At 36.9% G+C, this 144,179-nt stretch overlaps 1 protein-coding gene across 3 annotated transcripts; it reads right to left on the reverse strand.

The window, feature by feature from the left end:
• Positions 1-29,948: 29,948 nt before the first annotated feature.
• On the reverse strand, positions 29,949-121,114 carry chl1b (cell adhesion molecule L1-like b). Of its 3 annotated transcripts, XM_081380863.1 has the most exons (27): positions 81,656-81,886; positions 68,423-68,614; positions 65,842-65,950; positions 62,916-63,106; positions 62,259-62,381; positions 59,655-59,825; positions 59,333-59,377; positions 58,756-58,867; positions 57,809-57,993; positions 57,067-57,198; positions 56,571-56,714; positions 54,867-54,978; positions 53,120-53,286; positions 52,874-53,033; positions 52,667-52,791; positions 52,179-52,280; positions 51,515-51,712; positions 51,223-51,293; positions 49,395-49,617; positions 46,463-46,578; positions 46,063-46,267; positions 43,867-43,989; positions 40,540-40,716; positions 33,942-34,103; positions 33,441-33,572; positions 32,323-32,395; positions 29,955-31,216 (listed from the first exon to the last, which is right to left on the reverse strand). In XM_081380863.1, exons 2-27 carry the CDS (start codon positions 68,511-68,513, stop codon positions 31,015-31,017), a joined length of 3,651 nt encoding a protein of 1,216 aa, XP_081236989.1. In that variant the 5' UTR covers positions 68,514-68,614; positions 81,656-81,886; the 3' UTR covers positions 29,955-31,014. The 3 variants fall into 3 exon arrangements, with proteins under 3 accessions (XP_081236991.1, XP_081236990.1, XP_081236989.1); XM_081380865.1 differs by lacking the exons at positions 33,942-34,103; positions 81,656-81,886 and adding an exon at positions 120,866-121,114 and having other exon boundaries at positions 29,949-31,216; XM_081380864.1 differs by lacking the exon at positions 33,942-34,103 and having other exon boundaries at positions 29,949-31,216; positions 81,656-81,797.
• Positions 121,115-144,179: the final 23,065 nt, after the last annotated feature.

Consider the following 144,179-nt stretch of genomic DNA (forward strand, 5'->3'; position numbering starts at 1 on the left):
AACAACTGTCAAAGAGAAGTGAGGTATATTAAAAGTGCTCTAAGCGATGTCACGCGTTTTTTAGGCCAAATTTGTTCTTGTCACATACAGCAAACATCTCCTCACCATCCGCTAGCTAATGCTGCGATCCAGGCAACCTGTAACCCGTGTTTTTCCAACTCGTAACTGGGAGTACATCGTTCCAGGCAACCTGTAACCCGTGTTTTTCCAACCTTATACCCGTGAAAGTGCACTGGAACGGCAGTCAAAGCTGTGACTTCCCACCTGTGAACTCATACTAGATCGACTCCCAGTACTCCCAGTTACGAGTTGGAAAAACACGGGTTACAGGTTGCCTGGAACGCGGCATAACTGTGCCCTGAACACACTGTAAAAAAAAATGGTCTCTGTAGACACCCCAGGCTCCACAAACGGCAAGAAAAACAAACTGGGCTAACCCGCACCACAAAACATAACAAACTGTTCCAGCTAATAACTGAAAAGAAGGATTTGGGGTGGGGTTTAGGGGGTTAGTGCGCGGATGAGGAGGAGGGAGGGTCTAGCTAGCCTCTGTTTTGTTTGACAATACTTCGAACGTCAACAAGAAGTGACGTCACCCAACATCACTTAGAGCACCTTTAACGTCATTCCCTTTGACAGCTCGTAGGAAACACATGCTGCGTCCCGATTCGCCTATACTTAAACTATGCCCTAGTTATGTATGAAGAAAAAGTTCATACTTTTGAGTGTGTAGCAAAAGAGTAGACAAGCTTTGGGACATACTATCACGTCATACAATTGCATCTTTAACGGTTGCTCTTTGTTGCATCCTGTAACTGACCTGTCAATCACCTTGTCATAGATAAAATCATCCACATTTAATTTAATTAAATTTTCTACTGTATCAGAGAGAAAAGCAGAAGCACGTTGATCTGCAGTCATGGGTCTTTCATGTGGAGAACTCTCCTCATATTCATGCATAATGATGCATTTAAAAGTTAATGACCTAACGGATCTGTTTGTAGTTCTGACCCGAATCCTTCTCCAAAGTGCAATGGGTTGTGGGCAATATTAGCCTTTATAGTGTGCACGGATCCACACTTCGAAAAACCATCGGAAATACTAGACCGTTCGGGGACTTTTGATCTACTCTTTTCAACATACTATGCTTTGGCACACACTTATTTTAATCTCACATACTATTTAGGATGGATAGTGTGGACATTGAGACGCAGAGATCTGCTGGAGAATATCATTTTTCAAAATCCTTGGTTTCAAAACTGCATCGCATACCACAAAAATGAGGAAGAATCCTTAAATGATTTTACTCAACTGGACATATTCTGTATATCTAATTACTGAAACAATAACAATGAATCTGTTTAATGAACATCATATGGAAATGTTCAGTATGTTCCAGAGTTGTATTCCTTTCAGAATTGACTTTGAACTGAGGTAGCAAACAATATGCTGAATTTGAATTAGAGCTGCATGATTCTGGATAAATTGAGAATCACAATTTTTTTTAAATAAAATGTTAATTGCGGCAGTGTATTTAAAAATATTTAATTAAAGGCACACTATGCAGTTTCTTTTTTCCTCAAACAGCGCCCCCTAGAGTCACTGTGGAGTACTTGTATTTAACGTTACTGTCGTAAATACCACTCACGCAGAGCCGTCTCTGCACTCTTCCGACCGTGGTTTCTTCGTTTCTTTGTCGACTCTGCCATGATTCACGTCTGAAATGCGTGCTAGTGTCTTCCATAGAGGCTGCTTCATATGTTGTTGATGTATGTCAAAAATGGCTTGTAGAGAGCCAAACTTGTGGGCACTAATGCTTTCTGTGTGTATTTAAACATTATATAATTATTTTACATGAATTGTATTTATTAACCACAATGTGTTGTATGTAATGTTATCTTGTGATTTTATCTTTAAAGGCTGCCTTTTTTACATCTAGCTCGGGGACTGCCGATGAAAATTAGCACTTTTGAGCTAACTCGGGTACATTTACATTGTTTTAATGTTGATTAATGTACACTGTCCCCTTTCAAATAAAGAAAATGAATGAATGAAATGTGACGTTGCGCCATAAAGCAAGTTGTGATTCTCGCAAGATTTGTCGGGGCGGCACCTTTCAAACTTGCATTGCTGGTTTTGCCAGCGGCGTCCCCCTCCCCTGTTTTGCTATCGGGATGATTCGCCCTACTACGAGTTTGTTTACCATCAAAATGATTTCAAAGCTGTTATATTAAGGTACAAATCTTGCACAGTGAGCCTTTAATATGAGTTAATTATTAAAAAATCTGTAGTAGATTTAAAATGATTAATAAAAAAAATCATACTGTAATATTTAACTAAAAAAGCAGTTCATCAAGTTTTGAAAATAAATGCAAAAGTGTTAAAGACAGACAGAGTGACAGACAGATCAGACAGACAAAACGACAGATCGACAGACAGACAAAGCAACAGATATATAGATAGAGCGATTGATAGATAGATAGACAGACAGATAGTGACAGAGAGAGAGAGAGACAGTTCTTCAATTCTGATAATAGGTCTACACTGGCACTGTTTAATTTGAAACGCTGATTAATTTGGTGTAGTCCACTGTTCATTTTCTAAGAACATGAATCACAAGGTTTCACACAAATTCACATATTGCCGTATAGGCTATCTCACAAGAGAGATGCAATTTACAATCAGAATTAATGTAAACTCTGTTGATGTATAATTGTCGCTATGTTTCATGTGCTTTTATAAGCAGGTGTTGATGGAAAAAAGTATCACTTTGGAGCGTCTCAGATTTATTGTAAGACTGAATGCAGAGCATTACTATGAGCAACATATGAAGAATGGATCATCTGGGCCTTGCTTTCTGAATACAGCAGGCTAGAATCTCAAAGGCCACCATTAAAAGACTACCTCTTCACAAGAGGTAACTAAGGAAACTCAAAAACACCTGCTAGAGAGCACAATGGTCTTTAATGAACGGATTATAATGAGCATCTCAGGAAGAAAAGGTCTGTATATTTCATAAGAGGTTTTATGAAACACATTTCATAAAAATTAAACTTTGAAAACAGCTCACTGTAACCTTGTGCTTTGTCACCGATAAAAGAAACATCATCGTGTCTCAATTCACAATCATTGCATCCTCTCATGGAGCGAAAATCGTGATTTACTCTGAATTTAAACCGCAGTCCTGTCTGCGTTTACGCCTCGCCTCGGAGGGAAACTGCGGAATATGTTTACATTTTCTTATTGTTTAATTAGAAGAATAAAGATGCCTTTAGAGGGAATATGAAGTATCCCAATCATTTCACTTGTTCAAAGTATGAGAGCAACAACAATTATTAAAAATAACTAGTAAAATGTAGAGAGTAAAAATAATTACTAATTAGTCTTGTACTTATCTCTAGGCAAATATGCCATTGTCTGTTTAATTGTGTAACATGTAAGGGATACAGTAAGACGGTTATTATTTGCTTCATGTCTGGGTCCTGATCACCGTCTGGGTTTATTTTGCAATAATGACTCTCTCTGAGTTAATTTTATGATTTGAAATTATTATCTTTTAAACAGTCCATAACAATATACAAAAATATTGACCTTCTTGCTTTAACCGAATATTAATTAATAATTAATTCTGGCGGGGCGATAGGGCAAAAAATATGATCACAATATATATATTTTTTTTCCCATTTTGATCAATATTGTTTTTTTGTTTGTTTTTATTACTACAGTATGATATATAGTTAGCCACCATTTGAAGTGGATCAAAAAAGTTAATCAAAGTTGTCTTAAGACAAGAACAGGTATTGTTCAAAATTCATTTATAACTTTGATGAAAGGTTTTGATCCACTGCAAATTTTGACTACTATATATGTAAATATATTTTGTAAATAAAAGTAAACAATGTTTTTTTTTTGCGCAAACAAAAGCACTTTCGTCGATTTCATTAAATTGAGGTTAAACCACTGGAGTCACATGGATTATTTTAATGATGTCTTTACTACCTTTCTGGAGCTTGAAAGTGGTAGTTGCGTAGCCTGTCAATGGAGGGACAGAAAGCTCTCAGATTTCATTAAAAAGATCTTCACTTGTGTTCCGAAGATGAACAAAAGTCTTACAGGTTTGGAACAACATGAGGGTGAGTAATCAATGACATAATTTACATTTTGGGGTGAACTAACCCTTTAAAAACCTTGTTACCACCAAGGAGGTCTACAATACCAAGAGAGTACCATTTGTGCCAACTCTGACAACATGCAACCCAATGAAAAGAACCCTTTCGAAGATCTTTGCAATCATATTCACCCTTTAAGTTAGTGCTAGATGATAATCAAAATCTTATATGAAACAATGAAATATCCTTTATTAGCTAATACTGATAAATTAATTAAAATTATATGCACACACATGCATACTGTACATAAATTCGTCCAGATTTATTTTGTATAAAAAACAAAACACCATTTTCTAGCCCAGAAACTAGTAAGAAAAAAATAAATCTGCAACTTATTTAAGAGATTAAACTTAAAAAAAAAAAAAAAAAACGTTGCAACACCTGAGACCAATTTCAGCATATTGATCCATTTATGAGCTGCTAGCTCTCTAATGTGATTTTATTCAGCCTAATGAGCCTGAAAATGACAAAAAAAGTCATATTTCAAATTTATTGATTTGTCTGTGAAGTTTGGTAATTCCAAAGCCTTTATAGAAAACGTAGCTCCATCATAGGTGTCGAGCCAATAGCATGTATTTTCTTACTGTGAAATAACGGTACATTTTCTAATGAGTTCTCATTGCTTTAGTTTCACAAGAAAATGGCCTTTTGTTTTCCATTTCAGGTTTAGAGGTTCCAAGTGTTGATTGTGGTCCTCTGCTAGAAGACAGTTAGAGAACAAATAGGCTATCCATATGGCAGCCTCTGCCTATATGAGCTATACCACAATATATCCTTTATGTTTTCAACAGTTTCATCATCGCATGAATAAGATGAATGGGCGTTGACCGAGGGATGGGCCATCTGGATAAAGCTATGGCAGCAGTAGCACTATCGACTGTGCTTTCCAATCACCAGCCCGAGGCTCATTCGTCACCGTTTCTGATGTGGCGACGAGCAGAACCTGGGCAGCTCTATCATACATCATAACACTAAGCTTGTTTTTCAAAACTAGAGGTCTAGTGAACGGGAACATTGAGTTGTCTAAGAAATTCCTCAAGTTATTGAAATTCTGGGTAACACTTTAGTTCAGGTTCCAATTCTCACTATGAAAGTTGCTTATTAGCATGCAAATTACCAGGATGTTGGCTGTTTATTAGTACTTATAAAGACCATATTAATGCGTTATTCTGCACAACCATATTCTTCATTCCTAATTCCTTCATTCCTAATAAGCAGTAATTAGGAGTGTATTAAGGCAAAATTCATAGTTAAAAGTGAGAATTGGACCCTAAACTAAAGTGTGACCAAATTGTGTGTTTAATGCAACATATTCCACGTCTTAAAGCGCAGGTATAGGTGACATTTGCATTCAAAGCTATTCGCACTGCTATCGTGCATAATCAATAGAATAGACTGTAAATGGCATTTTGTAACCACAGGATTTATTGCCAAACTTCATCATTATGCACCTAGCAAATAGTGTGTTGGAAATTGTTTTATATGTTGGCCTGGATGGATGAATGCATTTAAAGGAAGGCAATAAATATGTTGGGTTCTTTAGGGATGCACAATATGCTAAAGAGGGTTGTAGAGGGGAAAAAATCCTTGAGTTGTTGGTGCATTTAAGTGACTATCCTGAAACCTGTGCAAGTTATAATATTATGTTTACATTGTAGGTAATGTCATATAGAATGTATTTCAGTAAAAAAAAAGAAAAATAAATGTGTTTGATTTTCTTCAGTCTCAGAGGATAGTCTATAAAGCAGCCAATTCAGAAGGTCCAAAGACCAACATCACAGACTGTTACTTCAACCACTGATATGATATTCATCCCATCCCTAGAGTGAGCCTATAGCAATAAAAGAACAAACATTTCTCTGTTTGCACTTTTATAGCTGTTTTTTTTTTTTTTTTTTTTTTTTTTGGACTTCAGATGGAGCAGCTTGAAATTTTTATGACAAATACTGCAATTTAGGTTACATGGCATATTTGCAAAATAAAAGTATACACAGTGGATTGACAGCCATCTGCTGTTTGTTTCTTTTTATTGTTATTTCCAATGGTCCTCCATTTTTTTCCCAATGTCAAGCATTGCATTGCACCCTTCGCTCATTCTTTGCTTGTGCCCAAATCGTCCCATGTCACTGCTGGGTTGTAAAACAAATGAAATCCCTGTTCACACTTCTAATTTGCTGTACCGCCATAGGAAGAAGCCAATACGGAATTCTCCGTACAAGTTATATCTCCACGAATCTGACATTTGACACAGCTGGTGATTCAATAGGCTTTACACCAGAGAGCAGAAAGGAAGATATGCATGCAGAAATGAGTCAGGACTAATGGCTATAGGAAGTGAAATCTACGAAAACACCATGTACTATATTAACAATTAAGTCATGATAACACTGTAAACCCTAACGCTCAAAATACTTAATTAGTTTGAGTAGGACAAACTTAAATTAAACTAATTAGTTCAGTCAAATTAACTTTAGTATAGAGTATTTAGCACTTTCTTTTTCTTTCAAGTTCACAGAACTGATACATTTTAAGTAAACTTAAGCAAACTTAAGTTTAACTGAAACAGCTGGGATGTCTATTTCCCAGCATGCTTTGCCGATGGCACTTGAATGGGAGAGTAAACGCTAAAATTAAGCGTAATATAATGTTGTTGTTTTTTTTGTGCAAGATTAATGTTAAGTGGGAGATTGAGTATTGATTAATGTTTTGTTATGCTAATTTAGAAGAATTTCTGTTAATGTTGGTTTTAGGATAGTTACCATCATGGTGACAAGTGGTGCATGCGGCTTGATTTGAGAGCAAATAAAATCTGTATATTATTGCACTCATGCAGCAAGTGCTGTATATCATACTATTGTTAGCATGATAACATAATAGTATGTTAGCAAACAAGCTTGTTAAAACTATAAGTTAATACTAATGAAAGTGTTCACATTGAGATTACATGAAGGTTTTAAGTTAATTGTATGAAATAGTGTACTTTGATATTAATTGTTCTTAACTTGCAATTAAAATGAATATTTATTAACACAACGTTTCGGTCACACGACCTTCATCAGTTCCTTATCTGCTGAAACGACCTACCTAATTGGTCTTGTCATCCTACGCACCTATCACCTGCAGGTGTGCGATGGAGTTTGTTCACTAATTGTTCTTAACTTGAAATGTTTAATTTTTCTTAACTTGAAATGTTTAAGTACAAACTTAAAATCTGCCAGTTCTGCTAACTTAATCTTTGAATTTCAAAACTTAGAAAATTGAGGCAATCGATTGCCTTAAATTTTTTGAGTTCTGCTAACTTATTTGGGTTTACAGTGTATGATTTTTCTTAAATGACTTGCTAATCTAAAAAAAATTTTATATATATATATATATATATATATATATATATATATATATATATATATATATTGCATTGATCCCAAACTCATGCCATTGATTGAGCCAATATTGCTCAGACAGGAAGCTGTTTTGATTAGATTGAGAGTTTATTATTTTTTAAGAAATACATACAAATGGCTTATTTATTGCTGTCACCTATTCAAAATGGGATAAGAGAAAGTATTTTAACAACAAAAATAAATATTTAAAGTAACCAATTATGTGGATTTAAATGTGGGAATACATATTTGGGGTCTATTTACTGTATATTATTTTATTGAAACATAGTGTGCAACAATAGTTCTAGAGAGAATCAGAAAAATATTAAAGGACAAATTATAACAATTCCCTTCGTACTTTGATGAGTTACAAATTAATAAATATTTATTCTTTTTTACTTTTTTCTGTTTTGCCTTTTATCAAAATTTATGTTTTTATTATAGTCACTGAAGCTATTTTATGTCAAAACATCAACTAAAAAAGACCATGTCGTTGAAATACATTATTAATATATTTCATGCCCTAGAGATTTTACAGGCTTCTAAGTACCAAAACAATATTTTATGAGAGAAAGAAAAACAGAGAAGTTTTTCTGCTATATAAAATATAAAGAAGGTCAAAGAAATTCCTGTGGAGTGGAGTGTGTTTTCTAAAATTATTATAATGCATGAGGAAAAGCGTTCCTATCATCCATCATAACTGGCCACATAACACTAATTATCTCTAAGGTGTGCTTCAGTTGATGAGTGATCAAGAATGTTTTCATCCAAGGAATTACTATTGTTCCCTTAACTGATGGTGTCATTTATCATGGCTTTCACATCCAATCATTCATCCTGGAGCCATTTATATATTTTCATTCATTTCATTTATCGTTCCAGGACAAAAAAAAAAAAAACATCATTCACACAATTCCTGCACAAACATTTGTGGAAGGGATTACATCAGAAAAGAGGCAGTAGGATGCTCTTGACGACTATCAGCTCAGTAAATTATTTTCAGAAGAGATTCCTTCGAGTTTATTATCTCTGACATGGATGCGGAATCACACAGTGAATGAAAACTGACAGCACTGAGGGAAAAAAGAGCTCTTGCTCACTCTCTAAATGTTTGCATCAACGAGTAAATGCCTGTAGGCCAAAGTATGTGAAAGGTATTAGTATAAGAAAGGTGGCCTATAATGCAGATTCATTGAAGCAATAGCTCATTCAGAAATGACAATTACGTCATTATTCATGACGCTCCTGACCTGTATGAATTTAGTTCTTCTGTGGAACACAAAAGTGGAACTTTTGAAGACTTATCCTATGCACTCTTTTCAATATAAATGAAAGTGAGTGAGTGAGGCTGGCAAACTACGAAATAACAAAAAAGCAGCAAAGAAGTAGTATAAAAGTTGCTCACATGACTCAAACTCAAAGTCTTTGAAACAGACTGAAATGAAGGGCATTATTAATGAAAATTCTAACATCAATGCCCTAGCTCCTTGTTTTGCATTCATGGGAAAAGTAACAATTTCTGAATCTGATTCATGTACGAACTATTCTTTTGAATCTAGTAAACTGAATGATTCATTCTGATCTGAGTGCATGAGCTACTTTACTTTAATGAGACATGTTCATACTTTTATGGGGCTTTGTATATATATGTATATATATATATATATATATATATATATATATATATATATATATATATATATACATATATAATTTTTTTTTTAATGTATTCATCAGTATTTCATCCGTTCCATGATGAAATAAAATCATATAGGTTTGGAATGACATAAGGGTGAGTAAATGAAGGCAGTGGTATTATTTTGAAACTAACTATTCCATTGATGATTGATCTATGAACTTAAAATAATGTGAGGGCAATTTTGAATTTTAAATAATGTTTGAAATGCTCCTCTTGGAGGAAGATCATGCATTTTTGGCCATAACTGTGATTTCTGACTTGATCTTTTAACTAGCCAGATTAAAGTCAAGGCCAAACTTGTAAAGCTCAAGGGCAAGCTCTCTTGTCAGGATCCGGTGAGCTCCTCTTTACCACAGAGAAATCAATTTTACACAGGATAAAGAACTAATCCCAGACAATTTGAGGATTAGTGCAGCAAATGACCTTTATCTCGCCATGGAGCAATGAAAGGCCTGCACAGAAATAGTTAAGGTCTTGATCCGAAACCCACCACTAAATTTATCTTTGAAGTGGAATGCATTGTGCTGTTTAACTTAAATCAATTTAAAAGAATAGTTCACCTATTGTCGGGGGGGGGGGAACAATGTCCCAAACTCTGGTACCCTTCAAGCTCCAAAAAGGCCCCATTCTCAATTAGTGAAATCATGATTGCATAGGAGTCTCAAGGCATAAAAGCAAATAACTTCAATAAAGCCAACATTATCGCTAATGAAGCTCAAAGGCAAAAATATGACACTGAAGATTGGTGCAAAGAGGATTTTAATCTAAAGAGAGAGAGGTGACCGGTTTCATAGATTGGCTTATTATCTTTCAATTTCTCTTTCTTTCAATGATTGTGCAATTGAAACACTATAGGAAATGCAAAAGAGTTCCATGTATTTTGTTCCACAAGGTCCTTAAAGGGGTCATATAATGGTACATGCACTTTTACAAGTTGATTGTACTGAAATGTGTGTTGGCAGTGCCTGTACACAACCATCATAAAATGATAAAAATCCATCCAGTGTTTTTTTTTAAATCTTCTTATATGTTTCCTCCCATCTCAAATCAAGCTGTTCGATTTTGTGACGTCACAAAATCGACGCCCCTCCCACGATGGTTGATTGACAGCAGCGTTTCAAGACAGACCCGCCCTCACGCCCTCGTGAGTGAGCTGTCAAACATAGTACGCGCCAATCGGCGCGTTCATTGTTGATATCTGGAGCACTGAGTAGAATGGCGTCTAAGCGATTGTGGTGTTCTGTTCTTGGGTGTAATAACGAACACAGCAGTCATATTGATGTTCCTAAATCCGAACCGCTGAAGACGCAGTGGCTGAGTTTGTTTTCGAAGGGAATATCCCCCACGATCAACGTCAATGCTTTCATGTTTGCGCGAATCATTTCACCAGGCTGCTTTACAAACGAGGGTCAGTATAAAGCTGGTTTTGTTAAGAAGCTGCTCCTGAAAAAAGGATCCGTACCAACTATTCGTGTTCCTGCTGAACCTCCAGAAGAAGTGAGTGAGTTTAACGTTTTATTAACCTTTATATTAATCTTTATATTAATCTTTGCAAATCGCTTGCACGCTTCACGATGAATGCGGCTATTTTTACACTCAGGTACATTACGGCATGTTTTCTATGTATGACGTTCTCAATATAATTCATAATCCCATGTTTATAATGAACAACGCGTTATGGTTATTGTGTTATTGTGTTACAAACGGTGTGCGTACAGAACAGAGGGGCGGGGTGAGCAAAGCTCATTATTAAAGACACATGCACTCAAATGGCGTGCTGAAAACAGAGCTGTTTTTGACCAGGTAAAATTAGTGTTTTCTTACAATACTAATGAGAATTTTTAATTAAAGTATATTACAAACTTTTAATTTAGACCCTAAAGAATCATATTAGCTTGTGCAAAAATGACATTATATGACCCCTTTAAAAAAGCCAGGTAAACAGGACAGGATGAATCTTTGACATTTCAGAGATCTTTTGAAAAGCTTCTGAGCACAAGCTTTGAAGGACTATTGGTCTCGAGGGGTTCCTTAATGAATTCATTTTGATGCCAAAACTGTCCTCAAAAGAAAATGACTATCCTTGAGTTAAGGAAAACTAATATCAACCGTATTGCCAAGTATTGTAGACCTTATTAAGATGTACTTGTTTTGGAACATTTTCATTCTGTGCGATTACACATCATATCTTGAATGATTAAATAATGTATTTAAAGTGAAAAAAGAAATAAAAATGGGTCATATTTACTTTGATGATCCATATAGTCTTATTGTAAATGTATCAATGGTTTATGCTTCTCCAAAGAAAAAAATAGTTTTTCCTTGAACTTTTTCATTAAAATGTTCTGAATAATGTTAAACAATAGCCAAATAGCTATTTAGTATAGCTGCACGATTCTGGATAAATTGAGAATAACGAATCATTTCATTTGTTTCATTACTGGATAAATAAGCATTTTTTAACGAATCTCTTGAATGAATGATTCAATGACAAGTAATTTTTTTTAACAATCACTTGTCGCAACCTACTGACGTAACAATGTAATTAATACAATCATAATCTGAAGGGTCAAGTTACTTTTAAAAGGTGATTTACTCTACTGTAGACATCCGTGTTTATATCTGAACTGTATACATTTATCCCAGTACTTCTGTGATAATCTGAATTATTGTAACATAAATAATGATAGCCTACTACAAGCCCTGGTCTACATTTAATACCCTTTTTTACAGGGAAATACATTAAAAATTGCAGAACAAAAATGGATTGTGAAGAAAATTTTAGTTGACTCTAAGTGAACAGCATGTATCGGAGGACTAAAAAATGCTACTAAACTAGAAAATTTTGGTTGCATATCACAGATGTATTGTTAAAAGCTTAACTTTATTGGAAGCTCTTACCTTGATATTTTCACTCACAGTTCTCAATTTTTGAAGGCAATGGCAGGATCTAATTTTGCACAGAATGTCATATTTCAGTGCTTGAGCTGCTTGAGCAGGCCGTATTTGTACGTTCCTTTATTCTCTGTCATTCCCAAAGAAAAAGACAGCTCTTGACTGTACCAATTAGGGCTATCTGGGCGAGGCCATCTCATATTTGAGATGCAAATATTAAAAGAATACCAGAGAGAAGTGAGGTCTGTTGCCACAGTTCTTTCAAAAGTATAATTAGGGTGAGCATAGGTCTCTTTTTCAGCAAAAAAAAAAAAAAAAAAAAAAATGCAATTTCATTTTCAGACCCAGTTATGGGAAATGAACTTCCTTTTTCACAGTTTCTTTACACCCTCCCCCCTGTGGTCATGCATTTAATTGTTTGCTGCATGGGAATCAATAACCAAGTCATAGTTGTTGTAGTGAATCACTAATGTTGAATGCTGCAGTTAAAGGAAAGTTCCATAAAAAACTAAACAGTATCAAGAACATGTACAAATGTAACTATAGTTTGCAAAAAAAAAAAAAAAAAAAAAAAAAAAAAAAAAAAAGGGTTTAATGAAACGCTTTTAGAAGTTTATGAGGCAAGGCATATACAGCAGAATAAATGGATAAAATGTACCAAAATTGGGGTAAAAAAAATAATAATCTTAGAACATCCAATTTTTTACATTAATAATTTTATAATATCAAATTATATTTAAACACACCGAGAAAACAATGGATTTAAAAAAATAAATGATCAAATGAAAAGGGTTTTATTCAGTGTACAGTCGTTTTGTTTAGTTGTACAATATACACACATACTGTATAGGCTACAATGATGTCATATGTCATATTTCAAGTGCACCTAACCATAAACCAGGTTTTAATTTTCTTTCATGACACAGATGCTGTCTAGAGAGCTTAACTTGAACTCTTTTAAACAGAACAGAAAAATCCTTTAAAATAAGCAACCGCTAAATACAGCGTAAACATGACGGTGTCAATGCAGCTGGCAAAACGGATGACAAAACGAACAAGCAAAACCATTTCCATTAAAACCAATGTCAATATGCTTAAGTTACTCACTCTCCATTTACTACTTGATCTGTGCTTTCTATGCAGACGTTTGCTCCCTGTAATCTTAATCAGAAGTCAAGTCATTTACACAGTAAACAGGTGTGAGAGGTAGAAATGTGGCGGGGTGCCATGGAGTCACATCTCGCGTAATCAAATCTCATTACAGACGTGTATGGAATCCCACTGCGAGTCATGCAAATAAGGATGATTAATATTTAGCTATTTGTTGAGGAAATAATAAGGATGGTAAACACAATCATTCTAAAGTCAAGCATCAAACCACACACAAAATGAGCTTTGGCTGAGTGTCTTATGTGTGTAGAGAGCGCGCTTGTGATTGAAATCAGGATCTCTGTGGTATGTTTTTCATCAGCTTGTTTATGGAAGACTTAGGTTTAAATGCTTTAATGGTTAGAATTTTAACATAATTTGGGGGAGAACAAAGGTGGGAAAAAACAGTAATTGCCTAAAGCACTGAGTGACTATATTCAAAATCCCTTTCAAGGAAAGTCTGTTCCCTTGGCGGCCATATTTGCAATGCCTCCAAGCAGCTATTTGGGGCATCCAAGACCAATGGCCAAAATTACTAATAGCTTGTGCCTCTGCAAACCCTCTTTTGAAATTAACAATTACTGTCAGGATTTACTAAAGACACATAGTGAAAAATTAGCGCTGAAAAGGTGTGGAAACTAAGGTTTGCACTAGTCAGTTTACTGGTATTTGTGCCATTATTTGCCGCCCAAAAAAACATGTAAATTGAACATGTAAATATGGCCCTATGTCTTATCTTCTTGTATGGATGAATCCTGAAATCAAAATCTTCTTGCCGAACTTATAATTAAATAACATATTTCAAATCAGCAACACAATCTGACATGAACTCTTGCTTAAATGTTGTTTCTTATGCTCAAATAGCATTACAAAGCTTATTTTTTTTAGGCTAGACCAGCCAAATGCGCATGTGCAGTCCATAGCATCGTCCAGCAGGGGTTTTCAAAGTGGGGGCCGCGGCCCCCTGGGGGGCCGCCAGGGGGCGCCAGGGGGGCCGCAGCAAGTTGGAGAAAAAAGCGGAAAAAGTAAAAAAATATATATTTATAAAAAATATTAAATATTTGCTAATATGAGTATTGTTATGAAATAACATAATAATTTGTTGCATAGCCTATCTTAACATTATACTTTTAATGTTAATATTTTAGAGATGAACTGATTGATCGGCTAGTGACAAGAATTGGCCGATTTTCACGTGATTTTCAGTCTGACATATGCCGATTCAAATGCACTCGGGCGCCGCATGAATAACATGATCGCGCAACATCAGCATCACACATGCACACAGAACGCACATGTAGGAAACCTTGTGAATTACGGTCGTTTCAGACCGCGAGCAGCGCGATTTTTTTTCCGGCGTGCATGTTCAGTGAGTGCATTCACACCGCGAGCAGGAGCAGCGCGTGAGCGTCAAGCAGGAGCGTCGCGTGAGCAGCAGTGAAGCGGAGGGTTTCGGCGCCGAGTCTATTTTTGCTGCGCTGCTCACGCTCAATTAAAGTGAAGGCACAATTTTGATGGACAAAATAAATATGATTTCACACAAAAAGTACCTAAAATGCACATATTGCATGTATAGTTAGTGTGTTTGAACAAGAACTGGAGTAGGATTTTTGCCTTCATTTTCTTTTCTGACATAGCCTACTAAAGAAAATGAAGACAAAAATATTTATAGAAAATGTATTAATTTAAACTTGTTTTTATTAATCAGTTTGGGTAAAAGTGGTGTTTTATTATATATAGGCTATATTGGGGCTGGAGGAATTAACGCGTTAATCTTTGCGATTAATTTGAAATGTTTAACGCGTTAAAAAAATAACGCATTTAACGCAGCACTTTTTTTTTTGCCTCGTTTTAATGATTTCCTGTTGCGGCTGCTATTAAAAAGCCGAAAATATGTGGATCGGGTTTCATTCTCGAGCAGCTTTAATGAGCGGGTCTTTTCCGCTCCGTGTGCGCCGCCGCACTCTCCGTTCCGTGTGTGTGTGTGTGTGTGTGTGTGTGTGTCGGCCATAGGTGTCGGCGCGCTGCGCGTTCTGCTCTGTCGTTCACGGCCCAAACGCTCCAATCATGTACCGATCACGCACTGGAAAAGCAAGTCCGCTCAAATAAGGTGAAATTTCTCTCTATACTTCTGTTTGCTGCGCTGTTATTCATGCTGGGCAACAATGTTAAAGGGATAGCTCACCCAAAAATGAAAATTCTGTAATTTACTCTCCCTCAAGTTGTTCCAAACCTGTATGATTTCCTTTCTTCTGCTAAACACAAAAGAAGATATTTTAAAGAAGGTTTGTAACTAAACAGTTGCTGGTCCCCATTGACCATAGTATTTTTTTTTCCTATATGGAAGTCAATGGGGTCCATCAGTCGTTTGGTTACCGACTTTCTTCAAAATATCTTCTTTTGTGTTCAGCAGAAGAAAGAAAGTCATAAAGGTTTGGAACAACTTGAGGAAGAGTAAATGAGGACAGAATTTTTAATTTTTGGGTGAACTATTCCTTTAAAATGACCTGCTCTGATCACATGCTATGTGTAATAATAGCTTTTTTAGGACTATAGTTTATTTTTATAATTAGTAAAAAAAAAAAAAAATTGAAAAAAAAAATCTTAAATTGATTATGTTGATTGATTATTGAAAAAGAATAATACATTGATATATTGATGTTTAATATTATTTTAATATAGGGCTATTTTCTGTTCCTTTTTTCTGGTGATTCTAAGTTTTAATTATTGATGATTACAAGCTTGGAGGAAATGCAATTAATTGCAATTAATTACAGCAAATTGTGCAAGTAATTAGTTAATTTTTTCTAATCGATTCCCAGCCCTAATATATATATATATATATATATATATCTGATGTTCACCTAGATGTTTTATTTATTTATTTCTACACGTGCCGTAGTATTGTCGATGGGTTCAATAACACATCCTGCAAAAGGGGGGCCTTGGCCAGAACCTAGTGGTATTTGGGGGGCCTTGGCATGGAAAAGTTTGGGAACCCCTGGTCCAGAACACTGATGTTGCCTCCAAAATCAAATAATTTCTTTCTATATATGCAAAAAACAGTACAGCAACAGAGTAGTATGTATTACTATACATAGTATACAGTATATACATAGTATTTAAACATGCGCATTCGATGGATACTTTACTATCCCATGAGGCCACGGGAGAGAATTTATTAATGGAGGTGAAGCAACGCAACTGACCCTGGTAGGTACACGATAAGGACAGCATGGTGGATGTAGTACGTCCGGATTAGATTAATACTACACACATTCATTCCATATAGAACATACTTTTTTAATGGTCACAAAGTAAGTTCAAATTCAAATGTAGTACCTACTCAGGGAGTACGCGATTTTGGGATTTTGCACGCACGGTGACTGTTTCTCTAGCAACCAGAGCTTATATGGCGGCACAGTGACTTTATCAATCAGCGATTGTCTCATTTGTTTAGAAGGCGGGACTTTTTCCGCCATATTGCGCATTGCACTTTCTCGGCGGGACTTATTCCACCATATTGCGCATTGCACTTTCTCACATTCATAAGTAATAGGAGTGCACTATCTTTCTACATATAAAAGGTGCGTCCCAATTTGCAAACTTATACACTATTCTATGACGTTTTGTAGAGAGCAAATAGTGTGTTCTATGGAAGCTTGTTTCCGCCACAAAATAAAAATAAAAATAAATAAAAGATAATTGCGACTTTTTATCTCACAATTGCGAGTTTACATCTCGCAATTCTGACTTTATTTCTCAGAATTGCGAGATATAAAGTCAGAATTGCGTGAAATAAAGTCGCAATTGCGTGTTTTAAAGTCAGAATTGCGAGATATAAAGTCAGAATTGCGTGAAATAAAGTCACAATTGCGTGTTATAAAGTCAGAATTGACTTTTTTTCTCGCAATTGCGACTTTATATCACGCAATTCTGACTTTATATCTCAGAATTCTGACTTTATATCACGCAATTGGGAGATATAAAGTCAGAATTGCATGATATAAATTCACAATTGCGTGTTATAAAGTCAGAATTGTGAGATATAAACTATTCTAAGGTAAAAAAAAAAAGTCCGTCTTTTTTTTTATCCCTTAGAATTGGACTTTATATCTCACAATTCTGAGAAAAGATGTCAGAATTGCGAGATATAAACTCGCAATTATGTGTTATAAAGTCAGAATTGCGTGATATAAAGTCAGAATTCTGAGATATAAAGTCAGAATTGCGTGATATAAAGTCGCAATTGCGAGAAAAAAAGTCAGAATTCTGACTTTATAAGACGCAATTGCGACTTTATATCTCGCAATTCTGACTTTATATCTCGCAATTCTGACTTTATATCTCAGAATTCTGACTTTATTTCACGCAATTCTGACTTTATATCTCGCAATTCCGAGAAATAAAGTCAGAATTGCGAGATGTAAACTCGCAATTGTGAGATAAAAAGTCGCAATTATCTTTTAAAATGTTTTATTCAGTGGCGGAAACAAGCTTCCATAGTGTTCATACTGAAAATTCGAAATAATTAAAAGTGCACTTTAAAAACCGGATGATGTATTTAATTAACTGAGAAAAAGGGAATTTTCATCCCAAATGACGCACTATACACCATGCACTTAGTCTGATAGACAACCCCAAACTTCTCAGCACCGCCATAGACACAACTAAAGTTTATAATTGATATAATTCTGCAAGCTTAATGGTAATGTTAGAACCGCACCAACCAAACAGATCTACAGATTCTTATACAAATGTGTTGCTGTCTGGATATTGTAATAAAACAAAATAAATATAAAAAAATAAACACAACAAATATACTTTTAAATTTCCACTGAGGAAAAAAAATATAATAACAACGTTTTCCCATAATTTAATACCATTTAATAATAAAAAAATGTATTTAAAAATGTATAATATAATATGATATAATTATTAAATATAGGCTTAATGTAAAAAAACATATTAAGATATAAAAATTAAGATATTTGACATTGCAAATTTCTTTTCAAATGTCAAATGGAATAAATATAAAAACATTTTTTTGAAAAAACTGAGCAATCCGAGGGTCCTCGCACCATTGGTGCTCAGGCCATATTTGACAGTCTAGACTAGAAATCGACATTAACCAACATCACCTTGGCACATCTGCAAATCTTCTGCTTTACATCCTTATTTGTCATTGGCCCTAAAACACCAAAAACTGTTTCTTAACTATTGTAAAGAATGGAAACCTACTAAACTGGAGAATCAGATCAAAGCCATCCATAATCCACTGGCTGACCTTACTGGCTGAAATAATAACAATAATAATAAAAAATACATGAAATCAATAAGAAAGGCAATGTCCCTAGAATTTATCATTCATACTCTGCACTGGGCTTCTCACACCTTGGATTGTATTCATCATTGCAAATAAAAACAAATTCAATACTCCATCAGCTGTTGCTCTGTTTAGAGTCACAATTCATCACTGCTCTTGACGTTTTTGCCGAGCCTCCCAGCCATATCTATCTGCTGCCTATCCTCTGCATTGTCCCTTACGGAGTGTCTCTGCAATGGCAATTAAATCCGTCTTGCTGCTGTGGCAGAATCTGCGTTCGAGCAAAGACGCCTGATGTACATTTGATAGTGAAGGCTCAGCAGTAAATAGAGGATAAAGGGACTCCAGATCAAGCGTAAAATTACAGATGGTGGCCCTGAATACTTCAAGAGTTTGTAAATGACCGTCTTTCTGCACTCGACCTGCGTCATACTTCATTACCTTATCAATGAAATGTGTCTCAAACATTGAAAGAAAGGCAATATTTCGCATTTGATTCTCATAACAAGCAATTAACAAATTAACTTGAATCTTGATCAGGCCTGTATAGTGCAATGCAAATGCATCTAATGCTACACTCTTAAAAATAACGTTTTTTTTATTGGCATCTACGGTTCCATGTAAAACGTTTAACATTCATGGAAAATTTCCATTTAAAAGTTACTTTATGGAGAAGGGTTCTTCAGATTATTCAAATGTTCTTCACACTAAGAAAAAAGATTGTTCTTTTATGAAGTGTGCACTGAAAGGTTCTTTTGGGAACCCATAATGGCTCTTCATATGGTATATTGCTATGAAAATCCCTTTTTGGAACCTTTATTTTTTTAAGCACAGGCGAACAGTTATTTAAAAAAAAACAATTACAAGTTCTATAGATCTTATGCGCCAGAGAAACAAACACACTTCGCCATCTTTAGGATTTTTGTGTTTGAACTTTTATTTTTGCGGTAGCTCTGTATATTTCTATAGCATGTCTAAGAGTAATTAGCTGGTAAAGTGGATTTACTTATTGTAGAGTTAACGAAAGTTATCATGAGCATTGTAATGTTTGAAGCTGATGTCATAACAACTGTAGACCCGGAAGATTTACAAACGAGCGGTTCATTCATAAATCTGTAAGATCTTACTTTCATACTGTGAAACCAGAATACACAACACAACGAGCACAGCGCTGAAAAGGGGCGGAGCTACACAAGGTCTATAGCAGGGGTGACCAATCCTGTTTCTGGAGATTTACCAGCAACTTTGCAGGAAGGTAGATCTCCAGGAACAGGATTGTGCACCCCTGGTCTATAGAATAAAATAGACCATGTCTACATTTAACGGTAGTGACATGACCGTTCTTTTCATTGTGCTTGAAGCGAGAGCTTTGAAAGTCCCTGTTTCCCAATTAACACACCATTCATGAATGTTACTATGGCTGGAGGTCATGAACGTGGAACATTTGACTTAATTTGCCACATTGCGTTTAGCTCTTGAGACTGCACGCGGTAATGTGTTCGCTTAGAGCAGTGTATGAAAAATGAAAAATGTCACAAAGCTAATGCACCCGGACGGGAAGCTAAAGCTGAGCCCGTTAACTTTTACACCTTGCCTTTGAAATCTGGTGGTGGAGGAATCGCAGCTTACAAGATCTGTCCATCATAAAGAGGGATCAAAGAGAGCCGAATGTAGTACATGGTAAAGGAATGTTAATAACTCTTGTGCTGAGAATCCTGGGAAAATAGAACGGGTGGATCAGCAGTGCAGTTTGTAAGTGTACGTTTAAATGGTTATGCAGTGTTTTCTACTCTGACAGGTAATTCTTTTGTCATTGTCATTTTGACATTGACATTTTTGCCTCAAGCTGACAGGTGACGTGGAGGGGTGTTTTATGCCAATGATTGTCCCATGCTGACTGTTTGACTATTGCGGCAATGCAGATCTATATAAATCTTTGGGCTTTGGCAGGATCTTGACAGCACTAGGCTTTAGTGACATTACCCTCAGGAATCCCCCAGGAGTTTGGTATGCGGAAGTACACAGACTATATTTTGTACTTATTATAGGAAGTTTTAATAACTGACACAAAAGTTGTTTACAGTTACTTCTTTTGAATAATAATTTATGTAAGAATGAAATATGAAGAATAATAACCACAGGCTACGTTCACATAGTCTGTGTGAAGAAATAAAGTGTAATAAAGAAAAATAAAGTTTTAAGATGTATACTTCTAGTTTAAAAGATCTTTCAAAGAGCTATTGCCCCTTATTTAACCACGCAATGCTCACGTAAACAACAATACACATCTACTTTTCAATCACAAAGGAGAAACATGCTTTCTGCCTGCATAATGGTGCAGTTACAGCGTCTGCCAGCAGGGGATAACTGTCAAAGCCCGTCGAACCTTTCCCCCTGATGTTCACAGCACATTCTTAAATGTTCCTTGTCGGAGGTGCTGTGGGTAGACGGTTAGGTAATCTGACGTGATTACATTCCATTTTCCCAGCAATTTTCTCTACAATGGCTTTGTCGCCGCACCTAATAGTATCATTTCACCATGAAGGTCAGATGCGTGATTTCCAACCTGTGAAACATTGTGCCAGACATAATGAAGCTGACATGTACGTCTGAATTACACTGCCTTACTGCCTTCATGTTGTAAATATTATATCGTAAATATAATTTTAATGCTTCAAAGGTCCTTGTTTATGCACAGTAGTGACACACTTAGACAGCACCATAAACAGAGATGCATATAACGCCATATAAAATACAACGAAAAAATAATTTCTAAATACATTGATTTAAGGGGATAGTTCATCATTTGCTCACCCTCAAGTTGCTCCAAACCTGTACTGTATGAGTTTCCTTCTTCTGTTGAACACAAAAGAAGATATTCTAAAGAATGTCAGTAACCAGACTTCAACAGAAGAAAGAAACTCATGGAGGCTTGAAACATGAGGGTGAGTACGGTAAATGATGACAAAGATGTCTTTTGCTTGAAACCTATCCCTTTAGCATTCTGATGATGACGATACACTGGCACGTGGTGACGTGTGTCACGTGCATATCGAGTAACAAAAAATGACCAAAACACGCCGCTAGCTTTCAGTAGCCTATATGTGCATGGTGTAATTGCTCCATTTGATATCAGTTAATAAGCACTATACGTGACAATGTGAAATACATGAAAACAATTCACCTAATCTAAATTGGCCTCAACATCCAAAGCCAATGCAACGTTGACATGAAAGTTTAAGTGCGAAAACATAAAACACACAAAATGGTTTAAAAGTGTTCATGGGGGGCGAGACCATGGAGGGCTTTGAATGTGATGAAAAATACCTTCTATTGCATATGAACGGGTAAGCCAATGTTATCTGCATAAAACAGGAGTAATGTGGGAAGATTTCTTGGTATGTGTGAGGACCCTGGCTGCGGAGTTCTGAATATATTGGAGCTTATTTAGTGTTGTAGTGGGTAAGCTAAAAAAGAGAGAATTACAGTAGTCTTGGCGGCATGAACGAGGGTCTCAGCATCATTGATATTTACGAACAGACGTAAACAAGCAATATTTCGGAGGTGGAAAAAGGCAGATTTGGTAAGTGATGAGATATGAGGAGAGAAAGACAGGGAACAATAAAAAAATTCTGAAATTTTCAGGTTTTTAACAGTGGTAGAAGGCCAAACTTGGAAACCAACCAGCAATTTCAATATTGTCAACACAGAGACAGGATGTAAATTGAGGATGACCAATCAGAAATATATTTGTTTCATTTGTGTTTAGTTTTAGAAATTACTGGTCATACCTCACATTTTTCAAGGTTTGGCACTTGCAAACTTTTCTCTGATGAAGCGTGTTTAGTGTCCTTTTTGGCCGTGACTACCTGTCAATCACATGAGATCACAGCAGTAGCAATTCCCTAAGAACAAAAATCATTTTCTTATTTGTTTCTTGTTTGAGAAGCTGTTTCACTCGTAGATACGTCACAATAAGAAAAAAAAAAAATCGCAATTTCCATTTCATGTCAACTTTAATATGCTTTTCTGAACAAGTTGGTCCTGGAGAGAGCTATTCAGATCAATGGCGGTTGTTCAGCTGCTGTGCACAGTCCTTGAATCATGTTACCTGATATATTTGCTTCAGGGCTGCTCAGTACTAAATTATGGAGACAATAGAGCAAATCACCTGAGCCGTTAATTCTAATTATATATATATAGCATCTATTTAAATTTAAATTAATGGATCTATTTAAATTAATCTATTTACATTCTAAGTAATTGATTCCAATAGAGTTTAGCGTTATTGTTAGCATGTCAGATTATTTTGAAAATAGAATGGTTTGTTTAATAGTTCACTAATTTTTTTTATTTTTTTTTTATTTTTTTACTGAGCTCACCGCAATGCTTTCTGGGATTATTTTCTCCCTTCTCTGAATGACACGTGATGCAGCTTTAGAATCAGCATAAGTATTTTCCTACATTTTTTGATGCTCTAAAATGTTTCCTCCATAAGCATCTCACTACGTTTTGTAGCAGAGTTTTGAATTGAGGGTGCTAAGGACTTGAAACGCCTCGAAATTGCTTTGAATTGTTGATAGCTTGTTTCTTCAAAGCACATCAATACATTACAAGACCAAGTTAAAAATAGCACTTTCCATTGAAAATACACTCACTCGGGTGTTTCTCTTTATGACTATGACTCATATATTCTGGTTGTCTCACCACAGCACATTCATAAACCCCTAATACTTTGACTGGGCACACACATTAATTGCAGGAATGAAGTAGTTGCAGGCAGTAGTGGTCTCTAAATTCCTCATTCGCAGGGAGGGGGGATGGGGGAAGGTGGTGGTGGTGGGTGGGGGGAGGGGGGTTATCTGATTTATTGTTCAATAAAGCCAAGACCTGTTTTGCTCAATTAGCTCTATTTATCTGAGTAATGGTATTTTACTGGGCTTGCCCTTCTCCCTCCGTCGAGGCAGCGAGGTATGCATACGGCATCAGAGCCTGACTACTTTTCATTCAGTTTCCCTTGTGAATCAACGAAGGGAAATATTGGAAAGATGTGGATATAAAAAACTATATGTTCTTTCTGTTATTTTTTAAAGCAATGTAATGAAATAATTTGCTAGTCTTGTTGTCAAGTCATTTGTCTAATAAACATGGGTGTTTATTTGTATGCCATGCACCATAGCAGAAACAGGTTCATCATCATGAGGCATAGGCACTGGTCAGATTAATGAAAATATACACAGAGTACACAACCAAAATGAGAGCACTACTAATCTACATTGCATTCGTCTTCCATAAATTGAGGACTTTTTAATCAGCTGTCAGCATATTAATTAGCATATTCAAGTAGCATGGTTAAAATGTACTCTCTAATTTTTATGCTGAAACAATCACAAATAATCATAATCACACTAACTGGGCTTATAATCAAATGTAATACATCAATTTCAGGTGTCCTGGTGAAAATCAATGCTATGAAAACATTAGAGGTGATCATAGACTTCAGAAGGTCTCAGGAGCCTCACTTTGATGGTCTCAGACACCAAAACTGGCACCACAGTTGAGACTTTAAGGTTCTTAGAGCCATTATTACTCAGAACCTCAAACAGAAAACTAACAGTGTCTCCATAAATAAAAAGATTGTATTCCCTGAGACAGCTCAAGAAGTTCAACCTGCTCCAGATGTATCTTCAGCTCTACACTACTGTCGTCTCCCTCCAGAACCTCTATGAATCAAATAGTCGAGATAGTCAGATTATCAGCAACATCAGACTTTTCGATTCTAAAGGTGTGGTCACACTTACCATTGTTTGATAACTTTTTGGTAACCAAAATGTTGCTGGTGATATCCAGTCATTTAAATAGGAATCTGGACAAATGGGAGTTTAGGGTGGTAGTGGAAAAAGTTACCCACACAGGTTTTGCTTGTATGTGCGTTCACGCCATGTCGTAATTATGAGATTATAACTTGTAAAAAGAGTTCACATCCTCATAGAACTGTAAATTCATAATTTTCGGAGTACTCCGACTTGTACCACATGACTGTTTCACACCATGTCGTAATGACTGTAATTTCGAGATAACAACACATGACGTTCTTGGACTGGTAATTATGCATTTTTAGGGGGAGTCATGGCCTAATGGTTAGAGAGTCAGACTGGTAACCCGAAGGTTGTGGGTTTGATTAGCAATACTTGCAGGAAATGACTGAGGTGCACTTGAGCAAGGCACCTAACCCCCAATCGCTTCCTGGGCGCCTGGGGAGCAAAAATGGCTGCACACTGGTGTGTGTTCACTATAACACTGCAATAACTTGGATTGGTTAAATGCAGAGGACAAATTCTGTGTTTGGATTACCATAATGGGGCAAACCCTTTTTTGGCATTAAAAAAATTCTTTCAGGATTTACTAAAGAAATACAGTGAAAAATCAGCACTGAAAAGGCATGAACAGTTATTTTTGCGGCTGACCTTATTGCATATGCATTTGTAGAAGTTTCCCTTTCAGAAGCAAAATTTATGGGAGGAGACTATTTAAATGATTCATGCAAGGTGATTTACTAAGGTTTGCGTAAGTCAATTTACTGGTATTTGCACCATTATTTTCAGCCTAAAAGCATGTCTTAAACCAGATGCTAATTTGCGCTGCTCTAGGTAGATTGCGTTGGTCATAATGGAAATGATCCAGCTGCGTCTGTGTTCTTTAATTTGCAGTCGTCAGTTTTCCACTCTCATCAGCGCTTTTTTGAAATTGCGCTTTCACGCTAATAAATCAGTTTCACTTTTTCACTATTGCAACACTATCAACGGCAATATGAATCTGCAGCAGTCAGGTGGTATAGCGGTCACGTGTTACAAGCCAGAGCTCTCCAGTATTACGAATTTACAAGATGTGGGCTCCACAAGGACGTGAACGCTTTTTACAAGTTGAAATCTCGCAATTACGGTCCTTACGACATGGCATGAACACACCTATTGAAAGTTGCTTGGTTTGAAAGTGACTTCTGTGAGAGCGGTATTTCTTGCATCACTACACTATTGATAGTGGGGAAATTTCCAACAAAATTTTAAATGAAATGTCACTAATGTGACCGCATGAGTGTTCTGATATTTCTTAATGTTGGCTGACATTCATGGCAACATTGTATATCTACTCATCTGAGTAACTGAAACCAGCACTACTGTCAAGTCTCGCATTAAGGTGCGAAATTATTCAAATTTCCGTCTATTGTCCATTGTCATGCGCCACACACACAAATTCGGTTTCAAACCAAGCAGCTTTTTGTTGGTCAACATGACGAATTTGCTCAAGTTTGAACACCAGTAAGAATTTTTTCATCTTTATGCAAAGCTCCCGATTGCACAGATTCCACTTGCAATTACTGGATTTCGCTCACAGTGAATGTGACCACAGCTGACTTGCTCTCTCTTGTTTTATAGTGTACAGAAGCAATTGCCGCCATCTTGCGTCTAAGTTATTGAGTGTATTGACAATGACCTCAGATGACTTCAGTATATTAATGTGAGACTGTCCGCGTTGCAGCATGTAGCACAATGACATACTGGATGAGTGGATGTGATTTTCCCCCCAAACCAGTACAGCACAAACTCCACCCTGCAGCCAATTCAAATGATTTAATTACTGATGTCAATCACAGTGCTGATTACCTACACAATGCTGCCTACAACAAATACTAACCCCTAAACCTGCCATACACCCTAAAATTAACCTGGTTTTGGAAAAAAATCATGCATCAATACGAATTGGATTTAATCCAGTACTTCATCGCGATACAGGCTGCAATGAGGACATCTTGATTAATTGTTGCTGTGTTGCTTCTAGGTTAATTGTTTTGTACATTGAATTGGACTTTTTTTTTCCTTAGAGGACCATTTAAGGTAATGAACAAGTATTTTCCATACTTTTTTACTATTTCTGGCTTGTATTAAGTGTAAATTTGGTGTAAATGTAACTTAACTTAAGCACCAAGAAAAATGATGTACAGTATAAAACTACCACTATGCTAGCTAGACACCGGCACTGTAAATAACACTGAACTTTTAACCATATTCATCATTAATTTGAAGCTTTTGCTTTTTTTTTAAGTTTCACATTTTGAAACATAATTAAAATATGCAATGCTAAGCTTCAGCAAGTAATGAAGACAGAGACTGCAGAAATTCCAATCAATACACTGTCTGTGTGAGCATAGCGCTGTGGCCCCATCTTCACTTGAGGTCGGTCTCAAGCTACATGCAAGAAAAATAAATTAATTAAATACACAAATATTTCAGCATCTCTAGGTCAGACTGCTATCTAGACTCCTAATTGTTGAAAACGAGATGGCTGTTGACTGGAGGCTGCAGAAGCTTCATTTAATGTTTCTCTATGCAATGCAAACCTCATTATAGAAAATGTAGGCATTGCATTATGCATTATGGTTTCCAAAAGCTAAATAAATGCTTACAGGGGACAGAGCAATTATAATTCTGTTTACATCATTTGAAAGATAGCAGTAATGAAATTCAGTTCACATAGAAAATGTGAGAATTTGAGGAGTGTGAAATGTGAATCATAGATATATTGTATAAAGAGATTGTCAGGATGCAGATCTCCTGCTGTGTACTGTAAAGCTAAAGCATAAGTCCCATGCAAGCTAAGGGTTGGATAAGGAAAATAAAATGCTAATGCTATACTTCAGAGTTTTTACAAACAGTTGACTCAGTGTTTGACAGAAGTCCTCTGCCGTATATTTAACATTCAAGTTAAAGGAGAACTCCGGTCAATTTTAACATTGAGCTCATTTTTTTGCACATTTGGAGTGCTGTCAGTACAGAGAACAACGACAAAAATCGGTGTTGCCTACACCGTGTTATCCTCTTTTTAAGATTTGCACCCTGTTGACTTCAATGGGGCAAGTTTTAAACCTGCTTTTAGCCTCTTAACATCCTTGATGTGTCATTACAAGTGCACAGCCATTGTGAGTGATTCCTTCAGAGTGAACACGGGTGAATCTGACTGCAGTAGATGTGAAAGATATAAAGATATAAAAATGATGTTTATTCAGCCAGCGCACATACCTGTATTTACATCCTGTTTTCGGTCGGAGGCCACAGTAGTCGATTGTCGAGTTCACGCACGTGATCATAGGTACTAAACCTATGCGCGTGAACTCGACAATCGACTACTGTGGCCTTCGAATACTTTGCACCCCTGTGGCCTTCGATTACTTTGCACCCCATTGAAGTCAACAGGGTGCAAATTTTAAAAAGAGGATAACACGGTGTAGACAACACCGATTTTTGTCGTTGTTCTCTGTACTGACAGCACTCCAAATGTACAAAAAAATTAGCTCAATGTTAAAATTGACCGGAGTTCTCCTTTAAAGGAACACGCCGACTTTTTGGGACTTAGGCTTAATCACCGTATCCCCTAGAGTTAGATAAGTCCATAGTCCATACATACCCTTTTCATCTCCATGCGTGCCGTAAGACAGAGGTCTGACACACCAACCGCTAGCCTAGCACAAATACTAGAGGTAAACGGCTCCATCTAGCTAATAACGCCAACATTTTCCAATTTACATGTTGTGATTTGTATAGTCACAGCGCGCACAGATAACAAGGTCACATGAGACACAGCCATCTTCTAACCGTATACATAGGCCTACTGGGAACTATATTCTCAGAAGGCGAAGCACTGCTACTTGGGCGGAGTGATTTTCTCACTGCACCTGAGAAGCCCCGTGGTGAGGAGAAGAGAGTTCGCTCAGAGTTGGAGTAAATCTCTCCGCAGAAGTAGCATTGCTTCGCCTTCTGAGAATATAGTTCCCATTATGTATACGGTTAAAAGATGGCTGTGTCTCATGTGACCTTGTTATTTGTACACGCTGTGACTATACAAATCACAACATGTAAATAGGAAAATGTTGGCGTTATTTTGTTATTGGGAGCAGTATGCTAGCTGGAGCCGTTTACCTCCAGTCTTTGTGCTAAGCTAGGCTAGTGGTCAGACAGAGTTACGGCATGCACGTTGATGAAAAGGGTATGTATGGACTTATCTAACTCTGGGGGATACGGTGAATAAGCTAAAGTCCCAAAAAGTCAGCGTGTTCCTTTAAAGGTGCACTAATCTGCAGTCATAACGGTAGCCTAATTAAAGCAGTTCTCTTCTATATGGAGCAGGTCAGCTCAGGTAGCCATCATGAGATCATTTTACCCTCTAAATACTGCTCACTCATATCTCAGTTAAAACAAAACAAAACACTGAGTATACCTTTAAAACCTTTTAAAATAGCTAAAAATTGCTAACAACTCTTTACTTGGCTGAAGTTGCTTCACAAAATGGTGAAGCAAAATGTTGATGAATGAAGCTTTCATCTAAAGTGAATAGCTGACAGCTCCTTAGACTGGGAGACCAATTCATCTGCAGCAAACTTGCAATGCTGAGATCATTCTTTCAGATATCTATCTATCTATCTATCTATCTATCTATCTATCTATCTATCTATCTATCTATCTATCTATCTATCTATCTATCTATCTATCTATCTATCTATCTATCTATCTATCTATCTATCTATCTATCTATCTATCTATCTATCTATCTATCTATCTATCTATCTAGTTGCAGACAGTGTGGCTTTATTCTTCCACAGAAGCAGATCTTAGAGTTTTTTAATACAACACCAGCTTTTTATTTAGTGGAATTCATCTGTTGTGTCCTCAGGCTGCCCACTCAGTAAAAATGTTGCATTATTGATATGTCCGTGTTGCTGCGAGATGCCGTATCTGTATATGCTCAACACATCATAACGCTTTTTTCTTTTAGAGTGGCTGACCCCTTCATTCTTATTCTTATTGTCTCATTTCCAACTGCTCCACCACTTTCACTGAGGTTATTTCCCTGACAGAGAGCATCCGTGTTCTTACAGCAAAATACATAGATTTCCTCTGGGATGAAAGCTTATTGAGCATAATGTCTGATATGCTTGATACAACCATATTCCAGGAATATAGCGGAATCTATGGTGCGTAGCTCTCAGACAGATGTACTATTTTATAGATCTTTACTCACGATATATCTTTTTACAGACTCTGCCTACAGTATCCAATACTTTTTGCAGTGTTAACTCCAGTGTTTTTTAAAGTCCTTGTTATCATCAGTCAGCTTTTACCTGCATCCAGCAATGGGCCTCGAAAATGAAAGCTGTGTCAAATGTTTCCTGCGCGTTCATAAATACCCCACAATAGGATGTGTGCATTTAGGCATTAATCAGCATTGAAGGTTCAAAAAGCAAAAAAGCCACGATGCTGCATTCAGCAAACCCAGGATGAAGAAAAAATGATACAATTTAATGTCAAATCTGCACACAAACCTCATTCAACATGCAAACAGAACTTACAGAAGCATTGTACAGAATCTGGGTTTGACTCGATGTGGAGACATTCCAAAAAACATACATAAACATGAACGCAACTGTGTTTTCTGGAGATATTATGGTGTTTCTGAATTGTTCGTTTATGAATAAAACAATTTCATTGGATTTAATGCCAATGCGGAATTTTGGAATTTCAACCCTGTATCACGGAATTCAATGATAATGTGATTTGTTACGTCATACCAGAACATCAAGGTCATTCTAAGGCAAAAGAGGCGTTTTTCTTTTTAAACGTATGAACATTGAGTATGAGCTTATTTGATAATATACTGAAATATGGCTAGCAGGTTAACAGCAGCAGACTCTAGGAGACTGTAGGGTTTATGTGATACTGAATGGCTATGCAGCTTGTTAGTATAGCCTGAACCATTAATTATAATCAGTTCAATGCAAAAAAGTTCAACAAAGCATGTGAGACTAATTGTGAGTCAACCCTTATGTTGCCTTACGCTTTTTGGAAATCATGATTATTTAAGCAACAACTCCTTCATACACATAATAACCCACATTTAATGAATGCACAGTATACAGTATCTGAAATATAAAATATCAATAATATTTGTCTCGAAATAAAAATAATAAGTTCATACCCTGACATAAAACTTACTTGGCTACATGATGACACAAAGAAAGCAAAAACAGTGTTTATCTTCTTACAGAGGTTGCATTTACATAAAAAAAGCAAACCTTCTGGCAGCTCCATGGTCACCAATGATTTGCAAAGATTTAATACAAAAACACCCCACAAAAGTATACACAACTGGCATGATTGATCAGTTACAGCACGCAAAACAAACTAAGCCTTGTAAAATTATGTGAGTATGACTGAGAGTTTGACAATAACACATTAATTTTAAAAAAGTCCTTCGGGTGCCGTTATGCTGTGCCTTTTTCCTTCCTCTTCCTTTTGACTGACCTTTTGTGAGAGCTTGTCCAACAAATAAATTGTCCGTGGTCCATTACGCTGTGCTCTGATTGTTTCCCTTGATTTCCATGGAGACCCTCTCCTTGCGTCCGGAGTATTCTCCGATAAAAGAGCCGTCCTCGTTGAAGTGCGTGTCCTCGTCGCCGTATTCCACCATGCTGTCTCCACTGTCTCCCCCTTTCAAGTCACCATTCAACGAATGCTGGCTGCTTTTCAGTGGTTTCTCATCATTATCGCTGTGTAAGACAGGGAAATATAACTGAGTTCGGCTGTTTTTGTCCTTGTTAAATTTAGTTGGTCTAATGCTCATCCAATACCTTCTTCTACTAGATTTTGAGGAGCTACATTATTCATGGGTTCACGCTCACACAAATCATATTCCGTCATTATTTCCGTACTCACACGTCATTCCAAACCCATTTGGTTTCTTTTCTCTTCTTTTTCTATGGAATGCTAAAAATAATTTTTGAATAATCTTTCTAGAACTCTTTCTATAAACTTAATAGTGACCATGACTTTTAATCTCCAAAATGATTAAAAAAAGTGTCATAAAAGATCATCAAAGTAGTTCATATGAAATAGACAGTTCATACATGTACTGTATGTGCATTCTATTAAAACTATACTGTTTAAAAGGACTAATATGATAGAAATATTAAAACTTGTGTGAGGATGGGTGAGTTTAGGCATGCATTTACTTCACTCAAACTGTGAAGCTCATGCATTCACACAGTTGGGTGTCTGTATAAAACAAGCCTAGTGTTTCAAATAGTGGAATGTAAGACACCGAGTCGGGCACATCTAGAGTTCAACCTCATTTATCATAAACATCTTGGATGATCCGCTCAAAATATTTCAGATTTACAATTGTCACTACAAACACTGTTCTCGAAGAGATTGTTTTAAATTGCATCACCAAATGATTAATGAAACAAGAAACGCACTTATTGCTGGCCCGAAGATACGTGTCTTTCAACTAAACCAGATTGGGCGGGCAATCTTTTGTTCGCTCGATCTCAGTACAACCTAACTTTCACATTTACAGCGAAGCCATTGTTTCTAACGTGCTACATGTGTACTAGCTACTCACAAAGCACCACGTGAAACAGGAACACATCAATGGAATTGATGTGTGAACAACATTGGTTTTGTTGTTATTGTTTAGCACATACGTGTGGTGGTTACTTTAGCTTGCTGCACGTCCAGAGCTCAGGCTGGTTTGGTGCTGGCTTTCAAACCAAAGAAAAAATGCACAAATTACAAGGAAACAGTGTCAGAGGTTGCCGTCATTCTGCCACTATGTGAGCTGTAAGTAGTAAATCCTGGTGGTGGTTTGAAATACCTGTATTCACAGAAGGTATCATCATTTATACCCTGGGACTCCAAATCAGGGTGCAGGTCTTCTTTCTCTTTCACTGAATAAATACAAGAGAGCATCCTTAATTTAGTAAGACTAACAAACATTGTTAATATTTCTATTAACACACAATATTTTAATAAGATATATTGTGTGTGTGTGTGTGTGTGTGTGTGCGTGTGTGGTCCTGGTAAACCAAAAAATTGTTTTGGTTCCCATGAGGAAAATAGCTTATAGGTCATACTAAGTGATGATTTTTGAAAATTCAGAAAGTTTTCTGTAAAGGTAGGTTTTTCATCTTATTTCACCCAGTATATATGTTTATGAAAAGTCTCCATAAAACATGAAAACACAACTGTGTTTATGTTGTAAATATAATTGTCTTTACTGTCACTTCTGATCAATTTAATTATTTCTGAATAAAGTATTAATGTTTAAAAATAAAAATCTTACTGACCCCAAACATATGAAAATTAGTATATAGTAATTAATAAAAGGTAAATCGAACATTTACAAAAGCTCATAGTCACTTAATAATCAATATGCATTTAATAAATATATATAGTTTTTTAAAATTCTGAACAAATAAATAAATAGAAAATATAGCATATAGGTAATTTAGGATTTTTATACATCATCAGCAAGCACATTCAAATTAACACATGTAAATGAACAGATTTGACTCATGCTGTTTGGTTACAGTGGTTTAAGATATCCAATTTGAATACAACAATGGTATTGGCTAGCACCTTGAATCGAACCCAATTTGCTGCCCCCCACAAGAATGTGCAACATTTTCTAAACATAAATGTATTTCTTGCTTTTTTAAACACTTTTCATGTGCTACTGTGATAATCGAAGTGTGAATTTGATATACATTGTTTTTCTTTCTTACTTACAGTGTGTTTTTTACTTCTTGTTAAACCTTTTGGCTTTTTCATTTTTAAAAGAACATCTCCAGCGAGATTAGACATTTGTTAGGGTTTTCTTGTGTTATCTGACAGCTTTTTAAAAGATTCTGTTCACATTTACACACAAAAAAAAAACAAAAAACGGTGCAATATTCTACAGCAACTGATTAGTTTTATTGTGTGGGAGAATACCTGAGTACTTTCCGCCTTTGTTTCGGTTCACAAAGCAGGCTATGAGCACCGTGAGAGTGAGCAGAGCTATGGCGCACATGAGCCCGATGAACCATCCCTGGTTGGAGATGCCGCCATGAATACTGGCCAGACCTGTGAGAGACAAAACATTCACTCAACCAACCAACCCATAATTTGATATTTACTGAGGACACTTCATTGAATGTTGAGAACATCTGACACTAAATGAGAGACACCAGGCAAACTCTAGAATGGGAATGTGCTGATATTAATATTAAACTGCCAGACTGCATGTCTAATTGATCAATGGAAGAGGCTGATAAAGCATAATTACTTTTATCAAGTCCACAGAACACATGCTCTGGGATGGACATGGCATACACCACTCATGATAATTTTATCACAGGATGTTGCTTGCACTCTTGATGAGATGAGAAAGGAAGAGACAAAGGACGATTTTGATTTGCATTTCTGTCATGTCGGAGACTATTTTCTCCTCACCTTTGGCCCTGGTCTTGATAACGTCTTCAAAAATACTAGAATTATCAACCCAGCTTTTAGTCATAAGACGCACTGTGTATTCAGTCCCAGGTTCGAGCCCTTCAATGATGTGGAAAGTCTTAGAAGAGTTTAGCGCATCAGATATCTTCCAGTTACCTTCACCTACAAGACGTGCATAGGTGAAGTGGTGTTAGTATGCTACAAATCTCTACTGCCTATATATAGACAAAACAGTAAACAATTATTAGGGCTTCCAAATTAACATGTTAATTTGGGTACAGTAATTCTTTAAAAAAGCAATTGAAAATTGAACCTACAGGTAGATGTTAATTTGATCAAAATCAGTGACTGGCATCAATTGACAGCCCTAATAATTATAATATATATTTTCATATATAATAGAAATGATCGATATTCGGTTGCAAATATTAATATATAAATCTATTAGTGCTGTCAAATCTAACATCTAACATAAAAGTTTTTTTTTTAAATAATATATTTGTGTGTGTATATTTATACACACACACACACACACACACACACACACACATATATATGTATGTATACATGCACATATGTTATTTAAACAAACTTTTTTGTAAGATGCATGCGGTAAATCATGAATAATAGATTTAACAGCACTAAAATCTATACATCTACTTATAAATCTATGGCAATAATCTAAAGGCTACACAAATCACTAATGACCTTTTTTTTTGTGACCGAATTTACTTTGACTAAACCAAAAACTGTTATATGGAGAATTTAGAAAAGAGTGAGAAATACTACTGAACTTTGAGGTATTATTTACAAAAACTAGGGTGAAGAACAGTAAGAAAGGCTTACGGTTGTTCATAAAGGCAACATATAACTCTGACTCCGTCTGTTCTGTGCCAGGAATCCAGCTGATATTTGCAAAGTTGTGACTAACTGAGGTGCTAATATTCAACACAGCTGAGAGAAGAGAGAAATGACAGAGGGTTAGTACTGTAAATGACACAAAGAAGGGTTGCTTGTTAGATACTGTTAGACTTGGGAGAAAAGAGAAAGAGTGACTTCTTTATTTTCTTTATATTCGCTGTAATATATGAACTTCGCCAGACATTACTTTAATGAAATGCTGCTTATTAGCATTGCCATATTTTTAAATATGGGATGCACTGTCAAGTCGCAGTGAACTGAAAATGTAAACAGTATCACAGTAACATTGTCCTAACCAGACGTGATGCTATAAAGATACAAATGATGAAAGCTATTTATTGTATGTAAAGGTTTTTTTTTTTCACAAACGTTTAAATACATTCATTTTAGTGGTGAATGACATCACCAGTGAAGTAAGTAAAGTTGGAGTGATCATACAAAATTCAAGTAATTACCAGTTTGACAAACATGAGAATGTTTTCTACTGCTCTCGTAATTACTGTAATTTTGTCATGTGAACGCAGCATTAAACATTCAATGTTTTTATATTGGCTGGGACTTTGTTACGTCGCAGAGCGACTTTTACTTTCATTGTGGTCAGAGTAATTACTTGTCGCTGGAAACCCGGGAGTCACGGCTGGATAGGACATGGCATGAGGAAATTAACGTGATGGGATGTCAGAAACAAATGGCGGATCTTCAGATGGTGGAATGGAGTGTGGTTTAATTTCCATCAGAAACATAGCTGCGAGTCTTCTGTAATTAAATGACTAATTAACGGCCTGAAATAATGATGTGCTCATTACACTGGGTGAAATAAGATGAAATTATAAGAGATAATTCTAGACAGTGTCGCTGAGTAATAATTACGCAGTCACCGAGTTCTGAGAGCTGCAGAAACATCTGAACTGTTTCTATTCAGGAAGCCAAAAGTATTGGACTTGGACAATTGCTACCTACACGGCACATGCCACCGGAGCTATATCAATCACAGATAACTTGTGTTTTCATCACCTTCAGGTGTAGCAATTAGGCAGACTGTTGTCTGCTGTCAAAACTCATTACCACACATCTCAATCACCTAACGCCTTTCCCTTTGGGCAAAACATGCAAATGGAACACATTTATTCTCAGGCTCTTTTCAGGAATCCATCTGCACCGAAGGACCATGTCTACCCTGCCCATCGCCACATGCTCAAATAACATCCTCTTATAGTGATGCGCTTCCATCCACCCTGTTATTGTAGAAATTGCGTTAATCATCGGTGCGGTGTGACACACCTTTGCTTGACACAGAAATGGCACCATAAATATTGAGCAAGCTAGCTGGAGGTTTGTCAGACCGCATCTGCCGCCACAGCGGGAGGGAGGAAAGCTCGCGCCACACGTGCCCTGCAAGGCTGCTCCCGAAAGCCACTTTTGTGGTGCTGAATTTAAACGGCTTCCTCTTATCCACTTAGCAGACACTTCTGTGCAACATCAGCACTGTTCCCCAGTCCCCCGACAAACCCCGATAAATCAGACCTCGACACTTTGACTATACGGTACACTATTGTTGGGGGTCAGTACATTTTTTTAACAAAATACAATTATTCAGCAAGCATTACATTAATCAAAAGAGACAATAAAGACATTGTTACAAAAAACATATTTTTCAAATAAATGATGTTCTTGTGAACTTACTATTCATCAAAGAACACTGTTTTTCAACATTGATAAAAATATTTTTCCCTTGAGTTTTTGAAAAAATTCACACGTATCCATGAAAACGACTAAAAACGCTGTATTATGTATGCCAGGCCAGTAGTTGGCGATGTCACTTTGTAAAGAAACTAGGGCTGTCAAAAGATTAATCGTGATTAATCGCATCCAAAATAAAAGTTTGTGTTTACAAAATATATATGTGTGTGTACTGTGTATAATTAAATTTGTATATATAAATACACACACATGCTTGTATATATTTAAGAAAAATGCGTAATTTATATATAAAAAAAATATTTTTATATATAATATAAATTATATATAAATAAATACAGTATATGTATGCAAATATTTCTTAAATATATACATGCATGTGTGTGTATTTATATATACAAAATAATTATACACAGTACACACACATATATTATGTAAACACAAACTTTTATTTTGGATGCGATTAATCGCGATTAATCTTTTGACAGCCCTAAAAGAAACACTACGCACCTGTAGACTGAAAATGTAACACGCATGTCCATGTCACTGTTTTCACAAATTTGTTTTTATGTACACTCTGTTTTAACCCAAAACACTTTGTTTTAATCCAAATTTGGGTCAAATATGGACTAACCCAACCGTTGGGTTGAAATTTTTATTTAAAAATGTAACCCAATTGTTTGTCCTTATTTGAGCCAAATTTGGGTTAAAACAACCCAGCATTTTTTAGAGTTTAGGCTAGTTTACACAGAGACGATAATGGTTTCGATTTTAAAAACTTTCAGCTTTTAGTTGAAAATGGTATCATGTAAATGCACCCATTTTTATTGTTATAATATTTCACAATATTCCTGTTTTTACTGTATTTTTGATAAAAGAAATGCAGCTTTGGTGATCATACTGTATGAGACTTCTTTCAAAAACATTTTTTTAAAAATCTTTAAGACCCCAAACCTTTGAACAAATGTGTTTCCATTATTACAAAACCGAATATTTGTGGAGACCGTCGGCATAAAAAAGCCCAATTTGTTCCTCATTTGTTCTTTCAGACTTGCTGAAGTGTGGTTTAGTACCTATAGAAGAAAGAGTAGCATTAGCCACAGGGGAAACAGTGGTTTTTCTTGGAGGAAATCGTGAGCCGGATTTTCCTGGAAAAAAAGACAGTATTTTAAACGGTTTGAACGGATGTGATGTTTCTACGAGAGAGTTAGGCCTGTGATGTACTAAATAGGAAGAAGCTCAATGCAAAATAAAAATAGTCTGTGTTAGCTGAACCATAGTATTATGCAAGGAATATTTTGATTGGATTGAACTGGATTAAATGGAATAAATCAATTAGTTTAATCTACCAACATAGAGCAGATGACAGGTTAATAGTGAGATTGATCTAATCTAGCAACCATCTATGGAAGACCTCACATCTATGGAAGGCTTACACAAGGACAGGGCAAAAAAAAAAAAAGCACACGAAAATTAAATGATTATCTCGTTATGAACACATGCATTTTCAAGATAGATTTCTACTGTACAGCTACAAATGTATCCTCTAGTCTAGTGTGCTAGCTATTTCTAGTGCTAAAGAAAACAGAATACTTCATACTGATGTTGAAAGAGGCCACATCTGTTGAAGCTGGCAAAACAAAAGCAATAAAGCAATGAAAAAGACATATTGCAAGGACGACAGAAAGACACTGAGATCACAGCAAATTTAGTTCATAAGACAGCTTGTTTATAAGACAGCAGTGCCTGTTACCAAAGCATTAAAGCGAAAATGCAATAGCAAGAAACAAAGAAAAGTATATAAAAATATGATGCCATACTTTTAAATGTCACACTAGAAATATGAAAGAATTACAAACGGGTTTCGAAAGTCTTATTTGTATGGCGATGTTGCAGAGATGGTACCAGATGGAAATACCAAGGAATTGATGTCATATTCATGTACACCATGGTTTGAGCATGGAAACCAAGATATATTAAAGGGACACTTCACCCATTTGCATTAAGCTTTGCATTGTTAGAAACCCAGTCATACTATTGAATGGTCGTGCAACACTCTCTCATTTTCCCCTGAGACGGGAGAAATCTGTTATTTACCTCTTACACTTCCTCCTACAATGACGCAAAAATCGTCATTTTGCGTCATTGTAGGAAGAAGTGTTAGAGGGGGGGATTTCTGTTAAGACTACAGACACTAGTTTCTCATCTTTCCCAGGGTGGGGCGCGCTCACGCTACAGACCTATTACAGATCAGTGGGTGGGACTTTACTCTCTGAAACTGAAAGCAATATCCTCCATCTTGTTTGAAGCTAAGCTAACAGGCGCTGTGGAGACAGATGTACAGTTATGACAATAGCGGAGGAGAGTGCTCAATATGATATAGAAGAAGAGGATTTCGGAAGTCTGATGCTTGAATCAGGTGTTTGTGGCTACCTTTACAAGCCGCATTATAGCGAAGAGCAGCCGAGGCAGAAGACCTGCCTGCCGTGGACGAGGAGCCCGGACTGGCTCGAGTTAGGGCGGACTGGTGGCGCCGGTGATCTCACTATGCAGCTACGAACCGCTACGAACACAGAGATAGAGTCCGTCTGCGGCAAAGAATTTCAACGATGACAATTTCTCCTGGACGAAATCTCTGAATCAGACGAGGACACGGACGTTTGTGTTGAGAACTATCCTAGTTTCGCACCGCATATGTTCTGACTGAACATCCAGGTACCATGCAATAATTAACCTTTTCGAAAGAAATACAAACGAGGAGTAATGCACTATATGAGTTCGCCAACTAACTAGACATTTTGTGTGAATGTGAAATGAATTTCAAGCTCTGGTAGTAGCTAGCCTTGTAGACGGAAGAGTGATTTCTCTTATAGGCAGATATGCGCTTTCTGGATTAGTGGGAGTGGCTTGCGGAGCTGTGCAATGTGGTGCATTGTGGGAGTTGTTGTCTTTCATACAAATGCGTTCTGAAGTTATTTTTTGTCTTTTCTCGGTCACGAAGGCACCAAATTCAAAAATGATTTTACATTTCGACTACATATATGACCCACTTTAAATAAAAAACAATGTTCAAATGGGTGAAATGACCCTTTAAAGAATACAATGGTTTCACTATGCTTGTGGCCAAAAACATGGTATTGCCATGGAAAAACATGGAAATACTTTTAAAATAAAACATTATAATTCTCATACACCCAGTTGTGCTTTAATTGAACAGATTTTCACTATCTGTATTTGAAATCAACTGATTTTCTTGATGTATGCTGGTCATGTTTAAGTCTGTATGCAGTTGTTTCCCATTGACAGAAAGATATCTCTCCTCACATCAGAGCAGTAATTTGTTTTCTTGACTGTTTTCAATTACTCTGCCGAATATTGGTATTATGCCTTGGGATTTTCATCTCGATCATATTTCTTCCCTAAATACAACTTCCTATATGAACCCTCAGTGAAACGGAAATAAACAGCACTTTATTAACAATCCGCTAACTGCCGATGATGTATGTATGTCGCCGTGAACCATTAATCATGTTAAATGTGCTGTAAATTCACACTTGTGTGGTTTTTTCTTTTAATATATTTTTGGATGTTGATTACCAACTTATTTCTATGTCTGTACTAATAACAATCCAACATTTCCAGCCCCAAAAGCAACATATTATTTCTTCTTCCTTTTTGCAGGTGAGCTTTTACCCTCAAATCAATAAGCGCTTGCTCTTCCAAGACAGTGATGAATGCAGCCCAGTCGCACACTGTTATGATATTGTTTAGCTATAAAGCAATGCTTAGATGGGCATATGAAAAGCTTGGTGAGATGGGAGGTCGAAATAATGTCCCCTGCATTCGCCGGGTCGATGCCCATAACAACAGCAACTTGGTCATCCATGTCAGAGAGCCAGATTCCCTGTCCTTTGGAATGCCACAGGCTGACTCCCCGGAGACGACCCCACCCCTGAGCAGCTGCTACCCCCGTACTCACTTGCTTCAGGGACAGCGGTGCGCTCCTCACTGGCAGCTGGTCCGCAGCCCACCCGCGTGCAACACCGTAGGTAAAACTTGTATTTGCTCAGTGCTTCCAGGTCCTGGAGGTGCTGCTTATTGCTATCAGTAGAGATGTTGAGGGTCATCAAAGGACCTAGTTCCTCTGTGTCATTTACTAAACAGGAAAAGGAAACAGAGCACACCGTCAGTGCAAAGCATGGTGCATTTCTAAACATAATAGCTCCACGTACAGTATTAGAATGCACACAGATTATAAAGGAGAAAGAAAGATATGCAGCAAAGCGACATGTGTTCATCATATGTTATGGTTGGTCGCTCAGCTGGACTGGTAGCAGGAAGGCCATGTCATTGAAATGTCAGATGTGTTTAGTCAGCCAGAGGTCAAATTCAACTCTTTTTTTTTTTTTTTCTACTGAAACAGACTGACAGCCTGCACTAGGATTGTCACAATACCCACATTTCTGTAGTGGATGACAATAAGGTCGTCACAATACTATGTCTTGTGGTACGATACAAAAGTATCACAATGTCACATATGATATTTGGATGTGTTATTGCACGGACTACATGTTGTGGCTATTGGATGTCATATTAATTTTTTTATTTCACAATATATAAATAAATAGTTGTATTGAATATTTGAAAATTGTCTTAAAAAACAGTTCTGAGCTTCTGCACGCAATTCAACTGCAACTGATATGCTAAACTCCTTTATTATTAAAGTTTAATATGAATACATATGAAAAACCAAGCAATGATTGGTAAACAGTCAGCAATAGGAAACAAAGAAAGAAATAAATAGATTTTTCTTGGCAGTATTGTTGTCTGATTTTATATATTAGACACAAATTTGGACACAAACCAGATTTATTATTACTATTATTATTAACTGAATTCACTCATGACAAACCAGTTGTCTTTGCATTAATAACCTTGGCAAGAACTGCATTTGACCTTTCACGCACATGCATCACAGCAAGGGACGAGCATTATTCACAGATCATGCACACACATACCAATGTGTACGTGTGACAGTAGCCATCAGGACTTGAGGACCGAATTGAGTCCTACAGATTAAAACATAATTTCCTATGCATGTGTTATTGAGCTATTGTGCTTATGCAGCTTAAACAGGTTTGAGTCTGCCCCGCAACATGTTGTGATTCTCCATTTCCTCCAAATAATTCTCTGCCCAATAAACATAAATAATAATAAACACTAGTTCTGAATCCTCCATAAGTAATTCACAATGTGCAAGTTTTCACAATGTGTGACTTCAGCGTAGTTGGATCTGGCTGCGGGCCATCTGTGCAGTGGCTCTTTAATCCCAGTTGCTATTTTCCATTCGATAGGTACAGCTGTGTGCTCTTTCGCCAGCATTTTACACGCCACTTTCTTCAAGGAGACTTCAATGAGTCCACTTCAAAGGGAAACACAATGGTTCTAGCAAGCTCTCCTGATGAAAATGTTACTTCTTTAAATACGCAACCTGACACTTGGCCTCAATGATCAGCCACAGCATCAAACACAATTAGCTGACGAGGCCTTCCAGACTGTACGCATCATAATCAGCTCCGTCATCATTCCTGCTGGGATCTGGTTGCGTGTTGAGCGGTGTGCGTGCCCAGCCTGGTGTTATACTGTGATACGATGCATGTAGAACAGTGTAGGATCAGCGCGATGAAGGGTGTCGGGATGGTATACCGGGTCATACATTTCTTTCCCATGAGCTCTGCACTACCTACGTGCCATGATCGCCCAGACAAGGGGTTCACAAACCCGTTTTGGAAACCCTGGTCTAGACAATCTTAGCACATAGGTAGTGCAGAGTTGCGCTGGTTCGGCTGACAAAATACGTTTGCTAGACAAGGGGCAGACCTTCTATTTCTTGAAAAAATAAAAAGGGAATTCATTTTAAAAACATTTTTCCTATAGTTGTAGAAACAATCTGAAAAGTGGGGATAGCACAATCTAAAACTTATTTGCTTTGCTCGTGAATATAAGTTAGCTGTGCTCATTCACCCAGTAGTTTAACTGGTTTGCTGAAAAGTAGAAATTAAGTAGGTATAAAAAAGAAAGACACGTTTTCTTTTGAATTTTCCCATTAAAATATCTAATAAAAATCTTGAAACAATACTTTTCCAATTCTTTTTACTTTTCATTTTTATTTTCTGGTTAAACAAAGTAAATAAATCTGCCAGTGCACTAAGAAAAAAATACACATATTCAAGATACAATCTATGAAAACAAGTCTTAATATCCTATGCAAATTATATTTTCAAGCATATTTCTTGTTTCAGGGATTTTCAGATATTTTACGTGGGAAACAAGTCAAAAACACTAATAAGAAGCTAATTATAAATCATTTCTTAGTGTAGCGGCCTTAGTATTAACAAGGCTAGGCTGTTTTTACCTTCTGCGATGATGCTTGCCTCAGTTAGTGAGACTTCTGATTGGTTTTGTTTTATGTGGTCGGCTACAATTATGCTTAATCTTACAATTAAACTTTGAATAATCAAAATCTACACCCTGAATCCTGAAAAATACCTCTTGCTATTTAGAGATACGCTTCACAATGTTTCCCATTTTCCTATAGTGCATCACTTAACTATTAATACGAACTGCATAATCAGTGGTCTTATTCACTGTAAATCTTAATTAAAAGCAAACTCTAACGGCATGCAGTAAATAGCTGTTCAATTCACTAGTGTGCATTCAATCCAGTGTAACAGGACCTGTATAATAAAAATAAGCAAATTGAGTGAGGCAACTTAAACAAGTCAAAGTAATTGTTTTCCATAAATCATTTAGCAAATACAACTGTGTCTTATTGAGGTCCTATACAGCCATAATACTGAAGTGTCTGTTGAATATAAGATGCAGCTGCCAACCCTAAGGTAGGTGGCACAACAATATCTCCTAGTGGTGAGACGTAGGCATCACTCGATGTAATGAGACGTGAACCATAAAAGAACACTTTGCTGATTTTATATTTCCAAATCCGAATCTGCATCATGGGGAACATGCTGACACAGGGGCAGTAGCTTTTTTAATCCTCTCTGTGCCATAAAAATGTACATTCTGTTGTCTGGCCCTTTAAGAGACATGAAACTGAATCAGTGCAAATCTAGTGGTTTGTGGTTTAACTGTATAATCACTATAATGACCAGTAATGCTGTTGTGTCATGGGCCACGACAGAAATGCATATCAGGAAAGCTGTTTACTCAAACCCCATGCACATAACCCTAACAGAAAGATGTAGTCGAGGGTTATGAACAAAATGGAAATGCAATGTTCACATACTTAGCTGATATTGGAGGATGTAGCCGATTAGGACTCCATTTGCGTCAACTGGAGGAGACCAGGTCAAGGTGACCTTGTCTTTCTGGACGTTTGAAACACTGAAAGCAGCTGCTTGACCAGGTACTGAAAGTAGGGGAAGAAAGAAAGTTGACAGATTTGACAAATTATTTTAATTATTTAAAGGGACATTTCACACACAAATGGTCATTACACAGCCCTGCATAATGGCAAAAAAGCCATCATAAATAAAGTTGAAAAAAAAAAAATATTTTTACAATTATTTATATAAATATATATATTTTTTTATTTTTATTTTATTTTTTGACATTGTAAGGACATTATAAGTATATATATTTGTATATATACTTATAATGTATACAGCGGGGGAAATAAGTATTGAACACGTCAGCATTTTTCTCAGTAAATATATTTCCAAAGGTGCTATTGACATGACATTTTCACCGGATGTTGGTAACAACCCAAGTAAGCCATACATACAAAGAAACAAACAAAAATAAGTTCAGAAATTAAGTCATGTGTAATATTGTGAAATGACACCGGGAAAAAGTATTGAACACATGAAGAGAGGGAGGCGCAAAAAGGCATGGAAAGCCAAGACAACTGCTGAAAAATTACAGTAATTAAAAAGCAATCCAGCCCCCTGTCAGTGGAAATTAATAACAGCTGGTTCAGTCCCAAATGATGGCCTACAAAAAGGTCTCATTGCCAAGGTGTCACACAAGACACATCTCATGATGGGTAAAAGCAAAGAGCTGTCTCAAGACCTTCGCAACCTAATTGTTGCAAAACATAATGATGACATTGGTTATAGGCGCCATTCTAAGCTTCTGAATGGTCCAGTGAGCACTTTTGGGGCCATAACACGGAAGTGGAAAGACAATAACTTCACCATAAATTTGCCTTGACCAGTGCTCCTCGCAAGATTTCTGATAGAGGAGTGAAAAGAATAATCAGAAGAGTTTTCCAAGATTGTATGTATGGCTTACTTGGGTTGTTACCAACATCTGGTGAAAATTTCATGTCAATAGCACCTTTGGAAATATATTTACTGAGAAAAATGATGACGTGTTCAATACTTATTTCCCCCGCTGTATATATATTTGTACATTATAAGTATATATACTTTGACATTGTTTCAATGTGTATCAGTTGCAAAGGAGTGGACAAATATGTTTAAATACTCCATTTCACGAGTTCACATCTACATATAATTAGTACAATAAGTTTATGCGTATTTGGCGTGCTGTCCGGGGGGAGGGCTCCGAGCTCGGAGTTAGGCCCGAACCCAGAGTACTCCCCCCAGTTGGTAAGTGTAGATGGAACTGGAAGTGAGGAGATGGGGTGGAGGAGGGATGCTGACAAACTTTCAATGAACAGAGATAGGTCTGCTGTGAATGTATACTCTGTTATTGAGTTGATTACTGATTAATCTCCAGCTGTGCATAATTTGGTTAATTATCTGAACCTGCTCCTCCCGAACTTTGTTAATAAAACATAATTTAATGTCAACGAACTTTACATAAACACAAGTTTATAAAAAAATAATTTTTTTTTTCCACAAAATCTATATGTCACTGTTTGTTATGTAGTAAAATACCTACAGATGTAGCAGAAAACATCTAGGTCATTTTTGCATTTGCTTCTCTCACTGGCCACAATTCTAACCTTGAAATCATGATTAGGCATAAAATAACGTAATACTGCACATGTGAAAATCGGCTCAGAGGAAGATCATGTATTTGTTCAGTTTTTCTGGTGATTAAGGGATGATGCAAGACTTCTTCACCTTACAAATACTTGTCGAAAGCAAAAATGCTACAAACAGCACATCATATTTTGTGAGCAAGTGACGTTCTAGAGCAAAACAGGCACTGTTTTTGGAATCAGAACCCAAAAAAAAGGAAACAAGTACGGGATTTCATTCAGCAAATATGATGCAAGGCAGTGTTATTCATTCATTTGTTCCAAATCTTTGCGACTTCCTTTCTTCCGTGAAAGATATCTTCCCCTGCATCAAAGGTCTTTCATCTCATTTTCATTTCCAAATATTGCTGTGACATGAACGGTCACATGGAAAACCAGAACCAATGCCATTGGTTTCCATCTTATTTATCACTCACATAACCAAGTTTATTATGTTTAGCTGAAGTATTTCCACATCTTCTCCTCACTCACCTCCCTCAGGGGTTTTGAAGTTGACCGGATGACTGCCAGGCCCGTTTCCTCTACTGTTAAAGGCCATGACAATGAGGCTGTATTCTGAGAAAGGCCTAAGCCCTGTGACTACCGCATGGTTCCTCTCGCCTGAGAACGTCGCCGTGTGTTTGTCGCCGTGTGTTTTCTTTGAGTCCAGCAGACTACGAAGCCTCCACCAGCTTGCCTGTAAGCACATGAAGATAGATTAGTTTGTAGATTGTGAAGGGACAGCTGATGAGTCAAAAACAACACGGATTAATACATGTGGATAGGCTCTGACAGCTTGCTGGGAAACAAGAGGAGCTTCAAGGTCACAAAAAGGGGTTATTAGCCTTTAAACCGTGGCTAAAAAGCAAAAGACACATTGGTGCGGAATTACCCTGTAGCCCCCCAGATGTCCATGGAGTTTGTCCTTGTGGACATGGTCCCATCTGACCTTCACCATGGTGTTGTTCATCACTTCTACAGCTACATCCTCTGGAGCTGCTGAGGGGACTATGGACGAATAACATGCAAACGAAATATTACAAATAGCTCTATATAGCTGCCTTCAAATTACACTGTTCCTACATCAAAATAATGTCAGTGAATTAGATTCAGCTATATCCACGAAATAAGGACCAAGAAATGTGGTGTAATTTTGTGGGTAATCATGGGGAAAAACTGTGGTGGGGGTAATAGTTGTTTACATGTAGTTATGGACTATAATATTGTTTTTATGCTTTGTAACTACATTTCGTTATCAAACACATTGCAAATTGCCTACATAACACTTATTTACCATACACAATCTAAGTAATCTATATAAACAACACTCCACCATTCACAAGCTCACAGACATCATACTGTATGACACTCGCTAATGAGAAGAGATTTGATTATAATGGAATAAATCCTAGTAAACACCAGTGTTGGGGAAACAATGTTGAAACTGTACTTTGCCAAGATAAGCTACTGATTAATTTAAATAGTTAAACTTTAATTAAGCTATTCTTTTGAAAAGGTAGTTACCAAAATGTAGCTTACTATATTGATGGAAGAAATATTTTTTTAAATAAATAACTATTAGGGTTAGGTCCCACAAATTAGATCCGATTTTTACACACTTTATCATTAACAGTTCTTGTTAACAGTTATATAACCAGTAAAAAAAAAAAACCCTGGTATCAAATAAGGTTTTGCACATGATGTTACGCATGACTGTTTTTTTTTTTTTTTTTTTTTTTTTTTTATCTTTGAGCTAGACTTATCTAAATTAATTTTGTAAAATATATGTAACCTCTTTCTTTCCCATATCTCATACACACTTTTGGTGCTGAATTTTGTGGATAAACTTGTATAAAAAAAATTTATAATCTTTTTCATATGAATCTGAATGTTCAGGCAAGTAAAATGTATTTAATACATTCAACATTTAAGCAATGTAGAGTACAGTGCTATGCATAAGTTTAGACACCCATGCTAAAGTTGACTAAAAAGAGGAATAAAAAATCATCTTTTGGAAATTGAACTTAATGCCTTAATTTAAAAAATTAGGAAAAATCCAACCTTTAAGGACACCAATTTTCTTTGTGAATGAATAATGTATCGTAAATAAATAAATGTTATTCCTTAAAATACAGGGTGCATAAGTCTGGACACCCCTATGTTAAATTCCCATAGAGGCAGGCAGATTTTTATTTTTAAGTATTTTTTTTTAAATAATTTAGGATACTATGCATCCTGATAAAGTTCCCTTGGCCTTTGGAATTAAAATAGCCCCACATCATCACATAGCCTTCACCATACCTAGAGATTGGCATGGGGTACTTTCCATAAGATCATCTCTCAATGCAAATCAAACCAGCTATTAGGCTAACTGAAATAAAACCATGCCAAACTCTAGGTATGGTGAAGGCTATGTGATGATGTGGGGCTATTCATTCACAAAGAAAATTGGTGTCCTTAAAGGTTGGATTTTTCCTATTTTTTTAAATTAAGGCATTAAGTTCAGTTTCCAAAAGATGATTTTTTATTCCTCTTTTTAGTCAACTTTAGTATGGGTGTCTAAACTTATGCATAGCACTGTATATATTTATGTTGTTTTGATAGAAAAATAATGTTAATAAAATAAAATCACACTGTTTTAATAAAACATTCTGACTGGGTTTCCTGTAGTCTAACTCTGTTCCTGAATCTGCAGCATGAAACAAGTCAGCATAACCAGTGTTGTCCAATTACAGAACAAATTACTCTTATAAGCCTTTTTTTTGTGAATCAGAAACATGCAGCTCAAACAGCAGCATTATTCAGTTTCTTGAATGACTCAAATAAACTGGTTCATTTTAGTGAATCAAAAGCATAACCAATGTAGTACAATTCCAAAAATCTTATGAACAGGCTTATACTTATGAATCATTTAAAGTCATTAATGAATATTTTTTCCCCCCAGATATTTTTTCCTTGAAAGTATTAAAATAATCCTTATTGGAATCATTAAGGAATCTAGAAAGATAAAACTCGGATTCAAACAGGTGACTCATTTTTTTACAATATGGTCATTTACATGAACCATCCATATGAACTGATTCACTAGTATGAACCGTACTTTTATTCCTTCAGGTTGCTCAGCTTGAAATCTGCATTTGCAAAAACAGCATTCATTTGCTTATTTTCATTTGGGGAATAAATCAGTTGCTCCCCAACACTGGCAAACATGTGCTAAGATAAGACAGAAATAAGAAAGAGGGAGAGAGAGCAAAAAGGGGTCTAAACTAAGCGTATTGCACAGAGGGGTAGTGACCTGAGATAACATCGGGAGGGCAACTCCAAAAGAAAACTGAAGGCAAGAGAATAATTATAGTCGCAAATGTAAATAGCTCATAGCCATGATAACATTTCATTTGTTAGTCTACAAAGACTCCGAGTGAGGAAATCGTTCCCCCTTGTGCAATTTAATATCCTCAATAAGGCAAAACAAATCGGCGTATCAGAGCCGCCGTTTGGATATTGTGTAAAGGCAAGACAGTATTTCATCAGCATTCTTTGCCCTCTAGGTGTGTTGATATTCTCGTCACACATGTACTGCACTTTCGCTAGGGGGTGGGGGGGTCCATTTACAGGCATTTGCAATGTAACAAGACCCTTACAGACAAAGAAAAGGTTAGAAAAAAATAAGATGTGTCATTCAAATTCTTCACCTTCTTTGTACGCTCTCAAAGGTAAACATGCACAATGCTTTGACAGTGAGTGAAATGTCAATGGTATTGGCTTATTTGAATGCACACTCTCATCTGCACAGCTCAGACACAATGGCGGTTGGTCCTACTTACAATCCTCTCCTGAGTATGCCTTTATTACTGTAGGGTCCGGTCCCCAGCCCGCGTGGTTTTTGGTTTGAATTTTGATCTCGTAAATGACGAACGTCGGGGTGTTTTTAACCACAAACGAATGCCTCTTCACAATGTGCTCCATCCAGTCCTCTCCGCTGTCTTGTCTTCTGTAGCTTACTTTGTACTCCAGACCAGGCCCGTTGTGTTCAATAGGTGACAATGGCTGTGACAAGAGTACGAAAGAGCTCAGTTAGCTGACGGGAAACACTAAATCAAAGGAAATAGCATTTAGTTGCTCAAACACTTGCTGTTTATATTGTTTCAGCCTCAGAGGGCGAGCTCATAAAACTTTCTCTCGCTGACCATATGACCATATTGCACAAAAAAGGCAAACACTGGCTGAAATCAAGCTTTACAATCAGAATGGCTAACTTTTACACTCCTTCCCGGAATAAGGGTGAACTTTTGTTTTTAATTAGTTTGAGATGATATACTGAGCATTTGAAGGTGGTTAGTAGCAATTTAGCAAGACATCCCCGAATAGAACTGTATATTCATACTTTGTTTTCTTTGTTATGATTTTGAAATAACCTGAACGACTAGAATTCTGATGAGAAATTTGATATACTTTACACTACTGTTCAAATGTTTGGGGTCAGTAATATTTTTAAAATGTTTTAGAAAGTCTCTTCTGCTTACCAAGGCTGCATTTATTTGATCAGAAATACGGTAAAATAAAAAAATATTCTGAAATATTATTAGTATTATTAATAACTGTTGTCTGTTGTAATATATTTTAAAATGTAATTTATTCCTGTGATGCAAAGCTGAGTTTTCAGCATCATTACTCCAGTCTTCAGTCTCCATGATCTTTCTATTATACTGATTTTGTGCTCAAGAAACATTTCTTAATATCAATGTTTTCAAACGGTTGTGCAGCTTAATATTTTTGAGGAAACATTTTGAATGAATAGAAAGGTTAATTTACTTACTACATATATGTCTTTAGTGTCACTTTCAATCAGTTTAATGCATCCTTACTGAACAAAAAAGAAATGTTAAGACTTTTGAACGGTAGTGTATATATATATTTTTTTTTTTTTGCTGTCAAACCATTTTTGGGGACTGTTTGTAGTTATAATTATATAATCCATTAATTGTACAGTATAATCCCTTTTTTCCCATGAGGGTGTATATTTTTCTGGTAAACGGCTGATAGACCTGGTTCATTGTTAGCAATTTATCTTGATGTCAAACAATGTAACAATTGATTTTTTTTTTACAGCTCCGAGGTACATCAGTTAACTTTCCTTTTACAATCGTCCTGCAGCAAAAGACAGAATAAAATGCAAGTACTCATTTAAGTCCACCATTAACAATGAAAATCCTCATAATTCTACAAAAGTACACATGTATTAGCATGAAAAGGCGGCCGAATAATAGCCCAGAAACCATAAAAGAGATTCACCTTTATGTGAAAATCAGAATTTATGCATCCTGTTCCTTTTACTTTTTATTAAAGACTCACTCTGGGCTCCTTTTGATGGGAACGTGTGTCTAGAGAGATCCATTTCTGCAGGGCTTTGTAACTTTCCCAACAGCACGACGATGGAGATAGCCGTGTTTTTCTATGCAAAAACCCCTATCTCGGGGAATACGCTTATCGATAATTGGAAACTAACAACTGACACTGTTAGTTTGCTCTCCCGCTTTGAGAACTAAATGAAATTCTGTATTTGAGAGCACTTCTTTATCTGTGCAGCCCTTCCAGTGCTTTGAACCTTAGATATTCTTGAAGACTATTGGAATTAAACGTTTAGCATCGTACCTCCCAGTTGATATTCATTTCATGTGGCAAATGACCTTCGATCTTGATATTTTCTGGGTTGTTGTCGGGTGCTTTGGAAAGAGCAGAAATATGGATTTTGTTAGAGGTAAAATTGTTAGTGGAAAAATGGCCTGTGAAATATGCACTTTATAGACTGGAGCTTAAACGACAGGGAAAATCAATTATCTCACAAGTTGGGATGTTTTAAAGTTCAGTGGGCGATGAAGTTGGGCTCACTGTTGTCTGTGGAGGTGACGTGGTTGGGAGAAACAGCAAGTGAGCTTATAGATACCTGATGCTGGAGTTTTGTATCTTTCAGTGGCCCGGCTTGGCAAACCTCTTCCGACCTCATTGATGGCGGAGACTCTAAAACGGTAGTCCACATGTCCATGAAGCTTCAGCAGAGCGGAATGATGGTTTCCAGGTATTCTCGTAATCTCTCTCCAGCTGCCCGGCTCATGTTGGCTTTCCTCAAACTCTATAACAAACTCTGCACAAAGTTTAAAATTAGAACTGTCAGCACATAGACCACAAAAACATATTTTTTTCAAACCTTAAATATGTACAGTACATGTTGAAAAATCAAAATGAACTGGTTTTACTCAGGATATATAATTTAAATTGACTCAACATGACTACATTAGGTAACACCAATGAAAATTGTTTGTAAAGGTTAAATCAGGTAGAAAACAGCCCCTTGATTTAACAACTGCATGTTTCCACTATTTTCAATGCAAGTAGCCTTGGTGAGCATAAGAGACAAAAAAAAAATAATTGTTTTGGAAACCTTTTGAACGGTAGTGTAATTTGCATAATGTGGAGTCATTTACATGAGGTAAACACTGACCAAACAAACTACATACTGTTCTGCATGACAAGTCGATGAGTAGCCTTAAACAGTGTATCCCAAATAGTGATATACAATATGGGCAATATGGGTGTTAAGACCATGTTACCAGTAATGGAGCTGTTATGGTCATCTCCTGGAATCCACTGCACTTTCACACTTCTCCCATTATGTTCAGACAGGATCACATCCTCTGGTGGATCAGGAACATCTAAAGAAAACAACAAATTTTATTTAGGGCTGTCAATCGATTAAGCTTCTCTATTTCAATCAGATTCATTACATGATATTGCTTTTTTGTTGCCATTTTATAGACATTTTAGGGACAGTAGAAGAAAAGAAGGAAATGATAGGGAGAAGAGGGTGGGTGGGCCTGGAAAATGACTCCAGCTGGTTTCAAACATGTCAAATCGTGTCTCCAGCTAGTTCATTTGAACAAATACTATGTGGTGCTGTCTTATTAAGGATATAATTCCAGTCGTGACACAGCTGGTAGCCAAATCCCCCCTGTGCCGTGTGCTGAACCAATTTCAGCCCTCAAACCTTGTGTCTATCTCTACTTTCCTTAACTGTAAAGACTAAAAGCACATAACTCACCCACAACTGAAAGCTGCGCAACCGCCATGTCTTGGTCAACCGGTGTTCTGGCCACACAGACGTATAAGCCCTGGTCTCCAAAGATCACATTAATGATCTCAAGCACTCCATCGTCCATGATATATCTACAGACACCAGCAAAGACACTGATTAGACAGCTCTGACATTCACTATTGTAAAAGAACGACATCCTGTTGTCTATCTCACCGTGCGTTCTCGCTGCCGTTGAGGGTCATGCCATCTTTTATCCAGAGGATCTCAAAGTCATCACTGAAGGAAGGATCAGACTCTGCCTGGCATGAAAACTGGATAGTGGTTCCAACCAAAACCCGCAAATCACGTGGAGGATCGACTATTCTGGTGGGATCTGACAAAGAAAACAAAAGTCATTTTGGATTATGGGGATGTACTAAATTGGTTAATTTTCTGAATCTAGTCAACCATGTCTCTTACCTTTGACTTCAAGTGTTGCCACAATGGCAACTTTGCCCTCGGTATTTTGAGCGAAACAAGAATACTCCCCCATGTCCTCTTTCATCACGTTGTGGATCTCCAGCGAACCATTCTTATGAACAGAAAACCTTTCTCCTTCCACTACATTGGCACTGTCAGCTTTACTCCTGTGTAATCATATACCAACTGGGTCATTCTCAGGTAACAGTGCCAATTGTGTGCATAATGGTGTTCACATTACTTAATTAAAAATATGAGTCATAGGATACAGAACTTAGCCACATTATTTGATATTTGTATCAACTGTTTAGTGTATAAGGTAACTATTAAAATAAAACATTAATGTTATTTTGAAAATTTGCATGCCCCAATTAATCACTATTACATTTTAACTGTACTTAAATTTCATTTTGATTGAACTTGCATTATAATGCTTTCACAAAAAAAAAAAACAAAACTTGAAACATTTATGTTTATGCTTTGACATGCTTGTCGTGTTATGGACATGTAATCATAGTAGTTATGTTGTTAAAGGGTAAGTTCACCCAAAAATGAAATTTCTGTAATTAATTACTTACCCTCATGTCATTCCAAACCCGTAAGACCTTCGTTCATCTTCGGAACACAAATTAAGATATTTTTGATGAAATCCGAGAGGTTTCTGAACCAGCCATAGGCAGCAACGTTTTTTTTTTTGCTCACAAACAGTATTCTCGTCGCTTCATAACATTAAAGTTGAACCACTGTAGTTACATGGACTATTTTAACGATGTCTTTACTACCTTTCTGGGCCTTTTGCTGCCTATTGCTGGTTCAGAAATATCTTAATTTGTGTTCCGAAGATGAATGAAGGTCTTACATGTTTGGAAAGACACAAGGGTGAGTAATTAATGACAGAAATGTAATTTTTGGGTGAACTAACCCCAAGTTATGTTGTGTGGTGTAATGACATTCATAAATCAAGGACACTATTTGCAATTATTTATAAGTAAAGGACATTATTTCTCAATTCTGTAAGATTCCACTCCAAGATATTTTGAATGCAACATAGTATGAAGATAAATGTCATAGATTAGCAGATTAAATACTTTTTAATTAAAATGAAAAAAAAAGAGAAGAGAATCCTGAAATTGACAGTTTCCAAAGAATACCTAATTAATTAGTTATCCATGCTTTCACATGAATCTCATCTTTCTGAAAATTGCTGAAAAAAGTGCACAAGTGATAGTAAGGACATTAATAAAAAGATTTTTATTACAAATAAATGCTGCACTTTTTGACTTTCATCAAATAATCCTGAAAGCATCAAGTTTTCTAAAAAAAAAAAAAAAAAAAAAAAAATTATATATTAAGCAGCACAACTGTGTTCAACATTGATAATAATAAGGAAATATATCTCGAGCACCAAATCAGCATATTATAATGATTTTTGAAGGATTGTGTGACACTGAAGATTGAAGTAATGGCTGCTGAAAATTCCACTTTGCTTTCTCTAATGAGTCACCACAGCCAACACTTGTGCTGTTATTGCTTTAACTTAACAGTAGCACACTTACAGATCCACATGAGTAGTTTACCTCATTATCACAGTGCTAAACACAGCCTGAGGGCCCCACCCTTGAGTAAACTGCTTCACCAGTGCAAAACCACACAAAATACACTCTATTACTGCAGTGGTAACCCTCCAGAGCTGTACTGCCCTCTGCTGGCCTGTACAAATACTTCCACTACAGCAGGCTCTACTCACCACGTAATACTGGCGGTTGGCGAGCTGAAGACCTTACAGTGCATGACCACACCTTTCCCCTCCACTGCCATATATTGCAGATTATTTTCTGTTAAGATCAAGGGCTGGATGTCTGGGAAGAGAGTTATCAGCACTGCACCATTAAACACGACAAAACACGATTGGATTAGTCTCTTTATCTCTCGTCTTGTGATGCACGTTGTTATCAGTTAAGTAAAAAATAAAAAAAGTCCTTGTCCTTGGAAAAGCAGCTTCCTGTTCTATCAGGGGAGGTAAGCGGGTTTGCAGGGTTATGGAGAGAGAATTGAGATTTATGTTTTTCTCTTTCTTCTTTATTTAATTTCATTTTTTTTCTTTTCTTCTTTTTTTATTTTTAAAGTAAGGATCCTTAGCAGCTTATTTTATCTCTCAGATGAAAGCAACACATGCTTTGGTTAGAGCAACTGAATATGAATGGAGGAAGGTGAAATTGTTCGCACATAAAAGCGTCTGGCTGCCTGAGGGAGAGTGTGTCTGGAGATCAGAACCGACAGAACAGCTCCACCCTAAAGCCTGTGTGCAATCATGAGGACCTTCCGCTCTCTGAACAAACCCGTCCATATCACACCTCTGCTTATGGGCCTGTCCACACCAACAAAAAAACAGATGCTTGTTCGCGGCCAGGCAACACCATGGTCGTTTTATGTGATTTCTGGCCAAAGCTGAATGAAACCACAAATATCCCATAATTTCTGGTTTGGTCTGTCTTAAATGGGTGGAGAGACCATGCTTAAAATATTATATGGACATATGGAATCATAGTCGTAGGCAGGGTTGAGCCCCCCTGAAATGCGTTTTCAGTGGAGGTCTGTTCACAATATTAGATTATAGTTCTTCTCAAAATGCGAAGAGATCATATTTAAAGGAGAACTCCGGTCAATTTTAACATTGAGCTCATTTTTTTGTAAATTTGGAGTGCTGTCAGTACAGAGAACAACGACAAAAATCGGTGTTGCCTACACCGTGTTATCCTCTTTTTAAAATTTGCACCCTGTTGACTTCAATGGGGCAAGTTTTAAACCTGCTTTGAGCCTCTTAACATCCTTGATGTGTCATTACAAGTGCACAGGTCATGTGAGTGATTCCTTTAGAGTGAACACGGGTGAATCTGACTGCAGTAGATGTGAAAGATATGAATAAAAATGATGTTAATTCAGCCAGCGCTCATACCTGTATTTTCTTCCTGTTTTCGGTTGAAGTCCACAGTAGTCGATTGTCGAGTTCATGCACGTGATAACCTATGCGTGTGAACTCGACAATCGATTACTATGGACTTCGACCGAAAACAGGATGTAAATACAGGTATGAGCGCTGGCTGAATTAACATCATTTTTATTCATATCTTTCACATCTACTGCAGTCAGATTCACCCGTGTTCACTCTAAAGGAATCACTCACATGACCTGTGCACTTGTAATGACACATCAAGGATGTTAAGAGGCTAAAAGCAGGTTTAAAACTTGCCCCATTGAAGTCAACAGGGTGCAAGTTTTAAGAAGAGGATAACACGGTGTAGGCAACACTGATTTTTGTCGTTGTTCTCTGTACTGACAGCACTCCAAATTTACAAAAAAATGAGCTCAATGTTAAAATTGACCGGAGTTCTCCTTTAATTAGAATGAAAATCCATTCAATACACTGCACAGCTGAATACAGTTTGCTTACTCATAATCATGATGTTGGCATTGGCGAGGATGGTGCCGTGTCTGTTTGCGGCCTCACACTGGTAAACAGCGCTGTTTTCTGGGTTTGCGTTGTGGATGGAAATGGTGCCATCTTTCAAGATTTTCCTGTTGGATGCTGGGACCTCTGAAATAGAAAATGTGGGTCAAATGTTTTGTTAAAACTGTAACAGGATATATGAAAATTATTACTTGAAAATGGCCATACGTAAATGGATTAAATATTTGCAATGCAGTTACACCCATTAACACGGAAACATTGTTGACACTTAATTACAATTTTCATTAACAAACATCATTACATCATACAATGCTTGACAGGTTATTAAGAAAGTTATAATCACCACTGTGGTGATTAAGTTATAATCCCATCTGTCAAAATCACAATTTCTAAAGTCAGTAGGCACAATAAAATCTGAATTGTCTATTGTTAATGGATAGTTGTTGAGTAATTTGAGACAGGAATTATAAATGTTTACCGTTCAACGGTTTGCCGTTGACTCTCCATGCAACACTAGGTTGAGGATTTCCTTTCACGACACACTTGATCACCACATCAGCTCCAATCGGCCCTAACTGGCTTTGAGGTTCAATCTCAAACTCAGGAGGCTCTGTTCATGCAAGAGAATCGAGTCATGTAAAACAATGTATTATACACACATGACATGATTTTGATTAGTCAATTGCAGCAGTCAGAACTCAGATATTTCCAAATATTCATTGTTGTTTGAACACAAATAGCTGTTAAAGGTGAAGATGGTGTGTGTGTGTGTGTGTGTGTGTGTGTGTGTGTGTGTGTGTGTGTGTGTGTGTGTGTGTGTGTGTGTGTGTGTGTGTGTGTGTGTGTGTGTGTGTGTGTGTGTGTGTGTGTGTGTGTGCCCTGACCTTGCTTACTTGAAAATAGACACTATTAATGATATATCTGTCCCTCACAGCCTAATTTTTATCTGTCATTTTTATTCAATATGGCGACTAAGGTCAGGGTATTGAAAAAGCAGACACTATGTTTAGTAATTTAACAATGAGCATTATAGTAGGACTCTTTTTATGGTTCTCCTGAAACAGTCCTGCAAGCACTTCTTGTCTTTGGACAGAAGATGGCGCACTTTTACCACTAGTGACTTTAAATGCATACATGATATGAAACCATTTATACAGCCACACTGGCATATTTATTGTGGTTATATTATGATATCATTGAGATTAAATAATGTGACTCACCCTCTACTGTAACATGAAAATAATGCACAACCTCTCCATGGGGATTTTTGGCTTTGCACATATATTTCCCTTCGTCCTCCTCATTTACCATCTCTATGGTGAGCAACTTCCCATGACTCTCCACCACAACCCTTTCTGGAAGTTTGGAGAAGCCTGTTTTAACCCACTCCACCTTTGGTGTGGGGCTGAAAGACAGATGGTAGTGATGAGCTAGCAATCATTTATATAGAGTCTACCCAGCAAACAAAAATATGTACTATGTACTATGAACTATGAACATTATGCTAATGTTTCCATTAAGTTATATAATATTTTTTATATTTCTGAACTTTCTCAGAATTTTCAAAACGTCCAGTTTTTAAATGATTCTTTCTTGGTTATGTGAACATTAGAGAAAAGGCAATGGGAATGTTACATTTATGGAAACATACAGTAACTTTTGAATGTTCTCTGAACGTTTTGAAACAAGTAGTAAGTAATAACATTTAAAAAACTTTAGACGAATGTACAACTAAAACATGTCAAGAAAAGTCATATACTGTAATATGATTTATAAATACGTTTTTAAACTAGCATTTTGCAAATGTATTAAAGACCAGACAACTTTAAACAAACATTATAGTAATGTACTGTATACTGGGCAAAATACTGTGTTATTTTACACACACACACACACACACACACACACACACACATATATATATATATATATATATATATATATATATATATATATATATATATATATATATATATATATGTATATAATGTAGGCTATATTAGTATAGCTGTATTTTTGATGCATCCATAAATGCTCTTTTTTTATTAATCTACATTTAAGCATTCCCACTAAATGCATTTCAAGTGGTATTATTGAAAGAAATGCCATGCTCCTAAATTAGATTTACAATTCAACTGAATAATGCAAATTAGACAATGACACTTACAACCCCTCTGCGATGCACTCCAATTGAAGATCTTCGCCTTTCACCAGATACGTATTTGACTCCTTTCCTGTGGGCATCAGTAGACGGGGCTTCCTCTCCAAGAGAGAGTTTGCTTTATAACAGTGAAAATATATAATATAATAAAATATAATATAATATAATATAATATAATATAATATAATATAATATAATATAATGTAATATAATATAATATAATATAATATAATATAATATAATATAATATAATATAATATAATATAATATAATATAATATAATATAATAATTTCTGCAGCATAAGTATCACCAAACATACTGCAACTGTTTTACACTAATGAATAATTCAAGGAAGTATTTTAACATACAAAAAGTAATACAGATCCAGAACAGAGAATAAGTTCTGAATGAACCTATGATTTATTTCCATCAGTTAATCAGAGAAAACCTTTGAGATTTGCAAATGTAGGCTAAAGAGTAAGCAAGTATGATGTGACATGGAATGAGATAATTAATCAAAACTAATTAAAAACAAAGAATCTGCTCTACGCCCATGTAGCATCTCTAATGAATGTCACTCACCATAACCTCTGCCGCTACCAGAGACTGAGTCCTTCATTAACTTGTCTTGGATGAAGAAATGGAGACAAATAAAAATATGTGTGGCAATGCAAAACCAACTAAAACAATAGATAACATGGACATGAAATACACCAACAAGTCATCACAGGAAGTATCAATATCTACCAAGCTGATTTGCTGAGGTCCAGCAAGCGCTTGGAGATTGACTACATGAGACACTGGAGATGTATATTAGATGCACATGGCCGGCGTGTATACTGGTCGTGTAAAGAAATTACCACGTTATGCAATCAAACGCTTGAAAATGAGTATTTTAACGTACTGCTTTTGACCACGACGGACATGGCAGTTTTCTGGACGATGGTTCGTATACGCGGGAAGGCAGCAAAGCAGCAGTAGTCTCTGCGGCTGTCAGTCTCAATGGCGTTTGAGAAGTACAGGTTCCCATTCAGACCCACTGATACTCTTTCGTCCTGCTCGATGTGCTGTAGACCTGTGATGTTTAAAAAAAAAGGATAAAGATAATTTAATTAGGCTCAAAATAGTAATAATAGTAATAGTAATAATATGATTGCTCTAATTAACATACAGTATTGGCCAGAAGTGACATCCGGAGGAGATATTTGTTTTTAATGACCCTACAAGTTCGATTAAACCATCAAAATATGAGGATTTTTTTTTATATATATATTTTTTTTCATATTTCAAATATGAGGGAAGAACAAAACACTAAACTTGGTTAAAGGCAGGGTAGGTGATTTGTTCAAGAATTTTTTTTTGTAATGCTGGCTGAAAGTGTCTTCACATCCTGATAGCATATGTATATATATTAGGGGTGTAACGGTACGTGTATTCGTACCGGACCGTTTCGGTACAGGGCTTTTGGTTCGGTGCACGAATTAATGTTTCTACACGAACATATTAACTTAAGTGGCGAAAGTCTCCGCGTTCAGCGCAAATCCCGCCCTGCAGCTGATTCTAATGTTTTACCAGTGTTTTACCTGTCGTCACTGTAACCTAAACCAATAAAATAGACTGCAGGGCGAAAAAAAGCTTTTCCGCTCCGTGTGCGCCGCCGCACTCTCCGTTTCGTGTGTGTGTGTGTCGGCCCGCTGCGCTCTCTGCTCAATGTTCGAGTTCATGTTTGCGCTGCGCGTTCTGCTCTGTCGTTAACGGCCCAAACACTCCAATCATGTACCGATCACGCACTGGAAAAGCAAAGTCCGCTCAAATAAGGTGAAATTTCTCAGTAGTAGGCTACACTTCTGTTTGCTGAGCTGGTATAGTTATGCTGGCAACAATGGTAAAATTACCTGCTCTGATCACATGCTCTGGTAATAATAGCTTTGGACTATATTTTATTTTGATAATTATTAAAAAAGTGGAAAAAAAAATCTTAAATTGATTATGTTGATTGATTATTGAAAAATAATAATACATTGATATATTTATGTTTAATATTATTTTAATGTAGGGCTATTTTCTGTTCCTTTTTTCCCCGTCACGTGTTTCATTTAATTAGGTGATTCTAAGTTTAATTATTGATGATTACAAGCTTGAAGGAATTGCAATTAATTACAGCAAATTGTGCAATTAATTAGTTTTTTTTTTTTTATCGATTCCCAGCCTTAATTTTTAAATATGAGCAGGCCTACAAGCTGGGATTGGTAATGCTGCACTGTAATCATAGTTATTTATTTATATTTTTCATTATATCTTATTATGTGATATTGGTTTGAGACTGAGAGTATTTTATTTAGTGGAGAACTTTGCAGCAGTATTTTATTTATTATTCTTTTTTTTTATTTTATATCTATTTTATTATATTTTATTAAAAAGTGTTTAAAAAAGTGTAAACAAATTGTTAAAAAAAGTTTATAGTAATAAACAACCTGCAGTTTAATGTTTGCATTTCTTTCCCTTACTGTACCGAAAATAAACCAAACCGTGACTTTAAAACCGAGGTACGTACCGAACCGTGATTTTTGTGTACCGTTACACCCCTAATATATATGTATATACAGTATCTCGTCTGTGGATAGTTCTTCCTTAACCAAAAGAATGAGCTTATGCTGCGTTCACACCATAAATACCATAACCCGTAACATTATACTCGGAGTGGTTCGTAATTCTAATTTATGCGTTTCAATGGCAACACTATCAACGCTCTTTAAGTTGTTTATGTATGTTCATTATTATTGTAATGTTATGTGCTTTAAGACTATGTGCTTTCATGTTTTTTGATGGAGGCCTGGCTTTGGAGACTCTCTGAAGGGAGGGTGGGATATAATGCTTTTAAAGCTAGCTCGCTATTGCTAGCCTCTTCGAAAAACGCTTGCCCTACCTTTAAAGTATTTATCTGACAAAGATATTTGATGCATAGAAAAACAAAAAGCTCACATGATAAAGCATACACTGACTACAACATAATTAATCAGTTATTAAGATGTTGTCTTGTTTTTGCATGTGTTTATCATTTTTGTCTACAAAAAAATGTCCACACAATTTGGAATGTTTTATTGCCTTATCACAAATAAAACAACTGACTCCAAGCACAACTACGTAATATGATTACACTTTTTCCTTTTTTTTTTCAATAGTAATAGTATTTATAGTAATATCATTTTTAAGATTATTAGATTTTCCACTATTAATTTTTTGTTTGTTTGTCCAAAAGTAATGCATTATTTAAATATTATATTCTTAAAATAGTCATTTTAAATATATTACTTTTTTTTTTAAATAAATAATTCAATTAATAATATAAAATGATTTATAAATAATCGTTTAAAGGTAGACTACCTGTTCACCCGACTGGGAAGTAGAAGCCAGCCAATCATTTTAACTACGCAATATTCACTGAATGCACCGTAGGCCAAATGTGGATGTGCCTTAGACTAATTTAACCCAAATAACCAGAACTTACCTATTGTCATCCAGTAGATTTGCAGTGGGGGAATTCCTTTAGGTGGGTTGCACTCCAGAATGACTGACTGACCTTCCATAACCTCAATCGGATCAATGATCTCTTTAGGGAACTTCGGAACATCTGCAGAGAGTAACAAGCTAAATGAACCCATTAACATACCATTTTACAAATGAAATCACCATTAGGTGGCAGTATAAGACAGGCATTCTCCCCTAAGGCATCCCTGGAAAGAGATTATTCATTCCAATTTTCCAAATTTAGTCCAAAATCCAGCCAATAACACATCATTACGCTGCTGAAACTGAATGTGCCAGATGAATGAGTCATTGAAAACCGGTCTTGTTTGGTAACTGATGACTCTTTGCCCTGGTTACATCTTTGGAGATTTATGTGGTGTATTTCAGAACACAATGAGAAATGTTACATCAAAAAAATGATGGAGAGAAAGGAGAAAACTCATTTTTCATCAGCCCTCTTCTCATGGTCCATAATGCACTGTGATGAAAGGGAAAGAAAAGCTCCAGGGTTTGTAGCGGGCAAGTAAAATGGATATCCCACTATGGACCAGAGCGGTTGTTTCATTGGGCACCAATCTCTAAATCATTCCGAAAGAGTCGTTACAGAGCATACAGCACAAAGTTGTGCATTACTCACTGGGAACAATGAATTCAATCTCTTCCGACATGGCCGTTCCTAACTTGTTGGTCGCAAAGCAGCGATAATTGCCCTGGAATTCTGTGAGATTCCCATTATTGGGAATGGTGAATGTTCCGGAATCATCTAATGTTATCAATCTGGGGTCCTGATACGGATCAAAGTCTTGACCATTCTTTGTCCACCTGAATCTGAAAAAAACAGAGAAGATCAGTGATTAAATGAAATCACACCGCTCAGTGTGCATCCTTTGAAATATGAAAACAACACAAGGATGCAAAGACGATTTCCACATTCAGTTTTTCAAATTTGAAATGACATCAATTACTCAGACGAGGCTTTGAAACGTGCTTTGAAATGCCTGTGGGGTGTTTCTGATGTTGCTTTTGCGTATATTGTGAGCTGTCCTACCCATGATCTAGCTACTCTGATCTAGCACAGCTGCACTGTTCATCCCGCAAAAATAGCTGGTGATGTTGATCAACCAGCACGCGAGCACATGATGATGCTCTTGCGGTCGTTCCTGAAGGTCGTTCCCTCCATCTTTGGTCTAGTTTTCAATGCAAAACTAGAACAAGCAAGCGATTAGTTAAGGAAGACAAATGATAACATGACTTCAAGCTGAAGATTTGGTTATTAAGATTCCATATGTAAGCAATATGATCCGAGAGGCTGTGCTGTATCGTGAATAAGTTACGGGTGAAGGGCGTTGTTAGGTAGGCGAAGTACCTTATTGCTTTTATATAACGGTTACCACACAATACAAATATTAAAGGGTTCACCCAAAAATGAAAATTCTGTCAGTAATTACTCACCCTCATGTTGTTCCAACCCTGTAAGACCTTCGTTCATCTTCGGAACACAAATTAAGATATTTTTGATTAAATCTGAGAGCTGGACCACTCCTACATAGGCTTCTAAGGCATTATAACTTGCTGGCCCAGATAATGTATTAAAGACATTGTTAATATAGTCCAAGTGACTACAGTGGCTCAATCGTAAGTTTATAAAGCGACGAGAATACTTTTTGTGCGCAAACCCCCCCCCAAAAAACGACTTTATTCCACTATTCATTTCCTTCTGTCTGGGCCTCGAGTCTTTTCACGTAGTATAACTGTGCAGCGCATCTGTGTTGTACATCACACGTAGGCTCACTATTGGCCGACGCTGGTCATGTGTGTGATGCGTGTGACGTACAACACAGAAGCACTGCGCTATTACACTACGTGAATTCACTCGAGGCCCAGAGAGAAGGTAATGAATAGTGGAATAAAGTCGTTATTTTAGTTTTTTTTGCGCACAAAAAGTATTCTTGTCACTTTATAAACTTAAGATTGAGCCACTGTAGTCACTTGGACTATATTAACAATGTCTTTAATAACTTTTCTGGGCCAGCCAGTTTCAATCCCTTAGAAGCCTATGGAGGAGTGATCAAGCACTCAGATTTAATCAAAAATATCTTAATTTGTGTTCCGAAGATGAACGAAGGTCTTACGGGGTTGGAACAACATGAGGGTGAGTAATTACTGACAGAATTTTCATTTTTGGGTGAACTATCCCTTTAAGGCACTACTGTTCATTGTTCACTTTGTTTAAATATTTATTTCCCCCAAGCAATGACACATTCAGTTGATTAAAAGGTAAATGACAGTAAAGACATTTTAATTTTAAAGAATATTTATATTTAAAAATAAATTATATTCTTTTGAACTTTCTATTTGTCAAAAAAATCCTTGAAAAAAGTATCACAGTTTGCACACAATTTTTAACTGTGACAATACAAGTAAATGTTTCTTGTGCACCAATTCAGCATATTCAAATGAGTTATGAAGGATCATGTGACACTGAAAACTGGAGTAATGATGCTGAAAATTCAGCTTTGCTATCACATGAATAAATTACATTTTAAAATATATTAAATTAGAAAATAGTTACTTTAAATTGAAATTATATTTCACAATATTACTGTTTTTACAGTATTTTTTAAAAGCAACCTGTGATTAGTAATTAATTGGTAGTCTTCATAATTTGTCAGTTGGTTGATAGTTTTAAATGAGGCTTATTTTATTCAGTAATTATTGATTACCTAATAAGGAACTATCTCAGTCCTAAATTTTATATTACTTACTGAGTAGTTAAGCTGTTTCCATAGTAGTTAATAGCAGTTAAAAGCCTGTAAAAGTCCTGGGAGAAAGCGATGCATAAGGATGTAGTGTAACAACGCCCAGTTCCAGGAATGCACTAATATTTTGTTGGTAATACCAGTTTGCAACAATTATTAGTTAACACTAAGTTGTCAACACTTCGGAAAAAAATAATAAAAAATGCATCGCTTTCTGCCAGGACTTTTACGGGCTTTTCCCAAATCACGGAAGTGACCTCGACGTCCGGGTTAGCGGTAGCAAAAGCCATCAGGCAAGTGTTATTTAAATAAACTCCTGATGTACTTACAAACTTTCCAATGCCTCGTTTTATGAGTACAGAACCTATTTGTACTACTGTAGAAGTTTGGTACCATTCTGGGCATTATTAGTGGGGTAATTTACGAGATACAACCTTGGATCCATTAGCGCCTGCACTAAGCCATTCGGCTGATATCTCAAAATAAGTTCTAACTTTAATAATGTTTGACCAAGGGAAAAAAAGCTTATGGGGGGCATGGGGGGGCATGGGGGGGGGGGTGTTTAGCTTGAGGTCATGGTGCAAAGGACCCTAGGTTGAAATTACTCCAAACCATCCCTTTAATGTAGTCCTACTCATTTGTCCTGCATTACTTCCTTCATAGTTATCTATAAATGACAGGCCATTATTCTAAACCGTTACCGAGACTTCTTTCAAAAACATTTAACTAATCTCACTGAGCCCAAACTTTTGAATGCTAGTGTATGTGTGAGTGTGTGTGTGTGTGTGTGTGTATACGGCTTACTCTGGTCCAGGGTTTCCTGTAGCCTCACACTTCACGGGGAAGCTCTCTTCGAAAGGGAAGGCGATCATAGAAGCAGGAGATTGCTCTGTAATTGTGGGAAGCTGCTCCACTAGATAAAGAAACAGCCAGAAAGTAAAAATGCTCAGTAAACTGTGGAGGAAAAATGGCAGCATGCAACCTGCGTGCAGAAAATGGTGATGTGAAATGGCTTTGGTTCAATCGTAATGATTTTCCACAATCAGGTCGGCAGTTTTGATCAATGCATTCAAAACTAAAGGTAAACAAAATGTTTGTTGGAGAACATAATTAGATATTGAATCATTGATTGTGTGGCAAAGCGTGAGTTGTTATCAGGCAATGGCAAATGATCTGGTCAAATAATGTCAATGAGAGTTTGTTTGTGGTTTAGAACAGGAAGAAACTAATGGCTAATGCAGTTTGAGTGTAAAATTGGACATGCACGACTAGAATCATGATGGAATGGCGGTATGGGTTTCAATATGACAAATGTAAAGTGGTTTGCGGGCTCGATTGTTGGCGTTTTTCCATTATGCACAGAAAAATACTTCAAAAATCGTCTAAAAGCTTCAATCAGAGGAAACAATCTCGTTAAAATTTCTACACCATTAGTTTCTGTCTATGAAAATGAACCTAAGTAAATTTTTAAAAAATAACAATGGTACCATGGCTTTCTTCATATGGTTTTGAGAACCATGGTAGTACCATGTTTTTTTTTTGTTTTTTTTTTATACAATGAAGTACCATCATGGTGCATTAATATGGTAATTATTATATCACTATCTGATACTGTTGTAAATGTCACCAACAAAAGAGCACATCTCTGCCTTTCTGCAGGATTTTCTAAATAAATCTGATGTTGGATGGATGATAGTGGCCTCTGCGGATGAAAGTTATCTAGTTTCTATGGATGGCTTGGCATTGCAAACTTACTGTTCATGCGTGCTAAAACTAACAAATCCACCGCAGCAGGGAGAACACAGAGAAACAAATGTGCAGGGATTTGTTAGAACCATAGATATGACTTCTGTTGAACTTCTAACAAATTAATGAATTGTCAACAAACAATTAAATCCAGGTCCATGAATGACTAAGTAAAAGTAGAAAAGAAAAAACTTAAGAACAGTGTTGTGTTCCCCTAAGATATCTTTCAGGCCCTAAAGATATATTGTGAATAATTTAACATCAACAAAATACACTTTTATCTGGTTTCCATGGAAACAGCCCCAGCAATAAATTATACCTGCTCTCAACTTGTGTGAACCTGCATACAAACACCCAGTTTAAAAAAGATTTGTTGTAAGAGCAGTGAGTTCACTATGGAAGCATGTTTTCCTCCCAGAGTAAAAATAAATAAATAAATATATTTTTTTAATAATTAATTAAAATAAGTTGCAATTATAAAAAATAAAGTTGCAATTATGGGATATGAAGTCACAATTGAGATGCATTCGTAATTGTAGGATGTGTTACAATTATGAGATATAAAGTGTAATTGTGGGATATGAAGACACAAATGAGATATACTGTACATTTGTAATTTTGAGACATGAATGTGAAGTTGCAATTGTGGTGATATACTGTATGAATTTGCATTTTTTGAGAGGTGAATTGCATTATTGTGATCAAATTGTAAATGTGATATATAACAGCACAATCATGAGATATAAAGAAAGAATTCTGATATAAAGTCTCAATTATGGTATATGAAGTTGCAACTGGAATATGAAGTTGTAATTGTGATATGAAGTCACGTTTGTGAAATGTGAAGTTGCAACTGACAAAAATATAGTCAAAATGTTATATAGAAAGTCACAACTGTTATGAATATGTGAATAAGTCGTAAATGCTCTATATTAAATAGTAATTGAGTTACACAGACACGTGTGATATGAAGTCAGTTCTGAGAATTTGTAAAATATGAAGCTGCTACAGTGATATCACAATTGTGTAATATGCAGTTATTAAAATTAAGCTGCAATAATGAGAAATGAAGTCGCAGTATGAAGTCACAGTTGTGAAATGTGAAATAAAATAAAATCAATATAGAAAGTCACAAATTATATGAATATGAAGTCATAATTTCTAAATCTGAAATATCATATTTTGAGTTAGAAAGTCTTAATTGTGATATGAAGTTGCATTTGTGAGATATGAGGTTGCATTTGTGAGATGTGAAGTCGCAATTGTGAGAAATAAAGTCGAAAATGTGATATAGAAAGCCACAAATTATATGAATATGAAGTCATAACTGCTGTATATGAAATATCATATTTGAAATACTCAATTATGGGATATGAAGCTGCAATAGAGATATGAAGTTGCAATTATGAAAAAGTTGAAATGAAGAAATTAAGTGGCAATTTCCTTTTCCATTTTTTTTTTTTTTTAAATCTGCGTTGAAAACATTCTTCCATAACTGATTGTTCTTCCAGAGAGCATGAAAAACTGGCTAAATTATGCACATGGCAAACGACTAAACTGAAAAAAGCACCAAAAATATGATCAAATATATAAACTGGGCTAAGAAATATTACCAGAAAAAGTCATTTATTCAGCTTACCATCAAGTGGAATATCCAGAGCATTAGTTTGAGACCAGCAGCTCATATTAAGGCAAGCGCCCAAAAGGAGGATTTTCCGTAATAACCACATGACTGGCCACAGCCTCGGAGGTGAGCAGAGGACGATAGGGAATGCTGCAGTTTTCCAGGAGTCAGTGCATCTCACTCCAACACAGGCTTGGGTCTTGATACCTGCACAAAACACAACACAGTTCTTACTGGCACCCAGACATCAGCTTCAAACAAGAACACACGCACACCCACAAGTGTATAAACTATACACAGCCTCCTGAACAACCATATGCTTACGGTCGACCCACAACATCACATATAAAAACAACCCTGTCACCTGCACAGACACAAAGACTTGCATATTCCGCATGTCTCCTGCTGAGTAACTTGCGTCAATGTCTATCCCAACTTGTATTTACTTGAAATGCATCAGTGAGAGGAATCTCCATATTAAAGCTCTCTATCACCGAGTCCCTGGAGACATGAATTGTATTTCTGTAAATTGTTTGGCGGTGTATGTGTGACAGGCGCATATTTTTCTTCCTCTTCCCCTTCGTAACGCAGAATTCGAAAAATGAAACCTTAAAGAAATAAAATAAACGGAGCCCCCCTGCAGTTATGGTAATGCACAGCAGCTGTTCCTGAAATTATTCTGAATTATGAATTCATGGCACTGTATCAGTGACAGATTTTGATTATCTGGATGCAGTAGAGAGAGCAGAACCACAAGACTGGTAAATCACAAAGCTTGCAGATGTGCCTAATATGCATCTAGAAATACACCGCTTTGTTATAACTAAGTGGATGAACTTTGAGTTAAATGTCATGTATTCTGCCATTAAATCGCACTCTCTTGTGATGTCATGTGTGGTAAGGGATCAGTAGTTGATTTAACCTTTTGGAATCTGGCGCCAGCAAGACATCTGGCCAGAGACGAATGGAGTTCACACCCATTTTCCCCTCAGATTCATAACAGCGGTGCAATAAAACGCTGCAGTTGATCGGGGTAACTCTAATGGAGGTCACCTTGCATGACGTACTGGGAATCAGCTATGTACTGTAAAACCAGCAATACAATGAAGAGTATTACAGAGATCAATTGCAGTTGTTCATGGTGCCTGTTGGCCTACAACACCTAAAAGTAAGGTCAGACAGAATCAACACTGAGTTTGGTAGAAAAATCTGTGGGATTCTGGAAAATAGAAATACATTTTAAATGGCTTAATGGATGCTGAAAGTAGCCAAATTTGGCTGCCATATTATTTCCTATTGTGCTTTTTTGAATACTACCTTTCATGTAGCGGCTAATATAGCTGTTTGTGAATGTAAAAGGTCTGCAATGTTTTAAAGTTCAAAATGCACCACAAAGTTATTGTCTTCTAAAATAAATAATCGATTCTGAACTGCCGAAATGAGTCGTCAGTGATTCCATTCTCACTTCCTGTTAAATACCTACGTAACAATGTAACAAATTTGCATAATGCCAGCCTGTGGTCTTCATTGGCTGCCCGTGAATATGTAGCCTGACTACTTCAGACTTCGTACTTCCGCTCAATTTCATTTTGCTTCTGTACTCAGTCTGAGACAGCGTCATAGCTTTCCGTTTTCCTCCGGCCTGAAAACAGCCGGGCCAATCAACGAACAGAGGACGGGCTGAGAGCCGTGACGTAGACGCTGATTGTACCGTGGATGCGTAGATTTACTTCACATAATCTGCAAAAGTCGTTCACAACCATGTTCACTCCGGTATTTCGCTCGATGGTTTTGTTTTCGCATCATACATGTGTTTACAGTGGAAGTGAGATGCGGCTGAGCATGTGCATAACACACGCCATAACCAAACGTTATGTGATTGGCTTGCGGGTAACCAATGATTTTAAACTTCAGACAAGCGACCCCCCGCGAGAGAGAAAACACTTCTCTATTATGCCATTCCAGACTCTGTCTACGAAGTAGCAGAGTTTGGTATTACCAGGCTAGTGAATATGGTCACGGGCAGCAAAAAATAATAATAATAATAATAATAATTGTGATAACTGGATACATTACTGTGCCTGTTATTTTGAGCCTACCCAAGTCACTTTGGTTAAAATCTCAATGGCTGTACATTTATACAAATTTTACAACAGTGTCTCACTGATGCTCAATAGCCGTTTTCATGTAGGCCAGACCCTGAGCTTATTGGGTCACTTCCTTTTTGACTTTAATTAGTTAAACACACAATAAAATGGATCAGTGCTTAACTGAGAACAAAAGAGTCTCAGGAAGGAGGGTAGATACAGAGAGAGAAAATAAAAAGGGAGGCCCGACGCTCACAAAATACAACTTTATCAGTCATTTCCACCCCTTCAGGAGCTAAATTTTCACAGAAAACCATCAAGTGATGACTCTTTGTAACCATAGGTCATTTATTCAGGCCTCTAATTAAAGTCAAAAGAGGGATTTGGCCGGTGCAGGGCTGTATGTTCTCTTTATTTCAGCTTTTGGGGCCAGTCATGAGTGATAACCGCACTTCACTGCCCCATTTTAACCCCACCAGCTGCTTCAATCACTTCCTTTTTCAGCCAGACCCCTGAAGCCCATCCTCCCCTTAATCTTCTCCTCTGCTTAACAAATCCGATAGGAAACACAGAGGTCAAACACCAGTAAGCGGAGAAGCAATTGAATAATTGACCACTGTGTGAATGAGTCGATTCCCTTCATTCCTCAGTGGGGGCTCTTGTTTTCTGATAGGTTTGAACTCTGCTCCACATGCCTGAATTTCTTCATAATAGTATTAACTCTGCCAGGAAGCTTTTGTGATTCAGTGCTGGTTATGGCGACCCCTGAGATGACCTCTGTGATGTCACTATAGAGGATGGGTTACTACACCCCTTGACTGTCATAATGAAAGGCTTGTGGCTACGGTCTGTCGGATTTGGATGTGTTTCATGGACCCAAAAGACAATGCCTGAGGCTCTACTGCTTGCCCTGAGACTGCTCCCACAGATGGCGGCTAGCTTTAGTTGGCAGATTAAAATCAAAAGGTAAAGCGTTTAGCTAATTGGACAGTTTGGCACGTTACTGGTGGCATATGTTTACCTTCCTGATCCAATAGAACATGTCCTGGATTTTTTCTACTGCACTAGTTCCATCAGCCCAACTTAAAGGTGCAGTATTTGCAGCAAGTATTTTCTCATATCATAGCAACCTGACCAGCCCAACATGACAACACTATTTGTAATCAATATCATCAGTTCATGATATAAATTACAACTTAATCAGATCAGTTTTTCTGGCACATAAGCAGTGACGTTTTTTTAATGAATGAAAAACATTTATTAGAATGGCAAATACATATATTTATCCTATACAAGTAAAAACCCAGTAAATACCCTAATTTACATAACTATTATGAAAACATATTAATGAACAGCAGAATCTAACTTTCATTTAATATTCTGCTATAAAACCAGATCTGAAATTGTGCACTTGGACTTGGTCTTTTGTTAATCCGTTCATTTACATGATCCATTTGATTAGAATTTATCTTGTGACTTTGCATCACACAATATGAGAGAGTTTGTTTATAATGAACCAATTCACTAGAATGATTCAGGGCCCTATTTTAACGATCTGAAACGCAAGTGTCAAAGCGCAAAGCGCAAGTAACTTTGTGGGCGGGTCTTGGCGCTGTTGCTATTTTCCCGGCGGGATAAATGACTCTTGCGCCCGACGCAAATCTAAAAGGGGTTGGTCTGAAGTAGCTTCATTATTCATAGGTGTGGTTTGGGCGTAACGTGAAATAAACCAATCAGAGCGACATCTCACATTCCCTTTAAAAGCAGGCGCGCTTTTTCTAAGCGGATTCCTATTATAACGGCGGATTTGCCAAGCGCGCACCAGGAGCGGTTCACAGCCAAGGAGACCGACGTCCTCGTCACGGCCGTAAAACACAGAGAAGTGACACTGGGGATGGAGAAACAAACACACCCAAATTAGCTTCGGTGAAACAGGCGTATGATAATTTGGGCGTATGATTAAATGTGTAAGCTAGATTTATGCCTATTTTATTTTCACATCTTCATGGACACAACAATGATTTCCCTCGTGTATTAATATAAATAAATGAATGAAATCTTTATTTCGAACAATTAAAAAATAAATTAAACCAAAGACAGCAACACATTAAATATCCATCAATAAAAATAAAACAAAATCAAGAAAAACAAAACCTTTTTTTTTTTTGCATAATAATCACACTGTTCGAAAAGGGATATGTAGAAGCCCTAGGCTTATCAAGACCTACAAGACCTAATATTTTTCTTAGTAATAATGTATGATTTGCAAAAATGAAAACGGCTGCTTCTGTGTAGATGAGAGCATCAAATTGTAATGCGCGTTGTGCACACGCTACATTGATTATGGCCAAGCATGCGCCCTTAAAATAGCATGAATAACATGCGCAACGCGCCACTGACTTTAGACTAGGTTTTTCCTGGTCACTGGCGGAATTGGTTTCTAAACCTGCAAAATAGCATGAGGGAACGTTTGCGCCGGAACACGCCTCCTCTTTGCGCTGAACCGCCCCGGGGAGCGCAAGTGTATTTGCTAGTTAACCGACGTGCGTCTTTGGAGGGAAAAGTCCGCTTTGCGCGGGTGCAAAATAGGAATGATACAGTACATGCGTCAGTGTACAAAGTCAATTGCGCTGGGTGCAAGATAGGGCCCTCAGACTTTCAAATGCAACCTGTGAGAAGTCATTTTTAGTTTGTTTTTAGTAGTCTTCCCATCGCAACATATGTAAGAAAGATAGAGTAATTGAGAATGAATCAAATCACTGCAACATATTGTAATCGATCCTGAAATGCCGAAACAAGTCGTCAGTGATTCCATTCTCACTTCCTGTTAAATACCTACGTAACAATGTAACACATTTGCATAATGCCAGCTTATGGTCTTCATTGGCTGCTTCATTGGCTGTGTGAGAGAGACTTCTTTAGTATGAACAGATTCACTAGAATAAATCCATACTTTCCAAAGCAACATATTTGAGAGAGTGAGTCATTTATTATGAAACAATTCATGATCTGATCCTTTGCAACATGGATGGACTTGCAAGATGAATCAGACTTTCCAACACTATATATTAAAGTTGCAACACTGCAACTCACTGGAAAAAAGAAAGCAACTCTCACACTATTGAGAAAAAAAAAGAGTCTTAATAGGAATATTCAAGCCAGATGGCCTAAAGGCCTGTGAAAGAGGATTTTATTTATAAAACAATTGATATCTGTCAGTTACAATGTCAATGTCAAATTTATTTCTAGAGCACAGTTAGTTTGACCAAAGTGCTTTACATTGATACACATTTGACAACTTTAAAATATATATATTTTTTATTTAATATTAATCTCTATAATACATTTAAAGCCAAGGAAAACAACTGAAAAAAAAAAGTTTTTAGTTTAGATTTAAAGACACACTAGAGTCGCTGTGGGGTACTTGTATTTAACGTTACTGTCGTAAATACCACTCACGCAGAGCTGTCTCTGCACTCTTCCGACCGCGCTTTCTTCGTTTTCTTTGTCAACTCTGTCATGATTCACGTCTGAAATGCGTGCTAGTGTCTTCCAGAGGCTGCTTCATATGTTGTTGATATATGTGACGTCGTGCCGTAAAGCAAGTTGTGATTCTGGTTTTGCCAGCGGCGTCACCCCCCCCCCCCATCCCATGATTCGCCGTACTACTTTGTTTACCAACGAAATGATTTCAAAGCTGTTATATTAAGGTAAAAATCTTGCATAGTGTGCCTTTAAAATATGAAAAAGTGTTTGAGCACTTGTAACACACCGTGGAAGGCTATTCCGCAGTTTAGGGGCAATAACAGATATATCAAATACTGTAGATCAGCAGGTCAGATCAACCAACTCTGTTCACTCGTAAGTGGATTTGTAAGTAAGTGTCAGGAAGACAACGTAGCAACCAAAGGCTGTTCCTCTAAACAGTTTAATCTGCAACATTCAAGCTAACAAAGCTCATCCCCATACAGCCCACCTAAGAAATACCCTGTAAATAGAAGTGGGACTTTCTTAACAACTACAGCCTGTTCTTAATCCCCGCATCTCAGTCTAAGGATACTGGCAAGGGGTAAAAGCTGCCCAGCGTGGGAAGGTCTGCGTGAACTCTGACCTGGCACTGCCTGGGCAAAGCGGACTAGAGCAAGAGCCAGAGAAGGAGGAGAAGGTAGAGACTGAGCAGAGAAAAATCAAGAGCAAGCTTTTCTCCCCAACTGACTGATGGCGTCCTGCCCCTCTTGCACTCGCCTCGCCCACCGTGAAGACTCATTTAGCATGGCGGATAAGTGTAAATCAGGACAGTGGAAAAATAGGAAGCAAACTGGCAGTAGAAGGGAGGCATGGTGTGAGTCCTTGGCTGCGAGGAAAAACAATCACGGCTATTCCTCACACAACAGGATCAGTCACCGCCAATGCATCGCCATTTGTCTGATTATTACTGGCCGTATAAATAACCAAACAGAAATACTTCTAATGCCCACATGTAGGGATACACAATTTATTTGTTCAACACTGGTTGTTTACCAATATCAGTGTTTTTTTTTGTTTTAATAGAATTTGTATTTATTTATTTTTTTAATTTATAATTTACTATATTGGATATTTAGCACCAAATATCATATATTTAATGGTTTTGCCCATTTCCAGCATCTAATTCAAATGAAAAGTGATAGCAATATATTATCGAAACTATTGTATTGACAAAAAAAGGATTTTCTTAAACGGCGCTTTCTCTTTAAGAGATGTTCCAAACCTGCATGACTTCTGTGAAACACAAAAGAAGATATTTTGAAGAAAGTTGACTTTTGATGATTGACTTTCATTGTGAGACATTTTTAAAACACATCTTTTGTGTTCCATATGGAAACTGGTTTCCTGACTATACAAGTCACAAATGCGAGTATACTGTATATCACGCATTTCTGAGAAAAAACCTGCAATTGCCCTTTTAATTTTATTCAGTGGCAGAAACAAGATTCCATAGTTCCAAAATGAAAACAGGTTTGAAACGACATGAAGGTGTGTAAATGAAGTTGAGCCATCCCTTTAAGAGTGTATGATGGCACTCTTAATGGCAAGGAAAGAGTGAATGCTAGCAAAGCTGCCTGTTTACAGTAATTCTACTTCAGATGGGCTCAATACACAGCATTGTCAATAAGTAGACGGATATCTGCTATTTAGCACACACTCAGCATTTAAGTGTCTTTCATTATAAAAACTTAGTGTGCACACTGTTCAAGACACTAATGGGATTAGCTCCAACCCTGTTTTATCAAACTGGATTAATATATTCTGACTGAAGAGTCTTGATGGCTGTGTATCCTTCTCAAACCTTTGGATAAATCCCAGATTCTGATGTAATCTCTTTTGCACAGTTAAGAAATTGGTGAGATTACTAGCACTAAAGAGCAATTAGAAAAATTTTCTCATTTTGTGCTCTAATTAGAGTGTTTCATCCATTTAGTTACTTTAATCTCTTGTTTAGCTTGATTACAGTATGAACAAACACGAAAAAGGTTGTTACATTAAGGCATACTTTCAGCAGCAGCAAAAGCATATTAAATGAAACACTATTCCTGCAATTTTCAGAAGCCATTACTTTAGTGTTATATGATCCATCATAAATCATTCTAATATGCTGATCTGCTGCTCAAGAAACATTTATTATTAATCGTTTTTGTTGCTTAATATTTTTGAGGAAACCGTGATTTCAAATGTTTGGGGTAAGTAAAAAAAAAAAAAAAAGGAAATTAATACTTTTATTCAGCAAGGTGTAAATTAATAATTTTTAATAATTTTCTCCTAATGTACTGACACGAATGAAATATTTTTTACATATAGAGTATAGAGCAATAAAATAAACATGACTATTCATTTGAAAATCAATCTTGGAAGATTGTTGAGATCTCTCAGATACAGTATATGTGACATGAAATATTAGACATATGAGATTACTGGTGTCTACCCCAAAACCACTTGCGCAGAGTTATATATTTCTTTCAATTGTGTACTTACATTATCCTAAATGTTTCCAAGAATTTGTAAATTCAGAGGAATTCACAATTTTAAATAGTGCCCGTCCCTTGTCAACTGTCAATGACGTAATATCCGCGTTATCCCTGGTTTCCGCCTATGGTTTCCGCTTGTACTGCCATAGTAACCATGGCGACAGATGTGGACAACTGCTTAATGTTTAGCAGCACGCTGTTGTTGTTTCGTTCAAACATTATGGATCATGGCAAGCAGACTTTGGGATAAAAGGTCAATACTCAATATTGGTGTGGCGTTTTCGAGATGCCGAGAGCTTTGCGGCAAACTTCGTCTTGACAGAGATGCCACTCTTGCATGTACTTTATTAGACAGGTGAGCAAATGTACATAAAACAAACCAATGTTATATAGCTCAACATGATGAAATGTTAGAATATGATCACTATGTTATACTAATGTTGATCTAGCATACTGCTAGTCTCATATAGCCAACAAACTAACACATAGAATAACATAACTTTCAACACACTCAAATGCTGTTTAGTATGATAGTGTAACGTTAAAACCAAGTGAAACAGCGCCGCGTTCCCTCACAAGTTTAATTTGTCAAATAAACTGACCAGTTTGAAAATTAATTCAGCACTTGCGGGTAGTTTGGTAAGGAATGTCCCCATTCCTTTATATCCGCAGGACTCGCGTGTGGTGCTGATATCTGTCTCTCATTAGCAATCGCGACCTGCTTCATACCACAGTCATGTTAAAAAACATGAATGTATTTACTTAAACATTATTAGATCCATCAGCATGACAGCAATTCACTTAAACATTATTAGATTCATCACAGCAAGTTCCATGATTCCGCTTATGCACTGCATCATCAATCTATGCCTCTGTTATTGTAAGAGGTTAGTGGCGAAGTGGCGAAAAAACGACATAGAGAAACAAAGATATTAAAGATATGTCATTTGTGATTTTTCTTCTTTTATGAGCACCAGATGGGTGTCTTTATCATTCTACAATACAAATATCCATTAATCTTAAACTGTCAGCAAATTGAGAACTTGAGACTGTTCGAGCCCTTTATGATCGTTACTGCAAGTCACAATGCTAACACTGTAATATACTGCTAAACTGTTAAAATCACCATAAATAATGCAAAAATAACACCCTCAACAGCCATCAGCTACACAACATATTTATAATTAAAACTTCAGTTCGGGCAAAGCCGAATACTAAATGAGATTAAGAAGTTGAAGCGATATTAAATAATAACTATGGCTAACTGAGATTTGACTCTGCTTCAGTCTGTTTTAACATGCATGCCAGAGACTGAACGGTTCAATTACCAGCCCATCAATTATACAGCAGCCTGAACAAAGCGTTGAGGCAAGGATGGGATAGGACAGGGGGACAAGCAAGGAATGTAGGGATACTCTGTGCTTAAAGGGAGAAAGCAAGAATTCGGTCAAGAATAGAAAATATGTGGTGGTGGAAGACAGCTATGGAAAAAAATAGTGGGAAGCAGAAGTCATAAACCGTCTCTGTCGTTGACGGGTATGGGAGAGGGATGTGGGAGTGAATGAAGGAGACAAAACGTAGATGGATGGTGGCGATGGATGGCGTGGGCGTGGATCATGAACTTGCTGCACGGAGAAGTGGAGAGATTGTTTTTTGATGGAGTGGGAGAGTGGATGAGGAAAACGTAGAATGACGTGCAGGCGTATTGACTGAGACGTACAGATGGATTATGAAGCAGCAAGAGAGGAAGAAGAGTGAAAAAAGATGAGAAAAGAGAGCGAGAGAACTATAATCAATGAAAAGAGCTCCTAACCTTAAGTCCCCATTGGAGAGATGGCAAATGACCTTGTGACCCCCGTGAACTGCTCTGACAGAGATTAACGTGTCCCTGGTCAACAGTGCAATTTATTTTAAAAGTGCCATCAAGCCCAGACCAGTTCCTGATCATCAACTTGTTACATGCTTTTCTTGGTTTTTATGGAGTGGGTTCCCTAGTGGAAAATGTCTCACTTCCTCTCATAAATGTTCTTGTCATGAAAAAATACACACCAGGTGAAAAACCAAGGGACCGATGAGAGATGAAAAAAAAATGGCTTATAACTCATGTCTGCTTTTCAGAAATAATGGCCTATATAATGTGTATCTGTACAATTAATGTTGTTTTCTTAACTTTTCTAATAAGTTGACGTCTACTGGATGCACTTTTAAAACGAGTGACTGTTTTCCTACAGCATGAGCAAATAGAGTTCAAATGTTGGCTATGAAGGATAATTTCATTGGTTGGCCCAACCAATTGAACTTGATTTTCTTTTGTTAATGAACTGAATAAATGTGTTCAATCAAGTCAGCACCTGAGTTGATTTTGAAGGAGCATTTTTACACCAAACGCTGACTTAAATGATAATGATAAACACAATTAAAATGGCCTAAGCACAATACATTACTGAAACTTTATTTAAACATTCATAAAAAAGTAAATGATTCAGTGACTCACTGATAACACACAAAAGACAGCCACTTGTCACAACCTACTGGCATATTGATTTAGCCTGTAGAATTAATGAACGAATATTTCAATGAACAGATTAAAAAGAGTTGGATGGATCAAAGTCCTTCTCATCACTACTCTCCTTGGATCAGTTTCCCTCCCTCTGCCCCATCAAGTCTCTGTTCACACTGTAGTATTTGACTTACATGTCACGTCATCTACTCAAGTCCCACTGGCAACTGTTTACTGCTGTAAATAAATAAGTAATGATTTAGGAGAAGGTAACATCTTCACTGTTTTATTCATGTTCATGTAAAATGGGTGAAAAAGAAGCAAAGAATGTTGCATTGCAAAGCAATTTCAATGAAAAAAGCTGTAATGAGAAATGCATTATATTCAATAGCTATTCGCTTCCGCAAATTAGGCCAGATTGCATTTCTACCAACCAAACAAACAGCACTGTGACGCATCGGATCCACACACCAAAAGGAGTAGAGTTTAAGTGCCCTAAAATTTAGCAGAAGCCTTGCATTGCTGGTCAAAATTTCACAATTTCAGCTATTTTTAAAACAAGTTTATGAATAGAACGCAATGTTCAAGAGATGTGTTGTTGGGCCCAACTGCAAAAAGCCCAATCTAAGAGTGCGAAAGGGACAAATTGTCCGTACGGCTAAGGTCACAGAAGACGGTTGTGAAGAATGAAAGAGATCATCCAAAAGCTCTGCAATCACAGCTGTGCTGTTAAGTAGGGAGGAGGGGGAGCGACAGAGAGAGAGAGAGAGAGAGAGAGAGAGAGAGAGAGAGAGAGAGAGAGAGAGAGAGAGAGAGAGAGAGAGAGTGTAAAAATGTCCCTACATGTGCCATTTCACGTAGCCTACATGTGAGAAAGATCTGGCTGAGTGAGAAATACCCTGTTGTGTCTCGGCTTTTATAATTTTTTTTTCATTACCCTCTTTCTTTGATGTCTTTGAGATGAGTGGAGTTCTGCGTGCCCTGGACAGCGATCATATTAGGCTGTTATTCGTGTTGAGTGGCCTGAAGTAGAGGGGATTGGAAACAGGCACACCGGGGGACAGGAGTGTTATTTTGTGGGAACTGACACAGCAAGAGCCCTGGCTACGTTCATTCAGATCTGACGGATGTTGGCAATCTCCCAGGATGAAACTTGGCTGTAGCCAGACAAGATAAATGGAACTTGTGCCCAAGATTATCTCCTTCCCCTGACAAATCTAAAGCTAATTTACTTTTTTCCTCTAGTAGGCAGAATATTTTATTCCTAAGGCAAAGAAATATCCTGTGTTTGTCATAGAGTAAATACTGCACTAATTCCCCTCTGTATATCTTCCAAACAACGGCACACCTGTGTCCATTGACTTTTGTGGTGTGTAGAAAGTGATTCATATGAGCTACTGATTTAGAACATGTTACAACTTGTTCCTTAACATCTGGATAATCTTGTTTAAAATAAGCTATTTGACAGTTCTGTCGGAAGCATCAAAACGTTCTGGATTTCGTCATTATTTCAGTGCTCAGATAAACCACTGGCCTTTTTATCAATATCTTATGAAACAAAACATGACACAAAGTTCTAGAGGGATATTTCCAGAGCAGTTTCTATTCAGAGATATTTCTATTCAGACAAAAAAAGCTGCAAAATATTAAAATGTTGCTTACTGGATACACTTTCATGACCTCATGGAGGAGCTTATTAAGATCCATAGAAAAATCCCAGTGATTATTCATTAAGTTACAGAGCAAATAAACCATTTCAGCATCATCTCTCATTCTAAATAACTAACATTATGAAAAAAAGATAACAAAAAAAGCTGAACCCTTATGGTCTATTGAGATTGACTTGTCTCAGAGAAGATAAGAATGTGTACAAATAATAATCCTAATTATTTATTAAAAGTATGAGTTTAGAACTTAACCACTTATTTTCTCCTCAAATTCTTGAATTATGAAAATTATCAGACCTAAATGAAACCTGATTTGGAGATATTATCGAAACTTTAACCCTCTGTTGTACCACAATGTTGACATGGACTTTTCAGAAATGTAACATTGTTTCTATTGGAGGTGAAATTTGGGGTCAACATTATGACAGTTTATCTTGCAGAAGCATTTGAAAAAACATTACATTTATCTCATTATTTATATACAGAATTGGGTCTCTCTAAGACCTCAAACATAATACGTTTGAAGAAAGTTATCAAGTCAGAAATTAGTTTTTAATCAATTCTCGTGTGATTGAGAAAAAGGAATTAAAAATGCAGTAGCATGCCTTTCTTATTCTAAAGTATATTTCCCCCAAAATGATAGCAGAACACAGTTAATAAGCCAAAACATTAATATGAGCACCTATTAAAAATTTCAATTACTCTGACATGGACATTACACACGAGAAACATGCAAGAAAAAAAAAGTAAAAAAAAAAGAAGAAAGGAAAAGGTAGCACTAAATATTAAATCCTATATAAGCACTGCATGAAAAGAAGCTGATTTTGCATATCACACACTGCTTCACTGTCCCTCCAAAGGCTTTCTGTTACACACGTGAGAGGGTCACAGCACACACCACTACAGTAGCAGCAGTAGTAATTCCCTCGACCGGGTTGCTTTTATATCAAGCTCAGACAAACCCATCAAACAGAAGCCTAAATACTCACAGGAATCTGCTTCATTCTTGTCCGCTCGTCCTCAGAAAGACAGACGAACAGTTCCTCTTCTGCTCAGTTTAATCCCACAGGCGTGAAAAACAGAGAGTGCTGAGGAAATCCAGAGAAACGTCTACCACAGCAGACGCGGGAGAGAGAGAGAGCCCCGCCACTAGCGCATGGAGCGGTGCAGAGCGAGAGAGGCGCTGGGGAGACATATGTTGCCAAAGCCTCTCGTCTGGCAAAGAAGCTCATTAAACGAGTGACAATCACTCCCACAATGCCAGATCTGAGCACTTTTCACATGGAGTGTACAAAGAAGGAGAGAGAGGGTGAAAGAGAATGAATGAAAGTGAAGGAATTCTGGATGGAGGAAGTTGCATTTAAAGCACTGAGGCATGTGGAGACTTGTTTATGTTTTGTGCCATAGATGTCAAGATACATGTTTTGCCTTTTGTAACACTGCCACTATGGTTAAATAGGGGTTAATTTGGAGCTTAGTTTAGTATTATTTCATATAAAAATAAGATAAAATAAACTGCTATACACATCTTTCAGACTAATGCTGAAAAAATCATTAGTTTAGTCATTTATACAACTATGTTTTTACATTTTCTGAATACAATGTGAGCAGTTCTAGCTGGTGCAAGAGTAGCTGATGTTCTGGGTGATTGCAAGGGCGTTGCTATGCAGTTGCTAAGGTGTTCAAAGTGGTTTTTAGTGTGTTGTTACGTGGTTGCTAGCGCGCTGCTAGGTTGTACAGGGTGATCAAAAGCCCACCCACAAGACTATATGATATAGTGGTCTACATGTAAGTTTATGGGTTTTTCTGTCATTTTATCGTCTACCACGGTAAATACAAAAGAAAATCTCGTACAACCCCCCCCCCCCACACACACACACAAATCCCTAACCATAAACATGAACAACAGAAAAAGTGATGCTTGCTTTATCAAAAACTACTATACACATCAACTATGTTCAAATCTGAGAAAAACAGCAGCCTTAGCTACATTTTTTGAAAGAAAATATTTCACCCAATTGTTAGTTCAGCAATGTTGTTTAAAATATCTTATTTTGTGTTCCAAAGAAGAAATAAAGTCATACAGGTTTGGAACGACACAGAATTTTAATTTGTGGTTGAACAATACCTGGCACTGACAAAGGCAAAGAACCGAAACGTTTGTCAACATTATCTCCTGTCTATAATAAAAGATTTTTAGAGTGCAGACCTTTTTTGCATTTTTGAACAATACCTTTAAAACAGACTTTCTCAACATTCAACATGCTTCACCAGAGATTCATATAGGATCGCTGAAGATTTCTATACATTGTATCATATTTATTTTACAAATAAAAAATTATAATGTCAGGATAAACAAAATATGTATTCTCTTGTGTGTTATAGACTACAACATGATTCAGACTGTGCATTTTCCACTATAATAAATATATAATACATTTCGAACAATTGCCGTTAAATAGCAAAAAGTATTTATATACTTAAATCTTTCCCCACCAGTGTAAAAAAAAAAAAAAAAAAAACGTTGCCAGTCACCGGCAGCATTTTTGATAATTTTCACAAAAGTTTCATGGCCCCCAGATTATTTAGTTGCATGCATATCTGAACATGCAATACTGTATATCAAAAGAAAGTTATCGCTTGTTTTTGATCAGGAGATTCAGTACTCGTTCAATGGATGTGTCATAGTGCCCCCTAGCGTATACCAGTGAAAACACGGAAATCTGGAAAAATCTGTTTGGCGGGGAAGCGTTTTCTCACAAATAACAGAAATTTGTGTGTTTGGCGGGGAAAGAGTTAAAGGGAGAGTTCAACCAAAAATCCAAATTCTGTCATCGTTTACTCAACCTCAAGTTGTTGCAAACCTGTATGAATTTCTTTCTTCTGCTAAACACAAAAGAAAATATTTTGAAAACAATGGATAACCAAAAAGTTGATGGCCCCAATTGACTTCCATAGCATGGAAAAAAATACTATGGAAGATAATGGCTACTGTCAACTGTTTGTCTGATTTCTGAAACCAAAAAAATCAGTCACCATGGACCAACATTTTTTGATAACCTCTGACTTAACCTCTGACTTGAATCCACCTGATTGACAGCAACAGTTCCTCTGTACCTCACATATAGGACTAAACCCCTGGGGACCATGTGATTTGCCGACAGAGCAAATAGCACAGGGCTGGACATTGTCACACACTCTAACACAAAAGCCCCACCCCTCTCCCACAATGCTGAGGGTGGAATGGGCTCGCCTTGATGTATGATGTGGAAATGGGCAAATGGGTGGGGAGAGTTTGAAATCGGGAAGGGTTGACATGTTTGCTTCAAATATGCGGATGTACGTGCCGCTGACGTATCTGTCAAATGGAAGAGTGCCCATATTGGTAAAGGAATAATTAGTCTTTCAGGTTTCCAGGAAATTTTGCCCTTCATCTGTCAAGTGCTTTCCGTGTGAGGTGAGATCATACAATGTGCCATCAATTAAAGGAAACATCATTAAACGTACAGGTGCCATACACACTCCTAATTAAAATTCAATTAAAATGGATTTGTTCATGTGTTCGCTGTTTGAATGTACCATTAATTTCATTATCTGTGACTCCTACCCATTACATGGCTCGGGATTGCCTGAAATGCATGATGGACTTTCACATGTTCTTCTATGTAAAATTATAGCTTGGTGTCTGATAGACGTTTTGATCTGCTTCCAATCAGGACAATTTATCACTTAAGTGTGCTTTCGTAAAGCCAAAACCATTGTCACGTTTCCTGTTTAACATGCTTAGAATGATAATTGACTAACTGAGGAAAAATTAATTTTGTAGTGTTCCAATGCAAAAAATCCAATGCATTTTCTACCATAAGGAAATGCATTTTTAATGAAAACTTTAAAAATGATTGTGAGCTACAATATTGTTAATCAGTGGCATGTGATTTTGTTGAAGTCGTTAGCCTGTATTATTTCATCATTTTTTTTTTTTTTTTTTTATAATTGGTTTTAACTGTGAAATTCCTGATGAAAAGCTACATAAGAACTGTTGCATTGCTTAAGTGTTCAAAGTAGTTTTAGAATGTTGCTATGGGGTTGCCATGGTGTTTTAAGTGGTTGCTAGGGCATTACTAAGTGTGTTTTGGGTGGCTGGAAGGTGGTTGCTTAATTATCAATCATCAAAGTAATCATTCAGTCAATCATAGCATAAATAGGTATGAGTTAAATACTAAGTAGGCACAATAACAGTAATGTTTGTATTAACAAGTAGTGAACAAATATAACATCTATTATTGAGGCTAAGCTGTTCTGCAAAGAGGGCATTCATCTGAACTTGGGCGGTAATGTGAACAAGACCCTTTAAATGCCCCTTTTACTGGTTGAAGGAGGGACAGAGGCAGGTTTTGGCAGGAAGAGAGGGTTGTTTGATAGCGTGAGCAGATTGCCAGACAGAGAGAACACTCAAAGCGCCACTGTGCCGACGCTGAACTGACGGGGCCTTTCCAGTACCCAGCATGTCCTTTTTAAGTGCTCGGAGGATGAAGCTGCCATTATGGCTGCACAAACAGAAAGAGGGCTGATGAACTTCATAGGAATGCTTCCTCCTGAAAGCAACAGGGTTGGAATAGAGTGGCGGGAGAGAGGGAAGAGAGCGAACGGGAGGGCAAGCTGCCAGTTCCACCAAGCTTAATCTTCACGCAACCAGGCCGAAACAAACCTGACATTGTTTTGGGCACTGCCTAGGGGATCACATCCATTCTTTCTTTCCTTTCGCTCCTCGATTTCATTCACTGTTCAGTCAGAAACTGCTCTCTCGCTTTTCCACTTTGGAGGATTCGGTTGAGGTTGTTTGATCTGTCATGATCATTTTCTACACCCTCTTGTTCTGTTTGTTTTGCTGCTTGGTAATTGAATAAACTAAATATGGTTTATATACCAGGTGAGACACAGCGCCCAAGACCGATCTAAAGCAGCATATCTAGATATAAATTTGTTGCCCATTCTCAATGGGAAAGCATCCAAGCAACATCACTCTGCAACATTGCCCGGCAATATTGCTCAAAAAAGTTGCCCAGTGTATCATCACCTTAAAGGGTTAGTTCACCCAAAAATGAAAATTATGTCATTAATGACTCACCCTCATGTCGTTCCAAGCGTTCTGTGCCTCGCGTGAGTTCGCGTAGTGTAATAGCACAGCGCGTCTGTGTTGTACGTCACACGTATAGGCTCACTATTGGCCGACGCTGATCATGTGTGATGCGTGTGATGTACAACACAGACGCGCTGCGCTATTACACTAGGCGAACTCACTCGAGGCACAGAGAGAAGGAAATGAATAGTGGCATAAAGTCGTTATTTTTGTTTACTTTTTGCGCACAAAAAGTATTCTCGTCGCTTGATAAACTTAAAATTGAGCCACTGATGTCACATGGACTACTTTGATGATGTCTGTATTGCCTTTCTGGACGTGAACAGTGACATGTCCATTGACTTTCAATGGAGGAACAGAAAGCTAAAAAATCTAAAATATCTTAAACTGTGTTCCGAAGATGAACGGAGGTCTTATTGGCTTGGAAGGACATGAGGGTGAGTCATTAATGACATAATTTTCATTTTTGGGTGAACTAACCCTTTAAAGGGATAGTTCACCCAAAAATGAAAATTAGCCCATGATTTACTCACCCTGAAGCCATCTTAGGTGTATGACATTCTTCTTTCAGACGAATACAGTCGAAGTTATATTAAAAAATGTTTTTTGGAAGTCCATCAAAGCGCTTTCCTCCCTGATAACTGTTTTTTGTTTTGTTTTTTTGCCATTGAATTGAAGTAAATAAAATTCAGTAGCATATGGTATAAGAGTTAGTAAGCTTGATTCATTTTCTTGAATCGGTTCATCAAGTGTCCGTTCGAATGAATCAATTCAAAACTTTGATTCAATGATTAGTTTAATTATTTTTTAAATGTTCACGGAAGTGGCATTTGCTATCTAGTGTGGGAAAACAAGCCTTGATTAGATTCTTTCTTTCTTTCTTTTTTTCTTTCTTTTTTTCTTTCTTTCTTTCTTTCTTTCTTTCTTTCTTTCTTTCTTTCTTTCTTTCTTTCTTTCTTTCTATTTATTTAAAATTTATTCATAACCTATTTTGATATTTGTTGAACATTGCCAAAAAGCTGAAAAATATGTCCAAACCTTGTCCGAGGATAGATGTAACACTTCCCCATGACCATAACTGTACAGACTGAAACCTACAAAAACCACAAAACAGTGAAGGGCATAGAACAGTGAAGCACAGGTGCATTCCTCTATAGGAAATAACCCCCCTCTAACCTTCAAGCAATGCTGACAACCTACACAATGAGCTCACCTGGGCCCTGATCAATGCCCTCCAGCATGTCAGGATGATATATGCAGCAGCATTTAGAGTGTCTCAGAGCTGGTGCTATGGCTGAGGCATAAAGACCGCTGTACGACATGTGCTAGGTCAGGGGCAGGGGCAGGACTAACCCAGTTCACCAGACCGAGTAAGGACGGTCTCCTGCTGACTGAACGCTAATCCAGCGTGCAATGATTACTGAACTGAACTCTTTCCAGACCTACAGAACCGCCAAAATATGTTACTTTTATATTTTGAACGATACTTCTTTTCTGGTGCTTTATGCATATACTATATCAGGACATGTTGTGAAACTGATATCTTTAAGGGCTGTATATGTGTGTTTTTGTATGATTTACTATTACTTACTTTGTTTTATCACAGTTATGTACAGTATTGTGTTTGAATAATCTTCATTTGGGGGCTTTTTGTTAGAAATTATTTGGAATATCATCTAATTAATTTGACTAATTTGATCATGTTTTTGCATATTTTCCTTTATTTTTACACTTTGTAAGTTTTCTTTGCTTCCCTGATCTATTTGAATTCTTAAGCTAGTCTTTAGAGTAAAACAGCTGCTGATGCAAAAAGAAAAAAAAAGTTAGCATGAATTAGCTTGTTTGACATGTTCTTACCATTGATCGTGTCACTGAAATCAAACAGCATTGATCAATGGCCCCCCATGGAGTGGTATAAAATGCTTCCCTAAGTATTTATTTTAAGTAAGGTCAATTTCCTCAAATAATTTATCAGGTAGATTTGCTCCAGAGCTCCAGAAGATCATTTGGTTTGCCGCCAAGTACCTCCTTTTGAACTCTTTCAAACATGTCATAATTATCGTTTATCTGATGTGTAGTGCTCCGTGAACTCTAACACCATATGTCATTCTAATAAACCCATTGTCTTGATTGCCTCTGTTTATAGGCAATTCCCCTTAGCCTTGACATTTTAATAGCAGCTAAATTGTTTCCAGACGCAAGATTATAGAAGCAGCAATGTACAGGACACAATTTACTGTATGCATTCATTATACAATCTACAAGTGTGCCGAGACGAAAATATAGCATGTTCAACACAGCTGTTGAGAAAGCCATCAACTCAAAGCCATGCTCATGTTCAAAATGGAATTAACTTAAGTGTGTTAAAGTGAGGTTTGGGTGAGGCTTAGAGTGCCATATGGTTAACATAACTCAACCTGAGAGAGAGAGAGAGGTCGAGAGAGCTCAGACTCCTTTCTGGCAGTCTTATTCACAGATGGCGCTTTCTGCAGTCACTGGCATCAATGGCCATGTGATCATTCTTCCTGATTACCCGCCCCACCTAAGACCTTGTGCAAACATATGCCAATTAAACAAACGTCTTTCGCTGGGCTGACACCCAGTTGACAACAGGCAAGTTAACTTGTAAAACTGTCTGATGTTTTGCTAACTTTATAATGCCTAGTGGTGTGGATTTAGCGCATAAACAAAATATATTACGCTGATTTTTTTCTTTTCTTTTCAAAGTTTTTGAGTACTTTTTTGAGTAATTTAATGATTTAATCACACTTTTTCATATAATATGTAGAAGAAATTCATATGAAAGTTGTATCTGTAATGCGCTGTGAGCACAGAAAACACAGGGTTAAAACACAGAGGGTAACAATGCTGCGTTCACACATGTCACAATTACAGTAGTCTCGAGATGACAACACAACGCGTTGTATTCGGAGCTGTTCACGTCCTCGGACCAGGAATTATGTGTTTCTGTGACACCACTATCAACACCTAAATGAATGGTGGTGCAGTGGTCCTGTAGTACAAGTAGGAACACTCAGAAATCTGCTATCTTTCAAGCTGTAATTACAAACTACAGATTGTTGTAAAACTACAACAAACTACAAACATGGCACTCAGGACAGGAAGTAACATACGAGTCCAGGGACAAACACTGAGAACATATGACAGTATTAAAGTAAATCCTACACTATTTTTTTCAGTGTAGTTAGGGCTGAATGAAATAAGGGTTAACCAGCTGATATTAGTGATTTTTAAATGTATCTGTATCAGTCAATATTGTTTATATATCATCCGATATTGGGAATTTAACTGTGCATGCTCATTTCTGCGTGTTTTTTTTTTTTACCATTTAGATTACCGTTGTCATCATTGAGCACTCAAATAATTTTAATAATGATTTAATAACACATTTAAATTAGATATTTAGAAGATTTCAAATTGACCTTTAATTACAATGTTTCAGTGCATTCAATTTTATAATGAAAAAAAAAAAGCATTTTAAATAATTTTTTAGTGAATTTTTATTTATTTATTTATTTATTTATTTTTAATATCAGCCATTTATTGGTTGTACGCTTATATTTACACTTTCTTGCAATGCATCTTTAAAGGTAAAGAAAATAAATGGTCAGTAATGTCCTATCTGATGGGCAGTTCTCTTTATTGCCCCAAGTCTCTCATCTAGTTGACAAGTCGGGGTCTTCCTGAAACCCATTTTAATCATGTTACCCCAGAAATCAATAAACTATTTCCCCCTGGGTCAACTTCCACAATGGAGAGGGTCTGCCATCCTGAAGTACTCTGAATGTGTACTCAAGTCGTCTGAATGCAACACAAACACAAAGCTGCGAAGACAAATTCATTAAAATAACCTCAGAGTCTCTTACAAACGAATGGGTGTACATGGCAACCTATCCCCGACTAAACCTCCCGTGCATGTACAAAAAGCTTGAAGGGCTGGTTTTCAAGTTTCCAAACAAAAAAAAAAATAAAAAATAACCCGGTCGATAGTAATTCCGCAGGCAAAGTGCTTCACTGACCATCATCACATAAAAATTCTATCATAAAGCACTCCAGGTGGAATCCATACTACTTCTACAGACACCGCAGTTCCTGTTAAATCAGATTCACAAGTGAGATGCATGTTTCTTGGAGGCTTCCATATCAATCCTCATCTTCCTCTTGCCTTAATAAGATAAAACACAGCGGTTAGTAGGCTCATGAGCTAATGCCTTTTAAGGAGAGGGGAAGCAGCGGTCCGTCTTTTGAGGCTGAGGGGTTGCGGTAGGGGAATGGAAGGGCATGTTGTAATACTGTTCTAATCCTGCAGTGGATAATGTATCAGGGATCAGCTTCGCATGAGCAAGTTTCTCCTGATGAGGTGGAGGTCTCAAGGAAAGCAAGGTGTTGCATTGACATTCGGGTCACAGTGGTGTATGGCTTTGGAATGCACAAGTGTTCTTTAGTCAGTCCATGCAGGAAAAGTGTGGAGAAAAAGGTAAACTTCCCTCAAAGCATTTTGCTCTTTCAGTTTATAGAGAATGCTTGAGAAGATTCACTCAAATTATGAGAAAATTAAATGGTAGGATACATACTGTAGGTTATGAATATAGGATAAAGGTAATTACATTAAATTATAAAAGTATAATAAGGAATTCTCTGAAAGTGCCAGGGGCAACGATAAAATTAAAATTCCAGTATTTCTTAGCCCCAGGTACAATCAATTGTGGGAAAGACACAGTCTCGTCTTTCTCAGCAAGGTGCAATTTTTTTCCTCTCCCCAAAGCCAATTAACAAAGAAGCCACAGGCAGAAATGTGTGTATCAAGGTGTATTAGAAAACTGCATTACTATGCAAATGTACCTACTGACATCCTGAGATTAATTAAATCAATCAGTTACACTGAAAGCAACAGAATCTAATGACTAATCGCACTCATTTTAGAAACTTTTAGTGGAAATTAAGAACTGAGGTGATTTTAAAGATGTACTAGTCAAGAGAACAACAAGACTATGTTTATGTGTGGTATAAGTGTCCTTGACTGCTGCCTTATATCATGTTCACATACACAGAAATTTTACACTGCATTGACAACCATCGCTGTCACTCAACACTGCAATTGAAATGAACTGAAAATTGCTTCTGGTCACTGCAGATCACTGTAAATGTGACCGGCCCTTTAAGAAAATGTTCTTACTGGCTTAAAGGTGCAGTAATCGATTTCTGAGAAACACTGTTGATATCTGAAGTCAACCCAAACAAACACGCCCTTTCCTTCATTGCTCCGCCTCCAAAACACACAAACATGCAAAGCAACAAGTCTCTTTATCATAGCTGAAGCAAAGCAAAATAATGCTTTGTGAAAAATAAAGTGAAGATGACGAACGAATGACAATGAAGTGAACATACAGTGCACAAGAGTATATACAAGAGAGGTTTCTTTGTTAGTCAGCAGAAGCACACCAGCTCCAGACAAACAATGACACTCAAAACTGCTCAATTCTAATTTATTGCTCAGATCTTATAATTTTTTTGTTTGGCTCTTCACATTATCTTTTAAACGTGGCCAATATCAGATTTGAGTGTGACCTGGTTACGCTCCTGAACTGACCCATAAAAGATCGGTAACAAAGATGGCGAGCAGCATGCTGTCATACGGAAGTAAACACAGCGTTACTGAAGTCAGCGTTTACGCGTTCATTTATAAGCTCATGTGCCGCGAAAGCCAGCCAATTTGTGCACAGGCAATAAGGAGGACGCAGACGAGCATGAGATGAAAGAGAGCAATGTTTTTCTTGTACAGTTTTTCCTTAAGTTTAGCTTGTTTAGAGCTGTCACCATACTTATGAGTATAACAGCTCACCGTCCCTCCACCTCCATCTTACATATTTAAAGATCTGCCAGTATGTAAAATTTGAAGTGATGTCCATCAGCGCAGAATTGTGAAGAATGTCGATCTAGAGTGACTTAAAAGTCACATGAATTCCGATATGTTCAGACTGAGGTCGCATTGCAAAACATCTGACCTGTATCGGATTTAGGACCACATGTGGAAGTTGCCCAAATCCGAATTGAAAAAATCAGATACCATGCAGTTTGTGCTGTTTACATCTGAGTTGCATATGAGCAATAAAAATAGAATTTGGGCCACTTGTGCCTGCAGTGTGTGAATGTAGCCTAATATTAACACAGGTCCTAAAGCTCTTTCCTGATCATACCACTTCTTTGTCCAGTAATATTCCTTTAATCTTTTCTATTTTGTAATGTCTCTCAGCCATCTCTCTTTCTACAGTATTTCTTCAAATCTCCCTCTTGCTCACTCTCTCTTCTCCCTCATCATGTGTGGACACGCCCCCTAGTGCTGATTGGCTACAAGTGTGTTGAGGTGCTCGGTCCGATCCACTTTCAACAGCGTAACTCGAGAATCACTTACTGCACCCTTAAGGCAAGTAAATAAGGTAGGCTAATTAAAAAAATAAATAAAATAATACATATCATCATTCCATACTTTCCCTAGTTGATTAATCACAGTACCTTAAGTCAATTGTTTGTTATTACACGTTTTCGGAATGTTATGTTACAGTATGTTTAAATAAGCAATTTATGCATTATCTACTTAAATATGTCCTAATTTGCATAACTTTTACAGAAGATAAATCTAAACATTGGATAAAACCAGTTGCTAAATTCTTGTTTCATTTTGTTGACATTAGAGTGAAATGTTTTTTACAAAGTGGATTTTGGATATCTTATCACTCCATAAATCAGAAATAATAACATTTACCATGAATATACTAAGTGCCATGGTACTAAAATTAAGTCCATACTGCTTTAAAACATGTAATGTAATTTCCCCCATTTGTACTGTATGTTTCCCTTGAGATACACCTAATGCAAATGTACATTAGAACATTCATAACAGGCTATAATTTTAGATATTCTCAAATGCTTTTGGTAACCGAGCCATCTATGTTTTACGCAGCAGATACATTTGAGAAGTCATGATTGAAAATATAGCAGCACCTGCAGTGCACATCTGGTATTTGTGAACCCCCTGGGCCAAAAGTGCAGGTTTCCTTACAAGCACTCTGGGACATAGACATATAACTTTGTAATTGTCCACTTAAGCCATTTCAGAAGGTAAGGTATCATGTAGTTTTATGGTCCACATGCTGAGTTCCTCCTACTCCCCAAAAAAATCATCCTAGCTGGTATATTATATGACCCTAAAACAGCTTGAGTGTAAAATTCTACACCGTATCTTCTCCACATTGTTTGATAAAAAAGAGATTGCGTTCTTACACAGCTTATTCTGTAAATCTCAACAGTCTCATCCACCCTGATGATTTTAAATAATGTAAAGTAATCTCCAAGCTCAACATATGTAAGAGGCTTTAGAGTTTCTCATTGGCGGCCTGCGGGCCAGTCTCACAGATGACACATAGCCTGTTTCACTCAAGAACATTGAAACGAAAGTTATCTTTCGGGATGCTTGAAAGGAGAGCCACGGCGTTAAAGAGCCCAGTGAAAAGAAGGCTTTTACAGAGGCGTCTTTGTCAAACTCATATCAAAGGCTGCGCCTGGAAAGTGAATAGTTTAGCTTTGTGTTTGGCAGAGCATGGGTGGGAGTTTGTTGTGGTGTGGATATATCCCTGTGTACACGCAGAGCTATTGAAAGAGCTACTGGGAAATCTCCAACATTTTACGGCTCTTTAACTAAGAGTGTCCCTCACCGCATGATATCCTGGTTTGACATCTTTAAAGGACCTTGAATTTAAGTCCAAAGCCCAATATGGACAGGATTAGTTAATCTCTAATCGATGCTTGAATTATAATTGTTAGCGTATAGGACAGCTAAGATTTCTCTGTATTTATTTATTTATTTATTTTACATAGATGTGAGGTCTGTTGTCTGGATGTGTATGTTACACAAGGTCATGTGCTTTGAATGTGTGCCATGAAACCCACTGATAAACCCAGCAATACTTTTATATATAATAATGTTTACATGTAGGCTAATTTTGAAAAGCATTATGTAATTAACAAAGACTGTCAATTAGTTTATATATATATATATATATATATATATATATATATATATATATATATATATATATATATATATAAACATGATTAGAACAAGATTACAATTCAAATTGAGCACAACTTCTTCAAGGAAAAAGTACATTCCTGTTCAAATAGGGCTTTAATGCTTGTATGAATTGGACACAGTCTGATCTTTTCATATCCTTTTTACATGCATTAATATACATGCAATTATTATTAAATCTACTTTTCATTTTTATTAATAATTCAATACCAGTCTGACAATAAATCTTTTTTCTAAACCTTCAAATAACAAGCTTTAACCTGTCTCATAGTGGCAACACATTACCCACTGTATAATTAATGGATATTACCCGCCAAAATGAGGACAATATCAAATAAGGGTGCATTCACTGGCATCCATTCAGAATGTTCTGTCATTGTTCAGCCTAAGGCTATAGCTTGGTGCCAACACATTGAGTTCAAGCCATATCCTATCTTCATTAACACGAGACCTCCAGCTCTCGGATACAATGTCATTTGGAGAGCAGATGTTAAAACACTGATAGTGTAGCCTAAATATATTACCCTTCTTAATGACGTCAGCAGCTTCAGCCGAAGTGTGGATTGAATTAAGGAGTGCTGAACGAATTCGATGAATGCTGGTCAGAAGGTTAAAGTGCGAAGAAGGGTTATCTCAGTTGCAATTAGCATGTACTTTGAATGGAAGCTAACGAATGGCATTCTAGAGAGTCTTTGTGTAATTGGTTGTAGGACATTGTGTCCTTGCAATAAGTCTGTTTCTAGACCAACAATACATGGGTTGATTAATCTAATTTGAAATCTGATCCGTAGACTATATAGTCCATTTTAAAGGGGGGGTGAAATGCTATTTCATGCATACTGAGTTTTTTACACTGGTAAAGAGTTGGATTCCCATGCTAAACATGGACAAAGTTTCAAAAAGCTGCACGTTTGAAGGAGTATTTTTGTTCCAAAAATACTCCTTCCGGTTTGTCACAAGTTTCGGAAAGTTTTTTTCGGAAAGTTTCAGAAAGTTTTTTTGGCTCTGTCTTATGTAAGATAGAGCGAAATTTCCTTATATGGATCCTAAGGGCACTTCTCCGGTAAGATCGCGGGCGCGCGCGCACTCGTAGAACAGAGCAAGAGAGTGAAAGCAGTTCGCCATCAAAGCGCCCTGCCCGGCTTTTGGGAAGTCAGTGTCACCAAAGAAGTGTGTTTTTGGTTGCCAGGGCAAGACAACCCTGCACAGATTCCCAAAGAACCCGGCGTTAAGGAACTCGTGGATGGAGTTTGTTTTCCTGAGCATAAACGGAGTTGTGTAAGACTGTTGTTCCCTGCATTTCGACGATGATTGTTTTATAAACAAAGCCCAGATCGACGGATTTGCAGATCGTCTAATGCTTAAGGATCGAGCAGTCACAATGATAAAGGTTCGCGGTCGTGCGTTGGAACCGAACGGTGAGTAAAACTGTTGAACAAATGTCTCTGTGTGTTGTTAGCTCGGCGCGTTAGCACAGCTAAGCTTCGCCCACACGGCCCGCCCCCAGCCGCTCGTTTTTTTCCGGAAAGACTCGGTACAGCCTATCTTTCTTTCAAAAATATAATAAAACAAAAGACTTTTTGGAGATATGAAGGATGCAATTTTACTCTATAGGTACTCAAGATTAACAGGAGATTGAATGAAAATGAGCATTTCACCCCCCCTTTAACACAGAAATGTAATTTGTATAAATGGCTGCCTGTGTCAATATTTTACAAAACAAAAACAATCATATCATCTTATAAGCATAAAAGGAATGTTCAGGATACAATACAAGTTAAGCTCTAGGGTTTTTATTTCAAAGAAAAAATATTCAGGTGCTGTCAGTTATCACAGGAAATGGTTTCAACTGGACCCTCAGTTTTTTAAAACAATTAAAAAAATCATGTTAACACTTTCCCTGACATTGACATGTTTTCACAGTTTTATAATGGGGGGCGCTGTATGGAGCGAATTATGTGCCATAATTAAACAAACAAATCCAGCATATAGCAAACAAACTCGATCTGCTTTGAAAAGGAAAACTCGACTCGCAGACAAACAGAAAGCAATGTGCACGTACAAAGGTCAGTTTGAGTGAAAATGCAGTGGAGTAACAAATATGTATTGTGTTTTACAAATATAAATAAATGAGCCAAGATAATATTTCACAAATAAATACAAACCATCCTACAAATTGCATGTAACCTTTGAACAAATACCAAATCTAGTGCATACAAATGCATTTCTGTCTGTTATGACTGTGTGACACTTGGCTTTTTATGAGATCTCCTGGCTCGATTTTCTCACAAATGTGTCCAAGCAGATTTTCTCACAAATGCAGTTGAGCAACTTCCTCTTCTAAAACAGTAGATGGCGCTAAACTTGGGGATTAAATTAGCGCTATTCTCCCGGGAGAAGCACTGATTTGAAACTTGTCTTTGCCAACAGCTGAGGAAAATGACCGGTGAACGGATGTTTTTCTGTCTTATTTGATCTATAATTAACCTTTTTGAGGTTTTCTTTTGCAAAATGTTTATTGAAAAATTTCAGGATAAACTTTAAAAATCACCCACAATTCAGTTAAACCATGTTTTAAATGCATTTAAATAATATTGAGTTGTATGTAAAAAGTAATTGACATTCTTTTCATTGCAAAAATGCCTCCTTTATTCACATTTGATAGATTTTTGCACAAAACTAAGCATTATTTACCTGGTGCAATTAAAGCTGTATGAAAAAATTCTTTTAGAGAGACATTTTCTTGTGATCAAGGCAGCTGTAATTTAAATGATTTTCAAATCATGGATAAAAGATTTCAGATACATCATATGGTCAAGCAGTTTTGGCAGAGGCATTCAGCAGAGACATGTTCACTTGTATTCTGAAGCATTCCTTTAAATACAATTATATTTAATCTTTTCAGCAATTTCATGTAGACTTCCTCCTGCTTTCACATTGTATCAGAAAATGAAAAAGATAGATGGACATTGCTTTGAAAGTGGCTCTCTGTGACTTTAAGGGCATGCATTACTATACAGCTGAGCAATCATCTACCCAGCATTCTCTAAAGTGCTCATTGTGTACCCTCCGACAAAAGACTTCGAAGATGAAAGCCATACACAAAACAAATATAAGAGCGGCAGGAACTGAACAGATGTTGCAAGACATGAGTAACGTGTTGGTCTATGGCGGAAAACAGAAAAACGTGTATTGTTGTAGCCTGATGATAAAGTCAGCAGTAAAAGTGTGTGGAGAATTGTTTACTTGATGTAAGGCTCTTTGAAACCACCAGGCGCTCTTATGCTTGAGTAGACACACCCAGTTGCTTCCATGTTAAACTTTCTAAAAACGGCATCATCAAACAATGCAAAATACCTCAAAAAATATGTTTGCCCTCTTGAGTGAATTGAAAAGGAAAAAAATAGGTTAGGTCCCTTGTTGAGACATTAACATTTATATATGCTAAGAGAAAGCTTTGAGTACTTCAGTTCATTGAATAAAAGACATTTGGATGAAGGAAATACCCTGCTTAGAATATTTCACATTAATATTCTACAATTGACTGGCATGCTTTTTTTCCAGTGTATGACAGATGAAATGCACACAACATGTGAGCGCAGAAGACAGCTCCCCATGAGTGTTTGCCAATGATGTCAGATTTACATTGTTGTTGTTTCAGAAGAACTGTTCACTTAAATGGAACCTAATGGCACAGTGAAAATAAGGAAAAAAATGCATTGGTAAAAATGAAAAAAAATATATAGGGATATATTTGTATAGTCCCTGTGATGCTTTAAAATGAATTTTAATTAACTAAAAACATTATTTTCTAATTTAATAAAAATGCATTACAATATTAAACCTATCAAAATAGATTACTGTACTATATTTCATAAGCAAACATGCAAAGAGGTTGCAGAATGTATTAAAAAGTTAACATGACAAAATCTCAGAGGGAACTACAAGTAAATCATTGCGATCACAGGAGTTCAGCTGACATAGAAGGTTGAGAAGCCCTGATCTAGAGTGTAGGAATGCACACTCATATTTTAAAATAATGTAGTCATGTTCTCTGGAGGGCAACTGCAGCCCACAGGACTGTCAGACAGAGAGCTTTGAAGTCTAGTATCAGAGTTCCAACCTTTTATATTTTAGGAAAATTAGATTTTGCTCTTGCATTTAGCACTTAGAATATCAAGTTATGTAGAAACTTGCTAAGCTCATTTCAACGAAGAGCTGGAAGGGGCAAAAGTTAATCTGGGGCAGCAGAAATGAGCAGAGTCAGGCTGTGATCCTAAAGTCACATCTGCCTTTCAAGGAAGAGGAAGTCTTGGTTTGAAGAGGCCCAGATAAGGACATAATTACTTTGACTTTCCATTTCGTGACTGAATGTTAAGCTCTCGTCAAGTGCGCAAAGCACTTCTTCTGATTGCATGGTTTTCAAAAGTCAGAGAAAATGAGGTACGGGGCTACCTGAGTATGACTGAGCCACCAGGTATTGTTCACATCCACACTGAAGTTTCTGTTTCACTTGTTTCACAGTTTCATCAGGAGTAAAATGATTCTGGTTATAAATCTGTGGAATGATTTAGGAATGTTGAAGAAAAATAGTCACCTATATCCTAAATAAGCACCCTTTTCAAGTATGATTTGTTAAAACAAAACTTTTTCCCCTATATTTGTGACTAAATTATGTGACTTTTTAAGTTCTCCATTTAAACCAAAAACCAAAACCTTAAGTTGGAAAATCCTTATAACCAACTTAAGGTTTTGGCTCTTGGTTTAAGTGGAGAACAAAGAAAAAACATTGTGTTTTTATTCTATTTGTAATTTATTTCAGAAGTTTGCCTGGCCATCCATTCTTAATAGTTAATGGTAAAAAAAAAAACATGGCTTGCTGTCTGAGCTATTTACCACAAAAAGTCACATCATAAATGTAATAATAAATGTATCACTAAAAGAAAATAAAAAGTACCTACATCTGCTATAGCATGAATAAAGTTTCAGCTTTTTCAAAGTGAAGAATGTCACCAGACCTCTCACCACCACAGGAAACTAACAGTCTTGTTTTCGCCCTGAAAACACATTCATGTTTACCACAGGACTGAGGCACCACACGCAAGACCCACTGAGGCCATATTGTGACATGGGAACCCCAATAAAAAAAAAAGAAAAGATGTTAAGAGCCAGGGGAATTTGCATTTTGGAAGGCGCTGAATGAAAGTATTTGTTCTTGCTGTTCCTCATTGAAAGACTCTGTTAAGCCTAAAATGGTTTATAGATTCTTGCTCATAATCAGAAGTCAGGATTATGTGGATGATAAGTCTGACAATTGATGAATGTTTGCCTCGTTGATACTATTAAAGTCAGGCAGTAAATTAGGCACCGTGTTTTTTTCTACTTTCCCCATTAGTTCATCAGTCAATTACGTTCTCTGGCAGGTCGCTTGACGTGTCCTAGAAACGGGGGCTTTATCTTAAAATTATATGGGGAAAATCGCAAGCGAAAAGGACAAACACTTCCTGGCTGTTTATGTGAATGCAAATGTCAGGTCTTTTCATCTCGCTCTTCATAGAAATAGCTTTGAGGTTCATAAGGTGGCAGTATTTTGAATTCCACTTTAATGGTAGTTAAAGTGCTTGTTAGAACAGAAAGCTAAGGATGTGCATTGTCCCTGGTGAGTTTGGGAAAAAGGTTCATATTCTTAATGCTTATACCTAACGTTACCCTACTGTATCAAGAATCAATCAACAGAACATGATACACACAAATAGTATAATTTTATAATTAAAATCTACCAAAAATTGACTACTGTACTGACTTCACAACAGAAGTATTTCACAACACACAACGATTCTTAATATAAACCAGTAACTAACTATCTAACAACCACTTTGCAACATGCTAAGAATACACCTTGGTAACCATCCATAGCATAACCCATAATACACAAGCCGTTTTAGTTACACAGGCAAAATCTATCAAAATCTTTACTGCTTGTGTACTGTATCACCAATTTAAAATTTAAGTCAGTTGCAGTCAGTGAACTTAACATTTTACAAAAACACAACAATCTACAATATACAGTATTTTCAGTATGTCAGGCTTGAAAAGGCACAGCTCTTTGTAGAAAGTCACACATGATGTCATTTCCATGCTGATGAATAAACCCATCCACTCAGATGACATGGTACACTTCCCCATTATATTCCACTTTCACACCGAATAAAACGTGCCCCACCACCACAGTGTAGTTTTTAATGGATTTGATCCCAATATCTGTTAAGAGCTCTGTAAGAGACAAGGCCGACATCCCGTCGGACTGCTTTTGGCACTAATGGTGGTTGCTATTGACCTGGGATGCAAACCCACGCTGGGTAACACAGCAGGACAGTTTGTTCAGTTGAGGGCAGCGTCACACCCTATATCGCCCACAGCTTTCATCCGACAACATCCAAAAGTTCAAGTCAGCAAATCTGCTTTGTTGTTTCACCCACAAAACATGCATAATTTACGCCGTACCTTAGTAACCAAAGTGATAATGGCATGAAAGGTTGAAGATCCACCTGAATTTACATTTGTGAAGATGCTTTGATTCTCATCATGATCTCAGATTTAACATGAGGATAGTGGGATAGATAAAATTGATTGGAATGACTGCAGACTAGTTATTCACTCATCGAAAAACCTGAGAGAGGACCCATGTGATCCTGGAAATGGTCCATCTTTAACTGCTGACAGGGTAGGGCCCCTGCCCTTTAGATAAGAAGATTACAGAGTGATTCAGAGGTCTAGCAGATTTATTGTGCCAGAGCTGAGCCATTTAAAGGATAGATGGAAACTCTCTCTTTGGAGGATGCTGCATTCAGGTTTTAATATCTACCAAACCCAGCTGTTAACCCATCAAATGTGACAGGTGTATGAAAAAAAGAAAATAGAGATTTAACCTTAACGTGACATCTGTTTTAATAAGCATGTTGGTTAAGTACAATGTGACCAAATTCTTGTTGCATTTTAAAGGTATATTTCAGTCAAAAATCTATCCATTCATCCATCAAGCCCAACTTAATTTCATATGGATTTGGAACGGCATGAATGTGAGTAAATATTCCATTCTCTATACCGCATTTACATCGCAGGTCTTGATGGCCAATTCTGATTTCTTGACTATTTTCCATTTTTTGACAACTAGCTTACATCTTTTAAAAGGGACTCATATCCAATATCTGCATTTACACTATACACTTGGCAAAACAACCCAAGGTAGGCTTACTGACCTGGAAAAGCTTAGGCTGAAAAGGAAGTAAAAATGGTGTGATTTGCAGTGGACATAGACAAAATGATAATGCAATCTTTTGCTTTCCGCACCATCTTTAAAGGTCAGGAAAACATCAGGTTGAGTCTTTGTCCTCGACTGCACCATTGAAAAAAGTCATGTGATGTCAAGTGCCCAATTGAGTTGCAACATTCCACCTTTGCTTTTTCAATGACGTATGACTCACATTGACAGATTTATTTCCACATACTATGAATGAGGCCTGCAACTGATTTGAGAATATCAGAATCCATGTGCTTTTTTTTTTCCTGCTTACAAGTTTGTGGGTTATATCCAATCTGTGCTACATGGGAGGAAAAAAATGGAATTGGGTCAATTACCATGTAATGTAAATGTGGCCTTAAATAGGGTGGTAGTAATGCTAGAGCCTATCCCAGTGTCTTGGGCCAAATACAGGGAAACACCCTGGACAGGTGGCAAGTCCACCACAGGGTTATACATTTTCCAAGCAAAACATATGTCCTGAAGGAGAATGATATGAGAAATGAGAGACACCACAGAGAAGGACAGAGACAAATGAGCAATGACCCTTTGTTGCTAAAAGACAGAAGCACCAATGAAGCGAAACCACAGAGAGGCATTATGTCTCTGATACGATCACACACTATGAGGGGTCACGTATCAAAGGAGAGAATGCCATTACTGGCACAGTGTCAGGCCTTGTTCTGCATGGCAAAGCTGCTTATTGATTAGAAAAAAAATATTGATTAGTGACAATGAGCAGCCACAGGCTAATCATAATTGATGCCTCATTGCTTCAGTTAACTGTTTCAGGCACAGACACTTTTCAAGCATAATATTTTATCACATGAACTGGTAACAAATGGCTATCCAACTAAAATGTATAAGGGATTCAGGGTCATTTTGAAGTGGGTTTTGACCACTGCTTTTTAAGTGGCTCAAAAAGTACTTGGTTTGGTAGAATGCAAATCCTTACAGTGCACTTAGTGTGCATTTATTTCGTGCATTGATTAGCATAAAACTTTAATTTCTTAAGTAGTGGGAAACTAACTACTTAAGAGTCTTTAGAACTGTGTGGTATACAGATCAGAGTAGTTTGAAATCTCATTTGTCATTATAATACTGTATGTATCAGCATTTTTGATATGCAATTTGGTATTTCCTATATACATAACCTTCACATTTTACCAATTATGTTTAGCAAACCACTTTTAAATTAATATTTTATAATATTTTATATTTTATAGCATTTCCTTATTTTTTTTTCAAATTCTCATTTTAAAATGTTACATTAAATAACACTTACATAAAATGTAAGTCTAGTTTTTAATCAAATAAACTAGATGAGATTGTATCTATAATAGACTTTATATTTAATATTTTGTATTGAATTTTGTATTTTGTACTACTCTGCAATGACAGATTTTTTTACTTATTTTTCAACAGTTTTTATAAGTTAAAAAGTACAGTGAGAGAAAATACCAGTGCCAGTACAGTAAGATAAAATACACCTGTATTAAAGATACATTCTCTGAAGTCTTAATATCTTGTGTTATGTCTCAAGTAAATTCAAAGTGTTTCAAAGATTTCAAAATATTTTAACTGAAAAATTAGACATATTGACCTATTTTACAACAAACAAATATATACTACAACTACGGCACAAGAATATATTCCTGAGACAGGAAATGTACCAAGTGGAAATGTTAACTTGAACTCTCCAATGTACCTTATCTAAGCATTTGATGAAGAATACATGGTCTGATCGAAGTGGGCCAAAATAAAGAGTTTATCCAATACTTCAGATGCTAAGGAAGAGATTCATATGTGCACTTTTAATTAGTTTAATAGGTTGCCTTGCCCTCTCAATATCCGACCCACTCACTATACAGCATTATGGCTGCTTGAATCGATCAACCGTACCAGACAGCAGTGGCTAAACTAAGAGTAACAATCAATGGCATTGCTTAGTGCGGGACAGGCCAAAGATCTCTCATGGTTTCTGGAGCTTCAAGAGTTAAATCAAGCTCTCATTGATTGTGTGGGTTTCAATTGGATGGGGGAGGGAAGAACTGGTGACTAATGAACTACTGGATTGCAGTCAAATAAAACCAATGCAAACTTTAGTGGGATCTTTAGTGGGAGTACACTGTGCAATGATCAACTGAAATGGGACTCATGCAGATAATATTTTGATATAATATAAACTTTGTATTTTTACTATGGTAAATGGAGTTGATTAATGCGTATTGTCGTCTTGTGTATTGACTCTCTCCATTTTCAATAGTGTTGCCGACAGCATGATAAATGCACATAGCATTTTTGTATCTACATGTTAATGCCATTTGTGGGCATGCAGGATCTTTAATTCCACACCGTTGTCAGCACTGACTATGAGACGATGGAAGAATGTTTCTGAGTAATTAGGAGTCTGGGGGAAAAGCGAGTCTAGGAGTCTCTCGAAAGCGCCCTTCCCCCCGCTCAAACACAGCCTACATTGGCCACCCCTCCTCCCTGATCCAAACGCGTAATATTTCGAACGGTAAACAAAACCATCCACTCTCCCCACAAATGAAGATAAATGAAGACTAAAACCCCTATTAGATGGCTGACAGGTGGGAGGGTTGAGGAGAATGGGCAAAAACTGCTGCATAGGATGGGCATGCTTCCTTCTTGTGGTTGTTCCTGGATACCACCAAGAGCTAGCGAAGGAGCATCCCATGGCCGATAATTCATAGTGCTATGGTCTTCTCGGTCTCAAATGAGCCAGATAAAACTGCAGTGCTTGCAGAAAGGACGCTATAGGGTTTCTGGGCCTTTGGTGGCGTGTTAATGATGATGGCTGCAGAGTTTCTACTTCGTGGTAGCCCTGGGATTGCATGCCCCCACTTTGGCGAGGGAGGTTGCTGATTGTGCTGCCTGTCTTAATTCAGGACTCAAGCATCCAAGGAAACAGGAAACTGCCCCTGCATATCTGTGATGCAGCATGCATCGGATGCATTTCTCACTGTCTCTGTTCTTTTTATACTGCATGTTCAGCTAGTACTGATTGTGATTTAGTATTTGTGCCACATGAGACAGATTTCATCCCTGTGGTCACTGGTGCACTTTTCATGATTAAGTATTCTTCCCATTTTCAAATAGAGAATCGATCAGACCAGTTAATGTTTTACTCACTTAGTGTTTATTAGCTGATGCATAAAGATCTCCTTAATATGGCCTTTTAATTAATGACAATGTGCAGAAAAACTTTCAATCTAAAAATCAAGGTGGGGCATTGTATGAAACAGGTAATTAATAAGGAGCAGTTCTTGATAACATCTGTTCTCAGAATGTGTTCTTTTTCTTATTTTCCCTAAAGATATGATTGTTTTACAAAATCATTCAGATCTTGCCAGCTGCATTCTCAAATTCCATTTCCTTTACAGGCCCTTTATTATTACATGTCTATATAAAAAAATACAAGGGAGGAGGGGTTTCATTTCTGGCAGTGTGGAGAGCAATCATCTTGCCAAGCTCGGAACCTTTATGAATTCCCAGCGTATCTCCTCACACCAGCTGTTTTCCATTGATAACGGCAGGTAGACACGGCTCTTTCAAACCGTTATCACCCCCACCCCCCACCCCCCTCCTTTTACGGTCTGTTTAGGGTGGACAAGACCAAGTGGACAAATACGTATGTTCACCAATACATGAAATAAAATCATATCTTGCCACTTTTGACACACTCCTATTTACTTTGTTCTGAACGGTAGTGGATGAGACAAATCCATTTGCAATGCCACATCTCCTGCAGTTTTAAAACTGGGATGAAACTGCGTATGTGATAATATGTGAAGTGGGGTTAATATGGTGATAAGCATGGTGGTAATGCATTGAGCGATAACCTGAAAACTAAGGTCTTTACACCGATGTGCTAGGTGCCGCTATGCTAATCTGCTTAAGCTGTTGTATCCCAAACACTGTGGTTTCGCTCTGCAAACGGATGATATTTGTGTTCACCGGTCTAGTGAAGGTGAAGTCTGTCGTTAGCATTCACTGCTAGGTGTGGTTAAGCTCACTGTATGTCATCCACACTTCACAGCACAAAAGCAATTTGGTGACGTGACTCCACTGCTAATGCTAAATTACTCACAGCAACGTCCAACGCCAAGGCTATTTTATTATTTACACTGCAGTTATAGCCAATACAATAACTATGTTAAGATAATGCATAATTTATCATTCTACTTTCTTTAATAGACTGGTACGGTAGTTATGAATAGAATATCATAAGCTTATAAATCATATACTAGATTTCACACCTTGCAAACAAGTTGATAATCATACAACACAAACTCAGAATTGTCTTTCTAAATACACATTCCTGGACTTACTGTGCACATTTTACTAAATAATAAATATCCAAGCTGAAAATTTTATAATAAAAAAAGCTGATATTACTAAATCAATATCTTTCTGATCCATCTTGAATTATTCAGTCAAATGACCTTTCTGATACACATCTGGTAATTTATTCTGTAAATGTGTTTCTATCGTAGCATATCCACGTCTTCTGACAGAATAATTCTTACTTCATGTGAATTTTGCAATATTGTATACATATTTTTTCCATCCAGAATTTTTATTCAAAATGCCAAATCTTACATAACATTATGTGAATGGAAAATTGGTTATTGCTCTATCTTAAAAAAGTAAAAATGTACCTCTAAACAAAACAATTGTCTTTTCTGGCTATTTATCTTTCTTTCTTTCTTTTTTTAATATAATAATATAACATTTTACCTGTAAATATGTCAGATTGCTGCAGTAAAATTGGTTTTCAATGATAATTTTTTTTTGTGTGTGTGTGGAAAATATCGCCTTTGATAGCAAGTAGAAGTGCATCTATTCCAAATTAGGTTGGTTGAGAAAGTTACTAACAAGATCGAAACAGTGTAGCTTCTGTTTGAAGACACAATTCAAATAAAAGGCCATTTGGGTCCAGCAAAGGATGTTCATGTCAAGTGAGAGGAATGCTGAGCACTTGGGATTGAATGGAGAAGAGCTTGCCCGAGTGCCCTTTATAAGATGGCATAAAAGACTTAGTGGAATGTGAGTTTTAATGGATGAGCTGGCACACCGGAGCTCAAACCCTCTCATGCCACAGGTGGCGGGAAGGGGACATGGGAGTGGGATTGTTTTTCTATCGTTGTCAAACAAAAAGTGACATTATCTAGGGTGCCTTTGTGCAATGATAATGAGATTAGATATAGATCAGCGGGAGATGAATATTAGTATGTGCCCTTATTCTCCTTACTCCTTCAACTTCCAGTCCGTTCTTTATTTCCACTATGAGTGTGTGCTAAAGGCTTAAAATAAAGGATGCAAAAGTTCCATAAAATTAATCCATATGTCCTTAATCTGCTGAATCCATGAGATTAAAAGGGCAAAAACAGGAAAAAAAAGATACATTTCTCTTCTTGGCTTATTGGAGAAAAGGAGCAATGTTGAATCACTGATCCAATTCACAAAATGATTCAGTTTGCATGATTCATTAAGGAACCTGACTGATCTGGGCCGGGTTTCCCGATAACGATGTATCTTAGCTCTTAAGAGCGCTTTCTACGTGCAAAGTTACGAACGCTCGCAGCAATTCCACGAGCGTTTCCCAAAAATGCACTTAACATGAACACGCGAGAACACGCTCTACGTGCTACTTAAGAGTCGCTGTCCATTCACGAAGTGCTGAAATATAACCTTATATGGAATCGTATTCTGAACGTTTAACCTAATAATTGTCATCTGTTGTGGATTAGCAATCAAGACAAGTATATATAAAGCACCTACAGGCGGAGGCACTGACAAAATGGCTAAAAAAAAAAAAAAAAACACACGAAAAGATACCTTTCAAAAAGATGAAATTAGTGTCCTTTTAGAGGAGATCGAGCAAAACAAATATGTAATTTTTAACAGATTTAAAGGATTTCTTTTATTTATTTATTTATTCATTCATTTAATTTTGATCAAAATTATTCGATTAAATTATTTCTATTTTTTTCCTGACCTTTTTAATTATTTAATTTATACATTAATTTAACCAACAACAAAAAAGAGTAATAAAGTGTACAATAAAGTACAATCAAAACCTTATATTATAATCACATACATTTGAATAAAGTTAAAGGTGTAATCTGCCGGTTGTCCTGCAGGTGTCCTCATAAATCTGTCTTCTTACGATGCACTTGGGGATGTACGATTACTCCAGAGCACTCGTAGATCTACGAAGATTTTCAAGTGCTACTTAAGCTACGATGCTTTTAGGAAACAGACCGTAATATTAAGATCAGTCGTACGATCGTTTTTACGATCAACTTAGGCTTACGATGATTTTGGGAAACGCAGCCCTGGTTACTAGTTCTCAATGACTTGATGATAGTGAATAACGATGCAAATTTCCGTCAGTCTATCAAAGATCTATGACTTCAGAAGACATGGAAAATAGCGCACATGTCATATTAAAGGTGAACTATGCAGGTTTTTTACCTTAAAGGTGCATTGCGCAACATTTCATGTTAAATATACCCGTTTTTCTAACCCATACATGCTTAAACAATTGCTTGATGGGCTGAATGAGCCCTTCTCTGATCACTGCGATTGCCTCTATAATCCTGTACAGTAAAATAAATAAGAGGGATTCGGGACGGAATTTGAGACTGGGCGTGACGTCATGAGCGTGCACACCTCTGGTTGCAGTTTCGCTTGTCGCCAGAGGGGGTATAGTTCTGCAAAAACTCAGAGACTTGCGCAATGCACCTTTAACTGAACAGCTTCGGAGTCACTGGAATGGTTATATTACTTTTTTCGGGTTGAATGGTGGTCGTCTTGCACCCCACAAGCACCTGTGAGTGGAAAAACCACCCTTGCAACTTTGAGCCGGCAGGCCGCCGGCCGCAGCGTCAGGAAGTATCGCGTGATATCAGGTCTCGCGATGCAACGAATTGCTTTACGGCAATAAAATAATAAAGCAAATCTGCTAAAATTCTGTCATTATTGCGTTCCCTCACACTGTTCGAACCCGAATGAAGACGACGTTTTAAAGAATGTCCCATCTGCTTTGATGTCGTTGATCTACTAGCCTCTGGTATCTGAGAGTCGCCAACGAGTATTTCGACAGTGTTGTCAAATATCTATTCCGAAGCTGTAGGGGGAGCTCTATAGAGAAACCTGCGAGCAAAAAGCGAGAATACAGCGAAAAAATTCCCGAAACTGCATAGCCCTGCTTTAACTACTTTTATGGAGATTTTGCATCTTTTTTTTTTAAGCTGAAAATCTCCTGTCCTTATTTTATATGCCTGGAAAAGAGTAACCAGCACATTTTCCACACTGTAAAAAAAAAAAGGCAATTTATTTGAAATTTAGTAGAAAGTAGAAAGACTAAAAGTAGTATTTTCAAATAAATTGTACTTCAATAATCTTTGTTTTATCTACAACTTCGGAAAATTGTTTTTTACAGTGCATAATTTTCCCTATTAGGTTGCATGAATGTCATCAGGTTAGTAACAACATGAAGGGAAATATAAGATGAAAGAATTTTCATTTTTGTTTAAAAAATATCCCAAACCAGCTCAGCAAATTAAATGCAATTTTTATCACTAGTGTTGAAAGGCTAAATAATTGCTTATCAAAACAATACGCACTGCATGAATTCTGTCTCATGGCACTAGCCAGATGAAATAAGTGTTCCTCTCCTTCTGTTGTGTGCACGTGTGGAGAAACGGTGTATTTACGCCACAGGCACCTCACACGCTAGTTCTATCAAGGGTCCCATGTGACACAGGTTGCCCATAGTAACCGGCTTAGCTGCAGTCAATGGAAAATAATACATTAAAGAGTAGCGAAAACAACTACAAACATAGCAGTCTTGAAAGATTTAGTTGGTGGATGTAATGAATCAGATACAAACCGCTCTGGGCTGTTCTAGCACAGCAGAGCTCGCCGTGTCAATCATAGCTGATGGCCTGTGAAAATGTAGGCAGGGCTTTTTTGATTCTCGACCCCATTTGTATGATGGACAGCCCCGTCGTCCAATTACCAGCACATGCTGCCAGATCACCACAAGGGTCGCATTTAACAGACCTCGGGTGTAGGAGAAACACCTGCATCGTGCAATTTACCACTGGGTTTGTTGACCGTTCTGGATCTGTGACATTTCTAAATGAGGGAGAGTTCAGATAACCTTTGCCAACCGTTTGAAATGTACACTTTACAACAGGCAAAGCAATGCAGTAGTTGGTTTTTAATTATGGAAAAAAAAAATTAAATAGAACAACTATGTTGTAAATATAGAAATAGACGGTTATAATAATGCTTGTCAGCGACACAAAAGACCTTTTTTGATCTGAACAATCTATGCAAATGATGTTGACGAAATGCCTAACGGTTATTGTTACGCTGTCATAAGCAGTTAGCCCAACACAAAACCTCTCTATGCATGTAGACACATGGGCATATAGAAAAAGACTATGTTGAAAGCTAACATAGCCATTCTCCTCAAACATCATTAGCAGAAAAGGAGTGTGCAAAACTGCTTTGTTCGTGTCTCTTCTCATCCATGTCAGCTGGTACAATGATTGACAAAGAAGTGAAACCACTTTGGCAGCCATATTTGAGGTGAGTCATATAACAGCAGGTCTCTGAGGGGCTTCAGCGCTGACAGTGACGCATTCGTGCTTGTTTTCCCAGCAAGATAATTAGCAGAGCGGAGAAACCTGCTCGAGACACAGGTAATAGGTAGACTTCAGAGCTGAATTGTAAAAAAAGATGAATTGCAAAATGGCAATAAATGATCAGTATGTACTAATTAGGGCTAATTATTAGATGCTTTGCTTGAAATTCTGTCAAGGACAGCCAACCAGTGAATCCAAATAATAACTCTTCTTTTTGTCATTCCATGCTTCTCTTGGTCTGAAAGTGATAACCAAATTAGTCTCCTATACTGTATGTTTCTTAAAACAACCATACAAAGATGCTCATCCACATGTAAATCTGACTATTAAGGGCTGTTCACACATACAGTATATAACAACTTTACTAATGAGCTTCAATACAACAGTCAAGTAGGAACTACTAGCCTACTAACAACACAACAACAAACAAGACTTGGCAATCTGCATCTGAAGAGCAACTATGCTGAAACATCTAATTTTGTTTTGATTTCATTACCATTGTGTCTATTTTATTAATTCTAAAGCAGGATAATCATTTCCCAGGCGATATAACAAAATGTAACTGTGAAATGTTTTTAGATTTTTTAACGTGTCTTGAGCCTAAATAGATTGAAGTATCTTGAGATTTTCAACTTACACAGAAAGTGTAATTTTTTTTTTTTTTTACCTTCAAAGTTTTCACATTTGGAGCAAATGCACTTCAAAGTCATGTTTACAAAAGAACTACATAAAAGTAAAATTGTGCATGTACTGTAAATATTCAAGATATGAGCAAAGCACAGCATTATTCCATAAGAACACAACCTATGGAAGCCTGTTTCCACCACACAAGGGGGGGGAAACTATGCTTTGGTAAATCATTATTATGACATACTAAGTTGTAATTGTGACATAAAAGGCACAATTAAGACATATTAAGTCAGTAGGTAAGTAGGTATAATTGTAAGGGGAAAAATTAGTCACTATTTTTTGCCATGTACAACTTTTTATATAATACTTTAAATGTATATGTCATAATTATGAATTTTTATCTGATAATTAATTCACCGAAGCATTTTTTTTCTTATGAGGCAGAAATGGACTTTGCAAACTAAATTGAATTTCGAAGTAAAAAAGCTGAGGTATCTCATTCTTCTGCTTACAAATCATTGTCTCTATTTGTATCGTTTGAAATCTCTACTGCAAAGTTAGCAACTGCACAGTTATGTAAAATGTGAACATCTTGCATCAGTAGACTTTGTTTGAGCTACGTAAGCACTCCGCTAATGCAATGCCTGTCTGTAATTAGTTAAAACAATTAAACTGAAATTACCATCACTTATTCTATTTTCTGGAAGTGTATGTTTCTAAATCTGCCATGCAGCAATTGTCACTAACCACAGTAATTAGATCCTTCAAACAAGAGTCTAAATCAAATGCTACACCAATGCCAGAGGTCTGAATTTGCAATAATGTTACTGCAGCGGGTTTAAACTTCTGAGATTTACATTTATGCACTTTGCAGATGCTTTTCCCCAAAAGCATTCAAAATATAAATTTGATCAGTTAGTGTGTGTTAAAATCATGCTAGCACCATGCTCCAGTTGAGCTATTCAGGAATGGGATGTAGAAACTAAAGCAATAACAGCATTTTTATCACAATTAACTGAATGCAAAAGCTTGTTATCCAAGAATCCAGTTTCCTATTCCTCATTTCCCAACACTTCCCAAATTAGAGACCAATCACCCTTATGGGAACTAACAGCACATCTGTATTCTCTCTAAATACAAAGATAAATTGAACAAATTAGAGTCTGGCTTGAATTGACCAGATTTCCCGGGGACCTGCAGAAGAAAATGTAATGAGGTCACAGGGCTATGGGCTCTCAGCGGGGTCAGGAAGGGACATGGATTTTGAAGTGTTGAATTATAGGTTTGGCAGCGTTCTGGTACAACAGTTGCTTTTCCTGCAGGATGTGAACATTGAGATCTTGAATATCGCTGTGCTTCTGGCCCTAAGCATGATTAGGTGCACACAGTGCCAAGGACAGACACAAAGATGGCCTTATTCTTCCGCAAACGGAGTAACACAGTAAATGTCCAGAGAAATCGATAACATTAAGAATGCCTTTTAAGTTCCTAAATGATTCAATGAATTTGAATTGAGGTAGAAAACAGGATGCAGAATTGTATTTCAAATTTAAATGTAAGGAAGCAGAAGTTAGTTACACATTGTTTTGAAGACTGATGCAAGTTCTTTTCACATCTACAATGAGTTTCAAATGTAATTATTTAGATAATTGAACCAGCTAATTCGATTTGTGTTGGGTTAAATCCAATTACATTTCCGCACAAACTTTGGCCATATGTTGAGATTTGTGCAACACTTCAAGTATAAAAGGCTAAATGTAATTACTTAAGATGCTTTTCTTTGCAACTGTGTCTTAAAGGTTTAAGTGCACATAGAGAGACTGACAGAGAGTGAAGTTCATTTTGCGAGCCATTTATTATGCCCTCTATGCTTCTTCTCTAATCAATGCTCATCAACCCTCTGATGCCCGGCTAATGGTGTTTTACCGCTCTCAGCCAGTAAACATCTTCTCTCTATGCAGGGCATGCACATAGCAGTATATGTAGTGGGGTGGGGGGGGAGGGGGGGTTTCTCCCACTTGCGTGTATCCTTATAGTATCTACAATGTAATAGGTCCCAATGGGGCTGTTATATATGGGTCTCACACTCTGTCATTCTGATAGACATGGTTTCCGTGTTGGATATACTGTATAGAGAGGCTGTTAAGACAGCAGTGAATGCATGCTGAACAAATGGAAGTGGGCATTAGAGAAGGCAGAAATGGCCTCATTCAAATGGGGACTGCACCTGCTGGTTTTGTTTTTGTTTATGTGTGCACATATGGAGTTCATACCCATTAGGACTGATTTACAATGTGATGCAAGACAAGCTGAAGTCCTTAGCTTTGGCATGAAGGTTGAACTCAGACAATAAAACAAGTTAATGACCAACAAGAACTTGCTTAAATTATTTAACGTTTTGACTCTTCTGTTGATGTTAGAACTCATGGTAAAGGGATCATTTGTTAAAATTATGAAAATTTGGTCATTATTGACTCACCCTGATGTCGTTCCAAACCTGTATGACTTTCTTTTTTCAGTAGGATACAAAAGGAGTAAAACAGAATATGAAAAGAGCAGCATGAGCAGTTATAGTGAATAGTAAACAAGATTCAGTCAATAATTGCCTTTTTATTTACTTAAAAGCTATCATTTGGCTTTAGAAAATTGAAAGTTGTATTAACTCAAAATAGTTCTTAAAATAGGTTGTTTGTTCTTATTTTCCCTCATGTAACTAATGAATTACATTTCCACTGAAATACAGTACCTAAATAATAACAAGATTAGTATATTCCTTCCTGTAGCTCAAACAGAAGAGCATATGGCACCAACAACTTTAAGGGTTCGATTCCCAGGTAAAGCAAGAACTGATCAAATGTGTACCTTGGATGCAATAAAAGACGCTTTGGATAAAAACGTCTGCCAAATGCAAAAATGTAAGTATTAAGCAAAAAAATTTACTTGAAGCCTGTATAATGTGTTATAAAGTTATTAATTATGCACGTTTAAAAGATTCCTTGCAGATTCCTTGTTACTTCTGAAATTGGTTGTTTGTGATGTTTTAATGTATTATACTTTCTGAAGGTGTAACAGTGAATAGATTTGTATTATAATTTATTTTAACTGTGGTCACAATTATTAATAAGATTAATGTAATCAGTACAATACATTATAGGGTGCATTACCAGGCATAAGTAGTGCATTGAAAAATACTTTTATAATGCATTATATAAAGGCTTCAAGTAAAGTGTTACCGAAAATGTATGGGGCAATACAAATACTTGTAACAAACTAACAATTGACATTATTACTATTTTTAATGAAACTGAATGAAACCTGACATGCATGGCGATGTCATTTAGTTTAGCTCCCATAAATACATAGTTCAAGGTGAAGTTATGTTGAATGCTCAGATAATTAGTAGTGCCACAGTACATCTCCATTTGAGTTCCACAGAAGAAAAACATTATGCAGGTTTGGAAGGACTTGACAGAAAGTTCATATTTGGGCGAACAATCCTGTTAAAATTAATAAAGGACCTTGTTAACGCAACAGCTAAATGTTTCTTCTTGCAGGTCCTGTGACTGGTACATCCTTGTTTACATAGCCAGAGGGACAGACTGGCGCAAAAGCAAACCACTACATGTTTCATATCACGTCCCTGGACACAATGAGCCTTTTCACTGCCATGAACTTTTAGGTCCCCATGGCTGTCACATCTATCCTCCTTCATCCATTCTTTCTAGCATCCTTTCTTTCCCTCCACTCCATATTTGCGGTGCCTTTCCAAGCTTGCCCATACCCTGAAACACAACCTCCTTTATGAGAACCCCAGGGACAAAGATGTCGCCATTCCATAAGCAGTCAAAGCCCATTCATCATTATTTTTATTTTTTTTTGTCTTTAATTATACAATCTTGATCCACTGCCTTCACAGTTTGGTTCTTGCTGATTTGAATAATGGCTCGTATAAATTCCATCAGTGTCTCATGCTTCATATTTCATATCTCTATCACAGGAAACATTATATCATATCATGAGCATGCTATATTTCACACCATGTTATGGGACATATACGAGCATGATTTTTTAATGCGGCACCCTGAAGTGCAGTATGACATACGTCTTGAAAAGTTCAAAAGCGTATCTCCTGTAGTTTCACTGATACGTCCATTCTCATGAATAAGATTTAAAGTGCAACGATGGAAGTGGAGATTTGTGAAAAGAGATAGGACCATTAATCAGACTATGACCACAGGCATGCTGGGGGATGGGTAACCTGCAGGGAATGTTGCTGCTGGTGTTATTTTGCCTCAAAGCCTGTGATGTTATATTAAAAAGATGCTGATCTCTTAACTTCCTATATATAAGCTCACTTGATTATGTTACACATGAATAATGATGCAAAGATATGACGTTATTAAGAAGTTACCATCAAGGTTTTGTCACCCTGGGCAAATTGGATGTTTTTTATACTGTTGCCAGGTACAGTATGGTCAGTTTCTGCCTCAGAGTAAAATATAATAAATAAATAAAAAGTTTAAAATAAGAAAGTCATGCTGTCAGATTTAAAATTACTCTATGGGCTAAAAAGTCATTGGGAGATATATGATTGCAATTACAATAAATAAAGTTGCATTGTGAGATATAAAGGCGCACTGTGAGATATACAACTCTGATATAAAGTCAAATGTTTGAATGAAATATGATATTAAGAGACAAATATATATTCAGGGAGAATTTATCGAGAATTGTGTGGATACTAGTGAATAATGGTAGCCTGGCAAGCCAGACCTACATCAAGATGTTAGGTCTGGAAACTCACCATAGTCACGGCTCAATCCGAGGGGCGGGATAAACGGATGTCTTTCAAATTCCCTCTGCACGCAATAGGACAGCGCTTCAACCAACCAGAGCGTTTTCCCAACAGCGGAGCTAGTTGATAGATTCAACTTTTGCCATATATCTGGCCGGCAAACCGACGAACACATCTTCCTTTTTTTAAGAATGACTTAAGTGCCGTTCTTTGCTCTTTTCTCAAAGAAAAACTTAACTCCAAGTCCTCCAGAGTCGTGGACAAAGCCGATTCGGAAGACCGTTGTTCTCCATCAGCAGCCGCCATTCTTTGTTTTCAAGTGGCAGCCAGGTAACCGTCGCAACTCTGTCGTCATATGTTAAGCCCGCCCCCGCCTACTCTATACACGACGTGATTGGCCTGACCCAATTTGGGTTTTTGCAGCGAGAAGGTTTATTGAGAGTTGCTAGACTACCCTGGCTGCGAAATACATTTTGCTGCCGCTAGGGTGCGTCTAGATTTCTAGGCTAGAATAATGGGCATTCAATACCAGAAAGAAGATAGATAGACAGACAGACAGAGTAAGTAAATAAATAAATATTTGCCTTCCATTAATGTGTAAAATGATTTTAACTGGAATAAAATGATCAACCATGAAACAGCATCTATTTTAATTTCACATTGACTCCAAACTAAAAAGAAACAGTGCTTCTCTACCTCTCTGAAACACAGTCTGTGCATGCCAGAGATTATATTACCACAAATACACAAACAGCCAAAGGGTACTTTCTCTGAATGATAAAAGATTATTAACTAACGATCCAGTGCTTCAGGATCCAAAAAAGACACATTGAATGATCAAACAACATCTAATGCTAGATGAATCGTACAGAAACTGTGCTTTCCTACTGCCTTAGGCATTTGCCAAATGTACCGTCCTGGTGTTTTTGATGCAGTCTGTTTGCCTCTTGGGAAAGGATGGATAAAGGGAACCCTGAACATGTCTGATAAGATTGACCTCCTCAGGTTTGTCCTTCAGTATTACCTCATTATATTAATTCTCCTTTTGGTGCAAGTGATGACGGTGACTTAGCAACTCCAATGACAACCAGCCTGTTAAATAAGGTATGGGGGAGATCCTCCATCACAATAATCACCGCATCTTTACTACGGCTACCCGATACTCCCCTCCCCCAATGCTCAACAGACAGAATTGATCTCATTCACACCCACATTCAAAACCACAGAATACACAGGCTACACACAAACACACAGGCGCTGCCCTTTCCTTCAGAGAAAGTAGTTTAATACAAAATAATATAAGTGGATCTCAGAGATAGTGGCTTCTAGCCTCACTTGAAGTGGCTTCAAGTCTCACTGTGAACAATGTTTGCATCATTGACAACAGAAGCGTATATCGTAACATCATGTAGGCTACTAGAATGTGCTACATTTATTAAAGGGCTTTACTTCTTTTAAATCTCATTCATGAATAAACATATTCAAACTTTGTGTGTCAAGAAGATGCATTGCAGCTGATTTCAAGGCAATGGCAACAAACATGTCAAATATGCCCACTTTAAGTATGGAAAAGAGCAATGTGAACATTCTGTAATTTCTTCTTTTGTGTTTTACAGAAGAAAGTAAGTCATAAAGGTTTGGAGCAACATAAGGGTGAGTAATGACAGAATGTAAATTTTTGGATTAAACAATTGACCCTTTGAAACTTAATCAGTTTAGAACTGATACTGTTTGTTACCAAACCAAAAGAGTTTGCAACGTTTGCAAATGTCAACTCTGTGACATTTCCAGTAATGTTGCATTTGCAAACCAGACTAAAAAGCTCAGTCTGAATAACTTTTCCTCCTTCTTAGATTCCCTTTCTCACGAATTCACATAATATCTGTGCTTCTTTTCAGACGTGCCACCCTCATTCATTTATTTATTTATTTAGTGTCGTTCTGCTTTAGAAAACTTTGCCGCTTGCATTAAGCTCGCATGAAAATGAAAAGCGAGATGCAGCACATTTTTTTAGCTTAGGGCGCAGGTGTTCCTCAATTGAATTTGTATGTCTGAGTGAATATGGCATCACACATGGAGATGAGAGGCCTCACTGTAGGTTTCATCTCTGCCAGTGATGGTTCGAATCCACAGTGAAAATCAGTTAGCGCTGTGCTCGGCCGCAGAGGTTATCTCCCACACAAAATGGAATCTGAATTGTTTTTGCAACCTTTGAATAAAATAAAAGTATATCATGAATAAGAAAAAGGTCTTATCACACATCAATTTAAAGTGGTCTTCAAAGAGTATAAAGAACCAGATATTTGGTGCTTGACCGCAAAACCCGCTGACACAAAACTAGGCTGTTGTGGGTGGTTGCTAAGGTGTTACATGTCCTTATATTATTCCGGTCCCTATGCCTCAGGTCCTCTTTCACATTTAATCACCCTCCAGTTAAACTCATAAATCTGAATGCTTATAAACAGCACACCTCTCTTCAACAAGCGGCAGTATTTGATCCTCAAATAAAAAATAAAAAAATCATTTTATTGCGTGGCAGGCATCTGATAGGCACAGAATACCTCTCATTGTAATGGTGCCGTGTTGCATTGTCCACTTGCAGTGTTCTATTTCTGGGTTGATGGTGAGAGGAATTTGCCCCAGTTTTCCTCACAGTGGCCTCAATTTGCCAAATTTGGCAAATAAGTAGCCTTTATGCCATGAAGGAGTCCTAGTTTGAACTCAGATAAGACAGTCACACAAACATAAACATGAACAACAGTTGATCATTAATCCATTTTACATTCAAATTTGACATAAATGGCTATGTTAGTTCTTGTTAATCAAACTCAAAGAGAATCATCTAAAATCCATCATTTTAAGAGGTTGACAATGTCAATTAACTTCTTATGAGCTCTGAAACATTGAACTGTGTTACTAAAAAGTTCATTGAAATGTAGCTCATTATTTTACAGTACTGTTTTGCATGAACATACTATTCTCACACACACACACCGTTTTGACTTTGATTTCAGTTGGCACCATTTCCCTTAGTTTATTGACGTGGTTATTTATTGATTTGTCACTAAGTTCAGCTGTGTTCACCCGTTATCACTAATATTAAGTTCTCTCTGTTTCTCTGCAGTTTGTCTTGCCTCATTTAACGCTTTGTAGAATATATCCTGTTCCTGTTTACCTGAGAGTTATATTAAGATACTTCTGATCCTTCATCGTCGTCTTTGTGTTCGTTCCTACTACAAACTGTGACAACTATGTACTTATTGTAGTAATGTGACTAACTGGGTAATATCTAGGAACAAACCCTGAACTACTGTACCCCTAAACATAAACACAACCTTAACCCATGTTGTTGCCTTGCATTATTCAGTATTTCCATGGGTAACACTATACGTACATAGAAAGTGCATGTACTGCAAAATAAAGTGCAACTAAAATGTATCACTTTCAAACAATGTATAGGACTAATGATTTAAAATATCACAGTTAAATTGCCCAGAAAATAAACACACAAATGTGTGACCCATCCAAACTGATCAGATTAACTGTTGCATAATAATGATGATGATAGCTAGCTCTAATGGATATCGTACATAAACAAGATTTGAATATGAAACAAATGAGCCCTTTTGTTTCTGGTAGTGGGATTTTAAAAACATCTAATAGAAAACCAGCTAACTACAGTGTTCTCACAAGCTCAGATGAGCACAATGTTCACTCCTCTGCCACCGCTCATTAGAAACAAATCACACCCACTGTCTCAGTGGAGGAACATCCAACTCATTTCTTATCATGGCTTTTCCACACTCTTTACTGTGGACCGGAGAAGAAACCAATCATTGTCCTAATTCATGGCTCTGAATTCACTCGTGAAGTCTCAAAGCACACGAGGCTGCCTTCTGTCTCTAATGCGACTTTAATTGTTTTCCTTACAGTAGAGTAACTTATCTTGCTGTCATGACACAGATTTAGAAAGAATCTGATTTTCATAATAGACGGCAAGGCTTGATAATCACATCAAAATTCGACTGTGAGAGCTGCATTCAATATGTTTTACATTAAAGAGCCTGCTTAAAGAGTTCACAGAGCTTACATCTTATGTAAAAGGGTTTTGTACAACTAAACTTCAAAATTCAAGGTTCCTCAATGGTTTTTGGTGTTAAATCAGGTTTCGATCAGCGTATAGTTCCTAGGTTCTTGAAAATACCAGTATTTTAGGGTTGATTTCTCAAAGGTGACAGTGCCTTCTCAAAAAGAATCAGATGAGAAAATAATTGAAAACAAATATAAAACAAAATATTAGTAAATATGGGATCAGTAAATGTGATAATATATTTTTTTAATGAATTAACACTCACAACAGTGTCAGCACTAGTTATTGTTTAAAGATGCAAGTGAAATGTCACGTGAGACTATGACTGGCTTGGCCATTAATCACTCTGTCAACACAATAATGTCCTAAGATGTTCAAAAAAGGTGTGCAAGAATGTGTCAAACTGGTAAAAATGAACAAACTAATTACAAAGTTAACAACTTACCGGCATCTTTAATTTTGGTCACGTTCAAATCAAAATGACCCTAAAATTACATTTGCTTGTGTGTAAGGTCATTATTTATAATACAACATACTAATATAAATATGGTTCCATACGCATTTTACCTGGAAATCTCACTATCAAATGGAAGTGAAACCTTGTTTCGAAAGCTCACCACACGCCACTGCAGTGCATAGATGTGTTCTATACAACAAGAGAATAGAAAGTATGCTGTGGAATTTAAAAATACTCTCCTACTGCACTGGCTTGCTCTACAACCCTTTTTTCTTCAAACGGAAACCTTTAAATTTTAAGACCGTACAGCCTGGGGTTCAATGAGAACCCAAGAGCAAGCCAAGCACTCCAAAAAAACACAAGAGATCAATCCTGTAGAGGAAAATTAGCATCTCTTCAAGTCCAATGTTGGTGGTAAGGATGTCAAGGGCTACCAAGGGCATGCTTTTCAAAAGCACAAAATGCTTCAAGCACCACAAGTGCCATGGAAGTACCACACATCTGTACTGTAAGCATCCGCATGCCAGTGTGCTACTGATAAACTATTATGCTACAAACCAAGAGAAAGAAAGTTGCAAATCTAACAGCTAACTCATTAGTATACATCTGGCTCAAGCAAAAAGAAATACAATATCACAATGCATGTAACCACTTAAATCCATCTCGAAATATGATGCACTTTTGACTATAAGGTTGACAGTATCAAACGTCTCTATTCATATTTTTAATAATCGAAATACCCTCAATAGCCGAAGCAAACAAACAGTAATAAACGAACTGCGGGGTTTCCTCTTACATCTGGAGTCTACAAGCACGCTACTCATAGTAATTTGAAATAACCGGCTTTGATTTCACCTGTCAGATGCGCAAAAGCAGAGAACGCATTAGAATAACTATCTAATAAGACGCTTTCAAAGTCTTAAAACACGCGTATCTAATGATATATCGAGAACAAAACCTATACTTTCCAAAAAACAAAGAATTGCCTACCTTTCGCTGTAGTTTGTGGGCGAATATCGCAGAGCTCGAGCTGATCAGCGCGCTACACCAATGTCTCGAGTGATGATGCTTTTCCTTCAGTGGTGCGTTTCTCTAACAAATACATTCAGTGAAAGGCTGAACGCAGTCAATAGCTTTTAGAAATCCATGGCAACCGAGAAAACCCTCCACAACTTCGCCACATCGTGACCGGGTTAACACACCCCCTTCCTCAATGACAGTGACTCCACGGACATACTCACTAATAATATGCCAATCGGTGACTATGAATTACTCAGAGGTCTTATGGGTATTTGTAGGGTACTGAATCTCTATATAATGTTCCCCTTTCATAATGTTTGTTTATTTGGTTATAGGTCGAATAGATATTAAATATATATATTTTTTTATTAAATCAAATGGCCATAAAACATGACTTTATGTTCCCTTAAAAAAAGTCAAACAAACAAGGATGTTCAAAACAAGATGGTTTTGTGGTCTGAGCTGGTTGGCTGGTTTAGAGGGGTTTGGAGCAATGTTCAGAGTGGGAAACCAGCTAGACCAGCTGGGAGACCAGCTTAAACCAGCTGAGTCAAAATAGTGTTATGTTAATGCTGAGGACTTGGGTAAAATATTTGGCCCCTGCTGTGTTTTCAGCACCTTAGACAGCAGCACAATTGGTGGCTTCTGGCTTATGTGTAGTGTGTCCTAACATTTACAGGCACTACATTGTCATGGAAATACAGGCCAGTGTGCTATTATGGGTAGTAGTGACCATAGATTTGAGCTCATATACAGTGAAGAAAGCCCCAAAAAAGGACAATTAAAATGCTAAATTGAATTTGCATTACATACAATATCAAACCAAATGCAATATATATATATATATATATATATATATATATATATATATATATATATATATATATATATATATATATATATATATATATATATATATATATATATATATATATATATATATATATATATATATATATATATATATATATATATATATATGTATACACACATCACTAGTGTGGACAGCTTTTGTCAGTTATACTCCTAGTTATCAATTTGAACCCATTTAGTTGAGTTTATTTATTATAGCCAACACATCAGAATTAACAGAGGAAATTCATACCTGCTAAACTGGTAAACGTATTCTAGTGGATCCCCTCAAAGACAGCAAATGACCAGTGAAAATCCAAACTAATCTAATTTGGGCCCATCTAATCTAATTGAGAGGCTTACAAGATCATAGATTCACCCAGCACAAAATGTAATTGGATCTTTTTATGAGGCCCACTGCATCTCAGTAGGTGCTCTCTTAAATCCAAATTGATTTATTGTCAGCCGGCGGACACCTGTCACATCTAAGTGTCTACTGCAGGGGCAGGAAAGTGCTTGCACTACACCAATCTATAGTGATGAGTATCAGACATGTGATGACTAAAAGGTTAGGGGAGTAGCACTGAGTTATGGGTAGTGTAGCAGAACATGTTGCTCAGCTGGATGCAGATTGGTAACAGTATCTGAAACAGATTTTTGTTAGCTAAGCTTAATTGTTGTGTGAATATCACTGGGTGTGTAAAGCAGATAACCTGCAATTTTTTTCAGATTAAAATACTTAATATCATATATATATATATATATATATATATATATATATATATATATATATATATATATATATATATATATATATATATATATATATATATATATATATATATCAGACTAAAATACTTAATGCCATAAACATATTTATATATGTTTTAATTTTGTAATTAATATAGCAGAATCTTTTATAGTAAACTTTAAATGTTTGATATATATATATATATATATATATATATATATATATATATATATATATATATATATATATATATATATATATATATATATATATATATATATGAATGAATAGCATCATTTGGTTAGCAACTAGTTACAACCTCTTTCAAAAGTGTCAGAGTTCACCAGTTCAACCTGAATACAATAATAACTTTTATCCTGACTCTTTCTCTCTTTCTCCCTCACTCTCTCACGCACTGGTGTATCAATGGAGCAGAAATGACTCCATTGACATCCCGAGGACTGTGTAATGAGAATAAATGATGTGGAAATAAATATGCAGCCTGTTTGCGGTCTGCTGACCGTATGTCTGAATATGAGTTTCCCTGTGAGGTAAAGAAAACGCTGGACTTTAAAGATGGTTATATATTTTTGCCCCTTGAGGTAGAAGGCAATCACACACATATATATATATATATATATATATATATATATATATATATATATATATATATATATATATATATATATATATATATATATATATATATATATATATATATTTTTTTTTTTTTTTTTTTTTTGGGAACCAAGACCATGTACATTGGTAAAGTAAAGGGATTTAGGGAGTAAATCCTAAATCCAACAAACAAACAAACAAACCAGAGATTCAGATTTAGCCTTGGCTAAACATATTTTTCTGGAAAGTTAGAATAATTTATACTAAATAAAAGCGAAATTCATTAATCTTAGTAAATACTAAAGCAATGATTTAAGTAATGAATTTTTGCTCTTAATTATTATTAATTTCAACTGTGCTCTTATTCAAGATATATTACAGAGTTAATGTCATTACTGTCTGGTACTTAACATGCACACATATACATACACACAGACAGACAGATGGATCTCCAGTCTCTATAAATCAAATTATCCAAAAACACAGGACTGAATGTTATGTTTTTCCAAATATAATTAACATATTATCTTTGGCTGTTAATCGGCAGCTCTTATTTGAGAAAGGGATTAGTCTGTTGTCTTCATCCGCTATTAGGAACCTTTGAAGGGTTTTAAGTAGACCTATGGTCTCTTTCTCTCATTCCCTCTGAGTATGTGGTACATCAAGGGTGGATTTTTGATTCATTAGGCTAAAAGCACGTTGGTTTCCAGGGTGGATGTCAAATCTTCTTATTACCTGTGGAGACACACACACAAAAAAAAAACTATTTTCTATTTTATCTTTAAAAAAATACACATACTGTCAAACATTCTACCTCAAAGTACATTACCATGTTTACTGAAAATGAAAGTTTACACACCAATAAGACCATTTTTATTCCACATAATCATCTCACATTATCTTCCTGTTGAAACAGCATGTAATGTCTTTTTGCTCCAGCATACTCATCTGATTACAACCAGATTATGAGATTCTCATGTGGCAAGCCATTGACTAGAGGTTTCCTTAATAACCACATAATACCTTTATCACGATTTCATATGTTGCTTCCTGTAATCCTCCCCCCTCCGAAACCCAAGCAAATGTCACTGGGAGATGTGGATTTTGTCAGCCCGAGTCCTATTGGGCGAGCTCATCATTGAGCTGAAGCAGAGGCCATAACTGGTGGTGAGCTTGTAATTAAAATGTGCGGATAGCAACGTGGAAAGGCATTTTCCAATTCCATAGTGGACAAAGGATGTGCAGACCCTGGAGAGATCCATGGTGTTGATGAAGAACTTAATTATATGCTTTCAAAGAATCATTAAATGGTAATGAAGCAATGAAGAGGATCAGACGGGCAGCTTGAGAGATGGAAAATGTCTCAGAAAACATGACTTTGATAAGTCGTATAAAAGTACTCCTGTTGTATAATATAATGCAGAATTTTTCTTTATAGCTCATGCAAGCATAACATTTGAAGTTGTCTCCTGTGCTCTCCACCGCTGCTCTGCGAGAATTAAACGTGGCATAATTACATTTCTCAGTGAGTGATTGCTGCACAATGACAGTGTGTTCATGCAAATAATGACTTTCATTTCTTACCCTGATGCGCCGGAGAGAGGCTTGCATCTCCATATCTGATGTCGGCGGAACACAAAAGAGGCTACATGCTTCGAAAAAGGAAAATCTCCCAGATTGATCTTCTACATCTGAACTTATTGTTGGGTGAATGTAACCACAGCAAATGAACACTGGGATGCTGTTGCTATTCTTCAAAAGAGGTCTCGCTTCATCAAAAATTCAACACGGCCCCTCAGGCATTTCATTGACATGTTTGCTCAATTCCCCTGATGAAATTCAGAGATGAGAAAACACAACAGTTTTGCTGTTTGGCCCCTAAATCCCACTGGTGACTCAAAACATGGTAATAGATTTTTTCTCCCGAGGGATGAGATTTTGCCACATCTCAGTCGAGAGCTCGCTCCACCTATCAGAAAGAATCATAGCAGTTAGTAAGCCAAGGGCTTGGGAGAGGGAAAAGTTGTTTTAGGGGAAAGTACATGCAATCAATACGGTTAGACCACAGGGCAGATGAAATCACAATTTAAGCTGCACAGCTAATTAAAGAAAAGAGACAAAAATCAATAAGAATGGTCCCCAGTATATTGTCTCTACATGTTATGCCCACGCAGTGATTTGTAATTGGATATTAAAGGTGAGACCGATGGTTTACGGGTTTAGTTTGGGGGGTAGTGATCGCTGATGATGTAAAAGAAGCAAGGAAAGCACAAAAAAGGATGATTTCTGAAGAAAATGTTAGCACTTGCCCATGTAAAACACAGCACCATAATGTTAGGGTGCTAAGAATGGTTGCTAGGTTGTTACCATGCAATTCCTGTGGTGTTCTAGGTGTTTTTAGTATGTTGTTATGTGATTGCTTTGATGTAACTGGGCATAAGTCTCTGATATATTTCGACTCAGATCCCTCGTTAAGTCTAAGGAGATCTAAGATTTTCCCTCTATTTTATTGTCTGATTGCTAAGGTAGAAACTTATTTTCAACAAGTTACACAATAAAAAACATCGGCCAAAAAATCCCCTAAATCAACACTGAAGGAGTGGCTTGTGACATATCAGCGCACCGGAATATTATAAAGACTTGGAGTAGGCTTTTTTTTTTTTTTTTTTTGTCAGTAAGCAACCACCCAGAACATCTTAGCAACCACAACACCAATAGCCTAGCAACATTTTGCATCATTGTTGCACATGTAAACACCACAAAAATGTTATTTTAAAGCATAAAAGCAGTAAGCATCCATCTAGCAACCACCCAGAACACCCTAGCAACTGCATAGCAAATACCAGCAAAATGCCACTCACAACACCATTATGATGTGTAGTGAATGAGCAAGTTGAGCAATGAGCAAGAATGAGCAGTACTCAGTACTCACAGTTAGTGATTGTTATTGTTAACTAAATACAAAGTTCTGTCAAGAAACTCTAGATGGCACAGGCTGATAGGTCCTTAATCTGTTTGTAATCAAATTATTCTTTGTAGGGCACAGCTGATTGGTCCTTAATTTGCTTGTAATCAAATAATTTTTGTAGGGCACAGCTGATTGGTTCCTGCTGTATCAGTAGCCAATGAGCTCGCTGCTCAACCTTTAAATACTGGTCAGTCTTTTCTGTTAGCAGTTGCAGTATGCTTTCAGAAACCCTCCACCTTCCCCAGCTCCACCTGTATAGATCTGCTAAGGTTAATTCATGTATGCTATACTGTACAGCAGCAGCATGTCTGACTTGCTCACAGCAGTGTGTCGTGTGTGTTTCGGCAATACCAATTACCGTAATTACTCTGCAGCAGTAGTGTAGCAGATCTCTTATTACCAGATATCCTTTACCATGCCAAACACTCAGAGAGTTGTCATGACAGAAATAAGTTTAAGTTGGAGTAGGCTTCTAAAATTACTAAAACATAAAAATAAAGCTAAGAAAAATAAATACATAAATAAACTAACAAAAAATGAAAAAAAAAACACATAACAAAATGACTAAAACGAATAAATTTAAGATAAAAAGAAATACAAAAAAATTAAAAATATTAAGATGCACTATAATAGTATATATAAATAATACTAAAATAATACTGTTAGTGACAAACAAAACCAAGTAGTAGTGCCAGTGAAATACAAATGGAAAAACAGAGAAGGTCCCCCTATCCAATTATGTTCTGTCTTTTATAGTACACAGAAAATAACAAGAGTATTCAGCGTTTCAATTGAGTGACAAGCACTGAAGTCTGACCTGGTGTTTTCACCCAATTTTCTGTCGCCTGCAGTCACCGGTCATCTCTCTTTCTGTATTTTGCACCTGAGTCATTTACACTCGGTGACAGACAGCCATCAAATATAGCCTGTGGTGTACGCTGTAGCGTCTCATAAGAATTTCCTGACATTTATAAAGTGACATGCAAGTAGTTCTTTTAATGGGTTTTAAGTGATATGGCAGGTCTTATCAGCAAGTGCTTGGACATGCAGTGCCAGAATGCTTTGCAACTCAATCGGATGGGTGAGGCGTTAAAGAAACATCATGAAATATACTCTACATTTCTACATCTACAAAAAAGGTTCATGAATGACTGGTTCATATAAAGACAAGACACAGATATATGTGAAGAATAGAACCCACAGATCAGTGTGTGAATCAGTGAATGGTCATCCTTATGGGATATGGGATTGGTCAGACATGGCTAGATGGTGATATAATGACATTTGTTTCCGAAGAGAACATACAAAACCCACAGGTCAGAGTCAATGGACTTACGCACCCCCCCCCCCTTTTCTCTCTCTCCCTTCCTGTTTTTTTTCTCTACACAATGGCCGCCACTGTTTCTGCATCCAGACAGAAGATCTGATAGGTCTCTCTCTTTGTGAGTGTCTATGGAAACCACAAAGCCTTCCCCCCAAAAACCCCCCTAAGTGTGGGCTTGTTAAGATTGTAAGTTTTCGAAAGAAGTCTCATATGCTCACCAGGATGCATTTATTTGATCAAAAATACAGTAACTTCTCACGTGAAGATCGAGAGATGACTGACAGGAATATATCAGATTTGTTTGTGTGCAACAGATCATGACCCAGATAGCATACAATCATACAAATACAATCAAAACAAAAGCACTTGGAAATTAAACAATTGTTAAGATATTCATTTACACCATTTTTCTATGCTGCCAAAGATGATCCCATGTTTTTTTCATTTCTTACTCACCATGCAGTCTCCCCAACTTGCTCTCATATGAAGCAATTCCAATCATCCCATCAACCCAGTCTTTCAGGTCTGGGGTTTTGGGGCATTTCCAATTGCGTAAAATCATCCTGGCAGCTGTAATACAATCACTCTTAATAAGGGTAAATGTATTTTTTGAATGTTGGGTATCACTGATTTATCTCCAAGAAGGCATAGTCGTGGTTCCACAGGTAAATTAGACCCCATCCACTCTTCAAGTACTACCAGAATTTTACACCAGAATGGGTGAACTAAAAAACATTCCCAAATCATATGTAAAAAAGTACCCTCTTCTTCATTACATTTCCAGTATAGATTATTTCCAGCTATCCCCATTCTGTAAAGCCTAGATGGTGTATAATAATATCTATGTACTATTTTGTACTGAATGAATTTCCCCCTAGCGTCCCGTATGTTCTTACCCACAGATTGGATGTACCGCCAGTCATTATCATGGATATTAATCCCCAAATCCTTCTGCCATATTGTTTTCAGGTTATTACAGGGTATCTGCAGTTACACTAAGCATTGATTTGTAACACATAGAAGCAGTCTGAGCTTCACGTGGCAACTGAAGATAAGCATGAACAGGGTTATTGCTTGCATTAAGTTTTTGACACAGTGTCTAATCTGAAGATACTTCCAAAAAATTCCTTGGCCCCCAATATTATATTTTTTTACCAATTCAGAGTATGACATAAAATTTCCGCTCTCAATGCTGATCTTACACACGTTAAACATTGAAATGTCAATCTCAACCAAAATGATGGTTTGGATCAAAACTCAACATTGTATCAATCACCATGCTATCTGGGGAGCTTTGACAAAAATCTTTTCTTGTAAAATGTGAGGTCATACCGCCGCATACATGATCGCGAATGTGATAGTCAAAATTGAGCGCACATTCAGAAATGATTTCAATTCCCTGCTTTTTGATAGAGGCTCACTGATACCCTCAAATTACATACAATATAATTACCAAACTATATAATTGGGAGAAAACGCATAACCATTGTAATATATTTTTCCTCCCATTTTGTATTTTTTCCCAATCACCATGTCCCTTTAAGGGCTTTGTATAAAATGTATAATTTCCTTTCTAAACAATTTAATATAACTGTTTCCTGATTAAATATATTTTAAAATGTAATGTATTCCTATGGCGACAAAGCTGAATTTTCAGCAGCCAATACTCCAGTCTTCAGTGTCACATGACCCTTCAGAAATCATTCTAAAATGCTGATTTGGTGCTCAAAAAAATATTTTTTTTATTACAGACATAGAATTTTGGTATATTGCTTGAGTCCCTCCTTCAAGTGATTTTTCACCCATTCTATTCACCCATCCACCAGGAGAAAAATATAAATCAAATCACTTAGTAATAGCAAAAGTAATAGCAGATCTGTCCTCAAACATTTACACAATTTGAGGTATCCAACTGTGCAGAATGAGTTATGAACCAAAGCTTAATACGTTAGGGTTAGGGGTCTTTGAAAACCCCTATGATCAAAAGTAATAGTGATCCTTGCATTAGCAACGACCACAAATAATAAGCATTTCTGTTCCACTTTTGCCAGCTCTCAAGGCTAACGCTTAGCAGTAGCCTGTTGCCTGTGGATAAATGGGAGATTAGTACACAAGACTACATCAAAGTAAATTAAATTCAAAGTTGGGCAAAAAGAAAAACTTAATCTTCGTTTATAGGTCTTGTAGAGGGGATGTGAAGTTGTTCATCTTCTTCCACTTCCTCTTTTTTGTATCTTCCTCCCCCAGCTACTGCCACGACTGCTTTAAAAGCACACAGCGGTTGCTATAGAAATGCAATCTAGGTGGCACGCAGGAAGTTCATTAGCTATCCAAGCGCATATCATTAGAGGCTGCGTACTATTCGGTTGAGAGGTTGATGAATATAGGATTTATTTTTCAGCAAAGCCCTTGCTTTTAACACATTCATCAACTGCTTTGTTTTTATAGTGCATTCCCTTTATAATCACATGCAAACCATATGCATCTGCACCATGCCACTCTGAAGGGGTCTTTAGATTCGGGGGGGCCTTTCAAAGCTCTTATATATTGCTTTATGTGTTTATTTCAGGTTTCAGCGTAAGGATCCACAGCGGAGTAAAACAAGCACACAAAAGGGCGACTGATAAATCTGTCAGGGTGGAGAAAGTGCCCTGCCCCTTGAGCTCAAAGATGTCTGCTCGCGCACACAAAGCCAGGCAGTGTTGCGTGAAATTTGCATGTGCCTCTTCGCAAGAAGCCTGGCAGCGACACGGAAGCCAGACGCTTCGTCTCATAACTACTTTCAAATCAAAACAGCACAGCATGTGACATATTAAACAACATCCTAATCGTGGATCCATTATCCACAAACACTTAAGAAATAAACTGTAGATAAATGTTCACATGTACTGTAAATGTCGAATGCATTTTCACAAGAAAAGTTCTGAAGAAAATGTGAAGAGCAGAAGTCGATATCACGAAGTGTTGTGAACGGTTGCCATGGCTTTTACATTGTTATTTAACAAATCTTTAAAAAAATAACTTGAGCACCAAATCAGCATAGTAGAATGATTTCTGATGGATCATGTGACTTTAAACAGTGGAGTAAGTGGAGCTACTGAAAATTCAGCTTTGTCATTAGGCTTACAAGAATAAATGTCAATTGACATGTTTTGATTTGTGGAACAATTCATGCCTGTAGAACAAATGGTGCAGGATGAGTTTCACACTAGTTTATTTTCGATGTATACTTTAAGTATGCGCTATATGGATGCTTCACTTAGCAAGCACACTGATAAATGCTGTCCGTTTTGCTAGGAATGTATTTGTATAACATTTAATCTATGCAGCTATAAGCAAACAGGTTCAAATCATGGATAGGAAAGTAAACGAGCATGGAGCAAATTCTACCTCTATATAATGGTCTGACAAACTACATCATGATGAGATTTGAGCTAAGTATGGCTTGTGGCAGCTGCAGAGATAGGCAGACGTCTGATGACATCAGCTTGCCCCCGAGAGCAGAGGAGACGTGGCATTTCCTCCTCATCAAGACAAATAAAGCAGCACTTTGATGGTATCATCCAGAGACGAGACCCTCGCTCTCTGACACTGTCAGTCACACCGAACAGTGGAATCACATTTCCCACTAATCAGGTTCCTGCCTGCATGCACAGTGTGTGTTGTGTGTGTGTGTGAACGCATCTGTTTGTATGTGACAGACATGGAGGTCTAGACTATCTGATGAATAAACTATGCTCTAGAGGATCCTCATTCAAACAAATAAAAGAGTGTTTTTGACTGCTTTCTGCATGTTCCGGATACTATGGACCGTGCAGAACTGTTATGTAAGTTCATGCTTGTTTTGTTTCAGTCTCTGCATTGTTTATTGAAACAGCAACAAGTCAGTAATGTGATGGAAGCACAACTGAACAGATGTTTGCAATTGAACAGATGTTACGGGAACGTCTGCATGGCGGTAAGTAATAGTAATGAGTTTTGTTTTGTAATACTACAATACTTCAGTATGGATACTACTACTACTACTACTACTACTACTACTACTACTACTACTACTACTACTACTAATGTATTATTATTAATATTTGCAATAAAATAAATGTATTAATACTAGTCTACTGTAACGTTGTGGTTGAATGATAGGAGGAAGCAGGATCCACGTGCAGCAAACTTTATTAAATAAACCCAAAACTAGACAAACACAGACTAGGGAAACAGGACACAGGAACCAAACAGCCAACATACAATAACAAGAACTCACAAAGACTGAGACTAGACACAGGGCTTAAATACACAGGCAAACAAGATAACAAGGGGGCGTGGCTAATTAGAAACACCTGGGAAGACTAATAAACAAGAAAAACTACAAAGGACTACAAAACATGGCACAAAACAGGAAATAACAAGAGTCCACACAAGACAGGAATCATGACACCTACTACTACTGATATTATTATTATTGTAGTTATATTAGCATGCCAACGAAACAGAGGAGATATGACATTTCCCCGTTTAATAATTATATTGATTATATTATAATATATATAAATAACTATTATTATTATTATTATTATTATTATTATTATTATTATATCCTTCATTGTGTGATGATTTTCCACAATCCCGTGTCTGTGGTTCGGCAGTCGGTTGAAAGAATATAAATTGTCTAATGGAGTGGTTGAAAGGAATAAATTAATAAATAAATGTAATAATTACATTGTTGTATTCAAATTATAATTCACTTTTAGTGGGAAATAAGCTTAGTATTCATTAAATATGCGCCAGGTTATCTGTAAAGCTGATTTGTATTTGTTTTTAGATCATTAGAAGCTTGTCTGAAACCTCCATTTAAATTAAATACATGTATATATGCCATTCTGAATTCAGCCTCCGTGTTAAAAGTAGGCATGTGCTGCCCTCCTGTGTCTAGCACTTATAAAGCTGGTCCTCAATGCATTTTCACAAACTTTAAAGCATTTTTAAATATATGACGCCCCCTATTGTTGGAAAAAGTAAAGTGCCATGAGCTTCCTGAATATTTTTTTAGAAAGCATCATAAAGGCCATATGGGCTAATATTTGGCATGGTGTATCACTAGCCCAAATACATTAGTGTTTTATCACACACCCGTACACTATTAACACTTTCACTAAGCACAAGGACCCTTTAATTAAAGTGCACGTTTGATCAATTCAAAGCTTTATACTTATACAAATATATGATATACTTAAAAAAGTACATTTAGAAACAATCGATCAAATAAATAATTAAACATGCCAATGATCAACCATGGATTACTTCAATCAAACATTATACATCCATTGACTTTCAATGTCCCCTTGCTAATAGAGTGCCTCACCATGCTCACTACCCCTTTTTGTTCTTAAATTTATAATTAAGACCCATTTGTGTGTGTGTCAGCAAGGGGTTCTCAGGAGAAGCAATGGCCTGCTGCCTTAATGGTGCTGCATTTGGTCTCTAGAGGACTGTTTATTGTGCCCTTCAGCAAAGACCCTGTCCTTAATTACTTCAGCATGGGTTCTGACACACCAATGTGACCCAGCATGGGTTTACACTGTAATACATTGCTTTGGCTGCAGTTGATTTTAAATAGAGCTCCTCACCAGCAACAACATCAAAAAAAAAAAAAAAAAAAATTTTTAAAAAACTTACTTGTGGACTCTAGCCACAGCTCTTTAGCATTATCAAAGGCTGTTAGATACATATGAGCTTTTTCACATTTCAAATAATTAATTTAATGTGTACTTGCTTATGAACTACATTTCAGACAATCTCTAAATGTAGCTGTTGCTCATAGAGGCACATGCTTACACAGATCTTTAACAAGAAAATGTTCTGTTAAATAAACCTTGTTGTTAATCTTCTATCTTGGAATGACTTGCGCTATTTATTTATCTATCTATAAAATCAACTTTGGACCTCAGAATATGTAAAAACATGCTGCAGGTCACACTCATACATAAAATTAGCCATTTGGTGCACTGACCACTGAAGCACTTTTACACAGCATGTGGCCTAATTTTCGCCCTTCATGCAGACAACCTCCACCTTATTTGAACATTTATGCTTCATAACGCATTTGATGTCACTGGTAATTTAGAAAAAGTAGGAAATATAGAGGAGGCCATCTCCCTATCAAATATCAATGATACCACCTGTCAACGTTTGGGTAGTCTCATGCCAAGCACCATCTGCTAACAATTTGCCAAATTTAGAAGCCATTGTTCTTGAGGGAAAATATTTAATTATGTGGAGTTCATTAAGCACATACAGAATGGGTATTGTCTACATCTACACTGCATAAAATCCTACTCTTAATGAGTATCTAATTTTAAAGTTCAAATTTACTTCAAGAAGAAAATGTACTTGTCAAGACTTATTAAATATGTATTAAGTATGTGTATTTTTTTAAACTACGACCATAACCATGTTTTTGAACATTTCTATTAGCTTTTTATTGGATTTTTATACCTAAAACACCACACTATGTTGTTTTAGTGGAACCAATATTGTTTCAACAGCTTTGCAATGTCACAGACTTTTAAAGGGACAGTTCGCTCAAAAATGACAATTCTGTCATAATGTACTGCCCGTCAAGATCTGTATTTGAGTCAAAATCTGGAACAACAGCTTTACAAAGTGATTTTTTTACTATTATTTACAACAGGATGTGCATTTTTATGGGTTTAAATAAAAGATGTGTGTTATAAGAGACAAAAAAAAAAAAAAAAAAAAAAAAACATCAAAGTCCATCAAAACCACTCCGTTTCTGGTAAAAAAAAAAATGAACTTGATTTTTTTTGGGCAAAAGCTGAGTGTAACATTTTTAACAATCAAGCTAATCATGTCAGTCTTTGACTCATATTTCTTTCTTGGATGAAAAACAGAGTTGAAAGATGTAATTTGCCCACCAATGATTTTTGCCCACTTTGCCCCCTGTTGTTTTGGACCCCATTGTCGTTTTATAGAGGAAATATCAAAATTAGCCCAATGTAAATTCATATTCCATTTGATTTTTATACGGATTAACCAAGAACATTGTCATTCAGGCTGATTTGCGGAGTGAATTTTAACCACCATAGTTGGGCAATACACGGACACAGTAAGTAGCCAATCAAAGTGACATGGAGGCTCTGCCTCCCATCACATGACTGTATTTTGCAGTCTGTCACGATAAACGTAATGAGCTGAAAGAAAGAAAATTGGCAAGGAACCCAAACTCCATCAGGTGACAGAATGGAGAGAGAAAAAAAACTTGGGAGAAAACAGGCAAAGTGTGAAAAGAGATGCTAAACCTCCCTCTAAAACTTTATCCGTTGCTGTTAGACAGTTTTACTTTAAAAAAGTAAATGGTTTAAACGCTTTTTGATTTCTTATGTTGTAATATTCATTTGCCTCCTCATGGAAAATGGCCATGCTGAGAATGCATCTTGGCCCACTTTAGCAGTCCTAACAAGACCATCCATGATGCCAGTGACAACAGTAATGGGTCCAAAATTGGTCTTGTTTTGAACAGGGTGAAAATGAGAGTGCATTTGAGAGTAGTTCAGAGGGCGTTTGATTAATCTGTGAAGTCAGTGTGAATGGCAGGCAAGGCCTACGGGGAATTGGGATCCATTGGGGAGCGAGAAAGAGAAGGAAACAGAACGAATCAGGGAGTGAGGCTTGGCTGGGGAGCAAGAGAAGCGACTGTTGACAGTCCCTCTCCTCATTATAGGGGCAGTGGCAGGGCTTGGCGGTGCATTCTGCTGGAATATGTCTCTTCTGCAGCCCTTGAAGCTCTCTGAAGCCTGCTGGCGCACTGCGACCATGTCAGGCTCAAAATGAAGCCACTGGTGCCCCATACCACTGCACTGTTTTGACATTAATTATCAACACTGACAAAAGTTTTCGCAAAACTTTATTTCCATTTTTATGCCACATGACACTTTATCCTTCTCTTGCTACGACCCCCATAGAGTTTTAGTTTATTGACTGCAGCGAGGACATAAAGATAAAAGTAGAAGCGAGTGTCGGGAGTTGACGACAGAAACTGTGGGATTAAGGGAGATGCATCAAAAGTCACAAAAAAACGTACCATAACGAGTGGAAAAAAAATCAAAAAGTGTCCAAGTAAGAGGTTGCGAATGTCCAGGGGGGTCTAACAAAAGAGGATGCAGTTATTCTGTGATCCTACAAGGCGAGGGTTTTTCCGATTCACTCTCCATGGGAGCTCAGCGGCAGGGAATCGTAGGATTGATGGTGGAGTAGAGCAAACAGTGAGAATGCCAAAACGTTGAGAAACGCTGATTTTCATGCAAATGAGAGGCATAAAATGCCAGAAGGCATCCAATCGCTATGAGGTGCAAGCCAAGGTCACCATAAGCGACCTTGTCAGTCATAAGCATTTCAGAATCTGTTGCTTTGAGCATGCCAAAGCATGGTGGTGGTTGAAGAGAGACTCCTGATATGATTGTAAAACGCTGTAGATGTAAAGTACTGTCATACATAGTAAAGCGTGCTATAAATGCCTTATTTCATTTCAAAGAAACATTGCATTTTTGCACTATAACTATGTATAAATGATGACTTTTATGGCCATGTAATGAAATGAATCATGGACCACGCTAAGCACAACTACTTCCTGTACATTTCACAAACACGCCACCATAGCAACAGACTCTGGCCTTTTTGGGGCAGTGTTAAAGGGATAGTTCAGCTAAAAAATATTATGCTATCATCATTTAGTCACCCTAATGTCATTCCAAATCTGTATACTGTATCTGACTTGAAAATAAGATATTGTGAGAAATGTCTTTTCTGTTTATAAAATAAATGTTAATGGGGTCCAAGTTTTTTTTTTTCACAGATGAAAGAAAGTCATAGAGGTTTGGATTGCCATGATGGTGAGTTTCATTTTTGGATGAACTATTCCTGGATCTGGATCTTGAGGACATATTGTATATGAATGTAAGGAACCTGGTTAGTTTGTGACGACGCTGATGCAATGAAGACCAGACCGATGCTGACTGAATGGAAAAGGGAGAAAGAAAGGATAGGATATGTGTAAAAGTGGATGAGGGCATGTGAGAGAGAAGTAGCAAAAATAGATAACTAGTATACAGCATATAAGGATTCAAAATTGCTACTGCATATAAATGAATATATATCAGAATCAGGGGGTGTTTGGTTGCATTTTATTTTATTTCACTGGAACGGAGAGCATACGTGTTTGACCTCTCAAGACAATGGTTAAGCTCAGAACAGCATATTACCATAATCTTATATTTGCTGCTGTATCCAATATGTATACTGTGCTGAGAATGAAAAAAAAAAATATTTCAACAATAACATGCTGAAATTTTACACTCCGTCAGTAGGTTCAATTTCTATAAAATAAATATAAATGAATATAAAACTACAAATATCCCAATAACTGTCACTAATTTAGCAGACTGTTTGAATGAATCTTATAAAAAATTGAAATAAAAACACACAGAATAAACGGCAATTTGTATCAATTTTGTGTGAGACATTACATTTGATTTTTAGATCAGACTGCAGCTCAGATCTTTTTTGTGATCAAAATGACCTTACATGAAAAGTGATAAAAACATTTGCTGCCCATGGCCACTGATATGCATCAACTGATTATTGATTAAAATAAAACCAAAGCAATACTGCCCACAAGTCTGGTTTACTAAGACTTTATTAGGTACATTTATAGGGCCTGTAATCAGCTAAATAAATACATACCCAAGCATGTCCTGCCAATCTCTTGTGCACAAGCTTGTCAAGTGGTGCCACTTTCTGTGCCGCCTCCGTTCTGCCACCTGCAGCCTTCTGGATCCTGGGAGCAGCTTTGAGACTGCTTCATTCACAGGCAGCACTGAAAGAAAAAACACACACACACACACACACACGGGATAGAATCACGGATTAATAACAAGCAGTTATGAGAGAATGCACATTTGGAGGAAAGGCACTCTAAACATTAATGTTAATGTAAATGTTAAATGATAAAATGGAATGTTTCCTTAACGTACATATAGTACCTGTATAACCAGGAAAAAAGTTTTTTGGGCATTTTGAAAATTCCAGAGAACTAGTAGAACTATTGTTTTCATAGCTTAATGGGAATTTTGGCAAAATGATATTAGAACCTATGTGTCAGCTGTTGAAAATGTAACGCTATACTGCATCCTGCTTATGCTTTATAGCACTGATTTGATATCAAGCAATACAAATGGAAATTTGAGGGACATATAGTACATCAGAGACTGCAATGAATAACACATTCCACTTAACTGATGTTTTTCAGCCCTTTTCATTTGCTTAGATGCCAAGAGAACAATACAGAAGGGTTTACATTGTTTCAATATAGAACAAAAAAAAAGTTAGATAGTCTCATATTGAGAGCATTTAGATTACGTGATTGTGCTTCTTTGCAACAATACTCTATATATGCACAACGACAAGGTCCTCTAATGTTCTATATTGAGTTTTGGCAGATGTCAAGGGCCTCAGAATCAAATATGGCTATGGTTTGTTGTGATCATCCAGTAATTTTATCATTCGAACGTCTCTTGAAGCAGACTACCCTGTTAATTGGCTTTTCCAGTACAGTCATACTGCACCTGCGTCCTGTTACACAGGGAGCACTGCTGGTTTGAAGGGTGCTTCACTGGCTGGTTGAGAGCTTTAAATAGTCTGATGTTCCTTCTTAGAGCTGAGTGAAGAGACTGGTGCCGGCTCACAGATCTAGGGTGCTATGCTGCCGAATCAGCCATTATTGAAAAGGAAAACAGCCACATAAGAGTCACTCATACAGCTCTATACAAGCTGCGCTCATAGCAGATGTGTCTCAAGTAGTCATCAATCATAATGCAGATGTATTACATTTGAATGTTAGTGTTTAAAGACTTTTTCATTGAAAGGTTCAAAGCTTCTATATGATTAATGGTGATCTAAGACTTTTACTTTCTTAATTTGCAAATGTGATTGATTTATTTTTGGCGGTCTGTTACATGATGCGTTCTCCTGCTGGATAGCCGTCAGAAGATGGGGTCATAAATGGATGGACATGGTCAGCAACAATACTCAGGTAGGCTGTGGCATTTAAACAATGCTCAGGTTTTACCCAAAGTGTACCAAGAAAATACCCCCCACACCATTACACCACCACCACCAGCCTGAACCATTGATACAAGGCAGGATGGATCATGCTTTAATGTTGTTTACGCCAAATTCTGACCCTACCATCTGAATGTCGCAGCAGAAATCAAGACTCCTCAGACGAGGCTATGTTTTCCAATCTTCTATTGTCTAATTTTAATGAGCCTGTGCAAATAGCCACGGTTTTCTGTTCTTATCTGACAGGAGTGATCTTCTGCTGCTGTAGCCCTTCTGCTTCAAGATTCTTTGACATGTTGTGCATTCAGAGATGCTCTTCTGCAGACCTCGGCTGTAACAAGTGCTTAGAGTTACTGTTGCATTTACATCAGCTTTAACCATTCACCTCTGACCTATGGCATCAACAAGGAAATTTTTACCCACAGAACTGCCGCTCACTGATTTTTTTTTTTTAAACTATAAACCCTATGATTATGCATGAAAATCCCAGTAGATCAGCGGTTTCTGAAATACTCCAACACCAACAACCATGCCACGTTCAAAGTCACTTAAACGATCTTTCTTCCCCATTATGATGCTCAGTTTGAACTTCGATCGTCTTGATCATGTCTACATGCCTAAATGCATAGAGTTGCTGCCATGTGATTTGCTGATTAGATGTTTGCATTGACCAGTAAGTGTACATTGTGCCAAATAGGGGATAGTAAATAAGTAAAATAAATAAATAAATAAATAAATAAAAAGTCATACGGGTTTGGAATAGCATGAGGGGTGAATAAATGACTATACTTTATAGTTTTTGCCAAACTTTCCTTTAACTGCACTTTAATCGCAACAAAAATTTCAAATGGGTCCTTATCTTTTCTATTCCAGTTTTAACACAAGACAGATACCTCAGCAGGTTCAGGCTTGCTTTGGATTTGGACATCTCAGGTGAACCCACTGATGTCCATTTCTAGAGTCTCAAGCTACTGCAGCTGCAGTCTAAAACACAAAGAGAATATGGAAGCAGAAGCAAGGTCTTACATGTGAGCAGTATTGCTTACTGATGCTGCGGATTGTTTGAAGATTTTGCTAGACTCAGGCGAGGTACACTGAGGTTAACTGTTAAACAAGTAATTTTCTAACTTTCCTAAACCTGGTGTAATGTAGAAATTATTATTATATACAAATGTCACATCATTAAAGCGAGTCATAAGAAAGACAAGTGACATACATGAAATGCTCCGCAGATCATCAGTGGGGCTTTGAACTATTCAGGAAAACATCAGGAAAATAGGGATTTAAACTTTGCCAGAGCTGCAAACCTGCAGACATGAAAGTTATCACTGACACCGAAGCCATGGCAACTATGAACAAAACAATGCTGATTGTTGAAACCCACAGGAAAGCAGTGAGATCTCCTATTTTTTCTCCTAATAACAAAAGTAACATTTAAAGATTTCAAATATCAAAAGCGTTTCTCAGAAATTGCTTACTGCACCTTTAATGAAACAAAACTTCTTTAAAGGGGTGGTATAATGCCCTTTTCACAAGATGTAAAATAAGTCTTTGATGTCCCCAGAGTGTGTATGTGAAGTTTTTTTCCTTTAAATTTTTGAGGGTGAGGAAAAATGCACCGTTTTGTGTCTGTCCCTTTAAATGCAAATAAGTTGCTGCTCCCGGCACAGAGGGCGGAGCTTCAACAGCTTGCACTCACACAGACATGCACTGAAAATTTCAAAAACTTTTAGCCTTTTATGTTCAAACCGGATTCAGACAATGATACATACAACCGGCACATCCGGGAACTTAACTGTCAATTTCGTAACCGCCCCTTTTTAGGGGAAAACAAACCAGACTTCCCATAGACGTCAATACAAAATAGCGGCACAAAACAACGTCCGTACACAGCCGACAGACGTGTATAACTTCAAAAATCACTAAGATGAAATATGTCGAGTAATTATATGTCCACCCTGCCTTCCATAGAGCGTGAACGATACATTTATAAACTTAATTTTGGCAACTTAAAAACATGTCCCTTTCATTCTACCAGCGTCAAATTGGTCTAACAACCCCACCCACCGGCCAGAAGTGTCTTACCCGGACATTTACTCGTACCTCATCGAGTCACCAGGTAGCCAGTGAATGATTTTACTTCAGTTTTAAGAAGTAAACATCTTTAAATGTATTATGTCTTTATATTTTCTGTCCAGCCATACAACTAGCCTCATTTAGCTTTCGATAGAATCATCCGTAATTCATGATATTTCCATAACAGCAAGATATGGATGATGATGGCAGGCAGAGATGGTCATAAATACATGGAAATGTAAGGAATACAAAGGAATAAATTTCAATTTTGGGTTTTTACAAATATTATTGGTGCACACAACTCCTCTTTGGCATGTTTGTAAGGGTTAGTACACGTCCTCAATCCGATACTGTGTATGGCGGTCGCCGTTTTGTTTTCCCCTAAAAGTGGGCGTGAACTTTTTCAGAGACGTTCTATGACGCTACGCCGGTTGTGCGTATGGAGAGACTCAAGAAGAAGTGACAACATGTAGAATGCAACAGGGCATTTCTAAATGGTTAGTTGACGAATTTATGTAGCTTATGTGTAGTTATCTTCTAGTCATTGATTAGCATTTTCTGTTTTGATAATCTAGCAATCGCGTTCCGGGGGCGGGGTTTATGTAAATTCTAGGGTTGGTGATGTCCCAGGAGGAATGTCGTGTAGTCCCTACCAGTCCTTAAAAAACAATTTCTTTAAAAGCAAATATCTTCCTTTGCTTTGAACTTTGAGCATTGTAACAACGCAGATGTTGTTTATGCTCAAACAGCAACATTACACACTAACTAAAGCTGGAAAAGTGAAATCATAATCAACCACCCCTTTAATATTCCCGAGCTACAAAGAAATAACTTCTGAGCGGTATTCTTCGCTGAAGACGAAAACAAAATGCATTTTCCTACACCAATGGGTTTGTGATGCCACATGCAGAAAATTAAATCTGTGAAATTGCAGTGTGTGTATCCATCTAATCTGAAATGTAGGAGGCAGTCGCATCCCTTGATATTCTTTTATTAAGGGTTTCCTGTCACCTCATGTTATTTTATGACAATGTTTGGAGACTGGTGTAAGTTGCAGCCTCACTCAATCAAATCTGGCTTCTATCCACCCACAGTACTGTGGAAATGATTTAGCAGCTGTTTCACCACTTCAGTAGAGAATAATAACAGTTTGCCATCAACCACCAAAGAATTATTTCACTTAAACAAGCATAGGCCTGTGTTAGAAGAAAAACATTACTGTGATTTTAAAAAAAATGAAATGTGTGTTGCCTGGATTGATGGATTGCTTTTATGTAATGCTTTTGTATAATGATTGGTATGCCATCACTTTTCAGAGATGTGGAAATTTTCGGAGCTGTATAAATGAACTTGAGTGGCAATAATCGCCCCCCAGGACACATTTTTTTTCAACCACATCCTAACCTGTCAAGATATTTACCAGTATAACAACAAAATTTGTCATTCAAGACATCTACAAAAAGGGGAAACTTTATATAATGCTATTTGAATAGTTGCTTGTGATGGACTTCTGAAATAAGCAGGAAATAATTGTCATCTTTGGGTATTTTTAGTCCATTGAAAATTAATTTTCCAATTTAATTTGATGTGTACTCTGTTGCCATTTACCCAATAAATTGGAGTATATATACACTGTATACTCCAATTTGATCCTGATTTGATTTAGTCTGGAAATAATTATATTGTTGGAGCAAAAATAGACAAGGTACCTGGCAGTATTGTGCATTAAATACACTCACAATCGTGCTATTCTGACTATCTATATAAATATTAAATAATATTATACAATAAAGAAGGTGTAAAAATATTATGTTAATCTGTATATGAACACACTGTTTATTAAAACCAAATCAATCTATTATTATTATTAATAGTACCTCACTTTCTGATGAGATCATTAGTCAACAAATCCTCTATGTGACAATCACAGGCATGGAGGTGCAGATTTAATACTGGTGAGTGGTCACTAAAAAAAGCTCACACACAGTTCAGCATTAAAAAAAAAAAAAAGTAATATTAATTTATATAATAAATGATACTGTATGTGATGGTTACTTTCATCTGAAGCTGCCTCCCTTGGTTCTTTTGAATAAACCATTGCATGCATCTACTCACACATATATGCACTCAGCCAGCTGGCTATTTCCCATGATGAATTGTAGGGTTATTTTCAGCCCTTTCTTTTGGCAGAAACACCTGGCACTGATTAAGGATCAGGTCACATTGGCACCCTAGATCAACTCATGAAGCAGGAGTCCGGGTGAGACCGGGTGCTCTGGCACTGGGCAGGCTGCTAAGGGTGCTTGTCTAGGACACCAGATGGAGAGATCTGCATATTTCTAGCACAAGTGACTGTTTGGAAACTGAGAATGGACCAATAGGATGGCTCAACTGATCAATGGTGTGAACGGGTTTTGTTTTTTAATTATATATATTTTTATATTATATACATACACACAAGATCTTATCCTCACCAAGGCTACATTTATTTGATTAAAAATACAGTAAAAACAGCACTATTGAGAAATATCATATAAAATATACTTTTTAAATATATTTAAATAGTACTGTCAATCGATTAAAATCAACTAATTAATCACACACTGAATAGTTTTTATAGATTTTTCTATAGTAATAATTTCACATTTAATTTCTAAATTAATGTAGAAGCAACAAAGACAGAAGCCTATATTTGAAATATTTGTTTAATGGCATCTTTTAATGAAAGAAGGCCAATATCACCGATACCAATACTGCTGATGAGGTATCTATAAAATAGACATTATTTATAGCCATTCAGCATTACAGTATAATTGAAAGCTATACAATTTTAATTTAAGTGAACTTAAAACAATCTTCACATAAGCCCTTTATAATAATGTCAGATTTACCAGCCCTTCAATGTATCAGGGCTATTTTTTTTTCTGTTGGCCCAGTCAGAACAGTTAATTTTTTACTTGCCCTGTCAAAATGCACACAAAGTTATTGTTTTCACTGTTTTTCAACCATGTAACCTTGTAAACAGTGCTTTAAGATTTTTAGGTCTAACAGGTAGGATACGGAAATTTAATTAAGCTATCAAACACTTCACAGTCTTCACGGCATAAATAAATTAAATATAGATTAATCTTTATTAAATCTACAAATGTTTTTCAGTCAAGAGAAAGATTTTCTCTTTTTCTTTTGTTCTTTGATTATCTTTAAAGCGGGGCTCAGTAACTTCGGGATTTCTTCGCTGTATTCTCGCTTTTTGCTCGAAGGTTTCTCTCTAGAGCTCCCCCCACAGCTTCGGAATAAATATTTGACAACACTGTTGTAAAAACTCGTAGGCGATTCTCGGACACCAGAGGCTAGTAGATCAACGACATCAAAGCAGACGGGACATCCTTTAAAACGTCGTCTTCATTCGGGTTCAAACAGCGTGAGGGAGCGCAATAATGACAGCATTTTAGCAGATTTCTTTTGGCCGTAAAGCAGGCCCGCCGGCTCAAAGTGCGTATTTTCCGCTCACGGGCACCAGTGGGGTGCGAAACGACCACCATTCAACCCGAAATAAGTAATG

This window comes from Scardinius erythrophthalmus (genome assembly GCF_964197995.2).
Source record: "Scardinius erythrophthalmus genome assembly, chromosome: 12".
Taxonomy (NCBI): Eukaryota; Metazoa; Chordata; class Actinopteri; order Cypriniformes; family Leuciscidae; genus Scardinius; species Scardinius erythrophthalmus.

What these genes read in the sequence shown, in the direction of transcription:
- chl1b (XM_081380863.1), bottom strand. Translation starts at nt 68,513, where the DNA reads ATGTGGTTATTACGGAAAATCCTCCTTTTGGGCGCTTGCCTTAATATG. An exon ending in TGCGCAGCTTTCAGTTGTGG is followed by an intron (nt 52,281 to 52,666) that starts GTGAGTTATGTG and finishes TGTTTTCTTTAG; the next exon opens with ATGTTCCTGATCCACCAGAG. An exon ending in CAAAGGCGGAAAGTACTCAG is followed by an intron (nt 32,396 to 33,440) that starts GTATTCTCCCAC and finishes GTATTTATTCAG; the next exon opens with TGAAAGAGAAAGAAGACCTG.